This window comes from Acanthochromis polyacanthus, chromosome 11 (assembly GCF_021347895.1).
Source record: "Acanthochromis polyacanthus isolate Apoly-LR-REF ecotype Palm Island chromosome 11, KAUST_Apoly_ChrSc, whole genome shotgun sequence".
In the NCBI taxonomy this organism is placed as follows: Eukaryota; Metazoa; Chordata; class Actinopteri; family Pomacentridae; genus Acanthochromis; species Acanthochromis polyacanthus.
This window is the reverse complement of record NC_067123.1, coordinates 8,220,629-8,346,201: the sequence shown is the minus strand read 5'-3', so window position 1 is coordinate 8,346,201 and position 125,573 is coordinate 8,220,629. Positions and strand designations below refer to the sequence as shown.

General features: G+C 40.6%; 1 protein-coding gene and 1 long non-coding RNA gene across 4 annotated transcripts; one reads left to right on the top strand and one right to left on the bottom strand.

Moving 5' to 3' along the window:
• The first annotated feature begins 40,473 nt into the window (after positions 1-40,473).
• Positions 40,474-123,427, top strand: LOC110953654 (POU domain, class 2, transcription factor 2). Of its 2 annotated transcripts, none has more exons than XM_051956140.1 (16): positions 40,474-41,915; positions 101,513-101,578; positions 102,078-102,106; positions 103,602-103,658; positions 106,238-106,372; positions 107,730-108,005; positions 109,112-109,226; positions 110,095-110,186; positions 111,703-111,954; positions 112,034-112,175; positions 113,003-113,151; positions 113,911-114,108; positions 114,235-114,283; positions 114,901-115,039; positions 116,982-117,055; positions 121,623-123,427. In XM_051956140.1, exons 1-16 carry the CDS (start codon positions 41,816-41,818, stop codon positions 121,982-121,984), a joined length of 2,235 nt encoding a protein of 744 aa, XP_051812100.1. In that variant the 5' UTR covers positions 40,474-41,815; the 3' UTR covers positions 121,985-123,427. The 2 variants fall into 2 exon arrangements, with proteins under 2 accessions (XP_051812100.1, XP_051812099.1); XM_051956139.1 differs by having other exon boundaries at positions 103,602-103,670.
• On the bottom strand, positions 106,563-107,765 carry LOC127536273 (uncharacterized). 2 transcript variants are annotated; one of them, XR_007945272.1, is made up of 3 exons: positions 107,517-107,765; positions 107,324-107,422; positions 106,563-106,757 (listed from the first exon to the last, which is right to left on the bottom strand). It is a non-coding gene; the product is annotated as an uncharacterized LOC127536273 (long non-coding RNA). The 2 variants fall into 2 exon arrangements; XR_007945271.1 differs by having other exon boundaries at positions 107,324-107,765.
• Positions 123,428-125,573: the final 2,146 nt, after the last annotated feature.

Sequence of the window (125,573 nt, the reverse complement as noted above, 5' to 3'; positions counted from 1 at the left end):
ATACAAGAAAGTTCACACAACTACCGACCTTGATCATCAGAGAGAAATTAGAATCTGCATAAACAATTTCATCATATTTATAATATACTCCTGCTAAAATAAAGTTCTGATAAAACAATGTCACATCAACAAGTGAAATTAGAACAGTTTCCATGTAAACAAGCTGCAAATCACTGTGATATTAAAAAAACTTAATGCTAACATTAAGATTCAAGAGGCATTACCCAGAAACAAAATACTGTACAATACTTCTGTTCAACAATGTGTAGTTGTTTGCATTGCTTTACATTTATGTCTCTAATGTTTGTTATTGTGGCCAAAAAAAGCTAAAAAATTATGAAAAGGTTTTTACAAACAACACTGTTATTAAGTTGTAGGCTGTAGAAACAACTGTAATCGTTAAAATTATCTGTCTCACGTTTTCAAGCTATCTTTGACGAGCAAACGGAACACGTTTTACACATTAAACGTAAACAAAGAAATAAATCTGATGCAGCTGTACAAAGAAGCACAGTTTGTTCTATACACAGATGGCGTTATCAACACTATTGACTTAATACAGTACAAACAGAAAAAATACTTTTCTACTGCACTCAAAGTAGTTATAACAGGAATGTAATTATCAGAAATGTTTAGCTTTAGTCGTCCAAAAAAACTTTTCCACAACCTTCACTTTTCTTGTTCGCCAGAGGTGAAAGTAGGTACAGAAAGGCCGTTTGAAGACAGAGTTGCAGCTGTGAATTGTCCCTTTCTGTATTATTTAGTATCATAGTGCAGGGGTAATTTTTTTAAATGCCGCACACTAATGAATATTGTTTTAATCATTTTTCTTCTAGACTGCTTATGCAGAGTTACTTTTCTAGTTTTACATTTAGGTTTCAGTCAGTTGCAGTAGAACTGACAGACTATTTTAGAGGAAGATGCAGTCAGTAGTAGTCTGTACAATATACCAATGTTTAATCCAACAAAAAGAAAAGCAGAGAAAGCAGTTTAATGTTATGTATTTCTTGATTTAGCTCTACAAAAAAAAAAGGAATAAAATAACCAAACCGTGACCTCAAAACCGTGGCACTGAACTGTGATTTCCTCATACTGTTACATCCCTTTTACTAGTTGGCATGTTTAGAGCACAAGCTCAAATATACACTACTGATCAAATGTTTGGGCTCACCCAGGCATTTCATGTTTCCCATGCAAAATCACACTCTTATTCATGTACTAACATAACTGCACAAGGGTTTTCTAATCATCAATGAGCCTTTCAACACCATTAGCTAACACAATGTAGCATTAGAACACAGGAGTGATGGTTGCTGGAAATGTTCCTCTGTACCCCTATGGAGATGTTCCATTAAAAATCTGCTGATCCAGCTAGAATAGTCATTTAACACATTAGCAAGGTCTAGACTGCATTTCTGCTTCATTTAATGTTATCTTAATTAAAAAAGCTTTTCTTTCAAAAATAAGGACTGTGCAGAGACCAGAAGGAACAGAGACTGTAGACTGTATCAGCCCTGCTGGAGGTTTAACCTTTAAGGACAAGAATTTACCAAAAAAAATTAGATTATTTTATGTCTGACATTTTAAAGTGACCCCAAACTTCTGAACAGTAGTGCACGTAGGACATACAGGTGTAATGTTGTAGGATCCATCCAAGCCACGTTGTTTTCCACTTACAGAACCAAGACTCTGTAGAAACATCACATTATTTTGAGCGTGCACACAGATCACACAGCTAGTGAACTCTGAGACGATGTTTACTGTCATTCACAAAAAGTGTATTGGATTAAAATCTATGACTTGCCTTTAATGTAATAAAGACTATGAGGGTAGTGGTTTAAATTATGCGTACTTCCACTCCATCTGAGAGGTTTAGATAAACACAGTTCTTATGAATGCATTTAGTTGCACTGTACAGTCATCGTGTTGTGTTTTACACTTGAATCCTATTCAAATGAATGAATTTCCACATTAACGACAGTCGTAGTTATTCAAATAGAGAACACAGTGCATGACTCAGTTTCAAGGTGCTTGTGAACGAATGAGTCCTTTATAAGATAAGATAATCCTTTATTGCTCTCCGCCAAGGGAAATTCACATCGTTACATAAGCTTATTTAGCAACAAACATAGTAATAATAATAATAATATTAACAATATGTACAATGTTGAGAAATGAAAATGAATAAGTACAGTATGGACACACTGTAAACAACACAATATCAAGTGACTTTATGTGTGTATCTGTACCCACACACACAGACACAGTGACTGAGTGCGATGGTGTTCATGTTTCATGAATACGATTACAAGCCTCACAGAGCAAATGAGTGCTCCTGCCCACTTGACACACACCCTTGTAACCCAGGGATATAGGTCACCTCTTTTGTTACTTTGCTTTGCTCCATTCTACTCTTTCCTCCCAAGAGTTTCTTGCAACCTCATACAGTATCCTCCTGATGTTCTCAGCTGCAGTTTGCTTTCTACACACACATTATTTTTATGACTAAGTACCTCCAGACAAGTCATATTAAAATGTAATCTACAGTCTGTCAGATCTGGATAATGAAGAAGAAGCATTATCTGAATAATAAAGTATCAGTCGAGCCAAGCGAAAGCAAAAATATCGGCATTAAGCACAAAAAATGCACTGCATCTGTAAAAAAGCTCAATAGGAAGAGTAGATTAACACAAAGATTGAGTTGTCTATATGGAAAATCTGCACTATGGGGTAACATTATCATAACTGCCTGTACCTAGATTAACTACACAGATCATTTACTGAGATTATTCCAATCCTTACCATCTCTGCATATAACTACTGTAACATACACCTATCAGTCACAACATGATACTGTGTAGGTCCTAATTGTGCTGCCAAAACATATCTGATCGGTTGTTGGCGTCCTGTGGTGTTTGACACTGGGACACTGGCAGCAGATCCTTTGGGTCCTGTGAGTTGGAGGGTGGGGCATCTGTGGATTGGACTTGTTCCAGCACCTTCTGTGGATTAGCGATCAGATTGGAATCTGCAGAGTTTGAAAGCCAAGTCAGTGCTTTGGGCTCTTGGTCATGTTCCTCGACTTGTCCCGAAGCAGTTTTTGCAGTGTGGTTGGTTGTATTGTCTTGCTGGCGGACGTTCACGCCATCAAGAGGGTGTGTTTGGTCTGCAACTATGTTTAGTTGGTGTCAACAAGCACCCATGTGAATGCCAGGATTGGAGGTTTTCCAGCAGAACATTGGATTGTAAAAGTAATGATCAGTGTCAGTGGTTTTAATGGTGTGAATATCATCTTTTTAAGCACAGAAGGCTCTGGGTTTAGACATGAGTGTGCCTCGTCTCTACAGGATAATCAGGTGTAGATAGTGGAAGAACAGATGTCTTATTAAGTACACTGACAGTCAATAGAAACTTTGAGACCATATTTTCAACATAATTTTTATTTTGAAGCCCAAAACTGGATTTTCTTCATATGAATCATTTGTTTAGGATATTGGCATACAGAAATAAAAATCTAAAGTTTCAAGAATGATTTCAAAATAAAGAATTTCACAAAAGAAAACGGCACCTGCCAAACACAAAGTCACAACAGTCAATACCGAGTATGGCCTCCATTTGCTTCGATGCAGGCAGCAATCCGTTGGCGCATGCTTTGGACCAGGCTTCTGATTGTGGGTTGGGAACAGCCCATACGCCTGGCTACATCACTGTAGCTCAAACCGACCTCCACCATACCCAGTGCCCGGAGACGTTGTTCATGTGATAGACGCACAATGATGCTGTTCACTGGACTAACAATGGTGGCCTTTTTTGGGCCTTTATATAGGCCTTCAAAACCCATTCTCAAATTGTGCAGATACTCACTGAGTATTGCTTGGTGTGTATTTGGTTCACTTTTGCAAAGTGACCAACCCATGTGCAATGAATCATGACAAAATGACAACTCATCATTATCTCAACTACCAGGGCACTAGATCACCAGTAAATCCACATTGAATGATTACAACCCCCCTACAAGTAGAATTCTGCGTACATTTTCTACCTTTCTATTGACTGTCAGTATACATTTACCATCCAGAGGAGCACAGAAAGTCACCCATCCGAGGTGGACTTACCTTTCCACATAGATCTTTGAGTTAAGCTTTTGATGAAAATGTCTTCCCGACATCTCTCTCTGTTGGAAATGACAGATAAATGTACTGGAGATCCCATCTCTCAATACTTTATGACTTCCCCAAACTCTGTGTGGCTCTTAACCCCAAACTCAGAGTCCAGCTGAGGAGGAAAATGTTCTAAAACAGCTCAGAAGCATAGTTTCATTCAAAGTACATTTGTTAGAAATCATTTTCATCTACAACTCCAGCAGACTGCAGCATTTTATTTGTTCAAAAATGTTTATTTTGTCTGTTATTGTTTAAGATGTAGAATGTTCGTATAATGCATACAATGTTATATATAAATGACAAAAAATAGTATGACTGTATGAGTGTTGACTGTTACATGACAATGTACTCTGTAGGTGAGGTGTACTGTATGTTAGACGCAGTGACAGGAGATCAAGAGGAATTTCCGTACAGTATATTGTATCATATGACCAATTTTATTGCAAATCACAATGACGTTAAAGATATTCTATTTTTTTTTAAAACATTTTATAATCTTTGGTAGCACTTTCACCTTGCAGCAAGAAGATCCCCGGTTCAAATCCCGGCCTGAGCCTGGGATCTTTCTGCATGGAGTTTGCATGTTCTCCCTGTGCATGTGTGGGTTTTCTCCGGGCACTCTGGCTTTCTCCCACAGTCCAAAAATGTGCTGAGGTTAACTGGTTACTCTAAATTGCCCGTAGGTGTGAATGTGAGTGTGATTGTTTGTCTGTATATGTGGCCCTGTGACAGACTGGCGACCTGTCGAGGGTGTCCCCTGCCTTCACCCGAGTCAGCTGGGATCGACTCCAGCACCCCCACGACCCTAGTGAGGATAAAGCGGTGTATAGAGAATGGATGGATGAATGGATAGTCTTTGGTGTTCTAGTGAGCATTTACATCTACTGGAATATGTTTGTAGGATTAACTGAAACAACGGTAGAGATCTATAGAACAGGGATACACTGTTTATCTTTTGATCTTGGCAAGTTGAAAAATATAGAAAATCACCAAGTTTTATCTAGAATTGTCCAATATGGTAACCTGATGTAGATGAAGATGACTTTAGATTACAGTCTTTATATACAACATTTTTGGCTTCAGCTCAGTTTTAGTCAAATCCTTACCTCTAACTTACATCTATACAATATTTTTGTCCCTCTGACTGTTGGTTTTACTCGTAAAAACTCACCTCTGTGTATCAGAGTTGCATATTTAGAAGTTAGTTCCATGAAAATTTCCTCTTCTGCCTTTAAAATGGCTTAGATGTTACTCAGTTGCTTTCTTTTCAATGCATGGATCTGTATGAAACTTTCATCTGCATTGTTGTGAACACAAAACAAGCCCAACCCTGCAAGCTGACGGCATTGGTTCCTTTGGTTTGTTGTGTATGAAACCCTGGTAGTTAAATGCATGTTTTGAGGTCATCTTCTCTACACTGCTTCTGCCATGGTGTCGAATACTTATTTTACTCAATATGTGTCTTATAGAAGTACATAAACCCCATATGGACGTGTTAGCAAGGTGAAAAACTACATTTATTTCCAGAGGGATCCTTCAACATACTATATATTGTGGATGCATTATTGCGAACACAAAACAAACCCAACCCTGCTCGCTGACAAGATCGCTTCCTTTAGTTTGGTGCCTAGCCACGGTGTCGAATGCCTATTTTACTCATTATGAGTCTTATAGCTCATAAAAAGCAACATACAGACGTCCAGAGGCCGTCTTTCAACATATTGTGTAGTGTAAATGTATCTTTGTGTACATCCAGAAAACCCCAGTATGCAAGCTGACAGAATGAGTTGTTTGGATTGGATCATGTGGGTCAGTATATTATTGTGTGACTTTTTGTAACATAGTTGACATTTTTGCTGTTTTCAGGCCTAAACCAACATGGCCACTTATAACCAAACACCACGTGGCATTTTAACAGAAAGATTCTTTAAAATATTATTTACACAAGAGAGTAAAATTTGAATTTAAAGTTATTTATAGTAATACTGTAGTAACACTGCTGACATGCGATAAATCCACTACTTTATATTAAATAACTAAGAACGCGGAGAAAGAACATATCTTGGAGTCTTGCCAGTCTTTTCTTCTGGAGGAAATGACATCATGTGGAGCAGGTCATCCATCCATCCATCCATCCATTCTGTATACACCGCTTTATCCTCACTAGGGTTGCGGGGGGTGCTGGAGCCTATCAGGAGCAGGCCATGTGATCTGGAATTAACGCACTTCCCTGAGAGATGTTTTTTGTAACGGGTAACTTAGTTGAAAGTGATTTATCGGATACAATTTGTTATTTTACATATAAAATTTGATATATTGCCAAAAAGAAATATATCTGTCATTATTATCTCAACTTAAGAAAAAGAAGACAATAAAAACAATTTTTGAATAAGCTCATTTTATTATTGTTTTGCCAATTAGAAGGTGGTTGTTATTAAATTCGGACAGTTATTTAGCTGACATTTTAGTGATTTCCAATCAGTTTTTATTAATAAGTGATGGTTTCCATAATAGATAATTATAGATTTTGTAAAGACATGATCATAATGAAGATAAAAAATTTCCTTTTTTTTTTTACTTTGAATGAAAATGTATGCAAGATACTTCCCATGGACTTCAATAGCCCCTCAGTTATACATTGATCCATGTATGAAACCTTGGTTGGCCATTGGTGCAATGCCATTGATGTTGACTGTTTTTTTCAGTAATTGTGTGTCTTATGGCATTAAAAAACACCACATGGATGTGTTAGCAAGATGAAAAGCTGGGCTTTCACCAGGAAGATCCTTCAACATATCGTGTATTGTGGATGCATTATTGTGAACTCAAACCCCACCCTGCTCGCTGACAAGATCACTTCCTTTAGTTTAGTGCTTAGCCACAGTGTTGAATGCCTATTTTACTCATTATGTGTCTCACAAAAACACCATACAGACATGTTAGTAAGGTGAAAAACTGGATGTTCTCCAGAGGCCGTCTTTCAACACGCTGTACAGTGGGGAGGCATCCTTGTGTATTGTGCTCGCCCTTCTTTTTTTGTTGTTTCCTCTCCCCTCTGTATGTAACATGAGGCCGGGCACCCTCGGGTGTGTGACACTTGAATGAAAATATTCTATTCACACAGACACACACACACACACACACACACACACACACACACACACACACACACACACACACACACACAGAGGCAGGAATCCACTAACAAACATCTGTTAGAATATAAAAGAGCGAAGATGCCTCATAGCAGTGCAGCTCCACTCCACTCATTATGACACACACACACACACACATCCCTTTCTCATCCCCCATAACAACCACACTAAAACACCTTTCCTCCAACACACACACACACACACACACACACACACACACACACACACACACACACACACACACACACACACACACACCTTCTCTCAATCTTCTAGCCACTTACTCTCCCCTCCACCACCAAATCACACACACACACACACACCATCTCTCAATCTCCTACCCGATTACACCCGCACGCTAAAACCCCTTTTTGCACACCACCTCCCCAACACACATCTCCTGCCTTCCCTAAAACCCTTTTTCGTTTCCTCTGACTTTGACACACACACACACACACACACACACACACACACACACACTCTCTCTTTTTGTCAACCGCTAACCCCCTCCCAGCCTCGCCATCCTCCCCCCTCCTCCTCCCAGTAATCTGGCTGGCCCGTGGCCTCCTCTCTCTCGCTCCACTGTTCTGTGTGATAGAATATCGATCGGTTTGCCTCGGCTCGGCGTGGAGCAGGAGGAGGGGGCGGCTGTAGGGCTATAGGGAGTGTGTGTGTGAGTGTGTGTGTGTGTGTGTGTTGGAGTGAGAGGTGGGGGAGTCGGGGGGGCAGCAGTGGTCAGACATGCTCCAAGGTTGTTACCACAGCAACAGCGGGATGGGTCAGAGGGTTGCCATGGCGCCTAGGTCGCCGGGTCACGGGGAGGGTCCTGGAGGGCTCTGGTTCTCTCGCCGTATAGATGTGTGTTTGTGTTAATGGGAAGGGGAGGGGGGAGGAGAGGTGTCCAGTCCTGCTATATTGGGCGTGTTAATAATGAATGGTTGCTGTATGTGGCCGCCGTCTCGTTCCCTCCATATGTGTCTCCTCCGTCTGCCGGTTTGTCGCAACAACACACGAAAGCAGCAGAACATCACCTCGATTCTGGTCCCGTTTATTTATTTAGAAAACACACTTTAAGGAGCTGTTACAGTATAAAACTACATCACAACGCTGACAACCAACACTCTTTATAAAAGATGTGCCTGAAATGCATTGTTGTTACTTACATTCATGCACAATATCTTTATTTTCCACATCCAGAGGAGATGTTAATATTTAAATTCCTACATATGGATTTGTCTGATTTTCCTCACTTTCACACTCATCCCCTTTCCTTAGAGGGCTAATTTCCCCGCTGTAGGACTGATACATTATCTTAATATAAAACACAAACAATTTAAGCGGCTTTCATTTGCTATTATCTTTTGAAATCCAAAAACACAGGCCTGCTGTGACACTATCATCAACTAAAACTCAGATTTTATGTATTTGTAGTCACATTTTTCCTCACTAATGTGATCATTGTGTATTTAAAGTGTTCAAAGAATCCTCTGTAACGACTGTTATCTTTGCACTTATTTACATTTTGCAGCTCGTTTTTGTTAAAAATCTCATGAGACACACTCGCTCAAAAAAGCAACATATCTGCAGAGATGGAAGGCGTTTTTGGGGCAGGAATTAAACTAATGTTAGCACTTAATGCAAGTTTTTCCATATAGACACTTTCAGATCAAATACAGCTCAGAGTTTATGTATTTTTGTGACATTTTTGCTCATTTTTGCCTCACTAATGTGTTTATTCTGTCTTTATAGTGTTTGGAAAATCCTCTGCAAAACCTGTAATCTTTGCACTTGTTTACATTTTGCAGCTAATTTTGTTAAAAAAAATCTCACGTTAAGCATGAGAAATCACGTTCAAATCTAGAATTTTCTTGCAGTGCTCAAAAAGGCAACATATAATATATAATTGTATATATTGTATTATTATGATATCAGTTTAAAAAGCAGCAAAAGACCTGACAATCTCTTACATTTCATACAGGCAGAGCACATGTTCTACAAAAGTAAGGCACATTAATTACAAAGTAAACAGATCTAAACACACTGCGACAGTGCTACAGTTTTGAGCTCACGTATCATCATGTCGCACAGCAAAGCAGCCACGTATAATCACATATGAGCCCCGCCGGTGCTGTTTTCATGGCAGAGCGACTCTGTTTACAGCGGCGTTGTCTTTAATTCAACGTGTGGGATTTGGAGGAGGGCAGAGATTGTTTTCACTTCCTCTTTCCTCTGCCACTTTGTCTTCTTCATCTTCTTCATCTTCATCATCTTCATCATCGTCGGCATCGCCTTGTCGCCTGCCCAGACCACGATGACGCCAACTAAAGACACAAAAAGACAAAAAGAGAGTCTGTGATCCAGCAAAGGTCAGACACAAACCTGAACTCTGATGTTTAATCCAACACTGAAACTCTGAAATGAACAGGCTGTTCATAAAGTTGAACCACTTAGAACCTGAGGAGTTTGTGTTTTTTAATAAGAAAAGAGAGTGAGGACATTTTAGATTGGTTTGTAATTAAAGACGTGCCTCAATTTTCCATTTATGTGCACAGAAAAAAGAAAAATTTCGCAATCTTAACATATTCAACCAAAAACAGCCTCCAAAGAGTAAAACTGGCTGCAGAAGTGTTGCCTTTGATTAGACAAGAGCAGTTTTCAAGCTGCCTGTGCTGCCTCACTGTTAAAAGAAGTGATAATGTTGCCGGGCTGTGGTTCAGAATACAAATTCATATCCAGCTCGACTTATCTGGTCAAAAGCACCTTAGTACTGAGATTTCCTTTTTTTAGATTTTAAGCCAGTGGACCAAATAGGATCTTAAAGTCACAAGGCGTCCGTGCAAAGCCAATCTCTGAGCAGTGCAGACCCCCGGCCCCCTTCCCCTCCAATATCCTGCATTTACCACTGCAGGGTTATCAAACAGTCCCTGTGCAGCTTGGACGGCCACATGTGTGACCGATTTCAGACACATTTCAGCTGCTGTGGCTGTTTGCTCTGTTTAAGGAGAAACTTGGGAGGCCAGAAATGAACCCGTACTGAAGCGTCACTCACTGAATAGCGCCAGCGGTATGAACCACAACCCCACGAATACCAAAAGCCATAACGGAGCAGTAACACAACCTGCAGGACGAGACGAAGAGGACACAAAATTGTTTAATAGAAACATTTAATGGAGTGTAACTTTAACATCATCACTCCACGTTTCATACGTACCCAGCCAGGAAGCTCCGTTTGTATAACATAGTTCCAAAGAAAACCTGTCAGAAGAGAGAAGTGAGATGCATTTAAACCAAGTTTTACGAAATGTACGGAATAAAGTTCACCTTGATAGGAGGATTTGTGGTGTCGAATCACAAACTAAAGCTTCTGTTTTCGCTTTTAGATTTGTATTTTTTTACTTTGATTGGACAAAATGGGTAATTTAAATGAAGAAAACTGTATTCTAATTGTATGTGTGTAAATGTGGCCTTAAGAATGAATCAAATTTCAATGAAAAGCTGCAATTTGGGACGCAGAGCAAATGTGACAGTCAGTGTTTGTCAGAATGGTCACAGTTTCCCCTTAAATTGTTAAATTGACTGATAACATCTATGTCAGATTACATTTTTAAAAGGTTAGTATATGGTCTAAATAGAACTTGCTTTATAGTATTGTCGAGTAAGTTTTTTAGAGTATGTACTCGGCTTTAATGTTAATCTGGTTACTAACCTGCCTGTTTTGTCTTTTTGTTTTTTGTTGTATTCAACCTGCTGAATACTTACATTTCCCTTGAGATTAATAAAGTATCCATCTATCTATCCATCTATCTATCCATCTATCTATCTATCTATCAACAGGAATGTCGTGATCCTACTTTCAGTGTCACTCCTCCCAGCTTTTACTTTACGTGTGGATTAACTGTTTCTAATGCTGCTCTCACTTCACCTGAGTGCAGCTAGACTGAGGGCGCCCAGGAACATGCCCTTCAGGAGCATGTTGGACGCATCCTGACTGGACACACGGGGGCTGCCGTTCTGACAGGAGAACGCACGATGGATGCAGTTCTGCCAGAAGACCGCACAGTGGCGCTCCAATCCCTTAATCTTCACCCGTCTGAGCACCACCCTACAAGGAAGAGGAGACGCGATCAAATCAGAACTTTCCACAGACAGATAAGAGTTTGAAACGCAGTCGAAGGTGCAATTTCGGTGTGTTTAATTCTAAAGAGCTGAACTGCAAATAATCTGATTTATCGCCGAATCAAAGCTGCGTGTTTGGTAAGAAGCAGCAGAAACGGTAAACACGTCAAAACAACACTTCACATGACCGTTTTTACGCACCTGAGGTCATAATGGTGCACGACCTTTAGCTGTCCCTCCTCGTTTAAGAGGATCTCCACGTCCCCCATGTGGCCCCGCTGCGTTTAAACCTATTTTCGGAGAGTTTATCTGCTACTTCTCTGTTCGACTGAAACACTTCAAGGCCGTCTGCGTTCACTTTTTTTTTCTTTTTCCGACGAATCATTTCCTTATCGGCTGACGGGAAGTTTCTGCCCATGAGGGGGAGTGGGAGGAGAATCCAGACAACACAGAGAGACGGGAGGCGTTGGTGCGCTCAAAATCCACGTTCGAGTTTCACTTTTTGACTCGACTTTTATGTTCATATTGTGTGTTGTTGTTTTAAAAGCTTTAGAAGTGATTGAATCATATTATTATGAGGACATGACGCGTGTGTTTGTGCGTAAAATGGCACAAAGTTGCGGAAAAACAGCAGTAGCCAGGATTAAAACTGCTTCAAACGATGGATTTTTCTTACAGTGTGCAGATCCTCAGTCATTCAGGTTCTTGTACTCGTGAGAGCTTCAGCAGAAAGCAGCTGGACTTCTCTTTTTTTGGACAAACAGGGAAGTCCAGAGTTTCAAGTGATGCTTTTATGAGTAACTATTACACAAATACATTTTTCCCCTCATATTTTCCCACATGGAGATCTAAAAGCATCTCGGTTTAGTTGTTATACTTAAAATTTGTGCAAAAACTTATACAAAATGTACATTTATTGTTATTTTTTGGCCTAAAAGTGAAATTCTTCCTGCTAAGTGAAACTAACAGCAGCTAATACCAATCTATGAATATTTTGTTCACTTGTCTTGAGTGATACGCCTTAATGCAGCACCTCATGTGACATTTCACATGTTAAATTGTCATCTGAATGGTCGCTTTTGTCCTTTTAATTGATTATCAATGAAATTCCAGAACGTGACACTTTATTTTAAAGGCAAATTCATGCATTTGTGCTTCATCGAAGTGAAAAGACTGAATGTATATGATGCCAATTTTACAGTAAGACACCACGAGTTTACAAAACTAGTAAATTCCTTCTGAGTCTAAATGAGCCTCTGTTTATGCCTTTAGTAAAACCTAAACACTTTTTTTTCTCGTTATAAACCAAATGTCTGCTCTGCAAAAAGGCCTTTTCAGTATTTTCAGCTCCAGCTGTGGCTCTTTGAAGATGTAAAATACCTCCAAATGAATCCAATTAGATTTTAATAATTATCTAAATGGAGAGTGCTCTTAAAAGGAATGTTTGGGCTTTAAAAAATCATCAGTGTGTTTGAGTTATGACCACTTTAATGAACCAACAAACTATGTCGAGGGAGGAGGGTCAGAATTAGAAGATGTTTTATTTACTTAGTGATTGGTAACAGAAACACAAGATTTTAAGCTTTAAATTGAGAAATTAAGTTGTTCCAAATCGTATTACCAAATTATTTAAATAGAATGTTAAGACTTTTTGTCCTTAGTTACTATTATTATAAGTACAGCATTAAGTCGTTCCAATGTAGAAGGTTTCAATTCTTGTCCTAATAGACGAAGCAAAATTAAATCATCCAGCCAATTTCATGAAGTTACCTCATCTTGGATTTAGTTTTAATCAACTAATGTAGAAATACGAGTTTAAAATACTCACAATTTTAAGTTAGTGCAACAAAATTATGTCTTTCCAAGCCATAAAATAATGTTTGCAACTTTAAAGGTTTATCTAAATCCATAAATTAGAATTTTTATCTTGCAGCTGTGCATTTGGTAAAGCACTGGAAACATAGATCCCTTGTGTTCCTGTATTACTTGTGTGTGTGTTGTCACTGTTTTATTCCAGTTCTCAGGTTGCGGCAGATAATTCAAGTCTTTTTGACATTATGAAGGTGTTTAATCTGTCATCTGTATTATCAAGTGAAATGTTTTGTTCCAGAGCCCTTTACAGTCTGAATATGACAAACACTGTCCTGGTTACCTGATAAATGGTGAAACTGATGCTGCACTGATGCTTTAATTTCCTTTCACTGATTAACCAAACATATAGAATTCATGTTCAGGTCGACCTCAGGTGTGTTCTCCTGATGGGATCTTCATTTTCGTCTCTGCTGACTTCATCCAGGTCGGGCTTTATTTTTCTTTTTTCATTTTTTTTTGGGTCCTGCTGAGGTCTGTTTTCTCCTTTAATGATGGTTACAATGTCTGTGTTTCTTCTTTTCTTTCTCTATGACCTTAATATAACTTTTATTAGATGGGAGAGAAATCACTTTCCCAGATGCTGCTGCTGCTGCTGAAGCTGCCACGAGCTGAGCCTCATCACCTGCTGCTGCTGCTGCTGCTGCAACACACACACACACACACACACACACACACACACACACACACACACACACACACACACACACACACACACACACACACACACACACACACACACACACACACCAACCACCTCACCCCACCACCTCTTTTTCTGGTTGCAGTCTCAACTCCGTCGCCATGGAAACAGCTAAGATGCCGACTGCAGGAGAGGTTCGGTGTGTTGGAGAGTGAGACAGACAGTGTGAAGTTATCGAAAAATCCTCCTCCGTAGATTAAAGCTGCTTCTGAATGCACACATGTAGACTTTTTTTGTAATTATTTTTTTGTGCACACAAGCAGAAATATTGAACTTTTCTTTCTCATTTTCTCACGTTTCTGGGTGTTTTTTCTGCCCACTTTGACCCTTTTTTTCACGGCACACGTCTGCCCAAATCCACCCTCCATCACAATGAGAGCTTACATTTCCACCATCGCTGACCCCCAGATGGAATCGAGCCGTATTAATGCCACGCTCTCCCTCCCTCCCTCCCTCCCTCACCTGCTTCCTCTCTATGTCTCCCGGCCTCCCCCCCACCTCCTCCTTTTTCTTTTCCTCCTGCCTCTAAAAAAGCCAGATGGGCCGGAGCTGCTTTTATTCTCGAGGCCCGGTGCACGTGCCGAGGACACAGGGCCTCACAGCGTTTAATTCACAAGCTTTAGACGCCTCCTTCCTTTAACCCCCCGTGACCAACACCATCACCCACCTCCAGCCCTCCCTCCACAGCTCCTGCTCCCGGTTTTCTGTCCTCCTTGGCCCCCTTCTATTCTACTCCACTCTATTATCTCTTCTTCAGTTACACTCTCCTCTCGGCTCTGCTCTGCTTTGTTCAGTTTTTGTCAAGTTCCACTTAGTCTCTTCTTCTTGTGTTTTTTTTTTCTAAGCTTGATCTTTCTTTTCTCTCCCTTTTCTTCTTCTGGTCGTTCCTCTGTTCGGCTGAGCTCCTCCTGTTTGACTCCTTATGTTTTCTGCTAAATTTTTCACTTATTTTTATTGACTTCACTCGTATTCTCATGTGGTTTTGCATTGCATGTCTTTTACAATACATTCGTCACATTTTTAAAACATATTTGTTGAATAAACTCGATTTTTATGCACTAAATTAATGAAATGAATTGAAAACTCTTGGTTGTTTGTTTTTTGACAAACAAGGCACATTTTTATTCATTAAACTGATGAAAACATTTCAGAAAACGACTGTGAATGCCACATTAGCTGCTTATGCAACTTGTGGCGACATTTTGCTTTGTTTTGGTTAAATAAAGCTTGTTTTAGTTCACTAAACTGATGGAAAAATGTGAAAGATGTCTGAAAATGCCACCTTAGCTGCTTATACAACTTGTGGTTTCATTTTGCTTTGTTTTGGTTAAATAAGGCCAATTTTATTCCACTTTTCCAGATAAATTAATTTGTAATATGACTGAAAACTCCAGATTAGCTGCTTATGCAACTTTCAATTTCATTTTGCTTTGTTTTGGTTAAATATAGCTCATTTTAATTCACTAACTTACTGAAATGAATTTGTAGTGTGACTGAAAATTCCAGATTCACTTCATATGCAATTTGTGGTGGGATTTGTTTTGGTTCCACAAGGCTAATATTTATCACAAAACCAGCAAGATACATTCATAATATGACCAAAAAACTACAGATCCACTGCTTTTGCAACTTGTGGTGTCATTTTTGTTGTTGTTTTTTTTATTACGGCACATTTTTATTCAATAAATTACATTAAAATTTATTTCAAATATGACCAAAAAATTCCAGTTTGTGATGATATTTGTTTTGTTTCTGTTAAATAAGGCTGGTTTTAATTACTAAATTACTGGAAAAAATATCATAATATGGCTGAAAATTGCAGCTTGTGCAACTGATGGTGACATTTTTGTTTTGTTTTTGTTTAATAATGCACATTTTAATTCAATACGTTACTGAAAGAAATGTGTAATATACTAAAAACTGCAAAATAGCTGCTACTTGGGGTAACATTTTTCTGGTTTGGAAAGAAATTGACTGTATTTGCACATTTATCTGAACAAAGACACATTAATTGGAGCTAAAATGGCACTCAAAAGATGTGTGAAGTACACAAAAGTATAAATCAGGCTTTTAATCACTGAAGAAATTTAACAACTGGTTGTAAGTGGACAAAAACTGAACTGAGTGTGCATTTCTAGGAGACAGTTTGAAGCAAATCCTGCAGAAAAAGGTGGCAGTGTCTGTTTCTGTTGACACTCTGCCGCCTTTGGAGCAGATCTGAACGTGGTTCCATGATGAGGACATGCTGCAGCTCTTCAGAAGCAGCCCGGTGTTCAGGATGGAGCCCGGAGCTGCAGGCAGAGAGCCGGTTGAACTGCTGCCTGCAGGCTAGTTTGACCTCCTCCTCCTCCCCTCTTACAAATCCACTGAACCTGACAGAGAGATGCTGCAGCTTTGACATTTCCCACTCTGCGCGCGGTCACGGTGACTGATGTGCACGGCGCGCCTTTTAATTGGCTGAGCTGCTGCGTAATCGGATTTCATCTGCTTAATTGGTCAAGAAGCAGCGGCGGAAACACCTGGAAACTGCAGGTGACGCCACGTTTAGATCATCCCTCACCATCTCTCATGCAATTCTGCAGAAATTCTACTTTCAATCCCCTCTAGTTTCTGCACCCTAAAAGCAGCGGGATTATTTAGTGCCGTCTGAGCCTAATAGTTATTGAACGTGCTCGGTATTTATTCGGGATTATTCGGGGTTAACGTGGAAATAATGAGGTTTCCGATCTCTGGGCGGTCGCAGGGAGATCGATGAACACACTGAGTTAATTACGGTAAATCAATTAAACAGGGAGAGGGCGCTTTGAGAGCAAACAGAGAACATGTCCTCCTCCCCCTCCCCCTCTTCCTGCTTCTGTCTTTCTGCACTAAAATAAGAGGAGCAGATTTACACCTCTTCTCTTCTTCTGTCCGAGCTCCCATATCAGCTTGTTTTATGATGCAGCTTCTTCCTTTCTTTCTCTCTTTCTTTCTGTATCTCCTTCAAACACGCAACGTCCAGAAAATCTGTTTTTCTGCTTCTTCACTGTTTTCTGGCTCATCCTGCATCATCAGGCCTGCTGCTGGAGAACTCAGGTAAATTAATGGAAATCCTGTCAGACACACACACACACACACACACACCATCCAAAAATCCGCATGAAGCAGCAACACCAGCCATGGATCCCCTAACACACCTCCGATCACTGATCACTGCCTGCTCAGGCTGTCATTACTTCATTGCAATGCAGATTCGCCACGAAAATCTTCAACTTCTGCTGAAATCGAGCTTTAAATGTGACATTTTAAAAATCAAAACGAGCAGAAACATGGGAGCATATGACCTGGAGCCAAAAATGAGCTCCAGTTCTTAAAATATTACAATTTATTTCAGACATTTTACTGTTTTTTCGCACCTGAATCCGTTTTACTCACCTGGATTATTCAAATTTTTCGTGAATAAAAGTGGAAATGAAATGCTTGCATTATTCTAACGTGCTTTATTTATAAATCTTTACAGTTTTATGAGCACATGATCAGATTTTAAACAGACTCTGATCGCTGCTTTATATCAGCACCATCTTTTTAAAACTATTAAATATTTCAAATGAATTTTTAAATATTCTAACATAAATCCAAACGTGCAGTTTATTGCACATTTATCTGCCCTCAAGTTAGATTCAAGTTAAATAACGCCCTGCTGTGTAGTTTTCTTACAGCCCCTATTTTCCTTATCTAAATTCTTCGTCTAAACATGCAAATTTAAAAACGCCATTTTTCGTTTTGGATGTAAAAATATAAACTACTTTTCTCAAATTTAAACAAAAAGCAAGAAGCTCCGTTTTACTACATGAATTTGCTTATATGCAAATGAGCCACACTCAGAGAAAAAGCCACAGACTCAGAAAAAGATGTTATAATTTTAAATGGTAAATGTTGTTTAATAATATTACTCTCACTAAATATTCCCTCTGCACATATTTGCATGTATTTTTATGAAGTTTTGTTTATGCATTGATGTAAATGGCCTCTCTCCGCTGGGTCTGAATAACCGGAAAGAGTTGCGTTATTTGTGATGGAAAAATATTCAAAATGCGTGGAAAAACATGCAGTTAAAAGCAGACAAGTGTTAGAAAACGAAATTAAAAGTTTGAATAAATTAACTCAAAGAAATAAGGAACTATGAATACTCGCGTTGTCTGATCTTTAGTTTATTCTTCTCTCTGTTTTTTGCATAAATAATAACAATATTTAAATAATATGCATTTGACCCACATGTATATTTTAATATTGTTTTGTTAATAAAGTTAATAGATTAGACTTTAGACGAGGAGATTTTCTTTATTGTGCTGAAAAAAGAGAGGAGGTTTTCAAGTGTGTGTTTGTCATCGATCGATTTTCCGTCCAAACAGCGACTTTCATTAGAATTGATGAATAATAATAATTTCATATCTGGAGGGTCCACATGTGTCCCTGTGAGCACAACTCTTTCTCTAATTTCCCTGCGTGGATTCTAAGCGTTTTGTTGATATTTTAAGACACAATTTAATGTTCAAACTTGGACTGATTGTTGCAGTTTTAAGAAAGAGGCCTTTTATATTGAAATATGCTGGAAATGTGAATCATTTAGCTTTTATTTTAATAAAATATCACTGCATAAATGCAAACATTGCTCTAATATGTGCATCTGCGGCTGTAAATATATTACCTTTTATTTACAAGCTGAACAACAAAATGTCATTATTGCACAGCTTCCATTATGTGAGTATGTGTCTCTGCTTGCTTTTTATTATCGACTCTATTGCTTTATTTCTTTCTTTCTTTTTTCCAGGCAGCGTCTGTCGCTGCGGCCCCGCGGGCACCAGCGGGCCTGACCCCCGGGTCAAAGGTCACCGGCCACTCCGCCATTAGGCAGCTCATCAGCGGCTGCAAGCACCAGGAGGACCCGGTAGGAGTTAAAATATGGGGACATAACCCTATAAACCGGCCTCTTGCTCTGTGATTCTCCTCTAAACTCCCCCAATATGAAGCTAACAGGAACACAACACAGACAGGGGGTTTAGTTAATTAGAACGTATTCCTCCGCCTGAAGTCTGAAGCTCCGGAGCAGCGTTGCTAAGGGACACTAAAGGTGCACAGGTACGTGTCCGGCGCATTGATATTTAAATTAGCTCTTAGCTCCTCGGCCACCTGTTAGCCTCCGTATTTATTTTATTAGTATTTTTATTTATTTTATTCCAAGAAACCGACACAGAAAGGTGAAGTTAACCCCAAAACTGCGGCGTCACTTTCTCTGTTGTCCGCGCTGTGAAAAGACAGCAGCTGTGAGTAAGAGAACCAGCATTTTTAGCTCGAGTATATTGATAGTTATCTAAGCTAGGCTAAAGGCGTGTTAGCATGACCTGCAGTGTCAGGTAGGTCCAGGTTGAAACAGCTGCACCAGGCCCTTTTAAACATGTTTAAATACCGTAGAAATTGTACATAGCTGCTGAAACATTGTCTCTAATCTTACTACAGACTTATATTCCTGCTTAGCCATGCAACTGTTTTGTCCGAATCAACTTTATATTGTAAATATGTAAATATAAAACCAGAAAAGCTAGCTGACTGTCAGTGTCAGGTAGGTGCAGGTTGCTGCACTGTTCAAAAAAATAAAACAAGTTTAAATCACAGAAAAAGATGCACATAGACGCAAAAATATTGGCTCTAACATTACTGCAAACTTAAATTCTCATTTTCCATTCAGATATTATCTGCAAGTCATCTTTATCCTGTAAATATAAAACCAGAAAAGCTAGTTGACTTGCAGTGTCAGCTAGATTCAGGTGAATTAACATAATTAGGCCTTTTAGACTTGTATCAATCACAGATAAAATGTACACACCTGCAAAATATCTTTTACTTAAAACTTAAATCCTCATTTTCCATGCAAATATTTTCTCTAGGTCAACTATTTTCTGTGCAAATGTAAACACAAAACCACAAGAGTAAGGAGATAAATGTAGTTATTATGAAAGCATGCTAAAAATATTTAACAGTCTCATGAGGGATTTCAGAATTAACCTGAAATGCCACACTTCAATTTAATCATTAATTATGAAAGCATTGTGTAACTGTGAAAATGCTGCAGTGGGGAAGTTATTGTTTGTGCAGCTGAGGTCAAACTACAGCCAGTTGAATAATATTTCCTCCGTGGAAAATAAGGATCAGGACTGCGAAGTGACTGATAAGAAGGAAAAGCCCCACACATATAGACCTGCTCCGACCCCCTGCTGTTCACTGTCATCTCTGTGGAACTCAAAGAGAATTAATTTCAAATGAACTGATATTATCGATGAATATAAATATATTTTATTTCTGCTTGGCGCTTTACTGTATTAGAAATGTTTTAATCGGCATAAAAGGCGCAATTACCTTTGTAGATGAATAATAAATCTAAAATCCATTCGATCCCTTTCTCCTGACATCAAATGCCTTCCAGGTAATGTCTGATTTATGTACCTCAAGATGATTAACCACAATCATCACGCTCCCTGCATATTGACTGTCATCATTGCGTGTATTGACATGTGTGTAAACCTGGCAATAGTCGACATTTGACCAGCGTTCCTCGATAAATAGTGCAACTGAAGCTTGGGAGGTCAGGGAAACAGTAACTCCCCTGGATTGATTTCCAATAATCTGGTCATTGCTTGTCTGATCCGCAGGATGCAGGCTACGGAGAATTGTCAGCTCATGTCCTGCTGGCTGTTGCCGTGGCGACTGGCGTGGGGATAATAGCAGTTAATGAGATATTAACCCTACATAAGGAAGAAGACGGGAAGTGATGAGCGTTTGCAGGAAACGCTAAAGACAGGATTCGTCGATGGATGACCTCGGCCTGATCAATATTGTTTTGTTATTCGCCGACGGTAACAAGCAGCACGGCCCCTGAAACTGAGGAGGTAAATCCAATTTCTCAGCGCAGACGCACACACAAACAGATACGTCAGAACAAACATTAAAGCGTGCGCAAATCACCAGTGCACAAACACAGAAAAATACAGACACGTAAACACACATGACTGCTGCACATAACAGACAAATGCGGCCGACTCATTGTCCAAGTGGTTAGGATGCGAGCAGGCGATCGCACCCTGCAGGTCAGAGGTCAACTTCATCCCAGACACCTGACCTCATCCACTAAAGGTCGACCTCACAGGGTCACGAGTGTGTTTGTGTAAGTGTGTGCGGCAGCAGAGAAAGGGAGGGTGTTTAGGGAAGAAGAAATTTGGTGGACGATAAGGAGACAAAAGCGGGAAATTTTGTCTGTTATTGAATATAAAAACTGATGTGTGTGTAATTGAAGCAGAAGGGAGTGAATGAGTAAAGCAAGGAATGTGTGGATTTTAACATTAATGATTTTAAGGCAAGAAAACTGCCATTTTATGTAGCAACTGAGTACAAAGTTGTACTCCATAGCCCCTTCAGAAGTTGCATTTTCTCCTTCAAACTAGAGAGATGTGAAACTGAGACCAAAAAAAAGTGAGAAAAATTAGAGACAGAACAAAAGACAAGCTGAGGGGAATCTAGCCAAAAGAGAACAGTGACAGATTGGTGGATAGTTGCAGTTGCAGCTTTTCCTCTTCCTCAGTGATTGGCCTCCTCTTCCGTCTTGGTTTCACTTCGCCATCATCACATTCCTCTCTTTTACTCTTTTTCTTCTTTTCTCCTACTCTGCTGTCCCTCCATCCCTTCATCTCGCTGCAGCTTTCTGGCAAATTATCACCTGACCTTGACTCGTGACCTCCTGTAACACCACAAACACACACACACACAAGGAAGCACACATTGGGGCGTACAACAGCTTCAGCTCACACACACTCTCTCGTGCACAGCTCTCTGCATTCGAGTATCCACATTGTTGCCGCCTCCTCGAGCAAGTTTCTCGATGCGCATCAGATATTTTTCACTTTACAGAGGAGGCAGAGTTGTGTACACGGTCATACTTGCGAAAAGAGATTTGCTGAAATTTGAAGCATCTAGATTTTCTTTGAAAGCATTTTTGAGAACTAATTTGGCTCCAAAAGAGCTTTAAAATATTTATTCAAGTGTGTGTGCGCAGGTTAAATGTAATCCACTGCAGTATACTAAAGCTGCAGGCACCTCCAGTGAGTTTATATAATTTATTAAGATTTACGTTAGTCTGACATGTAAGAAAATGAAATTTAAATAAGACAAATTATGAAAAAAATAGCTTTTATAATTTCTTTTAACACAAGAATGTCACCTTGTGTTGACTCAGATGATTTTTTAGACAGTTTTCAACATTTGCAATTTTAGGAAATGTATTGTTATGAAGTCAGAGCAGATAATAATAGATGACAGCTTTAAAAAAAAAAACTGCATGATGATGCATCAAAAAGGCACGGCCACGGCTGCCACACAGTCGGTGATACGATACTGATCATAAAACCCTCTGCTGCACAAGTAACTCTCATCCATGTCAACCAAACAACGCCGATATCACATTAGGCTGCGGTGCATCGTGGTGGCTGATGACAATATCCAATGTCTCTGATCTGTGATATGACAAAATAGAAATAAATGCTAAAGATAATAAATCAACCTTGTTGTTTGATATTAAGTTTAACTGCTTTGCTGTTTCGATGCTTCATGCTTTTCTTTCACGGTATAGAACTACAAGAGTTCAGGAGTCAAATTGAGATGAATCACTTTAAACAGATGATTTAAATGTGAATATGTGAGAAAACTTTTTGGCTGCAAAATGTAGTGTGGAGTGCAGTGATTTCTGAGGGGATATACTGCTTTGTCTAAACTCTGTTCCTGCACAGTTCAGGAGAGTGTGGACAGTTTGCAATTATTTCTTCTGTATTTGTATCACATGCAAATTGTGCCAATAAGCATTCCTCAAGTAACATTTATGTGGTTTCAGGTAAAATGTTTTTTTTTTTTTAATCAAAGTGGCGGGCACAAGTCACCAGCGTCCCCAGTATAAATGACATCTATCATTTTGCACTTTAGTGCATGGAGTTTGAGTTCATTTACATATATTTGCAAAATAAAATCATGTATGAAAGCAGATTCTTGAGTTTAAAGCCATTGTTTAGAGGCTACAATAAAAAGATATATTTTTTACATTGTTAGTAATATGTGGTTTTTTAAATTTAATTTGCAGACTATTCTACGTTGAAATCTTAGTATTCTGCTATAGAGCAAACTGAGCAAACACAGCCAGGATGAAATTTGTAAAGGGTGATTTTAATTATGTTTTCACGCGAGTCTTTGCTTCAGCCTATTTATAAAATGCATCCTGCTTTTCATATCTAGATTTAAAAAGTACTATACACCTGTGTTTCCTCGCTTTGAAGCCTCGTTGCTCCTCAAGGTGTATTTAAGAGTTTGGAAGATGCTCCATGATGGTGAAGGATGAACATTTTCAGGAGGAGAGAGGGGATTCTAGGAAGCATAAGTTGGCATAAGGACAAGCATCCATAGATTTGTCTTAATTGTAATAATGTTTTACCTTCTATTTAGTTAACTCACTGATCAAACTAAACTGCAAGTCTTGATTTGCTTCTTCTTGTGTTTGCAGCAGACAGCTACACCCAAAAGATGGTGCCAACAAGCGGCCTCCTCCCATGTCTCCCTCCACGTCCTTGCACAACAATCTCGTCATCCCAGAGGTTCAAAGATGAAGGTGAGGAGGTGGGAGGAGGGGGAGGAGGGGATGCAGGATAAAAGCTGGGTGGAAATACGCCTGGCCGAGCACTTGTGTTCCCATCCCTCCCTCCACCCCTCCTCTCGTCCCCAAAAAGCATTCTTTTCCTTCTTGCAGCTCTCGTTCACCCTCTAATCCCTCCTCTACTCCACTGCATATGTTTCCTAATCCGGAGTGTGTGGGAGGCCCAACCCGAACCCCCTCGCGGCCCCTCCTGCAGCCACCTCCGCCCTCGCCTTTTCTCTCGGTGGCTGTAATGCTGTAACCTGCCTCCATTCCTCTTTCTTTTAGCCCTCGACTCGCGCTCTGTCTTCCTCTCGGCAGCTCTTATCGTCAGACAGCAGCGTGGGCCAGCCTGCCCTCCCAAACCAATCTTCTGATTCTGGAGCCTTTCCAACGCGTCTTGTCTTGTCTCGTGTTCATTTCTTGCCTTTCCTTCTTCACTTTTTCTATGATTATGCAGTCTGTTCTGCAGTTAAACATGAAAACTTGCACAACATATGATTTTTAACAAGGACTTCTAAACAAAAATACAATTAATCTAATTTGCTCTAATCCCAAAAGCCCAAAATGTTAAGGCAAGCAAATCATGAATGCACAGTTTTACAGTAAAATGGTTTTGTCTTTAACTGTCTCCTATTGTACGATTATGTAGTCTGTATGGTAAAAGAGGAAAATTTAAAAAAAACAAACCCTCAAAGCCCAAAATGTTAAGGCAAGAAAATCATGAGTTTTTAATAGAATTGTTATGCATTTTCCCTTCACTTTTTGTATCATTATGCAGTCTGTTTCACATTCTGTATGGTTAAACATGAATAAATTGCACACTGTGTGGATTTGCATCGACTTAACTTGGAAATCTAAGCCTTTAAATTGTATGATTATGCAGTCTGTATGGTTAAACAAGAAAAATTGCACAACATATGGATTTGTGTATATTCTAAGCCTATAAATTGAACCAACATCTGAATGCAGTTAATCTAATTTACTCCAATCTCAAAAGCCCAAAATGTTAAGACAAGAAAATCATGAATAGACAAGTTTGTAATAGAACTGTTATGCTCTTTTCATTCACGTTTTGTATGATTATGCAGTCTGGATGGTTAAACATGAGAAATTGTGCAACATATGGATTCACATTTACTTCTAAACCTTTAAAGTGAACCAAAATCTGACTACAATTAATCTAATTTGGGCTGTAAATGATGTGGCAAGACAATCATGAATACACAAATTTGTAATAGAATTGTTTTGCATATGGCTTTCACCTAATGAATTAATTAATATAAGGCAATTTTTTTTAACCTCACTAAACTAACGTTCTGTCTTCTAAACACTTGATTATTTCCCACTAGTTTCTCTGCTACTCATTCATCCTTTTTCTTTCCTCCCGTGAGCTGTCTTATTTTCTCTCAGGTGATTTCGTTCTCTCTCTTCTCCCTCATTTCAGCTGCTGTTGTAACACACACACACATGGACGCACACACACGGACACACAAAGACACACACACACACACTCGCAGGCTTTTTGTCCTGATTCTTCTCTTGCTTTACCCCATTACTGAATAGTATTCCTGGAGCCTTTTGTGGAGCCTTGTATAGGCACATGCCAAGTCAAGTTATTTCAGAGCGGTTTCAATGGAATTACCCCCCAAAATAATCTCCTTTTGCTTCCCCCCCTTTCCAAAAAAAAGTAGAAAAGGACAGAAGAATAGAGGAGAATAATGTAAAATGAACCAGCACCCTTGACACAGAATAAGCCTGTAGTCCCACACTAGAGAAACATGAGAATATAAAAAGAGTCTACATATTTAAAAAAAAAAAAAAAAAAAAAAAAGGGAATCTGGATAGAACTTGTGGATAAAAGCAGGGATGTTATGCAGAGTAAAGCCACCTAAACACAGCTAATCTTTTTTTTCTATGCAGAATGGAGATTTCTCACCTTTTTCAAGCTGAAAGACGTGATCAGGACTTGACTCTGGAGCTGGAGGTGTTTAAAAGACAACACAAGGTGAAGTTTTGAGCTTTAAAAGATCATTTAATGAGCTGTTCAGTATGCAGGAAATAAGGCTCAGTCACACAGGTGACACGTACTGTTTGTAACCGTGCCAAACACTGAAATTTCTGGTTCACTGACATTCATAGCCTTCAGTTGTGTGGAGGTCAGAGGTCAGAGCAGCGGCGGCCACACAATACATGTAATAAAACTGAATGATGGCTGTCCATTTCCAATTATCTTTAAATCAGCTGCGACTGCTGAATGAAGCTCTTGTCCTCAGATGTGCTTGAATCGCGTCTTTCTTCTGGTATTGTGTTTGAGAAACAAACACAGATTTAAATGAACAGGTTTGTTTTTACCGTAGTTCAGCCTCTTTTCTTTTTTTACAATCCTCATGCTTCAAGTGAACTGGAATTGATTATGCATTCAACTACTCACACATATGAGGGCCTTCTGTTTTAGTAAACTGTATTTAACTGAGGTAAAATATATTATCTATGTTAATACCACATACATACATTTGTGCTCTAAATCATTTTTAACATAAGCCAACTTTTGATTTGATTTGTAGGGATTTTTTTCATTATACCAGTAGGTTTCTTCTGGCTGAAAATGTCATGTTAGAGATGAATAAATTTGAGCTGTTTTCTTGTTTTTTTTAATGTTTACACTGAAAATATAATATCGTAGTTTCTGCAGAGCATTAAAGAGTATCAATAGTCATTAAACAGATTTTGTGAAAATTAAGGCCTTAAATGGCATTAAAGTTTAATTCTCGGTGGCATTAAAAATTCTTTCTACAGTTTTCAAGAACAATATTTGATAATAATAATATAATAATAGGTAATTATAGACTGTAATTCGTCAGATATGTGCATCTGCGTAAACATGCTGAAGCACAGCGATAAGTGTTCCGGCCAGTCGGGTACAATTGCCAAAAACTGCATGTTTGGAAAGTGGCCGGCAGGCTGGACCGGGTGGAGGAGCGCTGGGAAATGGGGAAACGCAAAAATTTCTAGAAAACACGGAATTCAGAGAAGGACTACAGCCCGTGGGTGGTCAGGGTGGTTTCTGGCTTCAGAAATAGTAAAATGTAAGGACAGTTTTCATATAAAAATCATCTTTTACAAAAAAAAGCAAACTGTGGAATTTGTTGAGTTCACGGGCATGGCATCAAAATTTTTACAATATAGTATTAAAAGGCTTTAAATTTGGTTGATTTCTGCAGAAACCCTGAATATGCCAAGTCCTTTATATCACTTTATATTGTTGCAGAATTTTCAGAAACTCGAGCATTTGTCATATTCCAAAGGATCCTGGTCACTTCTTCCATGTTCTGGAGCATTTTAGCACACTATAAACGGAGAACTAGCTGGTGCAGTAGCTGTCTAGTTAATTGCAGATCATGACTAACAAAAAAGAGCTTAGCGAGCTTGTTTTTTATATAGTCCATCATTGTGGGGGCGGTGAACGGCTATGAAAACATCTCCAAGTGTTCAAAGCGCAAAGCAGAATCAAAAGTACAAGAATTTCCACTCTGTAAAGAATCTCAAAGAGCAGAGTTGGAAACTGGAAGTGAAATCTACAATGGCAAGAATGGGGGGGGGAGTAAATCAAGGACCAACACCAAGAGCATTCTGGTAGCAACATCTTATTCAGACACTGAACAAGGCTGATCTTCATGGACGCAGACCAAAGAGCAATCCACTTCTCCAAGACAAACACAAATAACGCTCTGCTGGATGTAGAAGAACACTTTCGGTCATCAATTCTGTGGTTAGATGAGATGAAAATTCAGTTATTTGGACGCAGAAAGTAGAAGCATTCAACTCCAAGAACACCATCCTCACGGTCTAACATGGTGGAGAGAGCGTGATGCTTTGTGGGTATTTTTTACGCGGCCTTTTAAAAGTAAACGGCATCAATAAGGACGACATTAGCACGGAGGAAGCAAACATCAGGCAGTGTGCTGAAAAACCTGTCCTTGGGCTGCATTAAACCTTCCAACAAGACAATGATCTGTAACAAACATAGTTGTGGAGAAATTGTTAATAGAAGACAATATCAGCATCCCATCGAGTATCTGTGGAGGGAACTGAAGACCAGAGCGATGACAAGAAGGCCTTCAACCCTCGACGACGAAGAGGAGTGGAACTGAATCCCACTGGAGAAATGCAGTAACTGGTTGACTGTGTGTGGAAAGCAAAGACCTTGCAGCGATTACCGAGAAAGCATTTTGATCATTTTGGACATAACAGTTTCAGTGAAGATGCCAAAAGCATCGAAATAGTTCAAATGTGTCATCAACATTTCTAGCTCAACGTCTTACCGTCTTTTGTCACTTGTTTATGGTATTTCCTGCCAGAAGATTACAAGAATTCGAATCGCTATAAATCAAAATGAATAGTTTTGAGTTTGACTGCAGAAGTAATGTGGGTTTAAAAGGTCAGTTTCGTGCTTTTTCGTGGGTGTTCTCTCATTTTTACACTGTTACGACGTCAGAAATACCAAGTTTATTTCATTTATGAAGCTCTTTAAAGCAGGGAGTCTACAATAGAAGCGCATACGAGTTGTTGTGGGAATAAAACGTGATTAAAATAGAACACATCTTTAAGTACTGTAATAGCTAGGGAGTCAGCTAGAAAGTAAACACAGGTTAAACACAATTAAAGGCTGCAGAATACAAGTAGGTCTTAAGGTGCTTCTTAAAAGCATCGACGGACTCGGCCTCTATAATGGCCTCTGGCTCTGTTCCAGAGACGAGGAGCTGCTACAGAAAAAAGCCATGTCATCTGCCTTTTTTTTACCGCCAAGAGGCCACAGCCTACAAGCCTCGCTGAGAGGATGTGAGGGGTCTGCTGGTGCTGTAAGCGGTGAGAAGTTCTGAGATATACGTGGGGTTAAAACCACAGAGAGATTTGTAGACAATTAGAAGGATTTAGGAGTTTATCCTTAGAGCAAGTGAGCGGAAGCAGGGATAGGGATGATGCGGTCTTGTTTCTTTGACCTTGTAAATAACCCGGCAGCAGCGTTTTGACTTCGCTTTAAATGGGAGACAGTCGCCGGAGAGATGCCTAAGTAGAAGGAGTTCAACCTGGACGGTATTAGTGCCTGAATGATGCTTTCTGGATCAGGAGGTCAGAGGAAATACAACTTACAGCACAATTTATCTGTGTGTTAAAGACCAGCTCTGGTGAATATCAAGTCTTTAGCCTTGCTAACCTGTTCATGTGTTAGATGTGTTATTTATACGCTAGTCAAAGTTGAGGATGAACATTTCCATCTTGAATCTGCAGTGAACCGACAACAGTTTCAAAACCATGGTCTTAACACTGAAGAACAAATTCTGTCAACTTGCAGGACAGGCTTTCTGAATACTGATTCAAACATGTTTGGCTAAATTACTCCAGAATTGCAACTTGTGTCGTAGTTTGCTAGTGTTTGAGCAGAGTTGTAAGTGAGCTGGTGAGCTCAAACTGCAGTGAGTGGTGGAAAGGGGTTGTCGATGAAGGCAAAGACTTCTTCGGTTTGCACATTGTAAGGAAAGCTGTGGTGCAGAGACACATTTACACCATTTTAAGGCAGAAAAAGATCATTTTAACAATAAAAACTCCTAAACATATGTAACCTGTGAGTCACAGAAATGAGATTTTAGGGATATTTTTGGTTTTCATTGGTGCAGTCTTTACAACTTTTGCATCACACGTCGCATTAATTAATGTTATACATGGTCACAGTTGCAAAACTTAAGGCCAAGTAAAAATACTTGCTTTCGGTCAAAAGCTCTGAAGGCTTCGTTTCCAGATATTTTCCCCGCCAAACTGATGCCGTGATAATCCGTAGCGTGCAATCAATGAACTGTTGTCCATTCACACATTTCAGATGCGATTCAATCGTGTTAAAAAGCAAAAATGTCTGATTACTATAGTTTGCACTTTCATAGATTCTGGAGCTGGCAGAAGAAAGACATTTGTGGAAGGTGCCCAGTCAGAGCAGAGAGTCTTTTGAAATGTAAATTGTGCAAAGATATTGCAGCAGAGCCTTAGAATAAAAATATGGACTGAGATATGTGCATCACATGTTCTCTGTAACAGTGCACAAATCAAAATGTAAGAATAAATTGTGCTCACAGCATCTTGATGTTAGATATTTTTTATTTAATCTAAAGTACAAATGACTGTTAGAATTATCATGAAATGTTTCTGGTAACACTTTATTGTGACATAGTTGGATAAGGTTCATTTTGTCGTCGTGTACTATACAATAGTGTTACTTATTGTGACATTTCCAAGCAGCATATAAACACAAGGCGCTTACTGTATACTTGTCAGTGGTTGTAACTTCTCCCAGGAGGGCATAGCTCATTATTTGAGGGGATATTCATATTATTATATTGTCATTTATTTTCTAGTTTTACGGCAGTGTCCTTATGGGTCCCCAGGTTAGTTACAGCAATGCATTAATAAGTTGTTACAGTAGTCATTAATCGAGAAACTGTCTGTTTAATGTCGATGTACAGTTTTAAATGCTATATGAGTGTTAGAGATAATTTTGCTATTTAAACTAATTTCAGATTGTTCTGCCACTAGTGTGTGCGTCTGTGTTAATATATTTAATATGTGTGTGAACATACTGGACATTTTTATGCTTTAATTGTGCACTAATGCATTTATGTGTGTGTGTTTGTGCGAGTATGCATACTATCCAGATATTTAAATGCCATACATCTGCATGCACAAGTAAACGTGTACGCATCCCTCATTCCACATATGTGCAGGCGTGCAAACTCGTGCGAGCCGCCTTCAGGCATCCACTTGTGAGTTTCTCTGTGTGTTCATCAATACATATATATATCTCCATGTGTGTGAGTGTGTGTCAGTGCCAAGTGTCATATCAATAGGTTAATAGCTGTGGTGTCAGATTCAGTAACTCTCTGATTAGTTGACAGTTCACTAATCCACACACCATCCTGAGTTATTGGGCCGACCCATTGATTTCCAGCCTGCCAGCCAAGCCAGGAGGAACTCAGGGGTCGTAAGTGAGCCTGCTGTTATTGATTGGCCCCAGATCAACCCCACCACCACCACCTCCACCACCTCCCCATAACGCACATACCAACCTCAGCTGCAGTACTGCAGCATGCAGCCTCGCCAGGCCTTCAGTTAACTCCTCTCTGTTTCTATGGCTCATCTTTCCACCTACTCACCTTCTCTCTGCTTCTTAGTGTGCCACTGGGTATATTTGTGTCATGTTGTCGTGTCATCTCCATCAATCCAGTTTTTTTTTAAGACTGATACATTTTTATTGACTGGCTTCACAAGTTGTAGGAGGCATCTAACAAAACTGCTTTTTTCACGCCCCTCTGCCTCTTCTGCCCCTGCCAATACTTTTATCTCCATCAGTACATTAAGGTGTATCAAAAACCTTCTTCCTCTGTAGGTTTGAAAGGTGGCTGTAAAGCATTTGTAAGTTTCTTTAAAGGGAAAGAATCTGTGGTCTGTTGAAAATTATGTTGATTCCTCATGTGGCATACTTCGGAGCAACGTAAACAGTGTCCCTTTACATTGCTCTGAAACATGCTGCATTAGGAATGTAAAACTGTATGTGAGTTTGTTGTTGAAATAAAGTACTGGTTTAAATTAGTCTCACTTAATCTCACATATTTCTGCTTTGGTGATGACAGTTTAGTGGATTTATGCCATTGCTGGTTCCTTAAAGTTGGATTACAGAGTTAAGAAAAGAACTGTAAGTCTAATGTCAGAAAACTACGTTTTATGTTTGGGCAGAGCAAATATTTAAGTCGGAAAAAATGGAAGCTTGAACTTAACTTTCCTTAAAATTAAGTTAGAGCAGTGCAGACTGTTTATTTGACAAATAAAAAGACTAACTTAAAACAGTGGTCTCAACATCACTTCTTAATTTAACATTGATAAACATAATTTAATTATGTGTTACCAATTGTAGCAATTATTTGAAGTTGGTCTAACAATTCTATTTTTTCATTGAGGAAATAATTAAATCTTTCAGTTAGTGGAAACCTGCGTAGCTGATTAGGTTTTAAGAAGTGCTGTTGCTGATTCAGAATTACAGACACTACAGACTTTTTACTGCAGTCTTTGAAGGCTACACAGAGTGAATGTTTCATACCCAAAGATGTAATTTGGTCAGTCTGTACATTTTGTCTAGGTAGCATATAAATGTCTCTTTGGTGTCTCCCAAAGGCTTAATGGTCTCAGAAGAGTGGTCGTACTAAAACACTGTTCAGACTGATGCAGTGATAGTGGTCAACCTCATGCCCAGGGTCTGTCTTAGTGGTTTGGTCTTTGGCTTGGCTCGTACATGACCCTCAGTTTACAGCTTTAATACTTGAATGTATCTCTGTCAACTTTGCTCTGCCTTCAGGCAAGAATAAAATATGACAACAAAGAGCCTGCTCGGAGGTTTGGAGGTCTTGTGGTCCTCAAGGTGTCGGCTGAAGATCAGTAACTTGTGTTCTGATAATTTCAACTGTAAAACAACTTTCCCTTTCGCTTATTTTACTAAACTTTACTCGACTTTGAACTGTATTCAACAGAAATTGCCACCACAAACCTCATTCAAAATGGAAAAACTGGACCCGTCCTGCTGTTAATCCTTGATTGCAAACATGTATTGGTTGGTGTTGTATTGACTGGGTCTTATCAGGCCTAGCAACATGACGAAACATGGCACTGTGAGTACACCATATGGGCCAACCACAAGCAAGGTTATGTATAGGAATGTAAAGTCTTGTAAGAAAGGAAATCTCACAACAAAATATTCAATGTCTATCTTGGTCTTTTCACAATGAAGGCTATGAGATTGTTTACTCTACACATGGCTTGCTAGTGTCACGTCATATGGCCCACACAAGGACAACAAACTCCGCACAAGGACCAATAAATCCAATGACTTTGACCATAGAGAGCATGGTTCACGTCTTGTGTGATCCTGTTGTTTCATGGTGGTTTCACTCACTGTTTAGTTTCCTTTTCAGTCACTCTTTGCTTTTGTTTATACAGGAAAAATGCTTGGTCACCTTTAGGTAGCAAATCTACTTGGGTAGGTTTACCAACAGGTCATGGTTGTGTTAAAATACACCTATATGAATGTATTTCTGTTGGTGTTTGCTTTCTTTTTCAGTCAATATTTCAGTCTTTTTCTTTGCCTCTTGGGTTGTGTTTGCAGTTCAAAAACACCTCATTGGGTTTAGTAAAAGATCACGGTTTGGGTTGAAATACACCACTGCATACATTAAACACAAAGCTTCAGTTTCCACTTTGATACATGGAGAAGTGTCATCCTTTGAATAGCACCTAAAATGCTAAGATCTCACCATTTTACTCTCTTTATAGGGATGATAATACACTTTACACAGTGGACAAACTTACAGTAGCTGCTTCCAGTCAGGTGGCGAGTGAAGACGGCAGCTTTGACAGATTGATTCATCGTGATGAAAACTGGCTTTTTGAGGTGCAGAATGGGACGTGAGCAGTACCAGCTAGCATGTCTGCTTATTTGAATAGTGACTGGCCTTTTCTTTTTTTAGGTCATGCATTTTTAAAGGCATCAGGTTAGCGAATTAGAGGTGAACAAGCTGGGGAAAACACCTACCACAGATTTTTCTTACAGATATTGTAATGTGATTTGCAGCATATTTTTTTTTAAAAAGTGAAGCTTCAATTCAATATTTTGCTACCATCAAAAATGTGACCGTTACAGATGGAGGTAGACATTAAACCACTTGCACAATAATTGAAACTCTACGTCTGACACTCTTTCTAGCACATATCCTAAATTACGGTTTGCTAGCTGCATTGTTTTCAATTGCGAGTTACAAATGGTTAATTGGTCAGCCCCATCACCAGTTGGTCTTTTGGTATGGTCCAAGTGGACAGACATATATAGGGAAATACCAGAGTCAATGGATTCATCAGATGATATTGTCTTACTATGATGAGCTGCTTTTTGTACTTGATGCACATGACCTTCAGTATGAATTTTTGCAAAATGGTGGATCGCTTTAGTCTTTTTGAGTTTGAGTTCTTGTTCTGAATGTCTTAGTCTTATTTTTGAGTAAGGGTAAAATCAAATTATGATGCACACTTTAATCATTATGGTATATACACCGATCAGCCACAACATTATGACCTTTGACAGGTGAAGTGAATAACATCGACCATCTTGTTATAATGTAACACTCTGCTGGGAAGCCTTGAGTCCTGACATTCATGTAGATGTCTGACATGTACCACCCACCTAAACATTGCAGGTCAAGCACCCCCCCCGACACCCATGGCAAAAGCAGTCCTTGATGCCAGTTCCCACCCTCAGCAGGACAATGCACCCCGACACACTACAAATACTGCTCAGGAGTGGCCCAGGGAACACGACAGAGCTAAGGTGTTCATCCAAATCTTACTGAGCATCTGTAGGATGTTCCAGGATAAGCCTGATCTAGGTAGGTCCCACCCTACAACCCACAGACCCACAGAATTCAGAGGAGTTTTAACAGCATAAAAAAGACCAACACATTATTAGGCAGGAGGTCATAATGTTATGCCTGATCGGTGTATCTGGTCTTCAGATGCCACATGGTCCTCCTGGAAGACCTGTAAACAGCTGGGAGAAAAACTTCTGGGTTACTGTGTTTAGCCTACTGCCTCCTTTAATTATCTGTCAGAAACATATTTCTCATGTTTGGGTTTTTTCTTCCTCTTCGACAGATTATTGAAAGCTGGATGGCGTAATGGAAGATGAGGGTGATGCGAGCCAACGGCCTGGTGTCACACCTGCAACTTTTCAGGCAGTTTACAAGGTAAACACATTTAACTGTGTCGATCCGTCCAAAGATCACTGTTCAATATTCACAGCATAATAGATGTGATGGAGCATTGCCACATGGAAAACCATCCAAAGTGTGATTATCAGAGGAGGACAGCATGAACCAATCGGTATGATAGTTTAAACTCTGATGTTCTGCCTGGTGTGTAGCTCAAATTACAACTTGCTAATTACATTGTGTTAGATCATGATTTCAAATTGAATTTGATTAATGTTGGTTTGGTTTGAGCAGACAGATATGAGTCAAAGGATCCACCAGATGATATTTTCTGAAGGTGAAGAACTGCTTTTTGTCCGTGATGTGCTTCTGCTGATTTAAAAAAATGTGACCTCAAGTATGAATTTCTGCAAAATGGGGAATTGCTTCCACCTTGTTAGGAGTGAGTTCTTGTTCCAACTGTCTTATTCATGAATGCAGATAAACTGAAGAAAGAGATGCAGACTGTTACCTGGTCTTTAGATGCCATACGATCCTCCTGGAAGACCTGTAAACAGCTGGAAGAGAAACATCTGGGTTATCGTGTTTAACCTACTGCCACCATGGATTATTAGTCAGAAACAAACAGATGATTGTAGTACATTTAAATCACCTGTGTACACTCAGTTCGCTCTATTTGTCTTCTTTATTTCTCATGTTTGTTTTACAGTTTTTTTTCTTCCTCTTCTACAGATTATTGGAAGCTGGAAGATGAGGGCGATGCGAGCCGACGGCCTAATGTCAAACCTGCAACTTTACAGGGAGTTTACAAGGTAAACACGTTTAATTCTGTTGATCCGTCCAAACATTGCCGTTATCCTCCCGTCGACATTCTCAGCATCCCCTGCTTTACTCCGGCCCTTTTCTTTTTTCCTTCCTCCCTGCGCTCCCTCCATCCCTCCTCGGCCTCTGTGTAAGCATCGGGGCGGGGTGGGGCTGAGGGGTTGTTAAACATTTTTCTTCCTTCTTAATTGTTTTGACTTGTGCCATTGGCATCCCGATTAGGCCCCATTGATTTCCCACTGCTAAGTGCATTGATTTCTACATTTCTCATTGATCCCCACTTCTAAATCTACCCACACACACTCTCTCTGTGTCTGTCTCTCTTTCTCTCCGCGAACATCACGCAGGCCGAGCATGAACACGCCTGAATGTGTGTGTGAGAGAGAAAAAGAGAGGGAGGTTTGTAGAGAGTAACTATGGAGGAATAAAGACGTAGAGAAAAGAGATTTGAGAGTTTAGTCGATGGTGTTTATGAAGTACAAGAAAGGGGATTATAAGGGTTGTGTGAATAAAATGCACATCTCAGAGGAGACCCGTGGAGGGTGTGTGTGTTTGAGTCAAAAGAGGTTAAAAAAATAATCTTTTTGAACATTTGTCAAATTTTTATATTAATTTGAACTGTAAAGAAGCAGTTTATGAAAGAGCTCAGTTGCAGATTTTGCATTACCTGCTATTTCAGCACCACAGTACTTTGTGCAGGACACCTTTCACTTCATTTTTTTTTAACAGTTTTTTTTTTTTTTTTTTTAAAGTTATGTCTTGCTATCATTCTCGTCCACGCGCAGACACACACTCTTCCCTCCTGATCGTATTCCATGGTGTCCAGGAGAGCTGGCTCTGATCCTCTGTGTTTAAGGCTCTCATCTCCCCCTCCCCAACTTCTGCACATAGACACACACTGACACACACTCCAGGCTGCATGGGCTGGAAAGCTCCATCCATGTCATTGGCATTACCTCGAGCCTTGATGCTGCATTTGTGCTAAGCTAAGCTGTTTGAGAAGAACCAGAGCCGTGTGTGTGTTTCGTGCATGTTCCGGTGTGTTTGCATGTACGTGAATATCTTGCATGAGTATGATGGGCTCTGGTGTTTCTGTGCTTTGTTGGGCGTTACGCTCTGTTTACATGCGTGTGCTGCTGAGCGCTTCTATACGTTTGTGTCCATGTGAGCAGCAGCACACGAGTCGCTGTGTGTTTGTGTGTGGAATACAGGATTGTCTGTGAACCTGATAAAGAATGACAGCACAAAGTCGATATTGCAAACCCCCACGCCACCCCTCCCTCCGTCCCTTACTTCAGTGCTGTCCTGCATTTTACATCTTAAATCCATTACACCCAATCCAGGATGAAATGGGATGCAGAACATGTGTGAAATACGAGCACCGGCAAATTCACAGGAGGAAAAACATCTTCAAAGTCGGAATAAAATTATGCGTGAAATAAAAGAGAATATACTTGAAAAAAAATCCCCAGCCTATGGAGATAAGAACACAGAAACACATTAAGGGAGGAAAAAATGTGTATTCACAAACCGATTTTCACGCCGACTCTGATTTCCAGTGCGCTCCGGGTCGAGGCAGGCTCATGAGCTGTAAGCAAGAGTATTGATCTGCCTCAATGATCGTATCAAGGTGCTGTATCGACAGCATTGTGTTTTACTCTTTTCTGTTTGTCCTCTGCGGCCTAAGAGGAATAATGGATATGTAGGAGAGGTATTGGCAGGGCCCGGACTGGCCTATTGACAATCTGTCAGCATTGATTACTTAGTCAGTCCGCAAGAGGAAAGGGCGAGGGACATAGACAGAGAACTGGAGAGACAGAAAGAGAGCGAGATGCTGAAAATAGATAAAATGTCAGAAGCAAAAAAATAACGTTTGCGCAACGAGAAGACGTGTATGTGTTTATCGGGGTCAGTGTCACATGAATGTGTGTGTGTGAATGTGTTTATCATAACACAAGTAACACAACGGTAATCATTCTCAGTGAATATTTTATAGTGTTTATTAAGCCCCGTGTAACAGCCTCGTAATCATTCGCTGCTTCCATTCGCTCTGTTGCCGTGCCGCGTGTGTCTGTGTGCGGTTGCTGCAGCAGCGGAGGGGTAGGTGGTGATATAATTGTAAGCTGGTATTGATTGGCCCCCCCTTGTTATTGATGAGGGAGAATTTAATTCAACCAACTCGTTTGTCAACATGACACTGCCATTTAACAATGAACTCTCTCTCTCTCTCACACACAGAGCAGACAGATAAAGAGCAACAAGATCTATTCCTCCAATAGACTCCATGTAGTGCAGCGGACGCGTTCACTTACACAGATTGTTTTTTTTTCCACATTTCTTTGTCTATTTTGGCACAACTGATGCAACATTTTAGGAAAACGCAAAAATACTAATCTGACATTCGAATCTGTGCTGTATTTTAGAGCTTTAAAGGATAGAATCATGTCAATTTGAGACCGAGTGGTGTGAATGTGTGCGATGGCATGTCCGTTATCTTACTGCAAACCATAAATAAAGTAACTGTTTGCTTATATTATCAGAAATATCACTTATTTGTAATAGTGTTCTGTACTCGTACTGCACAGTAAATCGTTTCAGTACGGACACTGCAAGAAGTGCATTGTGAAAACTTACATTTTTGTCATGGTTCCTGACTAACCTGCAAGAGAAATCGGTCTAACTGAACAAAATTTACTAGATTGAAGGATTTCTGGACACACTAGTTTCTATTTTTTTTTAAATTTTCTCTCTAAACACTAATTTTGTTGACCTGCAAACTTCAAATGTGTACGGCTAAATGGGCAAGGAACAGGAGAGAAATGCTGAAAAGGAGGATTTGGTTGCAAAAAGAAACTTGTATGAAAGTATTTCAGATACAGAAAGGATGATGTTGAGCTAAAACAGATGTTCTATGAGCAGGATTTTGCAGATGTTTGACCACAAAACCATGTATGAAGAGTGAAAAGTCACATCTGGATGCCACCCAAAGCCAAAACACTAATTTAAATGCCCGTGTCAGTGTCACAATATGAAAAATGTTCTGAACAGCTTTTTTAAAAACATATTTTCATTACACTCCTCAACAGAATCAACCCCATCTTTATGGAATGATGGATCCTTTCCAAATTGTCATATTGCGATATTTATATCACAGACAAACCAAATATCACAATGTAATTTTTTCCCCCAGTATTTTACTGCCCTGTTCTGTACAAACACACCGGTTCCCTGTCAGATGTGGATCCAGAAACAACAGGTTTTTGCTTTGAAAGGTAACAGGGAGAATCTATTTTAGGCTCCTTTTATACTGCTGTCTCTTTGTGAGTGTGTGTTTTCGTATGTGTGTGTGTAACTGATCAGAAGTCCACTATGGCCCATAAGCCTGCGATGTCAGACAAAGCAATCACCACAGCAGGTTGCAGAGTAGTTATAAAAGGATAGATATTACAGAAGGGAAAAAGAACATATTGCTATTGATGAGGCCCGCCGTGCGCCATATTCTTCACCTCTCCTTCAAATCCGCACACACACACCTCCCTCCCCTCCTGCGATGGACGCACAAAACACACTATATTCTACAAGAAATAATTGCTTTTGTCTGGAAGGAGTTTGGATCGGGGCTCCTCTGCGCTCGCCCTCATCTGGAGAGGGGGGCTCTTGAGGGACAACCGGTCGCTTCTTTATATGGCTGCTCCTCTCCCTCCTCCTCCTGCTCCTGCTGCCTTTCTTTCTGCTGCCTCTCTCACTCGATGGGCACGCGGATGTCATCTGTCAATGGGGAGTGGGCTTCTTCTTCTTTTTTTTTTAACTGGGGGCCCTCCTTTGTCATGTGACATGTGTTTATGCATAGATTACTTCAAAAAGCTGCAACGGAAATGCTCTGAATCAAAGGACACTTGCTTGAGATTAGGAGCATCAGCATGACCTGTACAAACACATGTGGTTGCAGGACTACCAGAGGGGTTAAAGTAGGAGCCACAACCTCAGGAGTAGCATCAGTGTTAGTACAGCAGCATTAATAGCAGCTGATGCAGTAGTAATACAAAATTATGTGAGGAAAGTGGCTGCAGCATGGGCTACTAGTTGTGGTCTGAGAGGCCACAGCAGCAGCAGCAGCAGCAGCAGCAGCAGTCTTGGCAAAAAGCCCGAGGCCTCTCTAAATATGAGAGCCATAATTGATCGATAACTTATTAACAGCTCAGTCTCACCTCGGAGTGTATACACAGAGAGAGAGGTGTGTGCGGTTTGGTCGATTTTCTTTTATTGACTGCGATATTTAGCGTATAGATTTTTCTATTTAAAAAATCCATGTTGGCGATAATCTGGAGTGTAAATGCGGTGCGCGGATCGGAGGCGGTGCGTCTGACAGCCGGCCGCTGGAAGACATGAGGAGGAAGAGGTGCTGACCGGGAGGCACCTCCAACACATGCACACAACAAAACTGCAACTAAAACAAGACCGCTTAATAGGAGAGGCACGCCATTTGGATTCAGCTCAACTGACATTTTACGCACACAAGCGCATAGCCTTCCCAAGCCCGACATAATTACTAATTTAACAGCCGCGGCTCTGCAGGCTTTGATTATCCACCTCTGTGGAAAAAAATACATTAGCTGAGTGCTGCAGGTGACCTTGCGTAGGCCAGACCCACGTAAATCTATATGAGAGGGAGGGAGAGAGAGGGGGAGAGATCCACCTGCTGAAATATACATCAAAGGTTCTCCCCTTTGAATTCATGTCCGCACATTGTGAAGAAGCGATCGATTTCTCGGAGGCCGACGATGATGTGATTATTGGCTTCATTATAATGAAGTAATCAGAAGATCAATTGGCTGAATCTGCGCTCGTCTTGTACGGGATTAGAGTGGTCAAAGAAAAATGTGTGTATCAGGGAGGTGTGTGTGTGTAGTGAAATGTTAGTAAATCAACATGAAGAAAGCAAATGGATTTTTAAAAGAAAGCTTGTAAACATTTCTGTCCAACAATCTTTAATCTCAGCTTCACAGAATCAGAGCCAGGAACAGCAAAGTGCGCGCTAAGAGAGAAACCCCGCAGAAGCCCGAGAGGGGGGTTGTGTGTTTGTGTATATGTATATGCATGTGCGTGCGTGTGTATTTGTGTGTTGGGGTTGAAGGGGGATCGAGGTAGAGAAGAGGGGAGGGAAGAGGGGGTAAGGGAAAAAAGGGGGCTGGGTATCTCAGTCTGTCTCCCGGCCAGAGCGCTCCGCCGTGCCAGAGTGCGTTCAGGCTGCGCGGTGTCGGACCGAAACCACCGGGGTTCCCAAAATAAACTGGAGGGACACTGATAGGCGCGCACACACACGTAGGATACACACGGAGGCAGACCGGGAGAGAGAGACGGTACACCGGCGGATGACGGAGCAGAGCCAAAGAATAGACTCCACAGCGTAAAAGAAAAAAGGGGGCACCGCTTCCCCTCCTCTCTTTCTCGCTTTGCGCATCAGTTGAGGAGGAAACCGGAGGACTGGTACTGATATGGATTCATTCATGTATTTTTCTATTGATTTTGCTTTAATTAGTGACCCCCGGTAGAGAAAGAGGGAGAGAGAGCAGCAGCGAGGGGAGGAGAGGGAGGAGCGAAAGTCAGACTGGGGTGCCTGCGTAGCCTTACTTTATTATTTCATTAATTCTACCTTTTACCAAATTATACGTTTAATTATTGCGTCGCTTTGTGCGTTCTTCAGCAGACCAGCCAGCTACTAACCAAATCTTTAGGAGAACCAAAAAATACAACTCCAGTCTTACACACGGACAGTTCTTTCCCCCGTTTTTCCTTCCCGAGGATTCACCGGTGGACAATGTTTGTTTGAGACTTTTTAAATGACAGTGCAAGAGGAGAGACCTGTCTTTTATCAACCCAAACCAAAGCAAACCGGGCCGAGGAGGACACACGGAGCCAGAGGAGCCACTGTGGTCTTTACGCACAGCCGTCTGGACACGATAAATTGAGTGTAATTGTGTCTGCGTTACATCCACAGCGGCGGAGAGAGAAGCACCGACTGCAACTACATTCACATGGCCGCAGAGATCACACACATCCTCGGATGGACAGTCACCCGCAGCCGGTATTAGCCTGCATGGAGAACCGCTGGTAGCTTTATTCATCCTCCAGAAGCCCAACAGTGTCCGCTGAGCGCCCCGAACATCGCGGCGTGATCGTGTGTGTGTTCCGGACTCCGAGAAGTGAAGGGGATCGTAATGTGCGTCTGTCCGCCGCAACAGCTGCACAAAATCCCAAAGTAGAGAGATGTGAATCAGTGAGGCTCGATTCACGCAAGAAATAAAAAGCCAAATACTTCGTCCCCCTTTCTGTTTATTCCTCCAAACCATCCCGTCCTTCCACACGGCTGCCCACAAACCTGGAAAGCAGACGAAGAAAGGCCAAAGAACGACGGCAGGACGACGGATAAGAGGAGAAGAAAGTGAGACTAAAATAAAAAACAACGACCCCCAGGTCGACAGAGGACCATGTTTGTCCCCCTGCCGGTCCCCTTCGTCTTTCAGAGAACAGCGTCCGACTTCAGCGCTTGGAGACTCAAGTCCTCGCTGGCTCCGCGGTCCAGCCCCGGTAAGACACCTCTCCACCGGTCCCCCTCTGCCACTGTGCACCTACACAAAGAATCACACAGATGCATTTATTTTTATTTCTAAGCAGAGAAATGTAGTTGGAAAAAAATATCTCATTTTTTTTGCTAAACTTGTGCATTCAAAGATAACAGAAATTAAATGGTTTATTTTCAGTCTTTTTCATAATGCAACATGTAACTCACAACAAGCGTTTTCCCTCTGTGAAAGTTCCAACATATGCTCCCATGTAGACTTTAAATCTAAATTATTTTAAGTAATAATTTTTCCAGTATGTCTAGATACTTTTAGTCCTATAAAATTCAACTTGTTTCCTGAATTACCTTTGATTTTTATTCCGCATTTGCCACATTGTACTCTGTCTGAAATTCCACAAAGGAGTGTTTCTCGTGAAGGAAAATTCAAAATACAAATAGCCTAAAGGTGTGTGTTTTTTTTTCTTCTGTCATCTTCACCTCTGCATCCCCTCCATAAAGAAAAGAAATATCACCAAATACTGCTCCAACTGGGACACTTACTTGCATATGAATCCAAAAATGCAAAACACACCGGAATTGGATGCATGAACAGTCGGGTCATTAGCATCCATCACAGTCTCACAGAGGCGCCACACTCGCTCCTCATCTTTTCCTCTTTCATTCATGGCAATCCATCCATCTCATCCTCCATCCCATCTGTCTCAGCTCCGCTCCTCTCCTCTCCATCAGCTTTCTCTCGGTCAGGTTTGAGGGGGAAATATTCATGGTCATCTATTGATCAGAACGTATTGATCCCTGACTGGGGCCACTGTGGGAAAACGGGAGTTTACTGTCAAGTTGGCTGAGGGAGAAAGTTTGGTGACAGTGGAGGGAAAAAGTGACATTTTTATTGAGATTAAAATTAAAATGCATGTAAGAAAAAACACAAATATATATTTTAGAGTTCTTTGGGAGACTCGGTTGATCCGCTGATCAGTGGTTTTTCACTAAAATGAACTTATCACATCTTTGTACTGTGCTTTAATACATCACGATTGCTGTAGTATTGGTTTTGTGAAATGCAGTGTGGTCTTAATGTCATTTAGTGGTAGTTTTTTAATCTGTTTTGCTGCTACTATAATGTTCTTATTTTAATTCTGAAGGATATTTGCATATAATCTGCTTCATGCATGAAAAATTAAATGTGCTTTAAGCTTTATACATAACATTACATTGCGTAAAAATCAAGTTAAAGGTTGCAGATGGTGTTTTTTATGCCATAGTATTAGATTTTTTTGCGTTTTGGGGAGTTTATCAACTTTGTTGTGCACTGTTTCAACAAAAACCCAAAGTGTGTGTCATGTGTGCACATGACAGTGTTTGAATCTCCACCACCTCCGTCCATCCAGGCGGAAATTTCAAAAGACAGATGAGGGTATACACGTATGCTGATCCTCGCCGAGCCATGCAGGGGTAATTCAGGCTATCACCTTAAGTAGGTGTCAGGAGGAGAAAAACGGTCGAGGTTTTAATGAGAGCTGCTTCTGGAGCCTTTGACAGGCGACATATAACCACCGGCTTCTGCTTTTTTACTTTTTTTTGAGGGGGTGGGTAGGTGGGGTCAATTTCTCTGTGGGTCCTTTAAGAAATTAAAGTAAAACATGATGGGGGAATGAGGAGAAGAGGTGGAAGCTGAGAGCACGGGAGCGATAGAATGAGTGAATGAATAACAGAAAGAGCGAGTGCATAAATGAATAACAAATGAATGTGAAGGTTAAAGTATCAGTTAGCAGATTAACATGTGAAAGAATCGAGCGGATGAAAGCAGGGAAGGAAGCGGAGAGAATAAACAGTTGAGTGGTCGGAAAAAAATAATAAAACAGATTAACAGTGAAATACAGAAAGAGTCGTTTAAAGTGAATGCCTGAGCATGACTGACTGTGGGGTAAATTATGTAGATGTAAATTTAACAGAGGAGTAAATTGGTTAAAAAAAATGAATGAGAGTGTGAATGAGCCAGCAGTTTTCCAGCCTCTCTGGTGTATTTCCACATGTGAGGAGAATGAAAGGGTCAGAGTGCCTGAGCCGGCTGCGTTTTTATTTAAACATGTTGGTGTGATAAGCAGCCAATGCACATGAGACACATAAACTGTGCAGGAGAGCAAAGGCCAACACTCATCTTTCCTTTCCCCTGTTACTTCTCCTCTTTTCTCCATCTTTTATCCTTAATCTCCGGAGAGAAACAAACTCAGAATCCTCTGTTTCTCATTGTTTTTTTTTCTCTTGTTTCTCTGAAGTATGCACTTTACACGAAAGCCTTTTTCAGTAAAATGCAAACTCTCTCTCTCTGTGCCTTGTTCCCTGCGGACCAGGAGGTTGTTGAATTGGATTTGCCTGGTGTGGTTCGGCCAGGCCCTATAAGCCACTTTAGCTAAGTCTGTTACCCACAATTCTGTGTGTGTCTCTGATCTGCGCCTTTGACCGAAGGTGTGCATGTGTGCATCTGTACGATTGCCTGCACCTCCAAGAGCGTGTGTGTTTGTGTGCGCATATCTGGGTGTGTTAGTGCAACCAAAGACGGAGTGTCAAAAGTCTAAGATGAGGTGAGCGAGGTTCAGTGGAGATGGAGGCAGAGAGGAGTCCTAAACAGCAGACGCTAGCAGACAGTGGCTCTACAGTGGATCTAAACCGAGGGCTTATGGGTTTTTTGTCAGCTCCACTCTTAAACACTACACTGTTGAGTCCACTGGCCTCGGCTCTGCTGGGCCAAACACACGTCACAACGCTTTTTAAACACGCTGGATTCAATTCCTTATCTGAGATTCAAGTTATTCTTTCACATGCAGCGCTACCTCCAAAAATTGACGTTCCTGCAAAGCTAAACTGCAGTCATGTTTGTGATGTATCACAAATACACTACCGTTTAAAAGTTTGAGGTCAACCAGACAGTTTCATGTTTTCCATGAAGACTCGCACTTTTATCCATGTGCTAACATAACTGCACAAGGGTTTTCTAATCATCAATGAGCCTTTCAACACCATTAGCTAACACAATGTAGCATTAGAACACAGGAGTGATGGTTGCTGGAAATGTTCCTCTGTACCCCTATGGAGATATTCCATTAAAAATAGGCCGTTTCCAGCTAGAATAGTCATTTACCACATTAACAGTGTCTAAACTGTATTTCTGATGAATTTAATATTGTCTTCATTGGGAAAAAACATTTCTAAGTGCCCCCAAACTTTTGAACGGTGGTATCCAACCAACATGTCTTCGCCATTTGTTCTCTTCAGCCAACCAATCACATATTAGATGGGGCAGGACTTCGTCACCTAGAAAATGGAGGGCAAGCTTCAAACATGTTGCTAAAGGGTTGAATTTTACCCCAAACCGTGCATTTTTCCCCCTAAGTCTAACCAAACATGGACAGAAAGCATGATTTGAAATATTGCATTACTGCCTCCAGAAAACTGATCCAACTTTTTGTTCATTACAAATGGTGGTTACAATGATTTGGCAAATTAAAACAGGGACGGATAGTCTTTGTTGACACAGAAACGCAAACTAAATCCAGGTCAAATGAACACGTCAGCACTCACAAGTTGTTTATTAATGGATTGGTGCACCATCTTGGTATTTTCATCGGCTTTTGAAGGAACTGAAACAGAGGGAATCTAAAGCAATACAATTAAAAAATCACGAGACACTCATTGCTGTAAAACCAAATAAATAGCACCGGTTAGTTCAAAAGTCCATTTTTATTAACCATTGGATTTTTCTGTCTTTGTTCTTGGTGCTGTGGATTGGAAGGAAAATGGCTTTGCAGGTCAAAGTTTGGGGTTAAATAACGTCTGGGTGTGTTTAGTCAGATGTAGTGATGATTTCAGGTGAAGTGAGGTACTTCAAGTTGTGATTTTAACAAGCATAATTGCCTCATAAGATGCAAACTCTGGTGTCCTGGATCTAACTCATGGTTCTTCCAACCTCCTTATGTGACCTTTGTTGCTCCTGCAGACTGGAAGCCCTTTCCCGCTCCATCACATTGCAGATTAGTGGTGCAGGAGTGTCATTTTTGGCAGATGAGGTTGTTTAATTGTGTAAATACATTTTACTTTGGATTCAGCTCCAGACTGTCAGCTGGCAGCAAGTCAATGAGCAGGGTCGCATTATTAACTGCTAACAGTAAAAGGAAATCTATTAGTCTGAGTTTTACTGCTTTTATGTCCTCTGAGTAACGTCTAAAGGCTGTTTTAGAATCTCTCGCTATTAATGGATGTATTATTACTACCTATGGAAATAGAAAAAGGTCTGAATGTCGCCTTGATCCCAGCTGCTGCATGAATGCAAACATTACACCGAGTCGATCCTTCAACATGTGAAGTATGCAGGAAAACGCAAACGCTTTTACCCACATTCAGATGTTTCTGCTTATTTTTTTTTGCTTGCTTTATTTGTGATGTGCATTACCTTCATAATTATAAATTCCAAAGCATTGATTTTGAGGACCTAGAATGATATGGCACATGCTTGCAAGGAATGTCTTTTGAATTTATTTATTTTTTTACTCTTCTTGTATAGGTTTAATTAACAAAGTCTGAATGTGATTACAATTGTCTTATTGTCAGCTTTCTACCAGAGTGATCCTGTTTTCAGGTGTTTTAAGCTCTATAGGAGTGTAGTTTTTAGCATAGAGTTCCGCTGGCAAGAACGAGGATAAACCCTGACATCGTTTTTATGTCATGAACTGACAGGACAAACAAAGGAGAAGAGAAGCCAAAAGCATAACACCTCATTGACCTCGCTAGCCATTTTTACACCCTGCAATCCGAACGTTCAGATTCACCGCTGAAGGCAGGAGACTGGCTCATTTCCAGCATCAGATCTTTGCCGTTCAGACTCAGAACGTTGTGTTTTGTGCAGCTCAGAGATCTGACCAGACAGCCTCTTCTTCTGTGGTTTTTCAGAGGGCAGGCAGAGCGGAGAGGGACCTGTAGCTGCTGCTGCTCTGTCCCTGCTCTGCACCACAACAAAGGAAATCTAAATGCTCTTTTATTTTATGTACACTGCCGTAAAATCCTCCAGGGCCACTGTGGCCCATATAAAACTGAGAGCTGTCAAATTCACAGAGAGAAGGCACGTGTCTGGATTGAGAGGGATGGTTTATTTATGTTGGCTACTCTGAGAGGCCCCTTATTCCAGCTGTAGTTATTCAGCACAGTGTTCATTTTAGCCTCCGGTCCAGCCCGTTCAGCTGCTCCGTCTGCTTTTCTACATAGTTAGATGTAATAAAACAAAGTGAGGGAAAAATCATAATGATCAAACAAGAGCAGCTGTCTGGAAAAATATTTTATGCAATTAAAAATACAACAAAGAAAAACAAGCGAAACAAACAAAAAAGAAGAATCCTGTGATGGTTGTGAATTACCGCGGCAGACAAAACAGTACATGCAGAAACAATGAGGCGATGTGGCGGTAGTTTATTGTCTTGTTTAACAGCCGTGCAGAGAAAGTTTTATTTCGGAGTTCAAAGCACAGACCTCCTGCCCACACAAACGCATACACAATCGCATATACACACACACACAAAGTGCTCCGTGCTGCTCGATAACTACCTCCTCTCACACCCAGGATCTTCACCTCGCGGAGCCCAGGAGGGGGTTGTGGTGTCTGGGCCACACCAACCTGAGCCTGAGCAAAGGCCCCCGTGCCTCCATTAATTGGCTTTCTGTGTGTGTGTGTGTGTGTGTGTGTGTGTGTGTGTGTGTGTGTGTGTGTGTGTGTGTGTGTGTGTGTGTGTGTGTGTGTGTGTGTGTGTGTGTGTGTGTGTGTGTGTGTGTGTGTGTGTGTGTGTGTGTGTGTGTGTGTGTGTGGACAAGGAAGTACGTGTGAGAGGAAGATTGAGATTTGGCTCGAGGTAGGAGCATCCTGTCTTATGTGTCTGTGCATATGCAGGAGGTCCACAGGTGTGTGTTTTCGAATCCGACTGTGTGTGAGAAGGTATTTGGAGCTTCTGACACTGTGAGCGCAAATAGTTGTTTATTAAAATTGATGCAAGCTGGAAATTGTGTTATTTGTGCAAATGTGTGTGTGTGTGAGATGCCAGCAGCCCTGTGCGAGCGGGCAGACAGGTAGACGATTCAATAATTGCACGTTGAGGTCAGTTATGGATCTTTCCGGCATGTGTGGTTTATCTGGAAACCACAAGAAGCTCATAGCTGCCCATTGTGTGAGTGGTTTTAACCTTCCACCACTATTGATTAGCCAGCATTGACTACTCTCCCGCCACCCCATTTGTGTGTGTAGCCTGTTGATGTGTGTGCATGCGAATTTGTGGTTTGTGGGTGGATTGAGAGCGTGTGTGTGTGTGGTGACGTGAGTGTGCAGGAATGCCAGAGAGTGTGTGTGTGTGCATGTGAGGACACCTGCTTCAGAGTGTGTGTGTGTGAGTATGGATCAGATTTTAAAAGGGGCAGCGTTGTTGGTGAGTCCCGGTGCTAACGTGATTGCGAATGACAAAGCGTCCAGGCGGGTTTGTTAGCTCCATAATGGGGAATCAATAGACACAACACAGATGTCAATACAACATGCTTTATTGCGTTAAGCCGCCTCACCCCCACCCTGGGCTCTGCAACACACACACAGTCACACACAAAAACTCCATCTGAGCTTGTATCTACTGCGTTGAAATACATGCAGATTTTAAAATGTGTGCACATTTAATCACATCCAACAGGTTGTCAGTTTAGACTATCATCTGTTTGTGTGTAGTGTCTCATATGTCTACTGCCTTTTCCTAAGTTCACTTCTCAGTAACACGCCAATCAGTGCTGCAATAAGCAACCCTGCATCCTAAAGATTCTGTTCCTACACGACTAAGCTTCATTCTGTTTGAAATATATGTATTTTCCTCCTGAAAGATGAAACTGTGGCAGGAAAAGCTTCCAGTTTAAAAGGAGGTACAGAGGGAGGATGGAGGCATAAGGAGACCAAGGTTCGAGTCCCGTGTGGGAACATTATTCTTAGACCGAAGTTTCATTTTTACTACATGTATACTTTCGGTTTTCACCTGCTGTTTGGTGAGGTTCACACACCAAAACTATCTGGTTGGGTTTTTCAGTAAAAACCAGAGTCAAAATTGTGAAGCAGCTTCTCCGTTTTTTGGGTTATTAGGGTGATGAGTCCCACTTCGTCTAATGTGTGACTGGTTAGCTGAAAGAGTGACAATAAAGCAGTGAAATAAATGAATGGAAAAGATATGTTGATCAGAAACTTAACACAAGAAAACGGAATCCAACACCACCTTCCCTCAAAACATAATTAGGATTGCAGTTTAGTGGTTTCGAAGGATAGCTGAATATAATCATTAACGTCTTGCTACTCATGCTAAGGAGATGTTTGCCATTTAGATCACTTTGCTTACTCTTATTTTTCTAAACTCTTTTGAGGTCAAATGAAAGAAATAATATTTGACAAGAAGATTATATATGAGTGCAGCTGGAACATTTTATCAAATTCTAACCGATCTTTTTAACATTGGTCAATAAGTATGTGTTCATTTCTACAACAGAATGGACAAAAAATAATCCACTTTATTGGAAATGATAACGGTCCGATGGCGAGTCCAGAAATCACAAATCGGTAATGAGTCACACATATTTGAGAGTTAATGAACTTGTCGATGCAGCTTGTGGAAAGTTGTCCGACTCTTCCTGATTTGCTTCGTAAAGTTAGAGGACACTTTTAAGCTGGAACCATTTCTTAGATGACAAATGGTGGAGTTGAGGAAATTACGATGCTTTGGTAGAACCTTAACTGACCTGCAGCATCCAACTGTCAGCGGCCCGTTCTCATCTTTCTCTTACCGTCTGTGGCTTCATTATTATTTCAGTAAAGCTGCATTGTAAGTTGTTTTACTGGTCAAAGGAGAGTCTGTGTACGGTTGACTTTGTCTGTTCATTGTCCATTTAAATCACCTCTCACCAGGCTGTGAATCAACGCAGTGATCAATAATTTGTGACGAGCTGAGTTAGAGTTTTAACTTTTTCTTTAAGTCAAAAGTCATTTATGGTTTTGTTCAGTATTTATTTCAAACCTAAAATGCATCACTTAACTAGGAGACACATCCTGAGGAAAAGCTTCCTCATGCTGAGCTGCTTTCTTATTGACAGCGCAGCCATTACTGTTTTCTTCACTGTGTTCCCAGTTTTCACTTCAAAGAGAAACTGTGTGATCAGTCCTTTGTCATCTTCTTTCTCCAATTTCCTCAAGTTTGTGCCCATTGGATTCACTGTTTCTCTTTTTTCCCCTGCAACTTTATTGAAGTCCAAAAAAGATGATTGTGTTCCCTTTATTCCAAACAAACTAGAGGAATTGAACACAGCACTTTTCATGTGCCAGCAGACGGTTCACATCACACATCATATCATGGTTAAAAGCAGATGTGGAGTTACCGTCTGTAAACAGGAGCAAAATTGTCGCATATATATATGTCTATATAGATCTACAGTATATGTGTACTGTCATATCGTAAATGCATCATACAATGTGCATTACCTTCACAACACACACACACACACACACACACACACACACACAGCTTTTGTCTTTGTTACATATAGATGATAGAAGCCATTTCACACTGTGGACACTACCTGCTGTGCACATTGGAAATAAAAATCTCCCCACAACCAAATATGGTCGCTTGAACTCCGCTTCCCTTCTGCTGCTGTCCATGTGTCTGTCCATCCAAGCAGCTCAAACTCTCATTGTTACCGTGGAAACATTCATAGGCCATTAGACACACATATAGGAAGGAAAGAATGCAGGTAAACGCCGTCCTCCTCCACACATAAACACACATGGATCCCGCGTTGGACAGTCATCTTAGTCTTGCGCTCTTGATGGTTGCCCTTAATGGTCCCAAAGACCATTAAGGGCTAAATTGGCTGTACTCAGGCTATATTTGACTGCCCTGTGTGTCCCGCTCTCTTTGGGTATGTAATCGGCAATCATATGTAAGTGTGTGTGTGTGTGTGTGTGTGTGTGTTCGCAGCCATTTGTGGGTTCATCTCTGTCATGTCTGTCCATGTTAACACGAGCCCTTCTTAAGTACTTATGTCTTGTCTGTGTGTGTGAAATCGGTGTTTCCCTGATGGCTCGTCTCGTGTGTGTGTGTGTGTTTATGTTGGCCAGTGTCCATTTTACACCCACAGCAAATAATGAATTGTGGGCACAGCAGGGGACCTTTTTTTGGTTTAACACCAATGCGCACCCTTAATCGAATGCACTCAGTGTGTGCTGCCCCTTTGTCCGACAAGGTGTCCGTCGATGGGCTTTCTCCTCAGCGCACATAAATGCCATAAAGAACCCCGTGCCTATTCATTCGTCTCATAGCTCACATTCCTTCTCTCCACGCTCCTCTCCACCTCTGCTTTCACTCCCTCCATCACTCTAATTCCCTGCCTTGGCCCGCGGTGCAACCCGGCGTGTTCGGCCGGAAGAAGGGAAAGGCAGAGAGAAACGAGAATGCGAGGCCAAGAAAGGCATGAAGGCTGCTCAGCGCATTAGCGGCTGCTCTGAGGTCAGGTCTGCTGCTCACCTTCTAATTAAGCAGAATAATGAGGTTTCACACTGTACAGGAATCAGAGGAGAGTGTGTGTTTGAGTTGGGCTGGGTGTTAGAGAGCTCCTTTTTGGTTTCTTTGCCCATTTTATCAACTGAATAGTGCAAAAATTCTATTTGTGTGTATTAATATATGCATATATATATATATATATATATATATATATACAATGCCATTCAAAAGTTTGAGGTCACTTGGAAATGTCCTTATTTTTGAAAGAAAAGCAATGAAGTTCATTTTTTCAATGAAGTGAACATTAAATTAATCAGAAATACAATGTGGTTAATGTGGTAAATGACTATCTTAGCTGGAAATGGCTGATTTTTAATGGAATAGGGGTACAGAGGAGCATTTCCAGCAACCATCACTCCTGTGTTCTAATGCTACATTGTGTTAGCTAATGGTGCTGAAAGGCTCATTGATGATTAGAAAACCCTTGTGCAGTTATGTTAGCATATGAATAAAAATGTGAGTTTTCACGGAAAACGTGAAATTGTCTGGGTGACCAGACACACTTTTGAATGGTAGTGTACATACACCCCCTGTCAAAAATTTTAGGACACTTTCTCATTCAAATAAAGTAGAACCTGTCCTACAACTTTTGACAGGGGGTGTATTTCATCATATGGATGTGATCAGGGCAGGACTCTGATCAACCGTGTAAAGTTTCAGGCAGATTGGAGCATGTTCAGGGCATTTACACAGCATTTGAAATTTCATGGCGAAGGATCAAAATTCCAGAGGCCGCCACAGACACGCCCTTTGACTTTGGAAAAAGATTTGAATAACTTTGGATCATGAAGGCCTCCTGTATGTACTGACCAAATTTGAAGTGAATTGGAGTTTCCCACTAGGAGGAGTTCGCTCTAGAAAAAAATGAAAAATGGGCAAAATCTGACAACGCAAAATAGCTCACTTCCTGTTGGGTTTGGAATGTGGCTGTCACTGACTTTTTTGTTCAGCCTGATGTGCTGCATATGTGTACCAAATTTGGTAGATACACCCCCTGTCAAAAGTTGTAGGAAAGGTTCTACTTTATTTGAATGAGAAAATGTCCTAAAACTTTTGACAGGGGGTGTACATAAGAGAATACCCAACATTTGAAACATTTGAAGAATGCTTTTAAAGGTTTAAAGTCTGATGTACATATAATTAAACTAAAGAATGAGTCAAGACATAAAAAATTAAAATTTCCACACCACTATCATTTGACAAAATATGTCACGGGACACATGAGACTGCAAAAATGACAAATACATAAAATAATTCAACCCTCTGAACCTCAGAACGCACCAGCAGCGTTGAAAGGCATGTTGTCCTTGCAAAATCACCAAAATTCACCCTTTTTTATCGTCAGAAAATTGATTTTCACCTCTCTCGTAACCAAACTGAAGCTTAAAATCATGTTTTATCAAAATCACTTAATTCTACTTGTCTAATTTAAAGTTTGCAAAAAAAGGTTTTACGAGCCATATTTTGAAGAAGCTGAAAATGTGACGCTCCTTTGGTGCAGATTAGAAGTCACGACTCACTCAGATGCAACCAGTAGTCATGTGACAGTAACTCAGGACTTTTCAGTTGAACTGCAGGCAGTGTTTCGACTGAACAGATTGGACACAAATTGAAAATGTAAGTAGTAAAACATCTATGTTGTGTGGAATCACATTTTTTCCTTGCCCATATTGGCAACCCCTTAGGATGCTTGGAAAGATGTTGTACATGACTTTTGTTTTTTATTTTTTTAGATTTATGGCAATATAGTGGTGCCATCCTGCAGAAAAGACATTTCTGAATTCTCTCTTCTTCCAGCACTTATTGTGCTGTTTCCATAGAGGTGCAGAACTTTATAATTTAGTGAAGAATGAGCCCAGGGTGAGCAAAAATCAAACAGAGGTTTAGAAGGTTAAACAACAGATGCTCTGGGCACAGGAGAAGCTTTAGAATTTTGGTGAAATGGTGCAACAATGACAAGTAAAGTTGTAAAATTGTCACAGCGAGCCGTGTTGAATATAAAGACACTGGTATATATGCCATTGTTGTTGTTTCAGGCCATACTTATTGCGCAAAGCAGCAGTGGATGAGTTGACGTCCTCAATTCCCGAACTCCATTGACTTGTCCATAAAGATACGCAAAAATCTTTGTTTTTATTTTTTTGGAAGTCATTGTTTGAGAAACCTGTATCACCATTTGCATGTCGTTGAGAGCCCAGATCTAGTATATGGATGTAGTCTTGATCTTTTATTTCCTGGTAAATTTTGCTTCTTGACCTCATGTACCACCAGGATTAAGGAAAGACTCATTTTCAGCGATTGCTAAAAATATAGACATGTTTTTTGTCTGCTGCCAGGAAGACAAACTCATGAATGGAAAAATCTATTCTCCTAGACACAGACGTAATCGGGGAATAAATCTGAGGCTTGTATTAAAACATATTTTCTTCGGTGCTAAAATTGTAATGTTTGGACCAGCATTAGTCCGCATTTATACTTTGTAGGCAACCTGATGAAAACCCGTCTGAATTTTAAATATAGTAACAAGTTCAGTGTGTATTGATGAGTGTATAGAAGCTCTACTGTAACGCGTGTGTTATCTGCTGCAGGTGTGTGTGCTCGTCTTGCAGCTAATGTCCATCACTGCCTGCTGCTGGAGTGTGTAATACAGAAGTGCTGGTCTTTTGTGCCAACCTGAAGGCAGTGATCTTGTTCCCCTGCTTGCATGAATAGAGAGAACAGGGCTTAGTGAAGACTCCTGTCCTCCTTCACAGGTTTCTGACATAATGAAGCCAGTGTGTGATCTCACACAAAACCTTTCTGTGGAAGTGTGAGTAAGCTCGTCCTGATGCGCGCTTTCACCATCTCAAAGCTGCAGGGTTTCTTTTCTTTTTTCCCCTCGCAGAGATTAAAATGACAGGGTCGTGGATAAGCAGAACAGTGTGTGCGTTTGCGAGTGTATTCCTGCTGCCTGTGTGTGCTCGAGTACACTTTCCTCGCTGAGTGTTTGCATGTTGATGCGTAATGTAATGTTTGCAGCGCCGCGGGGACGGTTAATGCTCGCCAACATAGTTTGTATCAAGTAAACCGCGCACAAAGAGCCGACGCGTGTCCTTTGTGTGGCCCTTTTGCATGTCTGCAATTGTGTGTGTGTGTGTTTCTCAGCAAAATGAATCTCTGCAGCCAACAATCTTCCCGCCGCTGATACATTTAGCTAATAAAGCTGGATGACAAAAGTGGGGTTAGTTAGATTGGATTCCACCTCTTTTGTCTCCCTTCTCCACCCGTCCATCCTCTTGGCTGGTGGTCAGTGATGTTTTGAGGGGAAAGAGGGCAGATTTAGACCCCCCAATTTAATTTAGCAGACAGGAGTTATGGTAATGAACTTGAAGGGGGAAGAGAGAGAAGGGGCGTGTGACGAGAGGGGAGGATGGATAGGAAGGAGGGGAAGGGGTCCCCACATTTACCTCAGGAACACCACGTCCTTCCTGTCCTTCCTCACCCCCCCACCCACGCCTCCTTCCCTTGAGCCTGTCTTATTGAGGGGCTAGCAGTGACTGTGAAGGGTTTTTAGTGAAAAACGTAATATCATGCAGGATGGGGTGGGTGTGTGGGGTGGGGGGGCTGTATGTATGCACAGAGACAGAAGTAAAGTGACAACAATAGAGGATGGAGAGTGAAAGGAATGGTTGGGGGGTGGGAGGTGGACAGGCGCTGGGTCCGGCCCTTTTTAATAAATCTGAGTGCTCTGGTTAGTGCTTCAATCTCCTGTACTCAACTAACCCCCTGCCCACATTACACACAGACACACACACATGCACACACCGCCAAATACATACATGCACTTACTCTCTGTGACTCATTTTCACCCACATATGCTATCGCCAGACTACAAGCTCAAGGGCTTTTAGAAGGTGCTTTTTCCAGACTGTACAGCTGATGCTGCTCCTAATTGTACTATCCACCAGATGTGAGCACAGAAGTACGAAAACAAAGGCGTTAAGAGTTTTGTATTTGGTGTTATAATATTAATTTCTTCTTTTTTCCATTTTCTGAAACTTTTGCTTTGTTGACAGTCTTTCTTCAATTGCCTCGCCTGTCAACATGGAGAGGTAAAAAGTGGTGCCTTTGTGCAATTTCAGCCAGCATAAAAACAGACTAAGAGCAACGCTACTCCTGAAAAACACCTGGATGGGCTATATATGCTGCATCTAACGCACGCAACGAATCCAGTTTTGATGCTTTTTGAGTGCCTGGTGAATTAAAGTTTAAAAAATCCACACTAAAAACGAGCTGTTGCCTATCTGCCTTACATTTCTGGGTCCATTTTGTTGTTTGAAGGTGTAATTTTCTTATTCGTCATAGATAACTGGCCCAGTTCAGGTGCTGCGATGTCACGTTAAGATGTCTCCAGCAGCTACAGTGCAGTGTAATAGCAGAAAATCTTCGCCCTGTCTGAAGCATCAACAGTAAACATCAGGTTTTGGTCTCAGCCACTCAGATGGAAGAGCCTCTTTATAGACCCTCCATTTTGTTCCAATGTTAAACACTTGTACAGAGCGAAACTGTAGAACCGCCGCATAGAGCCGCAATGATATGTAGTCAAAGAAACATTGAGGTTTTTTTTTAATAATAGCCACAAGTCCTTGCTGTTGCCGTTTCTGCTGACACACGTCTGGCATCTCCAACCCAACAAGTTCAGGGCCATTCTCTGTTCAGTCTGCCGTCAAAAGGCACTCTGGAAAATGCACGGGAGAAATCACAAAGCCGAGCGCCAGTCGGTTGAGGCAAAGTGGGAACATTACACCACTTCATCATCTAATAACTTCTGGAACCCTCAGCGCATTGATATCCAACAGTGTGAGACGATAAGATATTATTGTAAATCAAGTGCACTTAAAGGAGCTCACAATAGACAAATCTAATTAGCTGAAGTAATCTATAAATGAAAACTTAACAAAGACAAATGGGCTGTTTGCTCAGGTGGGTTACCTAGCAACCAAAAGGTTTGTGGTTGACTGTGTGCTGCTGACATTATAATGATGCTTAAAGCTTTTAAACTGCCTCTGAGAGAAAAACCAAAGCTACATTAGCAACCCTAAAAATTATGTTCTGGTACAACAAAGCTGGATACTCATTTACAGTGTGGAAGAAGCATTTTTTTGTCCTCAAAACTGAAGCAACAAAGTCAGCATAAAGAGGTAGAAATGGAGGATTGTAGCATTATCCTAATCCTTGATTTTGTTTTCATTTGCTGTTTTTTTTAGACACCAGAACTAGATGAGGTTTTGGAAAACATCACACTAGACACTTTGTTTGACGCTTGGCACCAAAACTAATTGGTTAGGTTTAGGGATGCACAGTTTGGGTAAAATACGACCCTTTTGCAGCATGTTTGAATCTTCTCATCCTTTTTCAAGGGTACCACGGTGACCAGGATTTCCAATGCAGGTTTAGCTGCCCGGAAAGATTTTCAGAAACCGTTTAGTAGTGTTACATCCCTGTACAACTAAATTTACCTTTTGAAAGAAATGTAATTTCATACCAAAAGGTCAGATTGTGACATAGTTTGAAGGAGCCACAGAGTCCAGTTGCTCGACACCTTTACAATAAGTACTTGTTAGAAGCTTGGTTGGTTGAGGTAGATGTCTGATCTCCCTGAGCCTGGTTCTGCCGGAGGTTAATTCCTGTTAAAAGGGTTTTTTTTCTTTCCACTGTTGCCAAAGGTCTTACTCAAAGAGAATCTTTGGAATTTGTTTTATTCACTCAACAATAGATAGATTTAGGATTTATTTCTGATATGTGACCAACAAAAGTTTGCCTCTAAATTTAATTGAGAATGCAGTTTATTTGAATAGGAAGATCATTTTTAAGAAACAGGGCGGACATGACACACTGTATTTCCAACAGTAAAGTCTTTAGATGTGTGCAAAAGTTTGTAGTCAAAAACAACTCTTTGCTTTGATGGATAAAGGGCAGATTTTAAAGACTAGACTTTGTATTCAAAGCTGCAGTTTTTTTGCTTTTTGCTTTTTTTTACATGATTTAAAGCACCTCGGTGGGACTGTGAAGTTACAACATACTGTATCCCCCTTCTGACGCTCAGAGGCCAGACATACTCACTCGCAGTTTTGAACACATAATCGTCTTCACACTCTGTGGCTCCAATCTCTTCCACATACAGTACACACACATTTACTACATCAGATAAAAGACGAAAAACTCTTTTTTTCTTTCCCCTTTTTTTCCTCTCCTCCCCAGCTCACCTCCTTATCACTGGGGCCCCTCCTCTCCTCTACTTTATCCTCTTTTATTATCCTCTGCTTTATTTCCTTCAGCAGAGGAGTGCTCAGTCCAGAAATGAAATTAATCTGTTGTACTACACCCCTCCCTCCTGCCTCCGTCCTCCCCTCCTTCTTCCTCCCTGCTTTCCCTCCTCCTTTCGCATCTCAATCTCATTCTCTCTTTGCTCTGTGGGGAGGATTGGACTCGTCACTTTAACCTCTTCATATTGGATATGAATCTGTTAGCCTGCCTGCCCCTCTCTCTAACACTCCCCACCTCAATCCACACAGTTCACACACACACAGCCAAGTGCATGTACACAAATACACACACACACACAAAGGCGCTGTCACACTTATTTACGCACTTGCATGCACACACACTGTGTTGAACATAAGCATGCACAGACACTGTACTCACACACTTCATTCCACACAGGTATCTAAACAAATCTTTCGACAAATCCCAATCCTGCCGCGCACACACGCACACACATGTTGACATCTCTGACAAACCGTCCTCCGGCGGGTTTCTCCCGGTGCTTCAATCAAAGCCATTGATATGAATCTGGGCTGTTTTCTCCATGCTGGCAGCCGCGGCAATATAGCAGCTGTACTTTTTAGCAGCTACACATCTTTCATCAGGGCCTGTGCCTGGAAAATAGCTGTTTACGGCCCCTCCCCTCCTTCCCCGACGCACCCCTTTTATTCCAACCACTTCTACATAGAGACGTGCGATATTGCTGGATTTTAGCTTTGGCCTTGGCCGAACCATCCTGCCTTATTAGCGGGGATATTGAATGAATAAGAGAGGCTTCATACTTCATATGAAAAAGGAAGGCAGGGAGATGCGGGGAGGGGAGAGAGGCAGAAATGAGGGGTGAGGGAGAAAAATGTGGGGAGTGAGCAAGGTTCTCCTTAATGGTTCCCCCTAGGGGTTTTAGTGGCTACGCGAGCTGGTGCAGCCACATACAGTCATAGCAGCGAAATGGGACAGGTGAAGATCCTCTCCCTCCTCCTCCTCCTCTCTAAAGAGTGGTATGAATATGGTAAATCCGCTGTCCGCTTGGCGGCATGATTCTCTCCCAGAAAATGGCCCTGTGTCTGCGTCCCTCGGGGTATAAGCTAAGGAGATTCTGCATTTAGGCCCAGCACTCACTCCCTTTCTGCTCTCTGGGGGTTTGAAAGGGCCCCGGCCTGCCCCAATCCTCCTATCTATCTCAGCGCCGCGGCAACAGCAGCAGCAGCAGCGATAGCAAACAACACAGCACCTCGGCTTAAACATGGAGGCTGGAGCTGCACAGCCGTCGCTATCTGGATGCACGGCTTTTACACTCACACACATGCAGAGCCTCTATCCATGTCAGTGTCTCACTGACTGAGTGAGGTCCATTTAGCTAGTGTTCGCCTGAGGCAGTGAGGGATCACCGACGACCATCGTCATGTTCGGTTACACACACACACACACAGACACACACACAGTAACGCACACAGTAACACAAGGTTGTTTTGTGCTACCAGCTCTGCAGCTCCAGTCTTGTCGGGGTCAGAGAACATGGTTGGATGGCAGCTCACTCAGACAGTCTGTCAGTCATCCATTACTGGAAGAGACAAAGCATTCAGTTTATTTGCACCTAGTTGGCCTTAGTAGTAGAGCTGAGAACTACTGACACAATCAAACACAAGAATATTTCTGACTCAGTGTTTTATGGTCAAAAATGTGACCAGCTTCCTTGCTTTTGACTTACATTTTAGTCCTTGATAAGATATAATAAGATAAAACTTTATTAAACCCGAAGGAAATTCTTGTGCCAGATATTGCTCAGAAAAAAACAAATGACATAACATTAGAAATGCAGTGTCTTAAAGCAGAAAGCAATAAGATATAAGCATGAGACATTACTGAAAAAAGATAAGTGAACTAAAATTAGGCTGGAATAGAACTGTAAAAAGTGACGCTGACAGTTATTATTTTACGTATCCTAATTTTGACTCTTCTGCTTCTGTTTCCTCATTTCATTAAATCGTTTCTGATAGCAGTTCATCAATCCCCATTTGTGGGGGTTTCTGTAAAGCACAAATAACTTTGATTAATTGATTGAAAGCTTATTGGTCTGATTATCGGCTCTTTCACATGATATTTAATCTAAGCTGGAATGTGAATAATGGCATCTGTGGGGGAGAAAAGCATTACTAATGTGAGTTTTATGGCTGAACATTACATCAGTTCAGAAAATAATTGTAATGCAACCGTTAAGACCAGAGACAGACGACATTTGAGCCGTATAATAATTACAGTCCTAAAAGATGTAAGGTCATTACAACATGTGTCTCCATTAAATTGATATACTGCCCCATTCTGCTCAGCAGGTGATTAAGTTTTTCATTTAGTATACAGCCTGTTTGGAAGTCTTAATCACCGCCTTGTAAAATTAAACATTTATTAGGGTCAGGGTGCTGAGGGATAGAAATTTGGTTTCTTGCCCAAGGACACATGACCCCTGGAAGGAATCAATCCTGTGACCTCTGTTTGAGGGACAGTTTCTCTAATCAGCCAACGCATTCTAGTAGGTGCTGCTGGGAAACGGCAACGGAAACCTACCGAGGCGAGTTTTTATTTGTTCAGACACCACATCTGATGCTTGAATTCAGTCAGTTAGATGCCTGATTAACAATAAACAATATAGTCAAGAAAATAAAGAAATAAACAGAAGAGGTAGGCATACAAATATGAAAATTAGATTAAAAAAAATAGGTGATAAAACATATTAAAATTTAAGATTTGAACACCAAGTGAAGTAAGACATGATATAATTAAGAACTGAAATTGGCCTGAGGATAGAAATTAGGCAAACCGTGAGCGATTTAGTGTGTTGTTTCAGGTTGCAGGTGCACAGTATGTAAAACTGAATTTCCCAAACTCAGTGAACATGGGCAGCACTTGGAAGGTAATCCAATGTTTGATAAAGGCCCACATTCAAAGACAGCAGAGAAGGAGGTTAAAAACCAGTGAGGGCTTCATGAATAAATAAAACCCAGGCTTTCAGAGAGAGAGACACCTAACTTTACAACATAAAGGTAATAAATCTTGGTTTAGAGTGACAGAGACTTATTAGTCAGGTCTAAACAAAGAAATGTTATAATCTGCAAGCAGAGCATCAGTATACAGCAACATGCAAAAAAGCATTTGCACTAGAAATGTTTGAGTAATTTCTAAAGCTCAGAATTATTGTCTGTATCAATCATTCTTTGGATTTGTCAACTGTTTAAACATTGTTTTTCATATTTTCCACAGAATGAAACCTAACTTTAGGAGTAGTTGACATTATTTTATGCTTATTCACTATAAAATCAGAGCTTTATGTTGCTATATTACTTCTGTTAAAGCTACTTAGTGCGCTGATAAAACTGCATCCCAAATTTAAACATTTGAAATGTATATGCAAGTCTCATAAACACGGGTAGTTTTGAAAACACAGCTTCTATGTGTTTTGATTTTTCGTCCAGTTTAAGGTCACAGAAAACACACTTTTTGGAAAATTTTCTGCCAGGGTGAAGATTTTCAGAAACAGTTTTTGCAGTTTTGACGTGCAAGCAAATGGAGACAAATGTATTTTCTCACCAAAAAAATCAGGCTTGGTAGTGAAGACCTCCAGATTGAAAGAGTCACAAAGTCCACGTTAGGAGTCAGGAGGGTGGCATAAATCACCAACGGTGCAGGAACAATATTCTAAAGTTTTGTTTTTGCTCACTCTCTGTCCTCACTGTCAGGTTAAGTACTAAAACTGCGTGGTTGAGTTGAGGAAAATATCAATGTTTGGGTTAAAATACGACCTTTCACAGCATGTTTGAAGCTTCTCCTTCCTTCTCGAGTTACCGAGGTGATGATATATGATCAGCTGGCTGGAAAAGACCCGTCAATAAAGCAATAAAATAAACGAGACATGAGGCATGTTGATTTGAAATCTATCTGTGATACGTCACAAACACAACCCAAGAGGAAACCTTTTCTTCAGAACATACTAAGAATGCAGTTGAGTTGCATAGGATAGAGATTTTTGGTAGACGATGCCAATACAACACACTGTATCTACTTTTAGTTGTATGCAGAAGTTTCTTGACATAGTATTGTCATAATTATCCCTCTGAAGACCAGTTTGGTAGTTTAGTTGCACAGGAACATGGAAACAGGGTTGCTTTCTCGGATTTGTCCCCATCGTGTGACGTGTGTTTTTAGACTTTAGTATGAAAACAGATCATTTTTAAAATGATTGTAAGACACAAGCGATGCTTTTTGTTTTAAAATAACAACAGAATAGCGCAGATGTGGCCTCATTTGTCTTGAGCTGTGGTTTATTTTGTGTAATTTATCCATAAAGGACCATTGTCTGTTTGAATGTCATCACAGAGTAAAAGGCCGTGGTGTTCGGTGTGCACAAATGTTGGATTTAGACAAGATAAAATATTGATGCAAATGTCCTCGGTGTGTTCATTCATGTGAGTTGAGGCCCGAGTGTGTGTTTCCAGATGAAATTGGCTTAACAGCGTGCGTGTGTGTGAGTGAGTGTGTGTGTCCACCTGTGCGTCTGAATTAGTGCTTTTGTCCTTCAGCCGTGGCACATGTGAGGCCGACAGTGTTTGTATAGTGCATCTGCTTGTGTGTGTCTGTCCTGGTGTGTGTTCACCTCCCAGCCCCCCTACTCTGCCTCCTGCACTCTGGCAGGGGTCTGAGCGCCCCGTGTCATCCCGAGCCCCTTCCTCATCTCCTTTGTCTGCTCGTCAGTTAGGGAGCGGTCCACGCGGGACCCTGGGGGGTTGACCTTTAACCTTCACCCTGCAGCCCCAACCCTTCCCGTCGCTGCTGCCCCCGTCGTTTCGTATGCAAGCGAACCCGTCACCCGCCTATTCTTCTCTTTCATCTGTCCACGCCTGGCCAGGCTGTTGTGTCAAGTCTCAAGTTCAAGTCCCGGGACAGACCGGGGCCATCAAGGGCCAGGCCAGACCAGGACCAGGGAGGGGGGGGAACCAGTGTTTGGTTGCTCATTTTTTATCGGGGGTCAGTGAGAGATGGCCTGCTGCTGTTCTGGGGATGGGCTGGGGTCACAGGCTGGGGTCAGTCCTACTCTGACAAACATGTCTGCTGTTACTGAGGGTGTCATCTGTTATTATTCCTGTTAGTTTAGAAACTTACTGATTAGAGATTTTACTTCAAGGTGGTGTAGTTTCATTAAAAATATTCCAACATATCAGTGAGGTGAGTTTACTTGTCTGTCTTCATGCACTTTACATAAAACATAAACAGTATCAAGAGAGAGTGTAAAGATAAGATGAGATAAGCCTTTACTAATCCCAGCTTGCAGTGCAAAGGGAAAAGCATAGGGAAAAATAGTAGAAAGTAAACAGATGATATACATAGATATGTGTATTTTTAGATATTTCACAGATAGAGTATGAAAAATAGCGTATTGGATGTATCAGTGGTTTTGCACAGAATCTTCCATGAGTTTTAATACTCACATAAGAAATACTAATATTGCACAGATGCTTGTATATGTAGAAATTTTATTTTGGTTTTGAAGTGTGCAAAATATTAGTGATGCACAGTTGGAAAGTGTTAAAGGAACATAAAGCAGGTTCAAAATGAGATTTCAACACAAAACAGTTAAAAGAATAGCTAAAAAAAAATCGATGGATAATAAACATATTTGGATTCTTTTAATAGTTAAAATCCAAATCTTGGTACCTCAAGTCAAAGCTACAGCACACTGGCATTATGTAAATATTTATATAACATATAGATGTATGCACACACATGCCCTCATGCATAAACACAACACACACACACACACATGACTGCATCTCTTACACACTGCCCTTTATCTCTTCACTCCTCATTATTTGTGCCTTTTCAACATTTAAGGAATGTTTTTTGGTGTTCTTGCACAGCTAAGTGGAACCGTCACTTTGCATTTCACTGCTGTCAAAAAGTAAGTGAAAACTAAAAACGCTTCAATCTTGAGTTTTACAGTCAAAATAGAAAATGATCCCTCCTTCACTTTACATCACGCTCAGTCATTTGTGTGTTTTTACGTTGGGAGGAGGATGGACTGTGGCACCAGTGCAACATTTCACCTTCATGATCTCCATCGTTGTGTTTTTGTTAGGAGGCTCCATTGTCCTCTGGAGGGGCCTGCTGTGGGGGTTTGTGCATTGGGCTCAGGGTCGGGGTCAAGGTGGGTGTGGCCTGGGTCAGCTAGCCAGACGGACGCACAGACGGTGGACTTGACATTGAGTGGATGAGTGGATTAACAGGATTGGCTGGCTCCTCGTGTTTAAGCGTATTGTCAGTGAGGATGGCTGGAAAGTGATGCTTTTTACAGGCCAAGGTTTACATCAGTTTATGTTGGGCAGAGGATGTAGATATTTTTTTTATTCATGTGTTTTGCAAGAATGCCCGATTTTTTTTTCTTTCTTTCTTTCTTCACTAGATTCCTGAATGTTTTGTAAGTTTTAAGTTCTGACTGTAATTTATTGTTTTTATTGGAAGGCAGACACATTTTCTAATAAATCCTCGAACAAATGAAGTGTGTGAGAGCACACAAAGATCTACACACTCACGCTGTCCTTCAATTTGTATGTGTAACGGTGAATGAATGCAGTGATTGAACCATCCACTGAAAATAACTAAGCTTTCGTTAAACAGAAAAATACATCCATTGTGCCAGCGCAGCTCTGTTAGCCTGCAGAGGACACTCGGAGATGAATAAACACCCACTCAGAGTAAGGTAATAAAAAAAAAAAGTTAGCTCTGTACATTGCACATTCCACACACATTATCCTCAAAAAACATACAAATATGTTGGTTTTTGGTTGGTTTTTGTTTTTTTTTTATTTTCATGGAAAAGCTTCAAGTGACATTCCTTGAGGAGATGCAGAGACTCACAACGTCCAAGGGTACGTTAAGTGGGAAAACAATTTTTTCAGGCATCTGACATTTAACCCGCTGCTTGTGTTTGTGGCATTCTTGCTGATAATGGGCTGGAGTTTGTTTTGAAAGCATCCCAATTGACAGTTGATTGAGCTGGCCTGAAGGTTATCCAGCAAATGGAGAATGACTTCTGCCCTCTAAGAGCCAAAGCTAGCCAGCCGGTTGTTCTGAGATGTATGCAGCCAGCGCACAGAGTAGCCAATGGTTTTTATTTTCCAGATCAACCTGCACTGTATGCTGAGGATACGCAGGGACTGTAACTTTCCACAGACAAAAGAAAGAGGCTAACTTGCCTCTGAATGTGTTTTTCTACATGCTTTGTGCACAGATTTGTCCGTGTTTCCATGAAGCAGAAGTGTTTGGCTGTTTTATTTGCATATTTAGCAGCAAAAGAAGCTGTTGGTAGAAGCAGAAAGCTTTGGGGAAAAAAGCAGATTCACATTAGAGTAAAGTCACCAATAGCTGACTTCTGTGACTTTCATGTCACAGCTAATTTGTACAGAAAAGGCTGTAAAATAGCACTAAAGCCACCATAAGATGCTCCACTGAGACAAGATGAAACTCAGATTCTGTCACTGCTTGCCTGAAACAGTTTGAAGACTTTGGACACTTTATTTGCTGCTAATTAACAGTTCTTGTGTTTGTTACTGAAGTGAAGCTTCATCATCTTTGAGCTCCACTGACAATATGTAAGTATTTAGGCACATATATGTGTTTTCTGACTGGCTATGACCCACTTGCAATCGATGTGCTGTAATGATTTCAGTGAAAGAGAAATCTTGGGTGTTTTTGCAGGTAACTTTCCTGTTTCACAGTGAAATAGTGCAGTGTTTGAATTACTTTTGTGTGCACATTTGAATGTAACCCTGCTCTAGAGCTACATTTCCAGCAAGTGTAAAAATCAACACAGGCATCCAGAAGTTCTCATATGATAGGAGAAACTGCCCACCTACTGACAAAAATAGGAAACCCTTACGGATTTAAAAGAAAAATGAATTTATTCCATACATTTTTGTGGTGTTTTGTATATTAGCTTAGCTTCAAACCCTTTCACATGTCTTGAAGATGCCAAATCAAACAGAGGCAGTGTGAATTTCCAAGAGATGTGGGTGTCTTACTTAATAGATCATATTATTTTGCAGTTTTGGTAATAGTGTACCTCTGTAGTTGCATAGGTATGCATGTATCTGACTTCTGGTGTGATTATAGCTTAGGATCCACATATGTAATCCATCTAGTCTGCTGGTGATTTAAACTGATTTGGTACACAGGAGATGCCGATAATTTACTTTCTGGATTTAGAAAAATTGCTCTGCTGTCCACGGAATTCCATGTAACTGGTAATTTTAACATTTTTCCTTTTGCCTGCTCCAACCCAAAGCTGGTTATTTACGTACTAAGTGAGTTATCTGAACCTCGAAAGTTAACACCTGGTATTACCATTTCAGACGAAAAAAAACTTCCCAGAAAATCTTCTCTCTGTTGCTGAAAATTGAGCTTTTTGCAAAAACAGAGTTTTTGCCTGCCAACGATGATATGCAGTCAGCGCTGACAGAAGCATGCAACCTGTCATTGATGGTAATTGCCGCTTTCTTCTTCTGCTGCTGAGTGTTGAAATTACTATCTTCCAACTTGTCACTTTTCTCCCTCCAGTACTGTGTTTTTACCTTCATATTGATAAAATTACATACGCTACATATATTATTTTTTGCGTAAAATGAAGAAAATACCTCCTAGTTGAAACACGATTCCATGATTCCGGGAGGAGGGTGCGTTTTCTTTTTCTTCTATCTTCTTCACTTCACTCAGCATTAGCTAGCGTCAAATGTAGTGGTCACCAGTGGCTACTCTCCGGCTTAATAACCTTCTGAAAAACAGGAAAAATCCAATAGAGCTCTGCTGCAGCCATAGTTGAAGCTAAGATGGTGTGAAAGGGTTTGGCGGTGTAGCAGTCGGAATTTGCGATCTGGAAACAAACACGCTTTTTCTCGGATGTGTTGACAAATTAATGATCACAGGGTGTTATTTTTAAATGTTTTTAAAGTACATAGGAGTGATTTTTATCCTCAAATGCTGGATTTCGTACACAGATTAGTTAACAAGGTTGGTGCTGCATAAGCTTGGACGTGGCAGATGACCCAAACACACACATATGCTCACATCACTGCATCCTCCACACCTGCCTTCCCACTTTCTTCTCTCCCCCGTCCTTCCCCCAGGAAAAAGAAATGTAAAAAAAAATAAAAAATGAAGAGAGAATGGTGGTGGGTGGAAAGAGAAAGAGAATAGTGGTCAAGAGAAGAAAGAAAAAGTGAGAGAGAAAGGGAGGGGATGGACAGACGGAGATGCATCAGAGAGAGGGAGAGATTTCTGTGAGAATAAAAGGAGAGGAGGTAAAGATGAGTACTAAGAGAGAGTGGGAGAGAAAAAAGGGGAGAGAGAGAGAGGGAGAGAGGGAGGTGGGTGACAGACAGACAGACAGTGAGGCATTAAAATTCATGGCCTTTTTTATTTTCCGTGCTGAAAATCAATACTGTCTACTATGGATGAGGTGAGATGTGGACAACAGTGGTTGCCGGCCAAAGCAGGCGGGAGGGAGGCAGGGAGTCGAGATGGGAGGGGGGAGTGTGTGTCGTCAATATTAGCAGTGACACAACCACTGCAGGCCAAGGTAGAGTCGGAGAGGAGAGAGGGGGACCGGGGGGATGGGTGGTGGATATATATATATATGTGTGTGTGTGTGTGGAGCGGGGGGGCAGGGTAAGGTTCATTAAGTCTGACCAGCAGAGCTTTCGGCCAACGTAGCAGCAGCAGCAGCAGGCCTTTTGTCCAAGGGTCTGGACACACACACACACACACACACACACACACACACACACACACACACACACACACACACACACACACACACACACACACACACACACACACACACAGATGGATGGACTGATGGATATTACCCTCTTTCCCATTGTAATTTACAACCCCCTCAGAAGCTCCATCATTTAGCCGATGCTGTGTTTGACTAATGTCTGGCAGATGTTCTAACGCTACACACCAACTATTGTCGCCGGGCCGGGGTCACTTCTCTTCTAATTCAGGAAATGGAGATACTTTCGCGGTGAGAAACTATAAATCTTCCGCCGTGAAAAGGCTCGTCCCTTCTAGGCTCCGCGGTTATTACATTAGTTTCATTTTTACATTTAAACTGAATGCGGGGCCACCAAGCCTGCGCCGTGCACGCCCGCCCGGTGCACAGTTGAACTTGAGCGCCTCACCGCACAGCCCAAAAATTAATTATTTCGTCTGAATTATGTTTTCATCGTGTTTTGTTGCAGCTTCGATTATGTGTGTGGAGCTGCCGCTGCTGCAAAGATACCACAAACACGGTAAAGATGATCTTCAAGGGCAGTGTGGTTTTTATACGCTGCTTACTCAAGTGTGCATATCTTGTGTTTTTGTCTAGTTGGTATTCATGCTTTGGACTGGAAAATCAACAGAAAACCACAAACTCCCTTCTTTTTCTTTAATATTAGGTGGAAATGAGCACAATAGGAGTCTGTTTGCCAATATGGTGTCAAGAAATATAACACTGCTGCTAAATTAATTTAGTATTTAAAGGAAAAATCAGGTGTTTGTTTTTTTTAACTTGTCTCATAGTCATGATTGTGACCATTCTGATTTTAGCACATGTAAAGGACGACAAGCTAGTTTGTTTAGCCACAATGGAATGACATCCTCGTGCATTTAGTTCAAGTAGAGAATCCAGGGAGCTACCTTTCCTGTGTTAATTCTCAGTTGAACTCGGAGATAAGCAAAAGAATTCATGAAAATTTAAGTTTATTGAAGGCAAACAATGTTTTTTACTGAGATTGTTTTCTAAATGTCTACAGAAAACTATAAACACTGTCATCAGTCTTTAATATTAGATGGCAATAATCACAGTAGGTGTCCACTAGCACATGTGAAGATTGAGGACAACACCACATACTATATGAGCAAAGCTATTGGGTTAGCAAGCGAACTGCGCTTGTGCATTTAGTTAAAGTAGAGGACCCAGGGAGGTGCTTTAGTCTCAGCTGGACTCTGAGATAAGTGCAAGGATTTATGTAAAATATAAGTTTATTTGGGGACATTGTCTAAAGTGGAGGTGGTGAACGTGATGTTGGCATTAGCAACTGTCAAAATAAACTGTTTAAAAGAAATAATACCGTATCGTTGTAATACATGATAATGAATTAGAGCATCAACATACAGTGGTGGAAAAAGTTTTCAGACGCCCCGTACATTTGTGAAATATTGTATTAAGAATCACTCCTAGGTCTTCAAGTGCAATTTCTTTTAGCCATAATACTAAACACATCCTAGAAAAGCCATTAAAAACTTAAAATGGATTGGTTCCATCAAAAATAAGAAATTTTCAGTATTAGGTCATTTTTGGTAGAATTTAGTTTTGTTAGTTTTTCTTGTAAACAATAAACAAAAATATATTTTCTATTTGTTTGTCTGTCTAATGCAGCCACACCTTTTGAAACACAAAACAGATTTTTCCACAAATATTTCATAATATTTGAGATTGTGTACAATTTTATGGGTGTCCGAAAACTTTTTTCTACTGCTGTAGTTAAATGTTGCCCGTTCACAAATTTGGGCCATCCACTTTTTTTTAAGCTCTGTTTTTGGTCTCCACCACTTCTTGGTAGAAATGTGTGGATCTTTAGCTGCTAAATGCTTCACTGTGTTCTCCAGCCAGTCCGCAACTGTGTTTTTGACAGCAGGTACAGTGTATTTTTACTGCCTTTTAGCTTAAAAAGGTTACTTTGGTCTGAAAACAACACTTTGAGAATGACAAGCATCAATTCAAACAATATGGTTTGGGGCTACAAAACTAAAGAATGTGCTTAAGCTGCCTTTAAAGAGCCCATATGTTGCTCATTTACAAGTTAATTGTATTTTTGGGGTTAAATATAGTATGTTTACATGCCTTAAATATTAGGAAAAGCACGTTTTTCGTACTGTACAATGCCACAGAACATCTGCTGACTTTAAACGCCATATTTTAGTTCCTGTCTCTTTAAGTCCTCAAAAGCCAAGTCTGCTCTGATTGGTCAGGGAGTTTAACCCTTTAAGCTTCAGTCAATTCCAGCCGTTTTCAGTACAAAAAATCGCTAATATTCTATTTTTAAATAAAAAAATTACGAAAAATACAGGGAATATTGGATGCGCATCGCGAGGTGCATTTCCTTGAAAATGACCGATTCCGGGATTTTATACCGACTTCAGGACATGTTTTGGATAAAATAGTTTACTGACTTGTGTCATCTGGATGTAAAAGGTTGGATTATGGCCGTTTTTTGTGGAATCTTTTTTTTTGTGTGTAATAATAAACCCGGAAATGTGAGTCGCGCTGTGTGCGTTGAAGCCGTGTATAGAGAACGGATGGATGAATATTTGTTTTTGTCGGACAAATGTGTTTTTCTCACCCGCTGTGGTAATCACATCTGAAAGTGGTTTATACCGGCAGATTCATGAGAATCTAAGCTTTCCATCGGCGTATAGTGTTTGTATAATCGGGTTTGCAGCCATCGGACATTCATGAAATTCCTATGCAAATTAGTAGGTGTACCGCCGGCGGTACACCTACGACGCACTGAAGCGTAAAGGGTTAAAGAAAGTGAGGTAACCATGGTAACATACTGCAACATAAGATCTATGAATAGTTTTTTGTCTCTATGATGTAAAGTATACAATCTGTTCATAATTATCGAAGGTGATAATCACAAAAGGTGCTAGATAGATACAGTTACGTGGTTAAAAATCACACTAAAACGTGAAAAATAAAACTCACAATGTACCATACAATAATATAAATTGAAAAGCAGGAATTCATTGTTTGGGACGGTTTAGGATTACATATTAAACAGGAGGCAGAATAAACTGCAGAAACATGTAATTACAAATGTAGCTCTAGCAGAAGGAGCCAACTAGCCGCTAGCTAGGCGTTATGCAAAAGGTTGATGTAGTAGAATAACTGAAGAAAAGCCTGTAGAGGAACAAGGTGTTTCAGGCAGGTAAGGAGCTGAGTATTCTGCAGGTGAGAATAACTCCCATTGTACGTTTGCAGACCTTTCACAAGCACAAAAAAGCTACAACACATCAAAGAAAAGGGAAAAACTTGAAAAAAAAAAGAACTCTTTAAATCTCTAAAAATGGAAAATTCAGCTGAAAGTTCCCTGTAAGTTTATCATTCTCATACTGTTTCATTTAAAAAAAATATATAATTCAGTATCATTACAGCTGCTTTAAGATTTCCCAGACATTTCGCCACAGTAATTTGAAATCATGTATGAAAACTGAAATCAGCCCCAGTCTCTACTTAGCCTCGTTTTAGTGCTGTTTTCAGCCCGGAAAATATGTGGTTATCCTGTCAGCGCCCAGTCAGTGTCGGAAAGGTTTCAGGGAAATTCTGACACTGGCGCTGATCCCACAGTCGCTGTGCCTCTGTCAAGAATTTAGGTTTTTCTCATGAATAAGTTTCTGGATTTTTGAAACAGAATCCATCATCTGAAAAAGGGGCTGAGTGCAGAGAGTGAAGTGCCACTGTGAGCTGAAGTGATTTTTAAGGAACAGGTGTGTTCTTTTTGTTTATTGTCAGAGTAGATATTTTCATGTTGCAATGGCTTTTTTTCCTCTCCTTCTGAAAAACACCAGCATGCTCCCTTAGAGCACAATTGATGGAACTAAAGTTAAAATCAATCCTTTAATGGGGCCGATTATAGTTGGTTTTCTTCTGTTTGCTTCTATTATTGTAAGATAATCTTAATATTTAAAGTCAGTACAGAAATATTTTATTTTCCTGCAGTGATTCACTCATGTTCCAGTAATTTCTACACATCTGCGTATTTTAAACACAGAGCCAAAGTTTGTTTTCACTTCGGTGTTGATATGCCGAACAGTTTCTGACAGTGTAGCATCCAGCGTGTCAAGATAAAAACTCTTCTTGCCTCCTATCAGGCAGAGTGACAGAAAGGCGCTCGCCAAAGAGTGAACATTTTGACATGGAATAGACGCTGATGGACAGGCCGTAGCAGCAAAGAAACAAACTCGTAAATATCACCCCAAAATGAAAGTTGAGAAAAGTCATTTGTCGCCGTTGCGTGCATCAATCTGCGAGATCAGAGAAGCGAAATCTGACTGTCGGTCTCCAGAGATGTTTTAACTGTGATGTTTTGCCGTCATTACAAGTTAGCTGTGAACTTGCTGCATGTTGTCACCCACCAGATGGCTGCTGGTGCCATCCCACAGGCCGCTGTCTGATTCCCTGTATACTCACAGACAGTGTTTCTGGAGACCCAAGGCTAGTGGTTACTATGGGGATAAGGGGAGAGAGTGAGTGAGGTAGGCTGTGGTTTTGAGGTGTAAAGCGTCATAAATAATGGAGGCTGCACCTCACATTGAAATGCAAAGGCTGGAGCTCGGGTCTGAGCAGAGGTAATGCTGGCTTTTTGAAATTTATTTTTCATAAGCGTGATCCCCCAACACCCTCCCGCCCCCAAATCTCACACCCACTGCTCCACATAACCGTGCAGAAAACACACTTTAACATACGTTTGCATTCCAAATTTCATCAAGTCCGCCACAGTAGATTGTCTTTTATTTGATTCATTCATCAATCGCACGTCAGACGCAATATCAAAGTGAAGCTAGTTATCGAGGCAGCCTCTTATCAGAAATATTTCATCCTTTTTTTTTCGTCAGAGGAATGAAAATGTGATGCACATCTGCAATAACACATCTGCATATCATTTGTGTGATATTAAAAAGCTGCACTGCTTATGTATGGTTTAATTTTATTTTCTGATTTAGTTTTTCGGAGTCTGAGTTAAGATCGCTGCACTTTGGGTCGGTGTGAGAGTGAACAGACGGCTTGTGCATTTATGTTTGTGTGTGTGTGCACGTGGAGGTGTGTACATGAGCGTGCACGCTGCTTTGTGTTGCATTATGTCCACAGTAACATGCCAACGTCAGCTGCAGAAAGAGAAGGTAGACGTTCAGCCAGAATGTGGATGAGACTCCTAACCATGTATGACTGACTGAGGCCATTCATATGTAGGTTGTGTGTATGTATTTATGTGTGTGTGTGTGTGTGTGTGTGTGTGTGTGTGTGTGTGTGTGTGTGTGTGTGAAGGGAGAGTGTGAAGCTAGAATGGGAGATATGGCCACCACAGTGGTTTTTCCGCACAATGACCAGAGTTTTTCCACAGCAGCATGTTATCAGTTCCAGTCGTGTTTTTAAAGAAGCACTGAGGGATGTAGACACGTGTTCATGTAAATGCAACATCTCGGACCAAACAGACAGATTTTGTATCACTTAAAACTTAATATTTTTTTCTAATCACTGTTTATTTTGGATTTTTGTTGCATGTTTTGAGCCAGTAATATCTGCAGTATAGATAAGGCTGCTCCCCTGAAACTCAACAGTCTGAAGCCACAGTCGAAGGTCTCCGATTCTACTCTTTGAATTGAGCATTTGATAATTTATGTGCCAACATGTGTCCCTTTTCCTTTAAAAAAAAACCCTTCTGGTGGTAGTCAGGTGTTGTTAACATGTCCTTATGGTGTTTTTTTTTTTTTTTTTACATGCTAGAAGACATATCATGACAGAAGAAGGCACAGCAGAGTGTTTCCACCTTGAAACTCAAAAAGTCTCAACAACACAGATTTAGACTTTCAGGGTTTCATAATCCAAAAGAGCAGATCCTGTCAGCTTTCTGTGTCATTATTGTCCTTCAAAATCAGTTTCTGGTTCGAACATGTACAGGTGAATTACTCCAATATTACAGCTTGCAGTGTTGCTCAGTTTTACAGCGTTTGAACAGAGCTGGAGGTGAGCTGGTGTGCTTGAGCTGTAATGAGTTGAATGGAGTGAGCAGGGAGGGAGGATCGGACTGAATATATTTCCACATTCTAGAGGAAACAAGTGTAGAGTCACATCTAAACCATTTTAGGGCAGAAAATGATTTTCATGCAAAAAACATGCACAGAGATGAGTTTCTAGAGTTTAATCAGTGACCAGAAAGAGACTTTAAAGGATTCCAAGTAAAAAAATTAAATAGGTCAACATATATGTGCTTCAGTTTCTGTTTCAATCAGTGGCGTTTAAGTTCAAGCTGAATGTCACAAACACAATGAGGAGGAAAAAGTGAGTATGATTCTGACATTATTCCAACAGATGCATATGGTAGTCCAGCATTACATGTCAGCTCTACACTACAGGCCAAAGGTATGGAAGTAACTTCAAGTTTCTGTTCACAATGTCTTTAAGCTTCAGTGTACCGCCGGCGGTACACCTACTAATTTGCATAGGAATTTCAGGAATGTCCGACGGCTGCAAACACGATTATACAAACACTATACACCGATGGAAAGCTTAGATTCTCATGAATTCGCCGGTATAAACCACTTTCAGATGTGATTACCACAGCGGGTGAGAAAAACACATTTGTCCGACAAAAACAAATATTCATCCATCCGTTCTCTGTACACGGCTTCAACGCACACAGCGCGACTCACATTTCCGGGTTTATTATTACACACACAAAAAAAGATTCCATAAAAAACGGCCATAATCCAACCTTTTACATCCAGATGACACAAGCCAGTAAACTATTTTATCCAAAACATGTCCTGAAGTCGGTATAAAATCCCCGAATCGGTCATTTTCAAGGAAATGCACCTCGCGATGCCCGTCCAATATTCCCTGTATTTTTCGTAATTTTTTTTATTTAAAAATAGAATATTAGCGATTTTTTGTACTGAAAACGGCTGGAAATGACTGAAGCTTAAAGGGTTAAACCCCAGTATGAATTCTATGGATTTTGGGGTGTGTTTACTGTCTGATCAGACTTAGCTTTCATTATATGCACCATTTTCCTCTATTTACATTTAGGTACACATTGATGTTACCAGGTAATTGCTGAATAAATGCTACCAAAAGAAAAGAAGGACTTAGTTTTAGAATTGAGAAAATTTGCAAGAGTCACAATTTCAGTGCAAAAGTTAAAAAAAACAAAAACCAACAAATCATAGTTTGCGTCATTCACTTTAACTCTTTAGCTTTTGAGAGTTTGCAGTCAAAAATCCCAGTAAACCTCAACTGTTGCCATATCTCTATTACTACCACAGAAATAACTGGACAGTAACAGCTGAGTAAAGAAACATTAACAGATACAAATACCTGATAATTATAGTAAAATCTATTCTGGTGAGTGTAATAATCACATTTGTTTTGTTGCAAAGTATACCAATGAAACTATGATCTTTTTTTGTACAACCTCGATCTTGCTTCCAAACCTTTGACCTGTAGTGTAAATGTTGGCAAAAAGAATCAAAAATCCCATTACAGAGAAAAGGTAAATCAGAATAACATTCATATAGAACTTAACTGAATTCTCATTTATATTTCAAAAGGAACTTCCATCATTTTCCATTTGTTTGTGACATGTCATGAATACATACTTATTCCTTTACAGTTGCTTCTTTTGAACCAATCGATCTTATATTAGATGAGGCAGCACTTGTCACACTGGTAACGCAGAAAATGGACAAGAGGCTTCAAACATGTTGTCAAAGGGTTGTTTTTGCACCCAATGTTCCTACACGTAACCTTGTAGTTTTGGTGTCTAAATCTGACCAAACAGTGACTGAACTCTAAGAATAAAGATCCCATATAGAATGCAAAGCCCAGTCTCCTGAGTGACAGTCAGGTTACTGACTTAAACCTCCAGCCTCCACTCTTACCTCCTCGTGTGGACTTTGTGGCACTTTCAAACTGAAAGTCTTTTCTACAGTGCCACAAATGCAAAAATCAGAATGCAGTTTGGTCGTGTAGGAACATAGAGGCTGGATTCGGCTGACAAAATCTGATTGTGGTGCAGCCTTCATTATACGATTTTAAACCCACTTTCACACACTGCATCCCTTTAGAAGTCGTCAACATCAGTACAGGTGGCGTTTGCAGTGTGAAGTGAGGGTTTAAAAAAAGCACCCCTGTCAGTCTAGTTGCTAGGATGCTGACCATGTACTCGCAGTGACCCTGGTTCTGAAGACGTTTGTTGTATGTCCTCGTCTTTCCCCTTCTCTGTCCTCACCTCACTGCTGTACATCCTGTATGAAGCAAAAATGCCCAAGAAGTGTGCAATAATGTTCAAACCAGCAGTGTCTGAGATCGTAGATATTTCATTGATTGATGGACGGATGCTGTCTATACAGAAAATAATGTAACGTATCAGTTTGGCATGAAAGAACTCTTTTTCTCTACACCCATAAACATTCTTTAAACACCCTTCAACACCTGAAAGACTGCAGGGCTTATCCAGTTAGAAGAATGACACTTTGTGGTTCAGGTCACTTAAAAGGCAGAAGGACGCAAATAGAAAAAGAGTTCTTCAGTCCAATATTCACAGCAAGGTCTGAGTGTCCCAGATGACATAACGCTCCTTTAAACCCCAAAGAATTGATACGACAACTGTGGGATTTTGAAATTAATCTAAACAAATGTGATGTTTTGTATCACTGGAGATTTTAGCTGCAACTTTCGCAACCTGAGAGCAAGAGGATTCTGATTCCCAGTTTAGATTATACATACATAATCAGACCAGACGTAGAGTGAGTCAGTGCAACACTTGCAATGTGTTGCAACATGGGCCCATAAAAACTGTAATTTCAAATGTGCAAAACAAGATTTCTTGCTTTATGAAGCCTCCTGTAGTGTTTTTCACACATATTCCTTTAGAAAATAGCCGGCTCGGTGCATGAAAACTCAAACCAGGGTTGTGTTTTCCACCTGCCTCTGTCTTGTCTCTCCACACCATCTGTGTTAAGAAGCTTTCAGAGAGGTGTAGGACTATTCTGTATAATCAACATAGCAATCAGCACCACTCTCGCCCTGACACACACACACACACACACACACACACACACACACACACACACACACACACACACACACACACACACACACACACACACACACACACACACACACACACACACACACGTACATGGAGCTCGGAGGCTAGCTGGCGTCAGGCCAGAGCATCAATAAAGCCAGTGTGAGTTTGAGAGCCATTTAAGGGCCATTTCGCCCCAGACCTACAATCCTCCATACTGCTCACTACAGCACCTTGGTGACCATCAAGCTGACCCTGTGGAAGGAGAGATAGAGGCAGAGAGGGAATGAGTAGAGAGAGAGGCCGGACTGAAGAGAGAGGCAAATTGAGATGGAGGAATTGTGAATGAAAGTGGGAGAGTGAGAGAAAAGAGTGCAGAGAGGGTGAGCTGCTAAGAGAGAATTAGGAAATAATGGAAATAGAGTTGAAGACAGTGTTGGTGATGGGAAGTGGAGAGACAAATAGAAGCTGGTTATGCTTTGAGACAACTGTCAAGGAAATGTTATGCAAATTTTCAAAGACTTCTTCTGTGGGAAATCAAGTTTTGTTTGTTTTTTTTACCTCATATGGGGTTTTATTAGCCTTGCCGCGCTAGACAACCCACGGCAACGAATTTAATTCTCTGCCAGGGTGGGTCTAGTTACCCTCCATAAGGCTCGAGGTTGGATGCTCCTAAAACTGGCCGGACCAATCACCATGAAGTGTAGAGTCAGAAGGCGGGCGTAACTAAGTGACGACAGAGGCGCGACGATTCTGACAGAAACAACCGGAAACAACTAGCCTAGCCGTGCTAGACAACCCACGGCAACGAATTTAATTCTCTGCCAGGGTCGACAACAAAAACGACAACAGTCGTTGAGCTCCATTAGCACCGACTCTGAATAATCTTTCTGTTAACATGTCTGTAATATACTTGAGCTTCACCCATTGACTGTATAAATAAGGCTTCACCGAACTACCGCATCCTCTGATTTCCGGCGCTCTAGGAGCCTATTTGTTGCGCTGATTGGTTGTATACCTACCCAATTGCTGCAGAGTGATTTGATAGACAACCTTTTAGCCCGCCTCCCTCCCTGTCGAACGTGCCTAGACCCTTGTGCCTTCAGAACATGGGTCTAGCAGGGCTAGGCTAGGGTTTTATATGTGTTAGAAGACACGTTGAGTAAAAAAATAAAAGCACCATAACTGAGCATTTCCATCTTGAAAGTGTAGTGTACCAAGACAAAATTAATTTCAGATGCAGCAAACTTACAAAACTAGACTTGTTAACATGCAGGGTGGAGCTTTCTGCATCTTTCTTTGTCTTAAAATTTGGACTCTGGTTCCTATTTTTTTGTTGAATACTCCAGAATTGCAACTAGCATAGATAGTTGCAATTCTGCTCAAGCACACCAGCAGTAGGTGAGCTGGTGTGCTTGAGCTGCAGCGAGTGAGGAGCTGTGGTTGGAGAACGAGGCAAAGACTTCATAGACCTGCATATTCTAGTGCAAGCATCAGTGTAGAGTTACATCTAATGTCCCAATTTAAGGCTGGAAGGGATTATTTTCTAACTTTGACACAAAGACATGACATTTTAGAAGACTGAGTATGAAAAATGAGCCAGGTCTACATATCTGAGCTTCAGTTTCTGTTGCCACTATTGGTGTCTTAGTTTCCATTTCAATCCTGAATGTAGAGGAAAAAATACATTGAAATATTTTCAGCTGATCTGTAGTGTTAGGCCAGTTTCAGTTTTGCTTTTAGATTAATCAAAGTTTAAATTTTTTTACAAATGTTAACTTGTTTTGCTGACACTTACTGACCTGTATCACAAAAAGACCAATATAGAGCAGAATGTGGCTCATAGTTTATGGATGATTATACAAAGAACCTTGTTAAAAAAAAAAAGCAGGCCTCTCTCTTATCTGCTCGGCATCAACCATGTTTTGTATTTGCATCCTCAGAGCCTCCATGTGACGTTCTGCTCATATTGATGGCGTCGCTGACTTCCACACTCCACTTTTGTTTTGTGTTAGTTTTAGTACGTTTCATTTAATTATATCTCTTGCATGGACTCCCTGTACTTTCTTTGAGCCAGTTTGTGACAAATGAAGGCTCGTCTGGGATTGAGATATTACAGTTAGCATATTTCTTAGACTACATAACTAATATTTGGTGTTGACACTTAATGTGCAGCCTCTTGATAATGCGTTGAGATTATGTTTTTACATCAAATTTCTACTCGATCATCTGCTACTGTAGTTTGAATGTTTCAGAATACACGTTGCTTAAATCATGTAAACAATTTTTAGACACCAACACTGCAGCAATAATAGTTTTTATCTTGTAAAAAGAGTGCATACACAGCGAAATAGTATCTTCTTAACTTTTCTGATGCTTGTAGGGGAGCAGACTTGATGAACGATGTGTCTACACCCTAAGAGTGCCTCCAAGATTTCAGTCTTTTTTAGAAAAAAGGGGATGATGGTTAATTCCTTTCTTTTTTGTGTTAGAATGTCACTCTGATCCATGTATTTTCTTCATCTCCAAATTGAACAGCGTTAGTTTCCCCTGATGATGGTTTCCAGTCCCTGTCATCAAATCAAACACTTGTATTTTTTCCCTCTTCATCACTATCCCTCCATCCAAAGCTCGTCTTCTTCTTCAGTTTGTCTCCCCTCCGTCTTAAACCCGACCATCTACAAGTACAGTTGTACGTATCGATCTCCTTACACTCTCTTCCTGGAGTAGATTACATGCTAAGTCATCAAATACCCACCCGTCATTTTCATTAACACTTTTACTATCTCTCTGTTAAATCCATCGATCTCGGCCCTCGCGCTTCGAGATTTCTTGCCAGTCATCTTTTCTCCGCCGCCTCTCCCTCTCACTCCTCCCTCATCTTGCTTTAATTCATTTTCTCTTTTTATCCGCTCATAATACTCTCTCTCCGCTCACTTTTTGATCCGTCGCGTCTCTCCCGAAGCCCTCGCCGTTTCGTCTGTCTCCAGCTATCCCTCTTTCCTCTGCCCTACATCCCTCTCTCCCTCCCTCCTTTTCCTCCCTCGCTATTGATCCAGCCATAGTTTTCTGTCTTCTCTGTGCTGGCTGGCTGGCTTTAATCAATATAGATAATTGTCTGCTTTCTCTTCATGCCAAACACGCTGTGTTTTTTCTCAATGAATCCAGGTCTTTCCCCTACGCTACCCGCCCGCCCCTCCTTCCTTCCCTCCACACGGGAATCCCTCCGTTAATGACAGGAGATAACCTGCTTTCCTTACCGATTTTTTTCCCTCCCCCCCTCCTCCGATCCCTCTCTCCCCCATCGTCCCCCCTCTCGTTCCCTTGTTCATTGATTACCGTGAGATATCACCCCGTGTGCCCCCGTCAACAAATGTAAACACAGCGAGCCACGTGGCCGGCCTCTGTGTACAAACGCACGCCGTTGTACAAATATTCAGATTTGCAAATGTACACTAAGTTGGACCAACACACAGAGCCGCCAGAGGAATCCTGACACAACACCGCAGCCACACAGGGCTCTGTAGTTTGTTCATATGTGGCTCATATATGCAGATGTACAGAAAATTCACAAGTATTTATTCATTTTCTTTTATTTGAACTGATTAAACCTTCTTCCACTGCACTCTGTCTGAGCTTAGAACAGTTTTCATTTATTTCTATAGGACACAGGAACATTATCTTTAAAAAATAGTAATCTTATGGTACTAAACCAGTTTACTGCAGCTCATTAGCAGAGTCAAGACTTACCGTTTTCCCTCACAACACTGGTCGGATTCTTCTAACAATCTACAACTCAGCAGTGCCTTTACAGCAACAGCTGGATTTACACTTCGACATCCCACCCAGAAGTCGACAAATCAGATTACGTTAACAGTCACTGACTCTCATAATTGTACATAATCACATTAGATAGACTCGCATCACCAGTGTTAATAAATACAGCTGATGAGCTACAAGTGTGAACAGCGTTGCATGAAAAAAATGCACATTATACTGCACCGAGCACAAATACGAATGTACACAAAAATGTATACAATTTATAGAACTTTTGTTGACTTTTGGCTTGTTTTAAGTGACTTAGGTGTAGAGAAATTGCACTTTACTACGTTAAAAAGGTTTAATATTGTTTGTATCAAATATTGTCTGTAATTAGCTGTAATTAATTCAATAAACGGCTTAACTGGATTAGTTTCTATTAGTTAGGTTGATAGTAAATATTGTGTAACGCTCAAATGCCAGTTTATTGGAAGCACCTAAAGCTGCTGCAGTGGTAATATAACAGACCTGCAATAACTGCTGGTTTATTAAGGTTATAGTGTTCAATTTTTCTTCAAGCATTGTCACACTTTTACTCACAGTGGGCTCATTTTTTACTGCAATATAAACTCCTGCATTTCTACACAGACAGCAGAACTGAGGCAAGAAGAAAAGAAAACTAAAAAAACGTCTTGTGTGCAGTTTAACAGGGTTATAATGCCATAAATCATAATTTTTTTTTTTTTATTTTACTAAAAAAATGAACAAAACTGCCATCAACATACACAAAACCTTTCCACATGGCTCTACATACCACACATAGGTATCTATTTGCATTTTTAATTTGTTTTTTAAATGTGTATGCTTTGTATAAACAGTCTGCAATTAAACCAAAAGTCCCTGAATTTTTGTCACGATTGTTGAGTTATTAATGTCTTCATTGTTGGAGGAGTACAGAATTTTTAGTTTTTAACAGAATCTGCATAGTACAAATGATTTTTTATTTAGAAATTTCTTCATGTGACATGTAGAATAAAGAGATTTTAGATGAAATATCACAATTTAAAGCATAGGTTTTGTTAATTTTCCCAATAGAACTGCACATCTAACAATCGTAGCTCTGATAATTGGTGCAATTTGGGCAATTTTTTGTATGTTTTTTTCAATAGCATGCCTTTCAAACCCGCCAGCAGGTTTTGAGGTGAGTGGGTTAAAGAATAGGGTGGACAAAAGTAACAGAAAATGCAGTATTTGTGAGATGGAATCATAAACATAGCTAAGAATTAAATGCATCATACTTTAAATTCTGTAAAAAAAAAAAAAGAAACAATATTAGAAAACTGGAAAAAAATTGGCAATATGTCAAAAAATGATACCAATTCAAACAGGATTAATAGCATCACACCTTGTTGACTCCATTTTGAACTGTAGAAAGATGAGCTTTAGCTAGAATGCATAGAAGACAATACACAGGAATCTCTTTTCTTTCTTTCTTTCTTTCTATTTCCACTGAACTGCTCGCGTGGACATTAGTACACCAGACCTGCACAAGAAAGAAAACATCTGAAACGTACACAATGCAGCTGCTCCCTAACAGCATGCAGCCCTGGCATCCACACAATTAGACGCTATAGGGGGGTATGGCAAGGCCACGCTGTAATTACATAGCTCTATATGAAGCTGAGTGGGGTGGGTGGGGGGACGATGGAAGCAAAGGGTAGTGTGCTCTGTGTACGGCGCTGCATTGTGACCTGAGCTACTGCATTGAAAACCTTGCTCACAATCAATAGTGTTTCATCGGAGTGCATAGAGTGGTGAGAACATTGAGATGTATACTGTAAGAAATTGGTGGGTCGAGCTACGCAAGGTCACATTGTTAATAAAGTAGAAGAAGTTTTACACGCGTATGTGCCACACACCCAAAGAGGAGAGGATTTGCATCGCACGTTCAGGCTTCAAAACAGAAACAACAACATGGGATGTGGATAGAATAAAGTTCATGCAACAATATCCGTGTCAGGGAGTGTTGAAAACTACACTACATTCTGGTAAATAATTTTAGCAAGTGTGTTAAATCCAGAAAATTTGGAAATAGTGGAGGTAGAGTTGAGGAAAGTGCTGGTGATTGAAATGGAGGGACAAAAATCAGCAAGTCAAGGAAGTTTTATTCGAATTTCTGAAGATTTCTTCTGGTGGAAATCAAGTTTTTTACCTTGTTAACATGTCCAAATAGTTCTTTTTATGTGTTAAAAGACACATTAATTGAATTAAGCACCATAGCTGAACAATACCAGCTTGAAACATGAAATTGATGACCCTAACTTGTTCATTTTTCAAAAAACTAGCAACAACAGTATGGGATGTTGATAGAAAATAATGCAGAAGACACGACCAAGGCTGTGACATGCAGCAGTGAGGTTCACGCAAAGGCATCGGTGTCAAGCAGTGTAGAAAACTGCACAACGTGCTGGAAAATAGTTTTAGCAAGTGTGTTACATTAAAGTATCCAGAATTGAGGTAGAGTTTAGGAAAGTGTTGCTGATTGAGATGGAGAGACAAAAAGAAGCAAGCCAAGCAAATTTTTAAAGATCTCTTCTTTTGAAAATCACGTTTTTAACCTTAACATGTCTAAATGTGTTTTTATATGCTCAAAGACACATATTTAGTGAAATAAGCACCTTGACTAAACATTACCACGTTGAAACACTAAATTGATGAACCACACCGCTTCTTTTTTCAAAAAACTAGCATCAACAATGTGTGATGTTGATTGAAAATAACGCACAGAGCACGACCGAGGCTGTGACATGTAGCAGCGACATTGTCATCGTTGTCGAGGAGTGTTGATAACTACACAACATGCTGAAACTTGATTTTAGCCAGTGTGTTAAATCAAAGTTTAGCATAGACGAGAGGAAGCGGAGGCCTCCTTATCTCACCTCACCTTCCCGCTCTGCTCTGTAACTTTACTCACCACTGAGAGACCGACTCTAACCGCAGCATTTCGGCCATTTTCAGCTTGTTGTGTAGCGCCTGTTTGTGTGTGTGTGTGCTCGTACACGTGTGTGTCTGCGTGCCAAAGTGTGCTGGTGCAGAGAGAATGGACCCTTATCCAATTTGTACTGGTCAGTAGTGTGAAATGGTGGTGGGTCAGTCAGCCAGCCAGGCAGCATGTATGTATGTGTGTGTTTGTGTGTGTTTGCGTGTAGCACAGTCGCACAAAACACGGTGGTGGTCCAGCATGTGCCAGCGTGCCTTCATCTACAGTGAATAAAGACCAAAACACAAGGCATGATTATGGTACAAATAATAAAATATATAGCGTAAGGCGTGATATTGTAGTGAAAAGCATAATGGCGTCATGCTGGTTTCCCTGTTGTGTGTTGCAGTCTGAATGCACACACACATTCCACCCACGAAAAGATAGACTTTTCCATTAAATTGGTCGTTATTGTATAGTCGACCCCCTATGGATCTGATCCATACAATGACACACAGACACACACACACCTAATCTCTCTATAGTTGTTACAATTATCTCTGCTCTGGAAGCCTCTAATTGTGTATACATGTGTGTCCGAGCGTGTGTGTGTGTGTGCGCGCATGCAACCTCACTGATGTCATGCCTTTTTTATTTATTTTTTTTATTTCTGTATTTTCATCAAAGCAGCTTTAAGGAATTTTAAACCGCCTCCTTCGCACGCTTTATTAAGTTTTCATGCGGAGGGAAAAGGGAGAAAAAAACACACATTTTTGCTAATAATAAAATAGAAATGGAATACTTGTGGTGAAAAATTTACTTTATTTAAAAATCCCCCTGAATGAAGCAACCTTGATACACCGCCAGGCTTGTGTCGCTTTATTTATTTATTTTTTGTTTTTCTTTTTTTCTGAAGAAGTGTCGCTGAAATCAAATAAAAAAAGTCACCTCACACATGAAGTATCCTCGATAAGAAGAAGAGAGAGGGGGGAAAAAAAGGCAAAGTGAAGCATTTCCAGAGAAACATCTCCAAAAAGGCGGCGTTAATGCCAAAGTAAATCAGCGCTGATCAAACGTCTGGTCAAACAGCGGGGCAGCAGGTGATTTGCAGTGTCTGTAAAAGGTTACGGAGTGCACGCACCAACTCATAGAGCAGCACATAAAAAATCGCCTGATGACTCACAGTGGCTTAGCAGCGCTGTGGCCATTGTCTACATCTGTAATTGTGTGTGTTTCTGTATTGGTGTGTGTCCGTGTGTCATTTGGTGAGTGAACATAAGTGGGTCTGGGGCGGTCTGTTGATGGAAGGAGTGTAAAAATAGAGAGATAACAGCCACTCTGCAGCCAAAGAGTTGAAGCAGGAGGAGGGGGTCAGAACATGGTGGCCTTGAGCACCCATTCTTCCCTCCAGCCGTCCATCCGTCCACCTTTCTGTCCCTCCACCTTCTTCTTCTTCCTCCTCTCACGCCGATTCGTTCAGGCCACCTCGACAAAATGGAGTTTAAGTGGAAGGCAGCGACGGCGGCCGGGAGGTTACAGAATCAGGCGACAAAATTAGGAAGCTCAATTTGTGAGAAAAAAGCCTCGACGAGAAACTCTTTGATTTGTTTTGTCTTATTTTTTTTTCCGTCGTGATCAATCTTGATCACCCTCGATCGCTCTGAAGCCGCCATTCGCTGTAAATTAAAAAGATTACAAGCATCATTTTTGCTTTTCGTGTAGCCTCCACGCCGTCCTCCGACCTCCAGCCTCGACCGCCTCCTGTGTCATTTTAGCGCCATTAGATGACATGAAGGGAAAAGTCTAAAATGTGTACAAAAGACGCGTGAAATGTGCTTGAAGTAGTACGTGGTTTTTCCAGTTATTAGTAATTAAGAGGCTCATATCTGACTTCTGGAACTGTCACACATTCGCTATAAAACTGAAAATCTTAGTGTGAAACAAACTCTAAGACAAAACTTAATTCAGCTTGCCTTTGTACATTTCATTTTACATGTGTTTTGTTAAATAACGTTAAATGTATCCTCCAGTGTTGATGTATTTTATTATCTGTGAGGTGTAACCAATCAGGAGGGACGCTGAGCCAAAGTGGCACGTTTTTTAATTAATTAATTTCATCATGATTCTGCTCAAAAACATAATAATGCCAGATAAATGCAGAATGTAAAATCCAGCAAGCCCTTGTTAATTCATCTAAATGTGCTCTTTATCCTCTTTCTGTCTCTCCATTTTTATAAACCTATAATTCTCCAAAAAAAATAAAAAAGCATTTTTTCCTAATGCACCTGCACGTTGTGGCATTTCTAAACTTGCTTTTTGATCAACTTTTATTCAAATTATACGTCATCACAAAACCAACTCCCATAGAAGTAGATGTAAATAAGCCTCTCAGTAAAGATTTTTCTTTTAAGTTCTGCAAAGTTGTACTTCTTTCATTATGTCCAAGTTGAGTTTATAGCGTCTTACACTTACGGCCAACATCACACATATAAAGAAAAATGTAGTTTCTTAAAATAATATCCGTTTGTTCGACCCTTGATGCTTAGAGGTGAAGACGCCGACCACGAGCTGCAGCGTCTGTGGTCTGAGTCGGGATGGCGACCTTTGCTTTCCATCTGTCTCACTCATTTACTGTCATCTCTCTTTACCGGCTGATAAAAGCACGAAACGTCCACAAAAATTATCTGGCCACATTTGGAGCCTATTAGTGAATAAGGGCAGCTTTTATTCCAATTTTATTTAATTATGAAGTGATTTTTAAAAATGGAACTGTGCTCTGCGTCCTTTCATAAACACACAGAGGGAAAGTAAGCTATTTTTTAAATATTTGGAACAAAATAAACTTGGTGATTCTCCTTTATATTTAACAGCAAATTGAGCGCAGCTATAAAAGTGTGAAAAACTAAAAAAAACAAAAAAACAAAAGGGAATAATCTGTTTTCTAGTCCATCCGCTGAAATACTAGGAAGTTGGGTGCACAGTGAGAGGGCACAGGGGGGCAAATCACACTCCTCTCCTGCCCCTTTTCTCCCCTCCCTGGCTCCATCCCATCCCTCCGTCCCTAGGGGGTGAGTTTCAGAAACCTGCATCCCCATCCCATCTTATCCTTAAATTCGGAATCTGCCCGGAGCATCCTGATCCTCTGCCTGCTGGAACTGAGGACGGTCACGCTCCTAGATTAGGGATTTCTGATGCAACTCTGGTCAGGACAGCAGCTCAGCCCTGCAGCCTGGGATTGTGTGTGTGTGTGTGTTTTTTGCCTGTGTGTGTTGGTGTGTGTACTTTTTTCATGTGCTGCTACATGTGAGCGTATTCATGCAGCTCCAGGCGAGTGTGTTTCACCGCTTGCTTGTGCATGTGTGTGGAAAGTCTTTTTGAGATCATGTTTTCACTCGCTCTCATTTACACTCCGCGAGGCTTTTTTTTCTTCTTCTTCTTCTGTTTTTTTTTTTTTTTTTTTTTTGCTGTTTTCGGGCGCGTTGATGCTGCGCCCAGGTAAATAAAAGCCACCGCACCTCGTCTCTTGACCTCGCAAAACAAGAAAAGGGAGCCCCGCAATTTTAAAAGTGTAGAGGAAAAAGGAAGGAGAGGAGAGGGATGGGAGCAGTGTTTGGCTGGTGCGAGGTGAGGCGGGTGAGGCGTGGGGAGGCTTGGGGTGGGGGGGGATGTGGGCAGGAATCGGCGGCCTCTGCGAAAGGGCCTCCAGTGTGCGCGGGTCTGGCTACCCCCTCTGCGGGGCCCCGATCGATACAAACTCAGAGCAATAAAGCTTTCCCCCTGTCATCTCCACAGAATACAAAGCAGAGCGGGGAAGGAGGGGGGGAGGAGGGGTGAGGAGGGATGGGGGAGGGAGGGAGGGGAGCTGTTCCGCTAGCCACACCAATTTCCTAACCCCCCACCACCACCATCACCACCACCGCCACCACCTCCCTCTTCTTCTTCTTCTTCTTCTTCTTCTTTTCTCTCCCCAATTTTCATCCACAAACCACCTCACCCTCCACCTTCCCGTCCTCCTTCCTCTTCCTTCCTTTCTTCTTCCTCACCCTCTTCCATCCTCACCCCGCCGCCTGTATTTTATAATTAATGCTGTTTGAATAAATACGCTCAATAATTCATCGGTGTTATTTAAGGAGAGATTGATGGGTTGACTTGGAGAGAAAACAGAGCAAAAAGATCACATCTGGAGAGAAAAGAAGAAAAAAATGTGAACAGAGACGGAAGGAAACGAATGCAGCAGTGTATGATGAGAGAGAGGGGTTTAAATAGAGGAGAGGGGGGTAGGTAGGTGCTGTTAACAGAGGATGGGGATGGGGTGATGGCCAGAGACGAATAAGGGGGGGAAGGGTAGCAGTGGAGGTATTACACAGAGCGAGAGATGGATGTGTCGATGGAGAGGAGCCGGTGGTGGGGGGGGGTGTAGGGAGGAGATGGAGGTAGGGGGGATATTTAACGGGACAGGAAAGGAGAGGACAGGAAGGGGGTAAAGAGGTCAAATAAGCGCTCTGTTTAATTGGGAGCCAATTTAAGTCGGGTCCAATCGATAAACCTGTAAACCCAGCCATCTAACGGCTCGCAGCACGCACCATAGATCAACCGGCTGCAGGAGGACGACGGCGCGCTGCTTCCTACACATTCATTCATTCATTCATTCATTCATTTGGTTGCACTTGTGGAGCCTGACGTTGTGAAGAAAAAATTAAAGGTGTGTGTGTGTGAGAGAGACAGAAGGATTTCTGTATTTTTGATTTTTATTCTTGGGTTTTCTGCCTGAATCCAAACGGTGTGAACATAAATACCCCCGCGGTCACATGACAGCCTCATAACTCCAAATTGAAGGATAATATGATCTCTTATGGGCGGAGAAAAATTCTGCCATCCTCGGACTCTTATGAGATCCTTTCAGCCCCCCCGTCGGATAAACGTGGTGGTCAAGCTGAAAAGGAGACTGCAGGATTTTCAGTCCAAATCAGCGCGGAAATATCTGTACGGCAAATAAGAGTGAAAACCAGTTGATCCGTTTGGTCTTTGTGCGGATTTCTTTTTGTGTCTATTACAGTTTCTAATATTGTTTTATTCCTTTTTTTTTCCAGAGTGCACATTTTGAGAGACAGAAATGTTGCATTACAAAGAATGATGATTTGTATTTATGTATTTTGAATCCAAACACTCGTCCGGCATAAGGCCACGACATGCATCGGCGGCAGTTCGGACGCGAAGCCCTTCGTGTCTCGGAGGTCTTTATCGAGGCCTTTATTCTTTCCTTTCTTTTTCTGAAGCCCCCCTTGTCTCATTTTTCGGTCATCTTTCCGTCCAGCCTGTCGGTTCATTTTGTCATTGACTCTGTTGCTCGCAATCTGCCCCCTCCCCGCTCATCCAATCACTCAGACACAAGCCATCAAGGCGAGGCTGTGTGTCTTTGTTAGTCCAATTGTCACTATCTTTTCTTTCCTGCTATTTCCTGTGAGGATGCTCTGTCACACTGCAGTTCACTCTGTTCCATACATGTCCCTTTTTATTTTATTTTTTCCGAGCATCTTCTTTTTCTGTGCCTCAGCTCCGTTGGTCCTGATTTTTCTCCCATCTAAAGTTTGCGCTCACTTGTTTTTGTCTATTATTGCTCATTTATTTCCAACCCACCATCCGTTTTTTGTCTTTAATTCTCTTCAGCTATTTTTACCACATTCCCACATTTTTTGCCCTGCCTGGTTTTCAGGTTTTTTCTTTTATCATCTTCGTTTGTCTTTTCCTTCGTCGTTCCTACTGTCCCATCACCGTCGCTCCCTCTGTTCGCTCCATCATCCCAGCTGCCATTTTCTGTCCCTTGTTTCCTCCCTTTGAAACCATCTCTGTCATGTCTCTCAGCCTCTGCTATTATCCCCGCAAATTCCCCCAAAATTTCCAGCCTCTGCTTGTTGTCTTCCTCCCTTTTGCTCATTTGTTTCCACCCCCTCCTGCCACGTCTTCCTCCTTCATCCACTCACTTTTCTGCCTCCATCTTTACACCCCAACGCAGGGATTCTGGAAAAGGAAGTAACACACAGTGGCCATATCCTCCTTCCCTTGTCCTCCCTCCCTTTATTTCTCCGTTTCCATCCCTCCATCCCTGCGTTGCGCTCCTTGGGGAGGGCAGTAATAATGGTGGAGAGAAGGAGAAAGGGAGGGCGGTGCGATTATTGTCTTGTCGGGAGTCAGAGGAATCGATCGGCACAGAAATATGTGGTGCGAGAAAGAGGTACTGTATCGGATATAATAAACACTCTGGAGACGTATTCGGAAAGCGCTGGCCCTCGTGCGCGCTCACATGCATGCATACAGCTACACACACATCCTTGTAATCACTCTTACACACACATGTATACAAGACACACGTGTGCAGAACATCATACGGACGCGGTACGTTTCCAGTTGTGCATAAACTCGTAGAAACACCTACATGAATCACCAACAAACAGTCGTCTGCGTGAAACATTACTCATTTACTCTCTGGGAGCAGCTACAGCGCAGCTCCTCAGTATACTGTAGATGCATAACTGCATACTGAGGAGGTGTAAAGAGTCAATATTTATATTTAAAAAGGTCCTTAACTCCAGATGAGGGTCAGTAAAACCTGTGTGGGTGTCCTGAAATTGAATTTTCAGTGCTGCTTGTACAGATCTTGAACAAATTGGACCTTTTTTAAAAAGGAAAAACACTATTACTAGTCAGTTTTGTGAGCACTAAACTCATTTTTAACCACCTTTGGAAACCGAAATGTCCTCCTTCACTCCTGTCTTTTAGCTTTGACAGCTGTAAAACTGTGTTGTACGTCATTTGGAATCAGTGTCAGACGTGATTTTATTCTGGTCTCACCATTTTCTGATCCGATATTAATGTGAACATCACCTGAAAAAAGAAAAAAACCCCAGAATAATCCTTTAATACATACAGTTAAAGTGTAAACAGCAGAGCAGACATTAGCATGCAGCACTTTGTTTGCCTCGGCTACAGGCAGGGAAACATGTTTATTCTTAATGATTAACACTCTCACAGGTACACACAAAACATGCGGGCAGTGGACATGCTCGCACACACACCAGCGCACGCATGTGGACACACACACGCATGCACAGTGATCTTTCATTGCTGTTGCCTGGCAACGGGTCTGTGTGTCCTGTGCTAGCAGAGCGCTGTCCAGCGATGCCATGACCGCTGCTGCTGACCACTACTGAAGGAGAGGGGGAGGAAGGTAGAGGGGGAGACAGGGGGAGGTGTGGAAGGGATGGAGAGATCACGCAGCAAAAAAAAAGGAAAAAGTGAGGCAGAGATCATAACACAGAGACACGTATTCGAGTTTTAATGATACAAACGCTACTCCAAGCGAGAAATAACCCGTTTTTGCTGTAGCTTAATGGGGAAAACACAGTTAATCTGTCAGAGCAACGTGATAGTGAGGCAGCGATAAGGTCTGCTGTAAGACAGGGAGAGGCTCATATTAGGGAGCAGAAATGACCAAAAAACTGACACACCTGCAGAAATTGTGAAATTGAAATGGTGTGCAGAGAGGAGTGTGAAGATTATCAGTTTAATTCAGTCTGCAGCTTCTCCAGGACACAGTCTGGATGCATAACGATGGACATGTATGCAGCTTTTATATTTAAACAATATTCCAGCTTTATCTTTGATTTGAGTCTTGGTGAAGATGATGACACACCTGAAATCACCCCAGTCTAAAAACTTTATTTCTTCCTTTTTCTTCTTTGCCAGATTATGTTATAAAAGACTCATTTCACAAACTCGTGACCAAACAGAGGCTTATGTCTGTGAATACTGAGCCCCTTTCAGACCGATTTCTGTTCATCTGATGGTAATTTAATTTGCCAGCTTCATGTCTGAATAAGCACCCTGATCACTGTTTTGCTCAAATCTTACAAAATCGTGCCTAAAGTAAGATTTCTGTATCATTTCAATATGAATTCAGCGATACATGCTGTCATATTAATGGACAGAGTGTAAAAATGAGTTGTGCCAAGTGACTTGTAGAAGGATTTATTTTTTTTACATTTCAGGACCAATATTGGTCTAAAAATGACACAGCACTGTTCTTGCTCACTTTACAATTTTACATTTATTGCAAACTAAAATCTAACTTTACTACCTTAAAGACAGAAATTAGAACAGATTAATGATATGAATGTAATCACACTTTAACAAACCATTAATAGGAGCTGAAATTTAGTCTGTTGCTTCCAGCTGTTTAGAACCATTTCCTCTGATTTTATTAAGTATCTCCAGCGTAAAACAGCAGCAGAATTCATACAAGCGTCTTGAAAATAGTTGTGCACATTTAGACTCGTAGAACAACAGCAGTGACTTTATCATTCTGAATTGTCCCTGACATGGAAACAGGATGGACCAGGATCTTACAGGAGGTCATATTGTGTACTTTTTTCGCTTAAATTACAGTTTGTTGTTTATCAGTGCGTTATTATGCATGATGTCACTTATATTAACGCTAAAAATGACTTATTTCTGAAAGAATGAAGCAGTAACGTCACCTATCTCATGTCTGAAAAGGGCTTAAGCTAGCTGACAGTTAAGATTTTCACAAGTTTTGACATTACAAGCAAGTTTTCCCCAACCTAACTCACTCTCTGGCAAAAATAAGGTCCATCAAATGAGAATTAACTTCTCCAACATGTTCGATCAATGTCTGATGCTTAACAGAGGACAGAAGGTGACGTCAGTGGAGGGACGTGTTATACGACGGAGGCAGAGACGGGAGATTAAATTTGACACAGTGAAGCAGGTGCGAATGAAGGAATTAAGAGAAGGAAAACAGGTAAATGGGTTTAGATGGAAGGGGAAAGGTGAGAGAGAAGTTCAAGTGAGATGCTTCTCATACAGCTGAGAGGGAAGAGGAGGAAGAGAGGGATCCGAATAAATCAGGGACGGAGCGAGTGCAGGACAAAGAGAGGTGGGAGGTGAGGGACAAAGTGAAGGAGCAGGGATGCTAATAGGAAGTGTGAAACCGGAGAGACGAGCACAGATCGCGTTAGTCGGGATTTCAGGTCAGAATGTAGCATGCTAAAGCTAACCAGTTAGCTGTTTGCACCCCAACGTCATCAGCTCCTTTTGTGCTCCAGCGTTTTCACAGACAAATGTGCTCACTGGTGATCTAAAAATATATAGTTTGTATTGAGAAGTGACCAAGAAGTCGGTGTGCACCCCAGTAATGTGCTTCTTTGCTGCATTAAACAAGGGCAGAGCTGGAATGAATCATTTTTCAGTGGAGGTGAAGGTGTTGGTAACCTGAAGCTGCTACTTCAGCGCCTCAGCTGGATGAAAGATCTCCAGGACTCACCTTTGAAAGAAACTGGGAACAGCAGTCTTATTTTCAGATCGAGGATGTCCTGAATTCAAACTTTTATTATTAGAACAGGTTCAAGTATTCGAGGGTTAGACGGTGTTTCATTTTGAGCCGAATCTGCCAAGGAAAAATTGATTAGTGTCTTCTTTTCTGGAGTGTTTTGTGCACCGGTCCACCTCATAAATATTCACGACCCTTTTTAATATCAACTACAGCTGTACAAATAATAGAATATGCAGTGAAATATACTCAGTAGAGTGACATTATTTGGAAGTATAATTCTGTGTTACAGTATTCAGCATGGCTAACACAGCTCCCTAGCTGTGCAGCTACAGTTTATCTGCAGCACCTTCACTGCTGATAACAAAAGGGAATGTATTCTCATTAGATGCAAACAAGTGCGTCCACATCCCTCCAGCTCTGTCTTCAGCCGTGTGATGGTCATTAAAATGACAAATGGTGCTTTTCTCAGATGTGTTGAATAAAGAGATGCAGCAGGCTGAACTGTAACGACACTCTCTTCCTGTGTTTGACAGGAGTTCACTTTTAAAAGTTTATGTCGGCGCTTTTTGAATAAAAGACGGAATTATGAACGCAAATCCACGTCTTTTAAACAGCTTTTCTAGATCTGCAACCTTAAAAATAATAAATGTGTCATTTTGAAGAAAACTTAGAATGATTAAAGTCATTTCGCTGGCTGCTTGTTAAATTTAGATTTTTTTTTAAATTTGAATTTTATAAAGGAATTTAAAGACATCACCAAATAATGTAAGAAGCTATTATTGTGTTATTTTTTTAGTCTTTTCCATCATTTTATTGGACAATTGTTGAGTCAGTGAATACAGAAATTACAGTTTTCAATTAATCAGTGTTAGTTGTTAGTTATGGCTTTAAACCTCCTTTTCACAGCTATTTATTCACTTTATTTGGACTTCCTTATATATTGGCTATCAGTAAAAGCTGAGAGGGGCAGAGAGAATAAAACGTACTGTAAATTCACCTTTTTAGCCTGGAGTATGTGTAATTTGTTTGTATTCTTATTTGAAACTTCACTGTTACTCCTTCATTTATTACTATTCTTATTATTTTGTACTTTTTCTCTCTTTATGTTCAACACTTGTAGTTGTTTTCAATGTGCAATCTAAGCTCCATAAATTAAGTTTGATTGACTGATTTTTTTTTCTTTCACAAATATCATCTATTTGTCTGATATAGCTCACACCAAGAAAAGTTTTAAATCAGAAGAGAAAAAGCAGCGTCTTACTGCTCTGGATATTAGATTTTTTTGTACCAGCTTTTTCTGAATCCTCCTGCATTTTTGAACAAATTAGTGTTGTGTACGTTTTATAGCAAATCAGGATTGTTTACTCCAATATAATGGCACATCTGAGAGCTTTTATGCCTCATCAAAGACCTTAAAATAAGCCAACTTTTGTCTGAGTCTTTTGGAAATTAAATAATTCTTCACTGTTTTCTGTTCCTGTAAAACCATGTAAACAAAATGTAGTATATAAAAAAAATATGTGGAACCTGGTAAAAGTTAGAGCAGTGTGTAAGTTTGACAAAGTGTGTGTGCAGAGATAATCCTTAAAAGTTAAATGCTAAGTTATTTCTGCAGCTTTTCCTTCACTGGTTCCTCTTTCTTGCGGCAGCCTTTTAGGTATTTCCTCATTAGCGCGGCTGCAGATTTGCCCGTCATCGCTGTGTTTTTGTTTGCCGAGTGTGACAGGGAGGGACAGGTGGAGAAGGCAGCTTGTTTGTGTGCGGCTGCGAGGCGGCGAGGTGGCTGAGACCATGTGCCCGACCTTTGACATCCACACGCCAAACTGCCCCCCTCCCCTTCCCTCAAACGCACACACATAAACCCACGCGCCGTCTGTCACCGGCCCCTGACAGGCGTGACCGAGGCGGGGTGGGTGGGCAACAGGGAGGGTGAGGGTGGTGAGTTTAGGACCCCTCCAGCCATCCTATCCCCCCTTTCTCCCCCACTCATTCCCCCCTTTTCTAATTCCCTGACAGTGACCCTGTTCCCCCCTCCAACACTCGTGCAGGCAGCCTGGTCGTGTCAACCCCACAAGACAGATACATCATCTGCCCAGTGGCCTCTTCCTCGCTGCTATTAGCACTGAGTAAGAAGCCAAGGAGGGGGTCCGCCTGCATGCGAGCGGATTTGGGTGGTGGTCACTATGACTGTATACAAATTTCACCCTGAAATCAGCTGTTCTCACAAGAAAAAGCGTACGTTATCTGTGACATTTGGGACTCGGATTTGCTTGATTTGTTAGCATACGTGAGGCTGGATGGGATGGATGGGGGGTGGGGGTTAAAAGGCTCCATGGCCAGAGGGGTTAGGGGCAGTTGAGGCGTTATGGGGATAGAGGAGGAGGAGGAGAAGAGGGGGTGGATGATAAAATGATTTTATGGGGTCCCTCTCTTCATCTGCTGAGAGGATGAAGGAGGCTGGAATAATAACGGGTGTGTGTTTGAAGTGGAGTGGATTACATTAAACTGCATGTTTCACTGAGATGGATTCAGCATTTTAGTAAATTGTATTTTTAAATAGAGCATTTCTGGGGATTTGTTTGTGTGAGTGGCTGTGCTTATAACACATGTAGTGACACTGGTGATAGTAGAAACGATGCTAAAGGACAAAGTCGTTGGGGTTTTCAGAAATTTTGAACCTCAAACACTAAATTTCTTGCATCAAATTAGCTTTTTCTGCATAAGTATATTGCGAAATGTCGTGTTTTTGTCTGTATTTAAAGGAAAACACACAAGTCAAGCACCAGGTGACAATTTACAATAAAATTAAATAGAATAGATCAACTTTTCTCATTTACCTGCTGCTGATTTAACACATAAATTCATCATTTACTGTGTTTTGTTTGCCTTTAAATGTTCAAGTCTCACCTTTTCACATCACTTTATTAATTTGTAATCCTTTTTACTTTAGCAGCTCTGATGCATTTCAAAAGTGTCTGCACAATCATAACAAATCACATAAATCTTAGAAAAAAAGAACCACCTTTCTTATATCTACACCGATCGAACATATAGTAGCAATGACAGCAGCAGCAGTAGAGGGGCTGTTTTAGTTGTGCAAGTTCTAATATTAAAACAATTTAGGGTGGTAGACTATTTTAATATGGACGAAAGTTAATAATAGAATATTTTTGAACATCAGCTTTCCTTTCTTTGTGTTTTGTTGCAACAACCTTTGTTAAGACGGCTGTTATTGTAAAGTTTCTGCATGACATATTTAAATTCCAGTCTTGGTTTTGAGGCTGTCATCTGCTTAATTTACTTATTTATCGGAGATAAGATGAAGTGTAGCATTGAGAGCAGACTTAAACACCTTTAAAACTATTTATTTTCACTTTCGAACTTACTCCTGAATACAGAAGAGGCTTTTTACATGCTTCATTAGTGCTTCAGGTGCTTGATGCACGAGAACACACACATTCATAGACAGAGTCCTGCAGAGGATGTCTAAGAGAGTGCTGCCACCATCTGGCTCTAAATTGCAACTGCAGTATCTCTGCTGAGCGAGCGTGCATTCAGATACACTGCTATATCTTTCTATTTTTATATCAGATCGGGTAGATTTTGATTCTGCACAAAATATTGAATCAATGCATGACAAACCTTTTGACATAATCACCAATGAAATCCCAATGTGAGGATAGCCTCGTTAATCAGCATTCATTTTTGACAGTTGGGTCAACATTTGTGCAGTACTTCTGTCACTGAAATAGAACATGCTCCTTTAAGATGATTTTTTTTGCACAAAGTTACGTTTGTATTGTTAAATATAATCTTTTATTTTATACAATCTTTTTTTCTTGTGGTTGTTGTCTTCCAATGACGGTACCAAAAAAAATACCATTAGCTGCTTTGTACTCCAAAAAAATCAACTTAGTTCCAGTTGAAAATGTATTTTTTGTGCCAAATCACCATCTACACTGACATTAATATGCATTATTACAGAGATGAAAAAGGAATGAAGTCAAACCAATCTGAAAAATAAGCAGAAACACACGTGTGTGATTAAAAAAATATCTCAAAACAATATTATAACGTAATAATACAAGTGCTGTGTATGTTTTTTGTCTTTCTTTGTTCCCTTGTGTATTTTTTATCTTCGTTTTGATTTTGTTTTCCTCGGTGCAGCCTTACATCTCCATCGACCTCCTCTCACTACGCCTTGAACTTCTCGGTGACCCCGATGATGAGATTACTGCACATACAAACATGCAAACACTCACACTGGGCTTTCTCTTCTTTTCCTTTCCGAGAGTTCATTTGTTCGCTCCCCTACGCATTCTACATTGTATCGTGCACAACATGTGGACTTTCTGATTTGCTGTGAGGGAGGCAGCAGGACGACGGCCGTATCTACAGCGAAGAGGAAGAGAAGCAGGGCAGAGGGTGTTGACTGTGGCTTTAGGAGGTGTACTTTGATTATTTTCACAGTCCTGCTTCCTGTCAGAAACGTAAACCTTGTGCCAAAGACAAAATGTGTGCACTAAATCACACGGAGCTCAAATTTGAAGCCCCGTCTGACTGCGTCATTATCGAGACTTGTCCTTTCTGGTTGAGCTGGATGAGCCGATGGGAAGTGAGTTATAAAAGCGGGAGACGGGGAGGGCGAAGGAGTGTTTCATCCAAGATGGTGGCAGGCGGCGAGGGTAGTTAGGATGATACCTGCCACCAAAAGTTGAGTCCTAATCTTACTTCCTCCTGCCGGGTCAATAAAGTTTACATTTAAAGAGCTAAATTAGGGTGTGATACCATCAGTTTTGCTGGTCGAGCATAAAGTTTTTTGCTTAGCAGAGATTTCATCTTGCCTGTTTGCAGGTCGTGTTTACTGAAAAATGAAATTATTAGCAGGAGTAATTTTTTAGGGTCTCAGATTATTTGTGCTGCATCTCCTAAAATTGAAAACTTTTAAAAACTGTTTCATCCCAAATAGAATGTGGGGCTGCAGCTAATCGTCATCCAGTAATCTCTAGATTGTTTTCTAGATTAAATATTTGGGCTTTAAAATATCAGAAAGTGGTTTCAAAAATGTCAGTCAGTGTTTCCAAAAGCCCAAGATAACAAATGTTTCATCCACAACCCCAAAGGTATTCACTTCACTGTCACAGAGGAGCAAAAGAAACCAGAAAAGTTATTCCTCACTGCACTTCCTTCTTCTTTGTCAATAAAATTTACATTTAAAGAGTTAGATTAAGGTGTGATACCATCGAGCATAAAGTTTTTTGCTTAGCAGAGATTTCATCTTGGTTAATTTACAGATCGTGTTTACTGAAAAATGACATTATTAGCAGGAGTAATTTTTTAAAGTCTTATATTATTTGTGCTGCATCTTCTGAATGCTACAAACTTTTAAAGTTTTTCATCACCAATATAAAACTGTTGCTGCAGCGAGTGTTCGCTAAAGAATCTCAGTTATTTCCTTGATGACTAGGTATTTGGGTTGATAAATTGTGGAATGTGGAAAAAAAAAATCAGTGTTTGTAAAAAAAACATAAAACTAGATGACAAATATTTTGTCCATGACCCACAGATATTCAGTTTACTGTCATAAATGAGAGAAAAGGAACCTGAAAAATTATTCCTAATCCCAGTTCCTCTTACTAAATCAGTAAAATTTGCATTTAAAGAGCTAAATTAAGGTGTGATACCATTAAGCATAAAGTCTTTTGCTTATCAGAGATTTCATCTTGGCTGTTCGCAGGTGGTGCTTACTGAAAAATGAAATTATTGGCAAGAGTCATTTTTTTAAGTCCCATATTATTTCCACACAAAAAAACTGTGCTGCATCTCCTAAATATTGGAGACTTTCAGAGTGTTTCACCTCTGAAAGACAATGTAGCTGCAACTAATCATTGATTAATCAATATTTAAAATAGAATAGAGGTTTATTGCCATGTGCACGAGTACATTACAGTACTTTGGAATTCTTTGTGTGTTTCTTAGTCATCTTCATATAGAAAGCAAAAAGTTAAAGAACAAAAAGAAAAGTAGCAGCAAAAAATACTAATTTTTAAAGGTGCCATGTTTAAAAGAAAAAGAAATCCCCTGAATAGATATTGCACGTATTATGTGATATCTGCACTTTAAAATATCCGAAAATGGTTTAAAAAAAAAAAAGTCAGTCAGTGTTTCCAAAAGCCCAAGATTACAAATGTTTCATCTACGTGGGCCTGCAGCTAGTCACCGTTGAATAATCTCTTGATTGTTTTCTAGCTTAAATATTTGGGCTTTAAAATATCAGAAATTGGTTTAAATTAAAACTGTCAGTCGGTGTTTGTAAATGCCCAACGTTACAAATGTTTCATCTGAACCCCAAAGATATTCAATTTACTGTCACAGAGGAGGAAATATTCACATTTAAGAAGCTGCAGTTGGAGACTTCTTTATGACTCCCTTATTCGTTGCAGCTCTAATAGCAATGTCATTTCATTTCTGCTTTTTCCTTTGCAAAGCTGTAGCAGCTTCTTCACAGATTGTAGATGTTTCTTGAAAACATGACCACAGTTTGCTCCCCATTCTTGTGAATTCAAATGCTTCCTCCCTGCATTGATTTGGGCTGAACTCTGACGATGCCTTTGACCGGCAGAACAGGAAGACGCCCCAAAGTTCAGCCACTCTAACATGAAGGAGGGAGCCGACCTCTCGTTCAGGCTTTGATTGTTTCTTATCCTCGTTTTGTGTCTCTGCATGCTGAAAGAAAACATGAAGTGCAGGAGGGAGGCCGGCTGGTGCTGAGTGAATGGACAGACGGGTACAGAGTTTTAACACAAGTTCATACGCAACATGTGGATGTTTTCACAGGTCGTATGTGTGTGTTTACGGGTCTATCGATTTTCTTTTCACACAGAGTCTGACAAGATTTCAATTTACAAATTGTGGTTCAAGTAGATTCTCGCTGGAAACATGAAATGCAGAACATACTTCAGTTGTGGTTTGTTTTTTCAAACTGAATTCAATTGAAAATGTTTAGCTAGTTGAATGTATAACTAAACTACAGCTTATGCTTCATAGTTGCATTTCATCTTTAACATTTTCATCTCATCTCACAGCAGAATGATCGTTTCTAGTGCTTTCATTGTTTTGCAGTAAAATACCTGAGCATTTAAATTTTTGCAGAGATTATTCTATTACTCTTTTTGTCTCCGTATAGTTTATGTGTACACAGTCAAGTCATCGTTACTTATACAATACATTTAAACTGGGATGTGTCAGAGAAACAAGATTACACATTAAGTTTAAAGACTGCTGTATTGTTTATTATATACATTACCTGACAGATTTAAATATAACACTGAAGATGGTACAACATCATTTATTACGTGCAGAATCTTAATTTCTTGCATTCTGGTGAATTTTTCTGCACCAATTTGTGACTCTTCTTAAATTTCCACTCAATTTAAGGTGGAAATGCCTTTATTTATATAAACAGAGTAGTATGCAGAGTTCAGGCACAATGAGTAAATGTTATGCTCGTTTATTTATTTTTTTTTACCAAATTAAAATTATTTTCTTTCAACATCTTTTTATTGGTTGGTGAGGACAAACAAACATTTTAAATATTCCAAAGGTGTCTGCTACATCACCTAATCCCCTTTAAATGTACCCGACTAAAATATTCAGATTAAGTCGGCACAGTATTTATTTTGAACATTTACATAATAATTGTGAAGATCTGAGTGTCCTCCCACTGGACATTTTGAGCATCAACTTTTCATTTTCCGTGTTTTGGGGGATTTTAAGTCACCAATTTGTGACTCTTCTGTATCAATTTAAGGTGTAAATGCCTTAATTTATGCAAAGAATACACAAAGTTCAGTCATAATGTTTGCTCATTGTGCCATTTTTGCATCAAACACTTATTTCCTTACACTCTGGCGAATTTGTGATTCTTCCAATCAAATTAAGGTGGAAATATCTTTATTTTCAAAATTAAAGTAATTTGCATGAAACGTTTTATTTTCCACATTTTGGGGGATTTTTATGCACCATTTTGTGACTCTTCTGCATCAATTTAAGGTGGAAATTTATTTATTCAAAAGAGTACACAAAGTAAGCATTATTCTTGTTTTTTTACAAATATACATTTGCACAGTTAATTGAAATATTAAGGTTAACACTGTACAGTATTCTTTATTACATGCAAAAGTAGACCAATTTTGCATCAAATACTTATTGTCTTCCAGTCTGGCGAATTTGTGACTCTTCCGATCAAATTAAGGTGGAAATGTCTATTTATGGAAAGAAAAGCATGCCACTTTTTCAAAATAAAAGTAATCTGCATCAAGCTTTTGGTTTTCCACATTCTGGTGGATTTTAATGCACCATTTTATGACTCTTCTGCAAGAGTTTAAGGTGAAAACATCTTTATGTAAAAGAATATGCAAAGTGCAAGCAACTTTGCCTGTTTTTCAAAGTATTTGTCATTTTCCTGTTTTATTTTAATTTATTAGCTCTGAAGACGAATGCAAGTGATATTGAGAACATCCTCCAACCCCATATAAATGTTCCTGACTAGTTTTTAACGTTAAGTTTTGGACCTGACATTATATAAAATGCAAACCCTCTGCACCTGGATAGTAGTTGCTGAGAACGTTGTTCTTCTCCTTGTTTTACCTGTGTGTGTCTCACCTGTCTGATGTGTGTCTGTGTGTTTCTCCTGCAGAGATCAGGATGTCCAAAGCATCAGGGGAGGAGAAGCCTGGAGTTGACTATCCAGGGGACAGTTCAGGTACAAAACACGCATTCAGACATTTCGTGAGACGACTCACGTTTTGTTCAAACACATTTTTAGTTGTCATCAACAAAGTAAACAGCAGTTTGGCTTTCATCGCACCTCTTTGATGTTTTCCAAGGAAGCTTGCATCATTCGCAGACATTAAGTTATGCAACACACACACACACATTTGTACGTCTATCTTAGTGAGGACATCCATAAGCGTAATGCATTTCCTAGAGCCTTACCCTAACCTTAACTATCAAAACTGATTGCCTAAACTTGATCCTTGCCCTAACCAAACCTCAATTCATACCTGTTCTCTAAAAACAAGTCTTCACCCTCAAACATGGCTGTTTCAAAGTGAGGACCGGCCAGAATGTCCTCACTTTGTAAAAATGTCCTCACTTTGATAGTTAAATGCAGAAAATGGTCCTCACCATGTAGCAAGTACAAGAACACACACACACACACACACCTTCTAATAAGCACTCTTTGTGTCTTTGTGTTTCAGACTCTGACAGAAACAGCCCTGATGACCAGGTTGGTAATTTTTTAAACTCGTAATACTGAGCATGTTGCTACAGTTAGTAGAATAAATAATTGTTACTCTATACTTCATAAATTCTGCTCATCTCGGTTCATTATTATGCTGCAGTAAATATTTAAACTTTCATCTCAGCATTTGCGTGTCTATGAAATTTTAACAATAGTTTTGAGTCATGTTGGATCTTTAGTGTTTTAATACTGAGCTTTCTATAAAAAGAAATAAAATAATTAACCCTGTACCTTTTTTGCTTCTGCCGCATTAAGACTCGTTTTTCCATTACGATATAAAGTCCTGCATTTTAAAAGAAACCGCACAACCGTGACTAGAAGTAGAGAGAAGTAAACAGTGTCCTCTGTGCAGAATGACTACAGTTCTGTCTTCAATCAATAAAAATAAAAAAACAAAAGTTGAATTTAATTGATGATTTAACAACACTGAAATCAACACATGCAACATTGTTCCAGCTGTTCATAAGTGTCGCCAACACTGTAAGAAAAATGGTGACTCTACACGCGATAGACAGCTTTTCTAAATAATGTGTACATTAGCTATAGGAGGGTGCTGAACCATGCTGAATGTATCTTCCAACTGTTTTTGAGCCATGCTGCATTTATTTTAGTGATCAGCTGTGTTGTTTTTTTCTCTTCTCAGTCTCTCTGCTCTGTTGATTTTGATTTGAAAGTTTATTTTGAACATTTCAACATCAAAAAAGAAAACAGTAACATAAGACAACAAATACGTTTTGCTCAAAAAGGAGTGGGAAGAAGTCGAAACTCACCTAATCCCAGCCCTTCTCCTTACACAAATGATTGTAAATCTATTCTTCCTGCTTCTTCAAAATACTACCATTTAGTTCAGCCCAATAGTCCCTGAGTTGTTATGTGACTGTTGCCAAGTCACTCATGACTTCTCAGTTTTCCTGAGAATTTTATCTTTTTCTTTACAGGATCTGGTTCGAACACTTTGTTCATGTCGCTTGAATTAAAGAGACATGTAGAATAACGCAATTTGGACAAACTATCAGTTTGAAGCCACTTTTTGTTCGATTTTCCAGGCACTACTCAAAGCCAGACATTAGTTTTACAACCTGTGAAAAGATGAAAACCCAGTCATTCACAGTTTCCTGGCTCTGATAAGTACAACTTGCATTTTCTAGCTGTTGGCAGGTTTTGGTTTTCGATGGAATAGCTGCAGATTCTTACAGGTTTTGCGTACAAGTTTTATTTTTCTTTCATGTTGTGCAGATCTGGGTTGGGTTTTTTTTGGGGTGTTTTCAATCATGTCATGTCAGTGATTTTTTTTTTACATTTTTTTGATGTATGTCATGTATTACTGATAGCATTGGTTCATCTCTGCGAACCCACCCTCACTGTAATGCTGACTCACTGGAAACCTGTTGACACAGATTATGCCGTGGTGTTTCATCAGAATCTGTCATCGGCTGATATTGATCTATATGTGTGTGTGCGTGCGTGTGTTTCGCTGCAGGTCCAGACAATGAAAACCAGCCCCTTCAGCCTCTCCCCCACACAAGCTGGCAGCAAGGTGAGACATGCTGTGAGTGTGTTTCTTCTAAATATTAGCTTTTGGCGTGTTCTTTCAAACATTATATATACAGATGTTACAACAAGTTTAGTAATTAAAGTCAGTGTAAAATATTTGCTTTAAGCAAATACGTTTGTTGGTGTTTTTCCAACTGATAAGACAATCTTTATTGATCCCTCACTGGGGAAATTTACATGTTACATCATCTAGATACTGATGAGGCACAGAAGAAGCTTTAAAAAGTACATTAAGGCTAAAAATATTGATATACTGTATACATGCAAGGCTATTTCTTATATAGTACAATTCACACGACAATTCAAAGTGCTTCACAGTGGCAAAAAAAAATCATTACAAAGATTATTTATAAGGCAGAAAGGTTTAGGCAGACATTAAATGTATGCATTAAGATCATAGAAATAAAACATAATTAAGCAACAAAATCAACACTGATAATAAAAACAAAGAAATTAAAACTCAGATAAAAGGAGAGACTAATTAAAATCACTTTAAAAGTTAATGTGCAGTGCTGATATTAAGATAGTCGTTAATCAAAGGCAACAGTAAATAAATAACTCTTTAACTTTGATTAAAATGAGCTGAGAGTTTCAGCAGACCTGCAGTTTTCTGGAAGTTTGTTCCAGATATGTTGAGCATTAAAACTGAAAGCTGAAAGCCTCAGTGCCTTGCCATGTCTTGATAATGTCATGTTGATACTTTTTGGGTGTGGGTGTGTCAGTCTGTGTATGTGGGTCTGTACATGTGATTGGTTGTCTATATGTAGGGAGGGTGGGAGAGTTCGTTTTTTATTTTTATTCCTATTTTTAATTGTATTTATTTATTGTCTTCTTTGTTTTTATTTGCTTGTGAAGCATTTTGTGGTGTTCTACATGAAAAGTGCTATACAAATAAATAAAGTTTGAGTTTGAGTTCTTCGTTTTTGGTTCTGACTCTGAGGACAGAGAGCAGATCTGAGCCATGTGGATGGTTCATATGGTAAAAGGAGGTCACTGATTGGGCCCTAAACTATTCAGAGCTTTGTTAGCTAACAAAAGTAAAATACAGATATAATGAAGACTTCAGTTATAGATGTGTACAGATGTCTGTATGCAAATTTTACAAAACTGCTTGAGTGATGTGACTTTGTAGTTGTGAGCATAAGTTCATCCATATTGTGTTTTTTTTGACTCCTGCTGCCAAGGCGAGAGTCACGTAGCAATCATCCAATATGCAAATCATGTAGCCGAGTCCACGCCCACCTTTACGGAAAGACAAGAGCTGACAGAGGAGAGCAGAGAGGATAAAAAGAGATGTGAACGAGGTGACAGTGAATGATAGACGTGAAGATGCAGCACAGTGCAGCCCTGATGGATGGGAAATGACAGGCCTGCAAGCAGGTAGCGACAGCCGCAGGTCAGAGGTCGGCAGCTTTGGAATTTTTCTGACACCATGAAAACGAGAAAGATTGACTCGTCCTTTTGGACAGATGTCCGGCAAACGCTTCAATCTGTGAATCGGGGGTAAGAAGCAAGACAGAGAGCGAGTTCACAAAGTCAAACAAAGGAGTATGAACAAAAGTGCTTCTGTTTTTTCTTTTTTTCTCACCTGAGTAATCTGGTTTTTCTTCTCTTTCTCATACATTATGAGAAACCTGTTCCTTTGTTCTCTCTGTCGCAGCAGATCACAAGCTAGTTTTTAGCTTTGCAACGCTCAGAATTATGGTCAGGATCTTTGAAATGCTTCTTAAATATGTGTCACTGTGCTTTAAAGCCTGCGAATGACATGCATAAGGGCAAGAGTAATGTTTCACACCCTGGTTGTGATCATAATTCTGCACCTTCGTTCTAAATACCAGCAATTTTGGCACCTATTTTTGTCTTCAAGGGAATGAATGTCATGTCTGTCAGTCCGTCTTCCTGTCTGCCTTTCTTCCTTCTACCAAGCTCTCTAAGAAGTGCATTCTGGATCTTATAGCTCCGTAAATCTGAAGAAAACAGAGCAAAAAGAGAAAAACAAAAAGCTACACGAATCAAGCTATGGCTAATACATATGAATGAGGCTCTTTCTAAGAACCTTCAGAATAAAAGTGGGAGGTTTGATGTACATGAATGCTACTAAAGTGGATGTTTCTGCATCAAAATATGAGAAAAGCTTATTATAAGAACACAGCCTTTAGGGGGATGTTTTACAAGTTAGATTTACGGATGTTAGTAGACAGAGTGGAGTAAAATAATCACCAAAATGTGCTTTTTTGAGTGCATTATGGAGAAAGGTGTTCTGGGAAGAACCCTTTCTGAAATTCAACGTGTCAAAGCAGACGTGTATTTTGCAGCGTCATATTTTCAGCAGGCTTAGTATCTCGTCCATTCTCAGCTTGAGCATGAAGTTATATAAGGTTTGCCTGCGGTGGAGCACCTGTAAAGCAGCAAAAAAGTTTGACTATCAATGATTAGACACTCTTGACTGAGCGTGCGTGCCGACTCAGAGATCTGAGAGTGTCTAACTGTGTGAATGTGATGCAGCACGTTCCTCTGAATGATTCCCGCTAAAAGACGGTTTTCCTTTGTGTTCTCCTGCAGGTAAAGAGCGAGGAGAGCTCTGAGATAACACACAGCGCTGTGCCGCCTCCTCTTCCAGCTCCTCCCTCTCAGCCACAGCAGCAGACTCAACACCACCACACACAGCTGATGCTGGCTGGCAGTCAGCTAGCAGGGGTGAGAAAACGCACTGAGTACATGAAAGGAATTAGAAAAACTGTTCCTCGTCAGCCGCCGCAGAAACCGACCATTCACAAATTTATGATGTATTTCAAATTATGTGCTGTAATTTGGTGACTTTTTTGTGTTTCAGTGTGAATATTGGTCTGTAAACATCACAGCAAAAGAGCAAAAAAATCACAAAACACATTTTTCATTCACTTTGCTCAACAGTTTCACATCTTTTACAAACTAAAATGTAAAAACAAAATGAAACTTCACTGCGACAAAGACAGGCTGCAATAAATAAATGACTCCTCACTCATGACTGGAATCCAGGAGCTGTGGTTTAGTTTGTTGCTTCCAGTTGTTTCGGGCTGTTTCTTCTGAGTTTATTAAATACCTGCAACATCAGACAGCAGCAGGCTCCATGTGAACGCCGCTAAAGAACACATGTGCACTACTGTTCAAAAGCTTGTGGTCACCCAGACAATTCCATGTTTTCTATGAGAACTCACACCCTTGTTCATGTGTTAACATAACAGCACAAGGGTTTTCTAATCATCAGTTAGAGATTCAACACTATTAGCTAACTCAATGTAGCATTAGAACACTGGAGTGATGGTTGCTGGACATGCTGCTCTCTACCCCTATGGAGATATTCTTCTTTCAAAAATAAGGACATTTCTAAGTGACCCTAAACTTTTGAACGGTTGTGTGAACTTTGAAAGTGGCAAGACAGCTTATAATGGTAAAGATATCGCATTTGGTGTAATAAAATATAATAAAATCACTGTAGCACCAGTAGTGGCGCTGATGTTGCACACTGAACATTTACAGAGCATAAAGCAGAAAAAGGACAGACAAGAGGCAGTCGTAACATAACTCATGCATTAAGGAAAATCTTGTGTTTTTGGTCATTCAACAATTTAGCATCACTCTGCTGTTGAAATAAGCCCAGTAACTTACATGAGCAGCTCCAAACACGCTTCAGGTCGAAGCGTTGTTTTCAGAGTAATGTTGTGAAAACTGTCTGGAATCCTCAAGTGTGTAGAAACCCCGAAGAACCTGCAGCAGAAGTTAAACGTTCCTTATGTTAAGAGGGTTGCTTTTCTGGCTTGTCTTGCTCTGGCATGCTTTTACTGTCCGCTAACAGATTCACCTGCACCTCAGTTCCTGGAATGCTCAGCTGACACTTCTCTGTTCTCTCTCCTGACGTTTGACGTTTCCACATCCGTCTTCATTCTGTTCGTCCTTTACGTTATCGCTGTCATCCTGCATCATTCTCTTTCCCCTCCCTTGTGCATGTTTCCATCTCGTTTCCCATCACTGTCCTCAATTCCACCTCCTTCCTCCTGGTCTTGCTCCCTCCCAGCTTGCCGCTCTCCTCCCAGCCCAACAACAGTTGCTCCTCCAGCAGGCTCAGGCTCAGCTTTTGGCGGCGGCCGTCCAGCAGTCGAACGCCGCCCATGCCGCTCACGCTGCCCACGCCGCCGCGCAGCAACAAGCCAACCAACAGCAGCAACAGCAACAGAGCCAAGCGCAATCCCAGCAGCAGCAGCAGCAGCAACAGTCGACCAAACAGGAGCAGGCAGTCCAAGCTCCGCCTCCACAGCTGGCCCTGTCGCAGCCGATCCAGCTCACAGCACAGGTACTGTCAGCTTTAGTGAACCTGACGTTTTTTTAGGTTCTGCTGTCACTTTGACATCAACACATCAACAATAATTGCCTCCACCAGTGTCATTTTTTTTATTAAAGAATATTTTGGCTACTTTACCAATTAACAGATTTATCCAAACAAGTAATTTTTCCTCCAAAAAAAGCAAAATAGCCATTTAATTTAAGCTAATTTAAAGTCATTGACTGCATGCGACTGTATAATGCAGCACAGTGTGAAATGTAAAGAAATATAACATATTAAAGTGCAAAAGTGTAGGTTTAAACAAGAAACTCAGACATGATTTAAATAAATAAAAAGAGCGCTCCTTCAGATTAGTTATGAAAGTTTCTGTCAAACCCCTTAGCAAAGTGAAAAAGACACCAAAACAACTCCTTTTCTCCTAAAAATTGCAGTTGTTCTGCGACTTTGGTCATAGGTTTGAATTTGCATGAAAAAAGGGCACAGCAGTTTGTTTTTAACTCCTGTGTTTGGTGAGTTTGTCAGATGACGGCGCGTTTCTAAAATCAGTATTTTAGTGGTGGAAGTTGCGTGTTTCAGTCTCTATTTCATACTCATTCCATTGTCTTACGACAAAAACAGAAAAATGTATGTTTGAGAAGATCATTACTGGGAATTCAGTGGGATGAAAATGCAGTTTTTATGAGCACAGAGAGCAGGAGAGAAGTAAACAGGCCTCAATGCTGAACAGGTCCTTTGTGTTTTCTGTTTAGGTTTTTGTGCTGCTCTGCTATGCAATCGAAACTCTGCAGTCCACAAATCATCATTTTGTTCCGTGATATGTGAAAGGACTGTTGAAGTCTCGGGTTTTTGGAAACATTAACATTTTACCAAGTCAGACTTTACTGCCGCCACCATCGTCTAAAACTGTAACACCGACTGCAGGAGACCAATGACAGCAGCCGAAAACGATTGACAATTACACAGTGATGTTACGGAAAACCATTTGTTATAATGAATACATTTTTTAAAAACTTAACTGAAGATATTGATGTTGAGCATTTCGAACATTGCAGTCTTATACAACATCAGTAACTTGAGTTTTCAGTTTTATTTACCCTCCTTTGTTTGTGTTGCAGGACATCCAGCAGCTGTTGCAGCTCCAGCAGCTGGTTTTGATGCCGGGTCATCCTCTCCAGTCTCCTGCCCAGTTCCTCCTGTCTCAGCCTGCCCAGGCACAGCAGCCACAGCAGGGTGAGGAAATATTTGTGTTTTGCAGTGATATTTACAACAACTACACTCACCGTTAATCTGAAGATCAAAAATAACCACTCTTAGTGAGCACAGTGGAAAAGATGGTTAAGAAATGTGTCTTTTTTTCGGATTAACTGATTAATTTCTGACTGTTGAAATATATTCAGTGGATATTTGTGCTATTTTTCTTTGTTCTTTGTTGGTTAACTCAGTGGTTCTCAAATTTGGAGGTGGTTGTAGAGAAAAAATGCCGTATTTTAGACTGGAGGATGGTTTTTACATTACATCTCCTCTACCAGGTTCAAGTACAATATTTCTAGTGCAATACATCTGTTTACTTTCAGTTCACTTTCTGTTAATCTGTTTCTTGTTTTTAGTCTACCGTTTACATTTTTTTACTTCTGTTATTTTATTTATTTTAGACACGGTTCTTTGGCATCCACTTAGACACTTCACACAAACACTGAGATACTTAGCATTTTGTACTTTGTATTCTTTTTGATTTCTATTTTACTACTAACCTCTCTGCAATTGTGTCTTTTCCACTAACCTTTGTTTATTGTATTGTACTCTAAGTTTATCTTATATCCTAACTATCTTATCTTATCTTAGGTACCTGCATGTTTAAGCAGATTTTACTGAGTGTTTAAATTCAAAGAGTGCGTGCACATGAATTTCTGATTAAACATAAAAACTTTAATTTTTCCACTTTTGTGCCACATTATGATGCCAAACCAAGCAGTTAAAGTCAGTTTTGCTTGCAAGGAAGTGATGCAAACACTAGCCTGATTATTCTGCAGGAGTTGTGACTAATTTACTATTCTTGCTCAGTATTTGGTTTGTTGATTGGTTGCTCTTTCCTTCACAGGTTTGCTCTCGACACCAAATCTGATCCAGCTACCTCAGCAAAGCCCAGGAGGACTACTGACGACCCCACCTCGCCTGGGACTCCAAGCACAGGTGGGAAATATTTCTTGTAGAGGAAGTCAGAAATGTCCTCTGTGCAGTTTGACAAACTCAAATTCCACAAATCGTAAAAAATAAAGCAAGATGCTTTGATTTACAAAAATTTAAAAGACTTTCTGCCCACAAGTGTTACAAATACTGGAAATACACTGGAGCTTCATATGCTATAAATCAGCTATTTGACCTGTTTATATTTTTACAACCTCTGCAAACTTGCGTTTTCACATTACTCTGCTCATTAACTGTACAAAGATGTTTCACCGTGCTAAATGTATCTCCAGGAACTCGCTCCTCTGTATACTAATTCTGAGCTATGCTGCGTTTATTTTATTGATTGAGTGCGTTTTATTTTTCTCTGTGTGAACACTGCCTGCAATTCAACCGAAAAATCTCTGAATTTTTCACAGCTGAGTCAGTAATGGCTTCTTGGTTCAATTTTGTTTTGTGTATTGACAGGATCTCGTGCAACTGGTTTATTTTTTTGCATATTTTTGAATGAAAGTGATTTTTATATCTAAATTTCATGGTTATTTTCCTTGATGGAACCATGACAGACTGTCAAAAAGTGGGAAATGCGAAGATTCTTCCTGTTTTTACAAATTCTTACTCTGATAAATGGTTTAATATCGGACATTTTGACAAAGAAAAAATATCTTTCAAACCTCTAGGCAGATTTTGGGGTTCAGCTGTAGCTGACTGAACAAAAAAGGTCAAAGTAAAACATGTATTTCCATAATATGTTCTTTACACAAAAGACCATTTGAATACAGAACTCACTGGAGCAGAAGCACCGCCTTGGATCTTGATGACATATTCACCAACTGCTCTTCTTGCATCCTTTATCTTCTCTAATATAATGCATGAATGCCTCCTCACACATCCCGGGGCCGTTATAGATTTTTGATTAAGCTGTGATGAAGTCGTGTCAAACACAACGACAGGTGTGCCCTCTTTGTTCATGCATTTTATGCACACAGACATGAATGTAAATGAGCCGTGTAGCAGCAGGTATCATGCATGATGTCTGCTCAATTAGCTGAAACCCCCCAAAGCTCGCAGGGTTACAGCTTTGACATGCTACATGTATGTGGCTTCTGCTGTCAGTCGACCTTGTGGGAAGCCAAGGATGAATATGACATTTCTAAATATTAAATCATTGCATTTTTATCTCCTATTTAGAATAAAATGTGGGCTTACATTTTTTTGTGCATTCTGCCCATCAAGTCTCTATAATTTAAGGCAACCAAGGTCAGATTTTTTTATGCTTGTTTCTCAGCTGATTACCTCATATGTATTCACTAACAAGTTTATTTAAAGTCCTGGAAATTGAAAATGCACTTTCGTTAATATTTTCAGTGCTTTTGAAACCCACTAATAAATTCCACGGCTGATGATTTCTTTATTTCTCGGGCCTCTCGTGCTCAGCCTCAGCACATAAAATGCATCCATATTAAGTATATATGTTTACATAAAGCTGACATGTTCTTTGTGACACTTCTTGATGTTACAGAGGGAGAAGAGCAGTGATGCTGGAAGCAGCAGCACTGTAGGCTCTTTAGTTGCCGGCGGAAGCAGCGGTGTTGGTGTGACATCTGTAGGAGCTACCTCTGCCTCCAGCAGTGCCATGGCGTCTTCTTTAACCTCCGGTTTGACTGCTGGAGGTCACGGAGGACACATGGGGGAGGAGCCCAGCGACCTGGAGGAGCTGGAGCAGTTCGCCCGAACCTTCAAACAACGGCGCATAAAGCTGGGATTCACCCAGGTAAGAGGAGGACAGGAGCGTGAGCACGTTAAAATGTGTGTGTGTTAGCGTGGTTACACTGATTGTGTGTCTCTGTCAGGGCGATGTCGGCGTGGCGATGGGCAAACTGTACGGCAATGACTTCAGCCAGACCACCATCTCCCGCTTCGAAGCTCTCAACCTGAGCTTTAAGAACATGTGCAAGCTGAAACCACTGCTGGAGAAGTGGCTGAGCGACGCAGGTGAGTCTCCAAACGTTGTCCTGGATGAAACAGGACACTGATGTCTGTTTGATGGAGCACATGAGAGGCTTCTCAGTCAGCAGCTTCAAGAAAAACAGTTTATTTTAAACCTTTTGAGCCTGATGGATGCACTTTGCATCCAAATTCACATCTGTTCTCATTCTTCCTTCTACTGAGGGACTCATTGCATTAATGTGTTGCACATACGAAATGAAACTGCACAAGTATTTGCCTGGTTTGCCACCTCTGCTAGTAAACTACTGAATGTGATGAACACTTAAGCGAATAAAGTAATGACATTTACATTCGTTAGAAGCCAAACAGATATTTTTTTCCAATATCTAATAAAAGTATCCCACCAACACAGTTATGCGAAGATATCTCGACTGCCAACGTTTTATGGTCAAACCTTTGCAAAAACATAACTTCATGTTACAAAATATTTGTTTTCCTTGATATAAAAACTAATACAAAATATCATCTTATGAAAGGATGGAAGCCGAGACTGCTCTGACAAAAACAAGATAAATGTATCACTAGACCCTAAAAGGACCGAGACTAGCTTAAAGTAAAGTTGGTGAAATTACCCTGACAGTAGGCTGAGGCTCATAGGGTCAACTAGAGGCTTTCAGATCTTCTCTCTGTAACAAGTTCCCGTTGCTTCTAGCTAGTTTTAGCAACAGATTTACATTAATTTTAGCCAGTGAGATCACTGCAGATGGTCGTCTTCTAGCTTTTCTACCTTCTCAGTGTCTTTCTGTGCCTCTTTCATATGTCTTTCTCTTTGCTTTTCCCTCTTCCTCCCTGTCTGTCCACCTCTCCAACAGAAACCATGGCTATCGACAGCATGCTGCCCAGTCCCTCCTCCATCTCCTCCCCCATGTTGGGCATCGAGGGTCTACCAGGCCGACGCAGGAAGAAACGCACCAGCATCGAGACCAACGTGCGCGTGGTCCTAGAGCGCAACTTCAGCACGGTAGTAGGCTGACTTTGATACCTACAGTACGGTAAACTGTACGTGTCGGGGAGACCGTCATTAAAGCACAAATATGATAAAGTAGCCTGCAGAAAATTTATATCAAATTACAGCTCAATGCAAAATGATTTCAGGCAATACAGGTAGATACTTTAGTCATTTGGCGACACATTAGTAACATTTTACGAGCTACATTATTTACATTTTTTCCTGCCAGTAGATTTTTTTCCACTTGAGTTTACATTTTTTCACATTTTCCACAGGTACAGCTGTTAACCATTACTGTTACTGCAGATGTTTGTGGTGTCCACTCTCATATTCCAGACTGGATTTGGTTTGAATGTGTAATGATGGATTTAACACAAAAAAAAGAATGAGAAATAATGTTTGTTTTAGATTTACTCTTTGTTTTCAAGACTCTACATCACCAAGAAGTTGAGGCAGTTTGTTTCAGACAGTACTATCCTGAGGGGCTGATGTGAATCATGCAAAGCTCCTCTAGTGGAGTCCCAGAATTAAAATCTAGAGCTGGAGGTGACAATAACAGGTCACCACTAAAGCGTTTGCTGCATACATGCTTGTTTGTTTTCATCCTCACAGCTTTATTCCCAGCATCTGCCTCTGTACCTCCAAGCCAGGGTCCTATTTTGGATCACTTAGCTTTTATCAAGCCACTCTCATCTCAGTTTTTTTCTGACTGCAGTTCCTGTATTTCCACATCTTTCTATTCCCTCATCGCTCCGGTGCTTTCCTCCCCAGAACCAGAAGCCTACCTCGGAGGAGATCCTGCTGATGGCGGAGCAGCTCAACATGGAGAAGGAGGTGATTCGTGTTTGGTTTTGCAACCGCCGGCAGAAAGAGAAACGCATCAACCCCTCCAGCAGCACCACCCCTCCCCTGCCCAGCCAGACCTCGCCTGTTGTGACGCACAAAGCCCCCTGCTACAGCCCGCACATGGTACAGTCCAACGCCAACACACTAACCTTTTACTACTTTAACACCCCGACGTGTGATTTCAGACATGATATTTGTTTCAGCGTCGGATGGAAGTGTTTCCTGATTCCTCTCTCTCTCTGTCTGCAGATATCAAGTCAGGGTCTGTCCCAGGTCACCACCAGCCTCAGCACAACAGGTGAGCTGTAATTACTGTTTGTGCCGGTGTAGAGTCTCGTCAATAAATTATTAAAGGTTAGAGCTCGATGGTGCTTTGGAACCCAAAGGTCGGTCACAGGAAGATTAAACTGGTCCCGGCATTATTTGGAAGGAGTTGATATTTCTGTATTGTTGCTGATTTGATGAAACACTAAAGAATCATCACTTTTAAAAAATGATTTCTGTGAGAGAAAGCCTGAAATAGAAAACAATGATGTTTTGTTGACAACACCACGGAAGCCCGGGTCCCATCTTGAGTTGTTTACCTCCGTGAGTCATGACTCGTCCTCATGATTTATAGACCTCGGCTACAGCGTGAGCCGTCCCAGGCTTCACAGATATGACAGATGGCCTGACAGGTAACAAACACAGCTGGAAATTTATTGGCCCGTTGAGCCGAGGCTAATACTTTCCAGTCACAAACTTCTCTCCTGTCTGAAGTTGAATGGAGTTAAGGAAGCCACTCCAACTGCACAGGATCCTGACTGCTGATGGAGAAGAGTGTCGACGAAGTCTTTATCTAGCTGTAATTCTTCTGAGTAGTGACAGCAAACCTGCTACGTGGGATCATCTTCATCCTTCTTGTCTTCCTCTCAGGCGCCAGTTCGTCGCCCTCAGCGTCCTGCCCCATGACTCCAGTCAGCTCGGCTGCCATTTCTTCTTCTGTGACTCCGCCTCCTCATAGCACAGCCAGTCCAGCTCCTCCCAGCCTCGGGACGCCCGGCCTCAGCACTGGGTGAGTGTCATTAAGGGTGGAGATCGATTACTGAGGGTTTTTTCAGGTGCAATACCAATTATTGCCATTGAAGAAAGACCAGTAACAGATATTTTGACTTAAAACACATTAAAGGTGATGTATTATGCTGCAGGAGGGTATACTTTCTTAATAAGCAATACTATAACTGAATATGTATGATAGCAATAGGATGCATGATATGATGCTAAGATGCTCTCTTCTGTTTACCGTGAGATCGATTGATCAGGACTGATCAATTTGTCTCCTAAAGTTCCACTCTATTTACTTTAGTTGACCACTAAAACGTATATCTAAAATGCATCATGTGCTACTGTTTTCTAGACAGTTTGGGTTTAATTTGCAGCTTCCTCCTAACTTAGCCACTACCTGTTAGTGTAGCCTTAGCCATTTTTCTGATTTGGCTATGCTGCTTGTACATTTTTTTTTTGCAGGTTGTGTCAGTGCCAGAGAGACACCTCTGTCAGTTCGAACAGTGTTAAAGTTAATTTGAGTACCCAAGATACCATTAGCTACATGCTAAAAGGCACAGCAAACCTATTATCGACACCCTTAGTATATCACCCGCAAATACACAACCGTGATAACTCACCACAGCTGCTCTGTTCTACAGATGTGCTCCTCTGTCTTTCTGTGTAAACAATTACTTTCAATGTCGATTGACTGTTACTCGTGACATGTAACGGCCAATCAGATAGTGCTGTGGGCGGGACATCGTGGAGATTACAGGGCGACTGGAGACAGAGAATCAGCTGTAGCACCTTTAACCTGTTTTATCAGTACCATGAAAATAACAACACTGCTAATCAGAATATATACTGTAATATTATTTTACTGCTGGCGTTACATTTGGTTGTTGAAGTCAAGGCTACTTTATTAAGGACCTTCAGGCGCCGATAGCCAACTCTGGAAAACCTTCAAACTAACTGATCTGAAATGTTTCTGTTCACTGGGTGAACTGTTTTTGTAATATAAGTGAACATTTCCAAATAATCCACCATTTTGCCCTGAGCTGCAGCTGGTGTTTTCACATTTGTTGTGCAGTCGTCGGTCATATATGGTGACACTTGACTGGTTACTGTTCAGCTTTAAAAAACAAACAAACAAACAAACAAAAACAACTTCCATTTAGGCTTATACCTTTACTGTTGCTTTAAAATATTTTTTGGCCAAGTTAGATGAGGTTACCATTAAATCAATTAGGCAGTCAACTAAAATTAACCACAAACTTAAATTTTTGAGTCCGATATATGGAGTTTTTTTTTTGTTTCTCTCTGGTTTTAAAGGCTTAGAAATGACAAAACAGACAATTTCAAGTTATTACTGTGGTTTGTGAGAACTTCTGTTTGTAATTATTTTCTAATTTCACAGACAAACACATGGACTGATAATTAAATAGTTATTGGTTGAAGTCCCAAATCAGTTTGAGAAGTCATTTACTTTTCTGCTTCACTGAAAGCATGAATATAAAACAAGCTACAAAACTTTACAGAAATCTTATTTAACATGAACTTTACTATCCCATACAGGGGAAATTCACGTTTAACATGTAAAGATGCCCTGGATTTGAGATATTTTTAGAGTCTGGGTTGTTTACGAATGAGTCGAACCCGCTAAACTCTGAAGATAGATCCTGGACTAGAATTTGTGTTATTCAGTCGTTAGACCGCCGTTGCACCAGTTTAACTGCAGTTCTACAAGTTCACACACATCAGGAGACATAAATTATCTGTGCCAAGCAGTTCTGGCACAAACAGAAAATGACGAATACTGCGTGTAAAGATAGTAAGAGGAGAAACAGAAGCCTCTAGATCTGAAATGCCAGTGATCAGTATGTTGCTGTCATTTAACCTACTACATGTTTCTCTGCATGTGCGAATGTTGGTGTGTGTCGGTGTGAATTTGTGGTCCATCCACATTTCAGGAACACAATGATGGGAGTAAGCACAGGGATGAACCAGGCCCTCATTGGCAGCAATCCCCTGGCTACCATGCAAGGTGTGTGTGTGCATGATTGCATGTGTGTGTTGCTGCATGCAGACGCTTCCCTCCGGCCCGACGAGGCCTCGTGAGCCTCCGTTTCTAAAGACCACTTCCCCATTTCACCCTTCATCCATTCTGTCCAAAATGAATTTCCTTGCAAAGCCTCAGATGGCAGTCGCCAACAGCAAGCCCTGCACACACTCCACCTCCTCAGCACAAACTTTTTGAATTGCTCAGTATGGTGAAAGATTCAATTTGATTCTCATACAATAGCCCGCCATTATCACAGAGTGACAAGAGCCCCTTATGGCAAAGCTTAGGAGGCCAAGTCAGCTTACAGTAAACAGTTGAACAGGCACAATCCCCTGCTCCTCAATATATCAAGACCTGTTGGCTAAATAACTAGTTTTCACTCAAAATTCCCCCTTTTGAAAGAGATGATCTGCTGCCAAATCAATTAAGCATCACAAATACGCTCAGCTTTGAATCCGTCACGTGCTGCATCTCCCTATAGCGCCGATTCAGACCTTCCCCTTTCTTCCTGTGCCTCTGTCCGGCATCATTCAGAGCCGGCGTCCTCCAGGCCATGTGCTGATGAGAAGGATACAGTCTGTTATGAAACTGCAGCTCTGGCACCGTCGGCTCTGATAGAGTCGCCGGCTGAAGGAGGGAAGAAAGAGGATGCTCGCTGAAAGAGGGGCTGAAATGAGGTGTTGACGTGAAAAGGATTTCGGGTCTGGTTCCCTCTGGGGCCACACATGCTATGAATGTTTACACTCACGGTGCTGTAATGGATAAAAGTGTTTACTGTTAGACGGGAGTGCAGAAGTTGGCAGGCGTCTCCGTCTGTTAGAGCAGAGTCTGGACTGATAGACGGCTCATTCGGCCAAGTTTACTGCAGTAATTCTGCAGAAACACCTTTTATTGTTGGAGTGTTGCCTCACTGCAGGGTAAAATATTGAATAATATCCCGTAATATCAAAAATAAACCTCTTTAGAGCGCTAATTGTTTTTTCTATTAAGAGTATGCAGCCTGCTGTTGGTTGTAAATGTGTTTTTTGTGCAAACAGTTCAGAGCTGAGACAGAAATATTTAATTTCACACACATCCCTCTTCATGCACGTTTAGTCCATCTTCATTGTAAAAAGTTTCATTTCTATAGGGTCAGTTCACACAAATTACAAAACATTAAAAATATTCTCTCACTTGCTGTTAACATTATCTATCTGCAGGTTTTCAGAAGTCGTTTTGCCTCCATTAGGGCTGAAAAATAAATTGATTTCAAATTATAGTCACAACTTGAATCTAGCAAATCACAATTCCAAGCTTCATGCAGTGTGTCTGATGCAGGTTTATAACTGTTGTGTGTTTATAAATTCATGCTGACAGACTCGCTTGTCATGTAGTAATACTTAAACATATTTTAAATCATTAACAAATAAACCTTTTAAGTTGCAAACATTATTCCAATTGGTTGAGTTGGCGTAATAATGCTGCATCAGATAAATACTATGTGTAATTCAAACTTTCTGCACATTGAAATAACTTTGCCCCTACCAAATTAACATTGTAGCAATTTTTTTTTTAAATTTGCAAACTTAAAATCTTGTTTTCATAATTGTTTTATTACAACATGGAAATACTAGTTTGACCCACTTGAGTTTATGCCACACATGATTGAGTAAATCACAATAAAATCCCTTTGATTGTAGAGGAAATGCCAGTTCCAGTAACTTACTGTAGTTTTTTGGTTGAACATAATTTGATTAGAAGTTGTAACTCAAAACGATTAATGCAAATTGCAAACAATATATATACAGTGCCTTGTGAAAGTATTCGGCCCCCTTGAACTTTTCAACCTTTCGCCACATTTCAGGCTTCAAACATAAAGATATAAAATTTTAATTTTTTTGTCAAGAATCAACAAGTGGGACACAATCGTGAAGTGGAATGAAATTTATTGGATATTTTAAACTTTTTTAACAAATAAAAAACTGAAAAGTGGGGTGTGCAATATTATTCGGCCCCTTTACTTTCAGTGCAGCAAACGCACTCCAGAAGTTCAGTGAGGATCTCTGAATGATCCAATGTTGTCCTAAATGGCTGATGATGATAAATAGAATCCACCTGTGTGTAATCAAGTCTCCGTATAAATGCACCTGCTCTGTGATCGCCTCAGGGTTCTGTTTAAAGTGCAGAGAGCATCATGAAGACCAAGGAACACACCAGGCAGGTCCCAGATACTGTTGTGGAGAAGTTTAAAGCCGGATTTGGATACAAAAATATTTCCCAAGCTTTAAACATCTCAAAGAGCACTGTGCAAGCAATCACATTGAAATGGAAGGAGTATCAGACCACTGCAAATCTACCAAGACCCGGCCGTCCCTCTAAACTTTCACCTCGAACAAGGAGAAGACTGATCAGAGATGCAGCCAAGAGGCCCATGATCACTCTGGATGAACTGCAGAGATCTACAGCTGAGGTGAGAGAGTCTGTCCATAGGACAACAATCAGTCGTACACTGCACAAATCTGGTCTTTATGGAAGAGTGGCAAGAAGAAAGTCATTTTTCAAAGATATCCATAAAAAGTCTCGTTTGAAGTTTGCCACAAGCCACCTGGGAGACACACCAAACATGTGGAAGAAGGTGCTCTGGTCAGATGAAACCAAAATCCAACTTTTTGGCCACAATGCAAAACGATATGTTTGGCGTAAAAGCAACACAGCTCATCACCCTGAACACACCATCCCCACTGTCAAACATGGTGGTGGCAGCCTCATGGTTTGGGCCTGCTTTTCTTCAGCAGGGACAGGGAAGATGGTTCAAATTGATGGAAAGATGAATGGAGCCAAATACAGGAGCATTCTGGAAGAAAACCTGTTGGAGTCTGCAAAAGACCTGAGACTGGGACGGAGATTTATCTTCCAACAGGACAATGATCCAAAACATAAAGCCAAATCTACAATGGAATGGTTCACAAATAAACGTATCCAGGTGTTAGAATGGCCAAGTCAAAGTCCAGACCTGAATCCAATCGAGAATCTGTGGGCAGAGCTGAAGACTGCTGTTCACAAACGCTCTCCATCCAACCTCACTGAGCTCGAGCTGTTTTGCAAGGAAGAATGGGCAAGAATTTCAGTCTCTCCATGTACAAAACTGACAGAGACATACCCCAAGCGACTTGCAGCTGTAATTGCAGCAAAAGGTGGCGCTACAAAGTATTAATGCAAGGGGGCCGAATAATACTGCACGCCCCACTTTTCAGGTTTTTATTTGTTAAAAAAGTATAAAATATCCAATAAATTTCGTTCCACTTCACGATTGTGTCCCACTTGTTGTTGATTCTTGACAAAAAATTACAATTTTATATCTTTATGTTTGAAGACTGAAATGTGGCGAAAGGTTGAAAAGTTCAAGGGGGCCGAATACTTTCACAAGGCACTGTATATTCTCTTATTTACTGCTAATGTTATCTATCTGTGCAGGTTTTCAGAAATTGTTCTGCCTCCACTACTGCTGAAAACTTCGATTTCAAATCATAGTCACAATTTGAAACAGTGCAATTAGCAAATTGCGATTACAAGCATTGTGCAGTGTGTGTGATGCAGGTTTTTAACTGTTGTGTTTTTATAAATTAATGCCGATAGACTCTCTTATAATGTGGTAATGCTTCAACACAGCTGAAAACAATGACACAGTGAATATTAAACTGCACTTTAAACAGATTGGCCCTGTTTTCTTACATTGCAGATAGTATCTAGTTAAATTCCAGATTTAAAAAGCATTCATTTGCATGTTGACTGTGGACAAAAACATCCAAAATCGCTACATTTGACCATAAAATTGCACTTTTTGTCTGTATTTAAATCAGAAAAGAACATTTTTACAGCTATTTGTCATTACAAGATGAAAAATATTCTAAAAATATTGGGTGTTATTTAAAAGATAAAACTATGTATATTAAGACTTTTAAAAATGGTCAATATTTTTAACCATTATTTTACGGATTGGTTGTCTCACAATTGCTGAAAATGATTAGAATTTGTAGTGATTTGGATGAACTGATCCTTCAATTATTTAAAATTAGAAAATGTATAAAAAATGTTTCCCAGTTGGTATGTAGTTTTCTTTCCTCATCATCGCCCCAACATCCAGGGTTGAAATGTTTCCTTTTTGGTGATGTTTCTGATCTGACTTCTTTTTTTACTTCTTGCCTTTTTCTTTCATTCATTCTGCTTTTATTTCAACATTTCTCCATCCCTCTCTATCTATACTTCTTCCTTTTTTGCCTTTTGTATCTTCTTCATTGCCACCTGGTCTACATTTGTCTGGCTTTTTCCTCGTGACATTTCTGATCTTTTTTTTTAACTTGTTGCCTTTTTCTTTCATTCATTCTGCTTTTATTTCAACATTTCTCCATCTCTCTCTTTCTATGCTGATTTCATTTTTGCCTTCTGTATTTTCCTTGCCACTACGTTTGTCCCGCTTTTCCCCTCACTCTTTCCTTCTTCACTTTTTCATCCGTTAATCGCTTTTCCATCCTCCATCTTTCTCCTCCCTGCTTCACCTCCACCCTCCCAGCCCTGGCAGCCAGCAGTGGTCAGCTGCCCATCTCCGGCCTGGATGGGGGAGCAGGTCACTTGCTCCTGGGCGGTCCTGGGGGTCCCGCCTCCCTCCGCCAGTCTCTCTTCCTAAACCGCCCCACCCTCCTCCCCATGGTGACCGGCTCCATGGCGACCGCCTCCACGCCCGCTATGGGACTGGTCAGCAGCGGATGCGGCCCAAGACCCTCCTTTTCCCAATCTCCACCCGCCGGCACCAGCAGCCTCATGAGCCCGACCTCGTGCCCAGAGGAATCCGCGTCTCCTTGTTCAAGTCCCGCCTCCTTCTGTTCCTTCAGCGAAGCCTCGCCGCCGCCCCTGGGAGGGGCCATGGCCGAGTGATCCCTGACTGACAGCCAAAGCATCCCATTAATCGGAGGACGAGGAGGAGGAAGGGGAGTGAGCAGAGCATTAAGGAGCTTTAAAAATCTAAATTTACAACCTCGCCTTTCAACCAAAGCCATCTCTCTGTCTGATCCATCTCTGATTTCGCCTCCTCTCTGAGCACCTCCCCGCTGAAGTCTTCTGAAGCCAAAAATATACTCAGACGGATGAGGGGAGGAAGTGAAGAGGGAGGCATGATGGAGAGGATAGAGAGAACTGCAGAAGGAAGGGGGGAAATTTGAAACCAAATAATGATCTACAGCTGGAGAGGTGGCACTGAGGAGTGTTTTTCGCTTGGAAACGAACACCGAGCTTTTTTTAAACGGCTGGAGAGAAAAGGAAAAAAAACTCAATGAGGGCAGGGATGAGCACTGAAACTGTGTGTGAGGAATGGGAGGCAAAGAAAAAACTTGTTTAACAAGCCCGGAAGGTCACGTGGTCGCAGCCCTATTTTAAAAAGATGGAAAGAAAATATGCTCAAAGAGAAACACACACTTACGAAGATGTAAAACCAAAATCTCCAAATACCAAAAACTGAAAACCAAAAAAAGACAAAAAAACAACAAACGGAGAGAAAAGCTTTAGTTCAAAAAGACATTCTGATCTGTCCAGGATCAGTTTAGTATTTCATTCTACATCACGCCAAAACATTTTCCACGTCACTCAGACTTTCATTTTATTCCTAGAGCATCTATTTTTCTATTATTTTGTATTCATCGCTCTTTGTGGTACTACACTTTAATGATTTACAGCTGATCCCACGTGCAGGATATCTACCTACCTCTCGCTTTGCAGCTTTACAGTGACTCAACCTGACATTGCAACAGACAGCGTTTGTTTTATTGACCCTGGAGCAGCAGACGGGTGGGGTTTACTACTATAATTACTGTAGAGTCAGGTAAAATCAGCTCATGCTACAAAAATAGCTTTAAAAAGCATCCTGTTGTGTAGCAAAGCCCACCCTTCTGCCACGCAAATAGACTGAAATTAATACAAATTTGGGGGAATTTAGTTTGATAGATCCACAGTGAATTCTTGGGGTTATTTACATCCTAATTTTCTCTTTTATTATTGTCATCATCATCATCATCGGTGTCATCATCATTACTTTTAACCAAAGTAAACACGAGGAACAGTGTTCATACTGCCTACAAAGAGGATACCACAGGTAGATGTGGATAAACCATCATGGGATTTGTTTTCATCATTATTTGCCTTCTTTTGATTTATTATCGCCCTCATATCATCGTGTCATCTTCCAGACTGCTCATCTACCACCAGACAGTCACTCTTGGATACCAAAGCATCGCCTCTGGCAGCGTTGTCTCTGGATTCGCCCGGGAGACGAGTGTCCAGACAAAAAAAAAACCTCAGCAGTGTCAAAGGGAAAGAAAACACACACACACACATACAAGAAAGACCAAAACCAAAAAAAAAGAACAAAAGAAAGAGGTGAAGCACCGACGTTCCCCTTACTGCCCCCAAACCCCTGCCCTCCAACCCTCCCTCCCCATCTGCCCCTTTCCTTTGTCTCCAAAGATCAGATCAAAGGGCCAAAAGAAATGAGAAGAAGAAGAAGAAGAAGAAGAGGCGGTCAGGAGCGGAGGAGCCAAAGCTGCAGGGGGAAACGAAGAAGAGGAGGAGAGCAAGAGGAAGAAGGAGGAGGAAGAGGAGCAGGAGGAGGTGCGCTCGAAGCAGCGGACCAAAAAACCAAAAAGTAACCCAAAACCAAAAGCTACTACTACTGCTACTAGTTATATATGAGTGACTGAACTGTAACTAAACCAAATACAAACAAAGAGGGGGAGGTCAGGGGGGAGAAAAGGGGTGAGTAAGGCCCTGTCTGTCTGTTCGTCTTTAACTGTGATTGCTGTTCTCGTATCAACAGACAGAAATCGCTCCCTCCCCCCCTCCCTCCCTCCGCCGGCAACCTCGGCTTTGTTCTCACTTTCTTTTTCCTGGATGGATAAAAATATGGAATAACCTCAACAAAACTGACTTTGAGAATATATATATTTTTGTTTTTGCTTTCCATAGTGTGTCTGTTCCTGATGTATGGATTTGTCTCATTGCTTTCTACTTATTATTATGCGGTGGGATGGAGGGGAGGGAGGGTCCGGGCGGGGCGGGGGGAGTGATGGGTTCGGCGACGTGTTGCCTATTTTCATATCTTGTCTCTTCGGTTGTGCTCCAGGTTTTTATTTATTTATTCTTTTTTGTTATTATTTAAATGGTTGGAAATAACTGTGATAATGTAGCTTCCAAGATAAAAAAAATGTTTTTTTTTCTTTTAGTTGATCCAGAATGTTGTGAAAAAGCCAAAACTGAAAACCAAAAGCAAAACTTTTTAGACGTACAACCATACCAAATAGAACAACCAAACCAATGCACAAGCTGTGTGAGTGTGTGAATGTGTGTGTGTGTGTGTGTGTGTGTGTGTGTGCGCATGTGTGTAAAGATAATTCTCTTGCATACAAAACCAAACCGTAAAAACACACGACACACTTGTTGGGCACGATAATATCAGTCAGCGCTTATTATAGACGGTTTAAAGCAAAACTCTGGTCATTTTTCAGCCTCAACCTGTTTTCACAGTTTCCTAATCGCACTGATCGACTTTCTTTTCGTTTTCTCCTTCTTGAAGTTACCAGATTTACAAAAAAACTCCAAAAGTGGCATTTCTTAACTGATAGTAAGATGTACAAATGTAGTTTGTTTATGATCATAAACAGAAGGGTGACAAATTAAAGGAAAAGTGGTACTACTTTCTAAAAAGTGATTCAAATTCACTTTGTTAAATGCATGGTTGTAAGATAAAGAAAAATAGTCTACTGATTAAGATCTTTTTGCATTACAATAACTCTGCGTTGAGATAGTAAAATTGTTTTGATGACTCGATTTTTCTTCATTTCCTCCCCTACCAAATTAACATTGGAGCAACTTCACTTCTTTTAATTTGCAAATTTGAAATCTTGTTTTCATAATTGTTTTAGTGTTACTTTGACCAACTTAATTTGTATGAGTAATCAACTTCAAACTGCTGCAAATTGAGTAAATCGCAACAAACCTGTTTGATTGTAAAGGAAATGCGAGTTCCAGTAACTCACTGAAGTTTGTTGGTCGAACAGAATTTGATTAGAAGTTGTTGTAGCTCGAAACGATTGGTGCAAATTGTATTCATTATAGGCATTATATTATAGGATATAGAACAGTTTCTTGGCTTTGGTTCTCGGAGTTTGCAACTTTACTTTGAGCGATGGAGCACCATTCTTCGTTTTGATGGTAGTGCTACAAAGCGCTGTCCAAAACTTCAGTCAAAAATCTCCCGTAGACAAAATAGAATGATTCATATAATTGTCATCAAACGTCTCAGTGACCTCGCACCCTCTGATAGCAGCATTGTCATCCTGGACTAGACCACTCCCACCAGGACAGAAAAGTTCCATCACAGGGTAAAGGTGATCACTCAGAACAACTTTGTATTGATTTGCAGTGATTCTTCCCTCTAAAGGGACAAAATGACCGCTACAGAATAACAAACCACCGG

What these genes read in the sequence shown, in the direction of transcription:
- LOC110953654 (XM_051956139.1), top strand. Translation starts at nt 41,816, where the DNA reads ATGTTTGTCCCCCTGCCGGTCCCCTTCGTCTTTCAGAGAACAGCGTCC. An exon ending in CTATCCAGGGGACAGTTCAG is followed by an intron (nt 101,579 to 102,077) that starts GTACAAAACACG and finishes TTTGTGTTTCAG; the next exon opens with ACTCTGACAGAAACAGCCCT. An exon ending in GGCACAGCAGCCACAGCAGG is followed by an intron (nt 109,227 to 110,094) that starts GTGAGGAAATAT and finishes TTTCCTTCACAG; the next exon opens with GTTTGCTCTCGACACCAAAT.